This window comes from Colias eurytheme, chromosome 4, assembly GCF_061535395.1.
Source record: "Colias eurytheme isolate Ceu_HAF_F1 chromosome 4, ilColEury1 Martin Lab GWU primary, whole genome shotgun sequence".
Taxonomy (NCBI): domain Eukaryota; kingdom Metazoa; phylum Arthropoda; class Insecta; order Lepidoptera; family Pieridae; genus Colias; species Colias eurytheme.
The window spans coordinates 8,474,967-8,601,507 of NC_142983.1; the positions used below are offsets into that span (position 1 = coordinate 8,474,967).

Here is a 126,541-nt window from a genome sequence, read left to right on the forward strand (position 1 = left end):
AATAAATAAAAACATGTTTGTCACCTCTGCAAGTTGAATTTTAATGTACTTTACCTCTCTAACTCAAAATTTATAAGAATAAACCTCAAACTCTTTATGTCGAATCAAAATCCGCCTAAGTCGAAATCCTCCTTAAGTTGAAAACTCTATAACTCGAATTTTTTGGCGTCTCCCTTGATATTCGACTTATAGAGGTGCTACTGTAATATAAAACATATTATTTTAAATACATAATTGTTAAGTAAAAATAATCATACTATTCAAGTTGTTTTTATACTAGCATAACCTGTATGTCAAGGTAAACTGCAATTATTATTTTTTTGTATAAAAAAATTTCCTGCGCAGACAATAGACAATGTGTACAAAGTACATCATGAAATAGATGTTATGTTGTCTATATGTTCATAAACAGCTTATTCATAACTTATATGAATGTAGAAAAGTACAATATTCTAATTTCTAAACACACATTTTTACTTGTAAAAATTCTGAATCAGTTGATATATTTGAAATAATAATTTAATTTTATTCAAAGAGATCTGACACAAAACTTGGGCACTGGGCACTATAAATGCAACTTGACGAAATTTTAAAATAATAAATTTGTATCATATTATTTGAATTTGTATTTTTAAAAATAAATGGAATATTTTCTTACAGTCATTTGGATATGTTGATATTAAATGCTGGTATATTTGGTGATGTTTATGAAGAAACTGTTGATAAAATAGACAAAACTCTACAAGTGAACCATTTGAGTCATCTATACTTAGCTTTATTACTTGAGCCCTTACTGAAGCGTGGATCAAGAGTCATTTTTGTGTCATCAGAATCGCACAGGTAATTTTTTTTATTAATTAAGAGTATGTTAGTCCCACTTATCTTAGATATATATACGACTAGCTGCGCTCCGCGGTTTCACCCCCGTGGCTCCGCTCCTGTTGGTCTTAGCGTGAAGATATAATATAGCCTATAGCCTTCCTTGATGAATGGGCTATCTAACACTGAAAGAATTTTTCAAATCGGACCAGTAGTTCCTGAGATTAGCGCATTCAAACAAACAAACTATTCAGCTTAATAATATTAGTATAGATATAATATGTGTATAAAATAAAACAATCTATAAATAAATATTTTTTGTGGTTTTTCAGGTTGGCGAGTTTAAAAAATGTATTTGTAAACCAGGATCTCTCCTGCCCAAAGGATTGGTTTAGTTCAATGTTGGCATACAATAATTCCAAATTGTATAATGTTATTACTGCTAAAGTAAGGGCCTAAATATTATTTTTAATATTATAACATGAAAAAGCAGGAGCATACATAACTATTGATTTTCTTTACTTTTGTTATCAATTAAAACCACTTTGCAAATGAAGTGAAGTCCCATGTCCCCTAGTGGCTAAGGGGCATTATACATCTGTTTAAGTGATCGATTTTCTTTAGGGACAAGGACACAGAAGGCTGATCACCTAGATCAGCCTTCTATGTCCTAACAGACTGAGACATTTTTTTTTTCTTCGTCTCCACCGGGTATCGAACCCAGGACCCGAGTATCGTACCAAAGTACAACGCACACGCGCCAACCACTGTACCGAGGAGGTGGTCACTTAGCAAATGAAGTATCAATTATTTGTTTCAGGTTTTAAGTGAAGAATGGAAAAATAAAGGAATATGTGTGAACTCCCTCCACCCTGGGAACATGGTGTACACTAATCTTTCAAAAAGCTGGTGGTTGTATGGTGTCCTATTTTATTTAGTTCGTCCATTCACTAAATCTTTAGTAAGTTTTTGTATATTTTTTTTTATATTAATCGTTTTGAATCTATGATTGCACCAGCTACAAACAAGTATTTATTTAAATCATTTGCCCATTTGCAATTTGCACTATATAGAAACGGAGTAAATCAAAAACAGTTCATAATAGTTGCTTAGTTACTGGTAGATATTTTTTTACATCTTAACAATTTTTTTTCTGCATACATCAGTTGTTTTTCAAATTTGCAGTAAAAGCATCCATAACTTAAGGGTAATAAAGATATTATTTATATTTTCTAGCAACAAGCCGCAGCCACCACAGTATATGTAGCTACTGCGTCTGAATTAATCGGCGTTACAGGACTCTACTTCAACAACTGCTTTTACTGCGAAGAGTCCGCTTTAGCCCGCGATAAAGAAATTTCAAATGAAGTATTCTCCTTATCCCTAAAATTGATAAAGGATAGAATGGGATTGGATGACATTAAAAAATATTTTGATAACTATTGCACTAAAACAAAGCCTACATAAAGAATATATTTATGTAGGCTTATTAGATATCATTGGTCTGCAACTCTGCACACTGAAACATGTTGACGAACTTGATTATAAAAACCGTGCAAGTAAATATGTTAGTTAACAAAAAACGAGAAACTTATTAAAAAAGTAGTAAGTACTCCCGCGCATTAGGCGGCCAGGTCGCTGCCTGCCAGACCAGCCTATAATCTTAAAGAACTGATACTGAAACGAAGGGGGCGGAATTAATAAAATTTTAAAATACATCTTATTTTATTCTTGCGATAACTACCCGTATAATAATTATATTTTTATTATTTTATGGATTTAAATATAATTTAGTATCATCACTCGAAACGATGTCACTCTGGAAAAAATCAATAAAAGGTGTTATGTATAAAATATTTGTTTTATTTATGTTTTATTTTCATTTATTTAAAAAAATTGGTTGATTTGTAAAGTAGGTTTACGATCGAGACGTTTACGTGAATACGTGATAACGTCTTATTGGTGGCAGCGCTCGAGATGAGACGGGAGATCGGTCCGTCTCTCTCTCGTTATACCTGCGATCGCGCTCGTGAGGATGTTGGTGTGTTTTTTGTAGCGGTCACACTACAGGAATGTCATCATGGCGTTTCGGCATAGTTATTATAGTTGTCAGTTTTGTTGAAAACCGTAGACAGAGATACGTTGAAAACTGTTCAAATAATTTGCTTTAATAACGTTTAAAGCGCGTCACACACGGTGAAGATACTATAAGTTAAGATTTTTGTGTCAGTGTTTCGGGTCATATTTTGTAACAGGATGGCGGTTCTACAGGGGTCTTAGTACGTAATGACAAAAAGAAAAATGATGGTTAGAACGCTGATACCGGATACCTTAAGATACTGTAATATTTTATATTAGAGAATCTTAAACATAAAATATTATAGTATCTTCACCGTGTGTGACGCGCTTAAATCCTGCTGTATTGTGTACCTAATGTACCTATATACTGTGATCACCTCTATGAATATCAAAAGTATCAAAATGTTTTTTCCCTACTAAAGCCGATGTTACCAGGTCCATATTTTTTAAATTTGCCGCCTTTTACTGGGTTCAGCTTTGGCTGGCCAGACTCTACTTGTCAACAAAGTCAAAAAGGGAGAATATTAAACGAAAACGCCGAAACAATTATTGACTGAATATCTGTTTAATGTTTCTTGAATTTAGGCACTGAATTTACATTATTAATTTATAGTTGTTTATTTTGTATCTGTCGCTTAAATTCAATCTTTACTATCAACGTATGGCAATTCGTAAAATCTGTGTCAAGGTAGAATGTCAAATGTGAATTTTTAATCTTTACAATTTACATCTTTGACAGATCGACTATAAGGTATAAATAATTGAAAAAAGTACCTAACTGTTTGATAAAAAAGTACATGAAAGCAATCGTTAATAATTGCTTATAACTTTTATCACGTTATTCAATTCAAATTAATGTCGAAAATAAAATATTAGCGATCTGCTTAAAATATAATCTAGTAAACAAAATATGATGTTACTTCGGACGCTCCTTGGGGTCTAGTGTCAACTGTGTAAAAATTTCATTCTGTTGTGTGGATTTCCTAAAATGTATACAATAATAAAATCAAGTGATTTGAACCGATCGTGGTTATAATATTAATATAATGAGTGACAAGATCAACAGAGAATACTTCGCCCCAGGCGCCGCAGCCTTCAATTATAATGTGGTAAGTGATTCTGAATACATTAATACATGGCCAGATTAAGGTTTAGCAGAGTCGGATGCATTATATTTAACCTTGTTTCAAAAGTCTTGAATAAATGTCCAAATAGCATTGCTCTTTCCTTTAAAAATATACATAGAGTATACTTATGGTACTTAGGACATACAACACTCTAAATTTTTCCAACCAGAATCTTTTTGATGTAGGTACTACCTACTATTTAATTTTATATATTTTTGAATCATAATAAATTCACACTTCTAAAACAGTTTTACTTGAATATTATATCAAAGAGAACAAAGCATGAACTAAGTTGTTTTACAACTTGTTACTGTCTTAATTGTTTTTTTGTAACATGCCTCATTGTAAAATCAATTTTTTTATATTTTTTTTTATTGATGATAGGGAAGCGCTTGACCACAATTGCGCCTGATGTTAAGCTGAGATGTGGTAATTACCTACTATCGGGACAATAATTGATTTACATCTTGAAATAGTCGCATTTCACGATGACGTGGACAATACAATTTCACCAGATCATGAAATTGTCTATGTTTCATGATTTTCTAATCCACATTTGGCTGAATCATATAAATAATCCTGTTTATATGAATCAGACAAATTTGGATCGACAAGAATTTTTTTTCATCATTTATCTGCCTGCAAACAATATATGTGGGTCCCATATAAAGTGAGCAAATTTTTGATATCCACTGTAATCTTACTTTTCTATAATTATTGAATTCCTATTTTAGTACAATCTTTACATTGAACATCTATGAATGAATTAGTTTTATGGTGTAGTAAAAAATCAAAACTATAGAGAGATCTCTATGCAGGACTCTATAATCCCCCAAATTCACACAAAATGTGTGTCGAAATAGTATGGGTATATAGTATACAAACATTGAAGAAAAAGAACGTTAAAACAAGAATTATATAAATTTATTTGGACTAAGCTATTTGTATTGTCCATTATTGCTGAATGTCTTAAATAAAAAAGGTAAAAGCCCAAACAATTGAAGATGCCACTGCCCACTGGTCAGTATTAAACAAAATGTCTTACGGTTAATTAAGAGTCAGTATAACAAAGATTGACATAGTACAAATACTAAAGCATGATAATATAGCCCTTGATAGTGCAGGATCTCCAATAAGTTAGACCTTCATTGGTTTATCACGTTATAAGAAAAATATATTTAAAGAAATTAGAATTTAGCTTAATATTGTAGACATTGATAGGAAGTGGTCTTTGTTGAGTTGTAATTTTTGGTTTTTATGGAATTATAAAATACCTTGACTTAAAGGTACATGACACTAAAATGTTTATGGCAGCACAATAAAGCGTTTAGAATAAAATAAATAAAACACTGAAAAAATAGAAGAAATTCGATTTCTGAGGTGGTATCACGGTCTGTTCGACAATGGGGAATATTCATGTTTTTCTTTTTTGTCTTAAATTAATAGTTTGCTATTCTATAACGTAGAGAGCATCAAATCTTCTATAATATTAAAAATGGGCCTGCAATTTCTACATAAGAAAGAAAACCTATTTTGTCTAATCCACATAATTGAATTTTGCGCTTAGAGTGCAAAATCGACAACGATTCCGTGTTCGAACGCGGGAAGTTAAAAAATAACATCCATTGTTCCCCATTTTCTATTTTATCAACAGTTCACTCCAATGAACAATAAGTGTCTCGGTCTCACGTAAACAATGCGATGTGGGGCAGGCATCTGACACAATTTAATTTGTGCGAAATAATCACTCTATCAATTATCATGTATTAATTGTTTTTTTTTTACTCTCACGTTTCTACAAAGCGCCAAATAAGAAACTTATGTATAGCTCTAAATACAAATTTGTTCATTGTTGTCGGCCTAAACTTGCCTGTTACGTAAATACAACAAATTAGCTGTAAGACAATGCTAGTGCCGACTCGGAATTGGGAATCGAGAGTGTATTTTATCCACGACTTCATTTGCATTGATTGTTGTTTGAAACTGGTTGTATTATGCATTGTGCAGAGGTTGCAAGATACAAAATACTTATATCATTTCATCGAAACCGAAATCGAATTCCAAATTCTAATTAATATTACGTGGGTATCGGTTTTGTATTATTAATTAATATTATATCTACCTCCTTACAACCTTGACATTTTTGTGGTACCTACGCTATGAAAAAAAAAATTGCTAGGTAACTCATATTTCAGGGTTATTGAATTGGAATGCGTTACAATGTTTAAGTTCGCATTAACGCGAATGAAAAAAAAAACATTTGGGGTGATACTTTGCAACATATTATAACTATCCATATATTTTAGGCGCATTTTCTTACGAGTTTCGAAGGTTGCATGTTCAAGGCAAAATTATTGGTTTTATAGGGTACCAGGAGCGGGGTGGCACTTGCGTGAGATCGCTTATTTCTATAACGTGATGTTTCGTAACTACAGAATCAGTCTTTGATGCGATGCCTGCCTACTGTTTGAATTAATCATGCTACATTTAATTTTACATGGTTGAAGCGAGCTGAGAAGGTCGTATTTATCAAGCGTCATATAATTAACTCAAAATAACTTTGTTCTAGGTCTGTGATCTTTTTATAATTAATTAAATAGTTCCTATATTTTATAAAAATAAATCGATATAATCTTACACAAAGTTGTGATGATGATTGGAAAATATAACGGCTTTACAGTTTACACTGCAATGGAATAAAATTATTTGGTTACAAATAACCATTGTATGAAAATCGAAATTGATAATTTTATAGACTTCATAATATGTACATATACAACATAAAAGTAAGCTATTAAAAATTGTCTAAATAACAGAAAATGAAAGTAATGAAAACCGTGCGTGCACACGATCTTTGGTATCAGCCATCAGGTACTGTTTTAAGTGAGCTACAATTTAGTCGCAATCCAATCAAAGACGCCACACTTCTGTACGTGACATTCTATAATATAAGGTTGTTATTTTAGCATAAAGTGTAGATGAGGATAAAACATATATGTGCTGGTGTTTATTGACCATTATAAATAAATTTCAATATCTTCAGTATGATGAACTGCCCAATGCCCATGTATTGCCTGCTATGCATCACAAAAAAATATAGAATTTCGATTCTTGAAATGATTTGACTATACATAACTAATTGAAAACTTTTTAAATGTTTGGCATTCAATCAGTATTTAATTAATAATAATATTTATTTGTCTACTAGCTTCTATTTGAAATACTAGTCCTGCAGGCTACAACGCATTGCGTCGTATTGTACCGAGTCGCTTTGCCTCACTAGTGTAGGGACAACCTCCGTGGGGACAACGGCTTAGCAGTTAGCTATTATTATCAAAGATAACGTATTCGAAAGTAGTATGAGGTATAAAGTAATCGATTTTATTATCGAACCAATTCGTCACGTACGTTTATACAAATCGATTCGTTTAAAAAATTTCGTAAGAAATTACTCTAATGTGAGTTAGTGTCGAATGCTATTATGTTACGTTATCAATCCGATACTTGAGCATGACTAGCTAAATTAGGTTTTATTGTGTTCCTATATTGAGTAGGCACTAGGCAATTTAAGTTTAATAGAATTTTTTTTCAATTACATTTCAAATATCTGCCTTGATTTCAAGCAATACAATATTAAACGTTTTAAAATTTTACGGACCATCTTTTGCTTAATTTACGTATAATTCACATAGCTTTCTCTTTTATGTCATTAATTTGTATGCTTCATAATTTTAATGATAAAAGCTCATACGTTTAGGTAATACTATAACGTATTATGTAAATTATCTTCGTCTCCGCTAAGTGAAGAAAGACAACGATGAATGTGATAATAGATGTAAAAAAGAATAACATCTAACTACTTCTTTCTTTATGTCTGATACTGAGGATCTCCCGCGTTAAAATAAGCCAAGCTCTCCAGTAACTTTTATCACAGATAGCTGAAGTTTGTACCATTTATAGCAATATATTTTTTGTTTCTAAGTTTAAATAATGTCGAAATATGCAAGACTAAGAAGGTATGTAGCTCATTTCTCACAATTATTACAATTATTGTAACAAGTTATTCATTAACTAATTGCCGATATTCCAAACATTTAATAATTTTTGTGAGAATTCATGTGACTATTCGATCTATAATGTCGCTTTTGCAATGTATGTGTGAGTGATTGTTAAATTTGATCCGGTATAGACTATAGACTCGTGTCGTAAGATTACAGATAATATGGCATAAATATAGTTGTTCCACAATCTTTTTTTATCAGCTTTCAAGATATAGGTGGATGAAGTGTAGGTATAACTACCTACTATATGTGGGCATGATGAAAATAATATGCTAACTTATTCACTGATTTTAATTTATGTATTAGCTATACATTTGTTATTGATTTTAGCAAAATAGCACCGCACTTGTTGCAACCTTAAATCTGTCAATCTCAAAAACAAACTTGATACAGAAAAAGAGTGAAATAGAGCAGGCTCCAAGGAGATGTTCGTTTGCAAAAATCGCGGACCTAAATCTGACTTCTAATATATATTGTATAGATCCCAGACATCCTATAGACAGATGTTGCCAACCAGTTTTGTGGTCCCCCTGCCCGCACCCCGGTAATTAAATATGGCATACAAAGAAAAAAATAAAAATTTCCAAAACATGCCGTGTGGGGTATCAAATGAAAGAGCTTATTGAGTAGATCACGAATATATAGCATACTATATACATTTCTTACACTTTCTCTAAGATTTTTTAGAAAATTTACGAAAATGGTCCATTTTTGAGTTAACTTTAAACCACTATAGATTGAAAACTCATGAATATATTTTTTAAATTATTATTTTAAATAATTAACAACAGTCCATTGTTTATGATTCAATAGTTCGTAATATAATATAAGTGAAGGTATGTGGTGGATTTGATGAAAATAACTATATACTATATGAACTTGAAAATATACTCACCATCTTTGAATGCTCCCCCCACTCCCCCATGCAACTATTTCACTGTACGAAATATTGAATCGTAAACAATGGACTATTGTTAATTATTTAAAATAATAATTTAAAAAATATATTCATGAGTTTTCAATCTATAGTGGTTTAAAGTTAACTCAAAAATGGACCATTTTCGTAAATTTTCTAAAAAATCTTAGAGAAAGTGTAAGAAATGTATATAATATGCTATATATTCGTGATCTACTCAATAATCTCTTTCATTTGATACCCCACACGGCATGTTTTGGAAATTTTTATTTTTTCTTTGTATGCCATATTTAATTACCGGGGTGCGGGCAGGGGGACCACAAAACTGGTTGGCAACATCTGTCTATAGGATGTCTGGGATCTATACAATATATATCAGAAGTCAGATTTAGGTCCGCGATTTTTGCAAACGAAACTCCACTGAGAGTCCGGTCTAAAAGCTAGGTAATTTTTTAACAGACATTCAATTAACGTCAATGAAAAAATACAGACTATAAAAACAATTCTAAACCTATGTGGTAATAATAACAAATTAACCTATTCCTATTTACTTGTATCTTAATGTGGAATGACTTATTGCTTATGACCTTGAGGTGACATTACATGTCAAAGGTATATACAGCCTGAAGGGTAGGACACGAAATAGATTGTCAAATAGATAGTGTAGTTATTGAAATTATTTGAACATGAATTAGTAAAAATTGTGGAATTTTTTAGATCCGTTACATTTATCTGACCCGACCTGATCGCTATCAACTAGATTTTTGTCTAACTAGGTCATCCATTGGCAAAAAAATATTTAATTCTTTATAGTTTTGTTAATTCAACAAATCTAAATATTATATATATACAATATACGAAGCTCTAAATTATATCTTTATAAGATAAGAAGCTGTTGATGCGGTTATAGACTTCCTATTATCCAAAGAACCACTTAAAATTGTATGGTTTCACCACAAACGATTTTCAGTACATTAACGTATGTTTGAGGCAACACTAACTACATCCTCATTAGGTTTTCAATAGACATTTTAAGTGTCATTAAATTAATAATTTTAAGCCCATTGTATTTTTCGTTCAAATTGTCAATTCGATTAATATTTAATTGTATATGTATGTAGATACATTTATGATTAGTCTCAGACTTGGTTACCATAATTTTCATAAAATGATGGTATTTAAAATAACAGGTGGCCTGTTAGGTAAGCAGAGAAAGTTACTAATAAGTAGCTGCCTCTGGTAGAGGCAGCGTATTAGGAACTTTTGTAATCATACAAATTATAAGCACGCAGTATGAATAACTGAATGGCCTGCTCTGGGCATTTCATATGTAATTTATTTGTTATTAGAGTAGGGATATACAGTGAAACTTGGTTAAGTGGGACCTGGATAAGTGAGAAACCTCCATAACTGGAACTCATGCTGAGGTCCCAACACTTTGGCACTGAATTACCTCTGTTAGTGGGACGAGGTAAACCTCTATATCTGGGATTTGTTCTTTCGATTTATCATCATAATTACCTCTATAACTGAGACAGCGAGTAAATTTTATATGCATAAACCTCTGTAACTGAGATAACATTGTTTGTTTACTCATTCTTATTCAACCCACACATTCCACACGTAATTCCAAGTACGTAAGTACAAATTTTGAGCTTCAATTACCTTCAGTTTTAGTTTCGCTTTACTATCATAGAGATGTTTATTTGAAAAATGTCAAAATGAAAGCTACAATCGTTATCACCCCTCTGTAAATGAGACAGATATTTATTTATACCTGTATATCTGAGACACTGGGTAAGTGGAATACCTCTATAAGTGAAACGACATTGCAGGTCCCTTGATGTCTCACTTAACCAGGTTTCACTGTACTAAGTAACGACCAGACAAATAACTGACTGCGATTCTCTAATGGCTCGTTTGTTGCTTTCGGATTATAAGGTTTTGTTATATTTATGGCTACTTTGTTTAACGACATTGTTTAATGTTGGTTATATAACTTCACTGTTTTATTTCCTGCTTACACGTTTTCAAAGTATGATTATGTTTACAAAAAGTAGGTGGTTGAAGAATACATAAAAGCGAAATGTGCATAAATCATAAACTGTTTGTCAGATTCCCAATCAATACGCTTCCGTCAGATATCCGGACGAACATGTTCTATGCATTTATCAGAATGAGCGAAATTGGATTTCTAAACGGTAACCCGCATTTCCTCGTCACGCCAGTTGCGTCGCCTCTGCGACCTGACGATCGACATCGCGACTTTTGCCATCATATACCGACTAGTTATTCGTTATTTCAATTATCTAATATGCCTTTATTATTATTAAGCTGGCTACTAGCAAATGGAAATCGAACTACCAAATTTAACTTCTTATTTCTTACCGCATGTCCGTCAACACAACTTCTAGCTATAATTTCGTAAAATATTTTATGAATTTTTAATACTACATTACATATTATCTCTAAAAAATTTCATGAAATAATAACAATAACATCCCTGATAAACTCTCGAAATCATATATATAGTGATAGTTTATTTTGTTGACGCATTGTAAATAAATTAATGCTAGTAGTTCATTTGAGAAGACGCATACTTCTATCAGCTTTACTGATCTTTTTAGTCTGTGGACAAGTAGGTAACCAGCCTACCTCGGTCTCGCCTTTTAGATTTAAAGATTCAACCAAGTTTCCCTTGGAGACTAACTCACAACATGTATTTCCGAACATAATCATTGAAGTTTAAAAACCTTAAAGTCTTTCGAACAATTTTATTGGAAAATCTATTTGCGTTATACAGTGAAACCTGGTTAAGTGAGACATCAAGGGACCTGCAATGTCGTTTCACTTATAGAGGTATTCCACTTACCCAGTGTCTCAGATATACAGGTATAAATAAATATCTGTCTCATTTACAGAGGGGTGATAACGATTGTAGCTTTCATTTTGACATTTTTCAAATAAACATCTCTATGATAGTAAAGCGAAACTAAAACTGAAGGTAATTGAAGCTCAAAATTTGTACTTACGTACTTGGAATTACGTGTGGAATGTGTGGGTTGAATAAGAATGAGTAAACAAACAATGTTATCTCAGTTACAGAGGTTTATGCATATAAAATTTACTCGCTGTCTCAGTTATAGAGGTAATTATGATGATAAATCGAAAGAACAAATCCCAGATATAGAGGTTTACCTCGTCCCACTAACAGAGGTAATTCAGTGCCAAAGTGTTGGGACCTCAGCATGAGTTCCAGTTATGGAGGTTTCTCACTTATCCAGGTCCCACTTAACCAAGTTTCACTGTAGTAGGTACTTGCATAGTGTTCTAGGATCAGTACTTACTTAAAAGTACCTAATATTTATTGAAAGTTCCATACCTTGTTACGACATTTGCACTTAGTTGGTAATTATTAGCCAATTTTCATCTATAATTTAGAAAAATTGCACCTTGCGTAAAGTCTGTACTTATCGCTGTATGTTCGAAAATAATTTTAGCATCGATATGGAATGTAATTATTAAGTATCTAAAAGGCCATCGCGCAGAAACAAGTTCTGTACCGTGACATCACATTTTGGTTCCGTTAGTTTGGCCAGGTGGGAATTCCTCTGACGTCAGCATTATTTTTAATTAATTACTTTTGAGTGGTCTATTAAATGATCAAGGTATATATATTTATTTAAAACTAGCGGTCCGCCCCGGCTTCGCCCGTGGTACATATGAAAAATAGATGTTGGCCGATTCTCAGACTTAGGTACCCGATATGCACAGAAAATTTCATGAGAATCGGTCCACCCGTTTCGGAGGAGTATGCAGACTAACATTGTGACACGAGAATTTTATATATAAGATGATGTAGGTAACTAACATTGTTTTTGCTTGTGCTGTTTAGCTCAATGTGTACAGTTCAAATATTTATACTTGCGTTAAAAAAATCAAAGCCTTCATATTTTCGCGTGGCCGACCTCGGAATTAATATACGCTCGTAGATTTGTGCCTATTCCACCCACAGATTGCATCAACTTGAAAACATTTGTGAAGGCGGTGCAGGTTTCAAAAAACTTGTCCGCAATTATAAATGTATTTAAAAACCTAAGTCAGTTCTAATGACTTAATAATATAACTCGGCATTGGATGGACAATAGACACGCAAGTCTTACCAAATAACTACTGCCTACTTCCTCCTTATTTTATACAACTATAAAAATGAAATCTCTAGAAAGTTGGATTTTACATAAAAAGGTTAAGTAATTTGCATTAGTTAATTAATCAATTAATTTATGACATTTAATTGAAATAACAATAAGAGAAGAAATAACAATATGTTATTCCTAAACACGAAGAATAAACATTTACCTATGTCGTCCGGTTGTAAATTTTATTCTTTTTAACGTTCTCAAGTTGGTGCACTGTGAGACGAAACCTATTCTTACTCCATTAGATCTTTTGGATACTTAACTTATTTAATACTCGAATGAAGAGGTTCTTGAACCACACAATAAGCACTCCTCATTGTCTGGTTATCGGTCGCGTGGCCACTATATTATATTGAGTTAGCGACCCGACCTCCACGTTTCGTGACACAACGTGATAATAGGTGCGGAGTGTGGGCGTGTCGGTTTGCATGGCAAAAGCTGCACATGCTTTCAGTTAGACATAATGGGAATGTTTAGTTAGGACATAGTGTCTTCGACAATATCAATATTAAATTGCAGCCATTAGCTGCTACCTTACTGTTATAAATACAAAAGTTAGTAAGTATGGAGTTATGTTTGTTACTTTTTCACGAAAAAAAAAAACTGATCGTATGGAGTTTGGCACAGTGATCGATTATTGTATAGATTAGCATATCGCCTACTATTTGCTCAGGTACGACACAAGTGACGCCGCGGGTTGTGACTAGTTTATTTTTGCACATTAGTAGATACAATGGATCACATTTACACTTCAGGCTTAATAATGTTGGCTACACTGCTATCCTATTCTGCGTATATTGTAAGGATTTTCGATTACGTGTCTCCAGTTAATCTGGGAGTGAACTGCGACAATGAGGAGGAAGCAGCCTTACAAATGACGCCCTTTGTAGCAACGTTTTTGAGACCTCTCACACTCCCGTCTTTCGTGCTTTCCGGTCGTCTAGTCAGTAAATCAGTAATAATACCTTCTTCTGAAAATATTATGTACCTACTACTAGCATAGGTCCAATATTTTTGGTTTTCCTTTGTACATTCTGTGTCTAATGAAAGTCAGTCAATCAACTTTTATTAGATTAGTTAAAAATCCAAAATATTATTACCTATAATCGCCACTAGAATCAATAACATTAATTTATCTGTGCAATTTCACTGAAGAGTCATGTGAACATACACAAACGTTTATATTTCTACATTTTGCTCATAAATCGTTTCTTTTTCTACCGAATTTCATGATGCATTTCTCTATATTACCTACTCTACTACCAAGAATATTAACAATAGTTAACTTCGAGTAAGATATACTAGGTACGAAATGGATCAATAAATGAAAGACGTTCGAACGTTCAATCGTCCAGTAGTAACAGTAATTGCATAATCTCTTAACGTATCTCGATATATCGATGTTATCACGCGCTCGCGTAGATGCTCTCGATGAAGTCGGAACGATTTTATCACATGGCTCACGAATACTTGTTATAGCACTGACAAGATTGCTACGGTTTCGTCATAACAGAGGGCCAATATGAAAAGTGAAAACGGTGTAAAAATCTGTCAATGAAATTGGAAATCCCAAAAGCCTAATAGGGAGTGAAAAATATTTCTTGGAAAAATGAAAAAGTGTTTAAGAATCACGCTGACAATTTATTTCACATAAAGAAATTTAGTATCAATTAAAATTTTATACTTTTTACGTACCCGGTGTCTAGGTTTACCATTAAATATCGCACTTTATCTTAATATTAATTCCGTATTTAGTACGTAACCAAGACGCAAGTGGTAAACATCACCGATTGCTAACAGATCAAACGCCTAGATCTAGAACGTTCCATTTTTCTTATCTAGATTATCTGTAGCTTGTAACTTGAACTTGAGTGGCGTAACCAATATGCATCGAGGTGTATTTTATGTAGCGGTTTTTAATATGATATCCGATGTAATTCGATTCATTGTTTCATTATTGCGTCGTTACCTCGGTATTATTTGTTTTGCGGTAACAGATGAATACTTCCTTCATCTTATTGTTTTAATACCGCTATACGCTTATTTAATCCGCTTTGCGAAACTGAATTACAGCAGGCGTTCTTTTGGATTTCACAGCATTTATCAATAATCATATTCTCTACACATGCAATGCAATGTTAGCTATATTTCTTATATAACATAGGTTTGCTTATAAGAGTCTTTTGAATAAATTACATTCGTCTAAACGACTGAGGAAAAGTTATTGTAAATCACGCCTGCATAACCATTGTTTCCTGTACGCCTCGAACGATGCATTTACGATATTGCGAATAAATTCATTCAAAGATAAATAAATGCCTTGTTTTCTATACATATACAGCAATTAAATGGAAAGTCCTATCACACTTGTGGTTCTTGTATTGCGGGCTTAGTTGGCGTTATCGATATTAATGATGCCATAAGTTGTTTTACATCCTGTCGAAGCTCAGCTTATTACTCGGAAGAACAAACAGCAAGACAGACCGGTAACTATAAACACTTAATTGAAATCTTTAATGGTGGTCGGTATACTTTCGACAGAGAATAAATCAGTAATAACTATGGAATAGATTGAAAGAAAACAGGATCAAATATTTGAAAGTTCAGTAATTGGATAAATATATACAACGGTAGGTAGGTACGGTTGCTGTCAAATATTCAGTTAACCTATATATATATTCGCTGGAAGGTTGTCTGCTTGTACACACCCAGCAAACGACAAACCCTCGGTGAACACGCAAAACAAACCACTCTAATAGGTACAAATGTAGGTCAAACTGCGAGACTTGGTGTTTGTTACAATAAAATAAACTTCGTTTCGAATTCGTCAGAGGCACAAGCGAATCAATTCTACTTCTAACTTTTTGGTAAAAGTTTATGATGATATTATGATCGCTTCATTACCTAGAATTAAATATGAACAAGGTTTTACATTCCTGTGAAATTGTCCATTATGTTGTTTAAAGCTACGGACACACGTGCTCATTACTAGCACGAAAGCATGCTTTTATTGAGCAAGTGCTCATTAGTAGCACGTGTGTACACTAGTTGCTAGTAATGAGCATGCTTTTTAAGAGCGTGCTCAAAAATCAAACGACGTTTGATTTTCGAGCATGCTACCTGAGGCGCGGGCAGGTGGGGGGCGAGCTCCGAGCACGTCTGAACATTTTTGCTTATAAGCATGCTATTGACCATTTTGTCCCGATCTGCGGCTGACGACTGTTTTGTGCAATTAATTAATGTAATTAATTAAAATTAAACCGCAATATGTTATCATTTTTATTTTTCACCAAAATGTTCTTACACAATTCCGTTGCAAGCAATATGATTATTTTATTAAGTTTTGTACGGATAGCACTTTCACTATATACTTGTACATCCATTTTGGCCGAGAGCCTGGTGCTAAATAGCACGTCTGTCCGTACGTTTGCTTTGAGCATGCCTTTTTAGGAGTATGCTTTAAATCAAGCATGCTAATTTCTGGCAAATGTGAACAGTTTGCAGAGCATGCTAATTTTAAGCAAGCTTATTAGCATGCTTTTTTTGAGCACGTCTGTCAGTACCTTAAAGCTTGTATTGTATAAAGCTTTTCTAGAACTTGAGGAACTGAAGAAGATTTTTTTACATGGTAACAAAACACGAAGGGCGCGGGCACACGATGCGTTGCGGCGCCGCACCGCTAAGATTTCACCGTGTCAGTGGGCACACGAGCGGTGCGGCGCCGTAACGTTTTTATGTCGCAGCGGCGTCGTAGCAGCGTTGCACAGCGTGTCCTTCCTTGTGACGCAAAACAACTGAGCGGTGCCGCTCCGACGTCGCACCGCATTCACCCCTCCCCGCCTCGTCTTGGTGGTTACAAGTCCGGTGCGGCGCCGGAGCGCATCGTGTGACATGCCACAGATATTTCTATGTAAGACGACGCAGCGATACCGCTCCGGCGCCGCACCGCCGCCGCAACGCATCGTGTGCCCCCGCTCGAACGACGTCGGCCGCGGCGATGCGACGGCAAATTTATTTAAAGTAATATTTACTTCTTTTCTTATCTTCCCTAAGGCTGTTAAAATATGTTATAAGGAAATATATATTTATTTAATGGGATGGATAAATTTTTGAACGTTCGTCAATTAAAAATAAACTTTAATTTAATTTGCAAATCCACAAAATGCACTATCATTTTAATAATAAGCAATGCAAGCAAAATCTTAGTCATATACTAGTTATTACAAATTTAACAATGACATGCAGAAATTATAGAAATTAATGAGGGTAGAGAAAACGTCTGACTGCACATCTTTACGTATCAAAAGTTGAAATTGGTTATAGTTCAAAAATAATTTCGTTCTGGTCTAATACTAAACGGATCGGTTGAAACTTGAAAGTCTGCGCTACGTTTTGCGGTTCTAGACATTGCAGTGTTACGTTTGAACTTGTGAAATATTATGTATTTGGAGCGAAGATGAAAATAATACGTTTTGAAATTGGTAATCAATCGAAATATCGTCTTTTGAATTGGTACTTTTCATAAATTACGATTTCATTTGCATAGATTTATATAAGTCATGAATTACTTAAGTTAGTTATACCTAGTCAAGTGTTTTATATAGATGCGAATAGAGATTTCGTTTCACTGACTTCAGCAATATTTTTCAATGTACCTAGATTTTATTCCCGTAAGTCAAGTTGCAAGAAAAATTATTCCTATTCAAAATAGACAGTTACTAATCAGGTACCGTATTTATTATCAAAAGCATGAGAACTTTCATTATTCATTATCGTTCTACAGCCGAATGTAATTCAATTTAACGACGTGCACACGAGTGAACACAATTCTTCACGAGGCTCCGCTAACTCAGAGAGATAAATCTGATGTTATCGCTGGTGACATTATATCAGAATTCATTGGCCAACTCATTGTCTTTGAATCGGCTTAATCAATTTGTATGCATTTATCACTTTCTGATCTCACTTTCTATAATTTTATTAACAGCTTGTTATGAAATATTGTTTCTCATTTCATGGGATTGATTTTGGAAGTTTTTGTTAATACTCTTTAAGGTAACTTCTAAAGCTTTTCATACATTAAGCGTAGGAATTTCTAACGCCTACGAATTTTTACTCTTAAGAAAACGAGTCATTGTTTGGTGTGCAATTTGCATAACACACGCCCACATAAACACTTATTAACCATGTACGGCGTTTAAGTCCGCCTTTCGAATTAACTAAATCACTGTCGTTTTCTTGCCAATCTTCCGGTACAATTTCACTTCGGAGTTTATTATATGTAATCATCCGATCGGCGATTTATCGTGATTAAGTTATAAGTAAAATTGTATGTGAAATCTTTTCCACGATGACGTAATGTGAGTTGTCCTTATCCGAACGGTGGAGCCTCTGAGCATTCTACCACTATTATCCAGAAAAGGCCAATTGATCGTAACAAGATCCTGCTGCTACCTGTTATTCGTTTAATGGTTGGTTGCGAACACTAAAATGTTTCTAGCACTTATCGAAGACGTCGGACGATCGTACTCAGTGGAAGATAAAATCATCAGTGTTAATGGCTAGATACCCATATATGTATCTTGTTTATCAAAACTAATTCAGTAGATTGCGTTATGAGCACAGCGAAAAAACGTAGTACAGTAGCACCTCTATAAGTCGAATATCAAGGGAGACGCCAAAAAATTCGAGTTATAGAGTTTTCAACTTAAGGAGGATTTCGACTTAGGCGGATTTTGATTCGACATAAAGAGTTTGAGGTTTATTCTTATAAATTTTGAGTTAGAGAGGTAAAGTACATTAAAATTCAACTTGCAGAGGTGACAAACATGTTTTTATTTATTATAAATCAACATTATTTCAAATCATTTAAAAAAATAAAAAATATGGCATTAAAAAGTCAGTATTTTTTTTTGCTTTATATAATTTGGTTGTTCTCTAGCATTGTCTAATCTACTTATAAAGAACAGAAAATTCTTCTTCTTCAGAGATACTGGTTTGCTCTATAAAATTTCGTAAGGTATTCAATGCGGTTCTTGCCTCTTTGATGGAAACGCATGGAGCGCATGTACTATTCACGTCTTCTATGTCATCTTTATCATTAGTATCGGTTTTCTGAGTTACTGAATCGATAATTTCGTCATCAGATACCTACTTAATGCAAACACGTGTTTACGTGAGTCATAAATTTATTATCGCATACTCCTAAAATGTTTTCTAAGAAACAATTATAGTGTACTGCACTGTCGGCAAGTTGTTAAAGTCCAAATGATCAAGTTATAAAGATTGTAAAATAAAATGTTGCCATGTTCGAGATACAGAGGTCAAATTTAATTTTTTGAGTTATAGAGTGAAAATATGTACCAAAATGGCTTGGAGGGACTCGGTGATTATTTCGACTAACAGAGGGCCAAAATTTCAAGTTACGGAGGTTTTCGGGTTTGAAGGGAAGGGAACAAGACATTTTTTCGAGATTTGGAGGTTTTTGACTTATCGAGGTTCGACTTAACGAGGTGCTACTGTATTTAATTTTCTAAATGTACAATAGATACACGTGCATGATATTCAGTTTAATTAAAAATAATTGACGTGGAATGGTTGAGCATCGCGTAAACTGCTGTAAAAATATTATGCTGTAAAAATATTAATTTAAAAAGTTAATACAATTAAAAGTCAATGAATACAATTGTTAGAGAGTAGGCCACTCCGTTATCCAATGACTCTATCGGTAACCTTCTACAAACGGATGCTAGAAACTTAAAAAGATCAACGTAGGCATTTTAATGTATATACTCTCACCGTGTTTTTTATATTTATTATGTGATCAATATGTAATTTTTTCACCTTCGACATATCGGAGAAAGCGTTATCAGAGCGATCGTATTTATGGTCTACGAGAGCGTCATCGATCTGAGTGCGGCGACCTATCGAAATCGCGTTGTGGTTATGGGGCGTTACATGATAATGGCTTTCCGCTACTTTCTGTTTGAAAGCGGTTCTTTTGTTTAAAGGGCCAACTTATGGGCAGGCAAATGTCTTAAATTGATTTGCCGCAAAGTTTTTACATAATCTTCTCTTTAGAGCTTTACGAATTTCTCTCGGATCGACTTTTCACTGGCCCTATTTAGGGCAACATGGACGTGACATCAACAGAATCTAAGCATTCTTCGTGCCAGTGCAGAGGTCTACTGTAAAATCTCTAAGCACAACGTTGAAACAAAAATTATCGTCACGGCTACAATCACTATTACGGTACACAATATTTTTTGCTTACGTTTCAAGTTTCAACATAATCCATGGTTGAAACTCTTGAAATGTTTCGGCCACCAGGCAAAGAAAGAAATACGAAGACCGCTGACTACCTTATTACAAAGATAAAGTACTGAGTATACTGTCTTAGCATCGTTCTGATATTTCTAAGAATGTCTGACCGATACGCGGAACAATTAACGTCCGTTGGAAACTTAAGTTATAAATGTTTTCTTGTTATGAAATAATATAAATGTTTAAAAATTCATATTTTAAAAATTTACAAAATGTGTACATATTTATATTATTTTTACCTCTGTTATTTTCCTATACTATTTTAGTTTATCTCAAAAATCGAATCGCATACGCATCCTGCGTGTTTCTTGTATCAAGAAGCCTAAAATTGGCGACGTTATAAAGTGCAACGTTTCCGCGTTTAAATCGTAATGTCTATTGATGAAAGATCAATTGCATCGGAGTCAACGACCGTGTCGTGCACAGCAAGTAACATTACTTGCATATTTATACGTGGCAAGTATGGTCTGGAATGCTAAGATTTTCTTTTTATACCTTATCTTACCGTAATAAATAAAGTCATATGCTCATTGCCATAGGAGAGAAGAAAATCTGTTAATTCTTCCGTGGAAAATTAAAACATGATAACAGTGTATTATCGTAAAATAAACGCTACACTTTGAGTTTTAAATAAAATGTACCTATCATTTAATCATACATTATATTTTATAAGTATCGGATATAATTGTCGTTCACAATAATTAACAAGTTTTCAATTAACATCAAACAGGTGACAACCCTATCACGCTCTGATATTATAATTTCAAAGAGCCGAATTACATTATTCTTCACTGAATTGAAGTAGAGCCATTTGCTACCATCAAATCGCGATAACTGAAATCTACGTTTGTCGATTCAGAAACATTTTATTTAGCAAAATTGTGACGGCATTATTGGACGAATAAATAAATGCCGATGTCTTCCAATCATCCGATTTTAGATTGTCTTTACAATTCCCATATGGGATTTAAACAACCTCTAAGTGCTTTAAATTAGCAGAGCACATAACGCGACATCAGATACGCATCTGTCATAGACATACTTGACACAGCGTCGGCTCTTATCGGCGAAAGCAGTCGCGTGAAATGCGCGTGAGCATCTCGAATCGCAAGCGCTCTGCATTTCTATTATAATTCGCACTGCGCACATGTACATGCATTATTCGTTTTCCAAATTTCAACATTCCTTTTTATCTTTTTGCTGCTGTATTGTTGTTCTTATGCCTCGTAATTATTCTCATTAATGAGCGTGGTGTCTACACTCTACACCGCGGTTCGTTGTTAACAAATTGTCTTCCACGTTCACCGATTATTCGCTTATCGCACCTAAGAACAACGTTATTGTGATATAAATTGTTCTCGTGGTGTCATTACGGCATTTACACAATCGAATTGTCAGACAATTGCGACAAAGACGATAAATAAAATTGCTTTTCGTCATATACCTAGTGCGCCAAATAGGCGTTAGAACGGCGAGGTCGTAATTAATTTTTCAACTGCTAATAAGTTCAAAATGTTCTTGTGTCTTCAATAAAAAAATATTTTTGCTGTAATCTTTTTAGAAAGGAATGTTTACATCATATTTCATCCGTCGTTTGATAAAATTAACTCTGTGAAATATTAACGAGCAATTTGAAAGAATTTCGAAAAAGTCGACACTTTTACAGTGTACATGACCTAATTAAGCTCGGAGGTGTAGCTCCATAATTAATCGAGTGACCTGAAATTTGGTGCAGAGGCTTTTACTTGATCCGGGAATAAAAATGTAAGCGGGATTCTCTTTGTCAGTTAAGTTTTAGAATCTCAAACTCAACCATTTATTTATTCAACTTGACTTCGTTTAGCAGCGCTTTTCAATCGTTAAAATACAGAAAAATAATAATTTTCCATCGGTTCGGAAAGCAGTTTCTATCTTAATCTGACCACCTTCTACATGTTTTGTAGAATTAGTGCCGAATATTATTAAAATTTGATTTGAATTTAATTTATTTTCAATCGTATTACGTTTTGAATGTTTCGTTGCAAAATCGTTAAACTTCAGTTCCTTGCCGCCCCCTGAAGACTTAAAACTTATACTGAAAGACGTTACGTGACTAAAGTCATTTATTTACATTGATGAAATGGTATTTTCAACATCAATGCCACTTAATTTAATCATTTAATTAACTACGCTTGTTGCCGTATATACTTTTTAATAATAATTACTGCTTTCAATGCCGGATATTTTAATTTGAGTGCTTTTGGTAGCAGTAATAAAATAATGTCATCTTATAATTTATAATAATACCAATACTTTAATTCATAAAGTGTTAAATGTGTTCAGGCAATTGTAAATATGTTTACAATTTTACATTTATTAGAGGTAGTAAATAGGTAAGTAATAAGTATATACCGGGTGTCACGGATTTACCATAGTAGTATATAATGTTTTATAGTATTATCATTAATTCATAATTATAAATAGATATATACTTATTTAAATTTCTAAATATTAATCAACATAACCGATAATTTCTCAAGTAGCACTTTGTTTGACATCAACACATCAATCCATTAACTCAAACATCGACGCAATAAGGTTTTCGTGTCACTTTCTTCGCTGCGGCGTCACTATAAATGACACTACACGATTTAGTACATATGTCAAGTCCTTCCGAACACTTTCGATGGCACCGGAGCGAGCGTAATTGACTATCACTTTAATTCCGGTTCGTGGTTATTATTCAGATGCATCGGCTCCTCTATCTTCACACGGACAAAAACTTGTTTGTTAATCACGTCACGTACACTCCAAACTGAACTTTCTTTAAGTGCATTGTCAAATTTCTCTCGCATTGAGAAATGCGCCTCTACAATAGGCGAATTAATGCATCCGTCAGCCATTGTTGAATCGTTGTTTGTGTTTTACATTTTTTGTTTATAAAAGATGCTCGAGTTTGTTTACTGATTGTGAAATAAGCACCAAAAACAGTGCGCCTTTTACATTGAGAAATTTTTGAACGCATGAGTCACTAGCTTTGCGGCTTACCTACCGCGAAATAATGCAAATTAATCTTGCGAAACTGAATGTATTAATGTGAGCTTGTAAAATTGTACGAGTATTTACTTTCGTATGTTATTTATGATCTTGCTTCTTGTTAATTATTTTCAGATTTTTAACGCGATGCTTGGATGCCTTTAATAACGATTTTAAAGTACATATTGAACATTTAGCATGAATGGATAGGTACCTACAATACGTAGTTAATTAAACTATACCCTCAACAATTTATACATTGAATACTATTATAATATACATAGCATCATTTTTATATCCCATCATACCTACCGGGTAAAAATCAAGTCACGCTGTTGTAATATTACTCTGACATCTCATGAATTACATTGACATTATGAAGTGCATGCTTCAAACATAGGTAACATTTGCAAAGAGAACGTACGATTTAAAACCATTTGCATCAGAAATGAGATCACTTTCGGAAATACTCAGAGTATTTTTTCAACAGCGTTGCATCAAAAAGCACTCGCTTTTCCTTTAAATATTCACAAAGGAAAAAATAAACTACGCTTTCGATTATCTACATCTACTATTTATCTTCCTCTCATTTTAAATAATTTTAAAGCGTGTCAATGTCAAAATTGACGAACACCCACTATAGTGTAAGAAAGGTCAAAGAATGGGTGTAATGATCATAGGTAATGATATTAATTTTGTTGCATTTGCTCATTGAAAGCTTAGATTCAATGAGGTATCGTCAATTTAAACTTGAAGGTTATTAATATGTTAATATTATAATATTCTTGATGTCTATTCGAAGTATTCATAAATATTTAGAGATTGCCCATTCGTCATCGTCTTCATAAAACAAACGGTATTAGATTGTATTGTCTGCATATTTTTGTTCTGCATTCATTCGCAAGAATGCATTTCAATTGTTTCTATACCATAGCTATTACTTGTATGTCTAAAATTTATATAAATGCTTGATAAATTTCAAGAAATAATTGGCTATGTTCAGATGTTTAAAATTGTAATTTAAAAGTTTAAAACCTACATATGGTCCATTGAAAAGTTACATTTGGGGTCGCATTTTTTAGAGGACGCAATTTTATTTTTTTGATGTGTAGGGGGGGTCAGTGTGAAGCTATCACCAAGTTTGTGGGGTCGCCACCCTTGTCCCACGGCCGCCATCTTGAAAATAGTGGTTGAAATGGTTTTTACGATATATCACTTAAACTATTTATCTGATAATAAAACAATGTTAACATTATTCGTTGCAAATTAAATTCTCTACAACTTAGGTTCAATAACTTTTTGTCGTAGAACTATAAACAAAAAAGTTATAAGCGAAAATGTTCAGAAATTAGAGATGTTTATATTTTTCAATAAAACTTTTTTTTTTTATTAGTTTACGAAGAAATTATATCAGACCATTTTTGTAGATTGTTTTTCGTAGAACAACTTTTATTTACAACATTTTTTCATTAAGTAAATAGCTAAGGTTTTACAGCCATCCGAAGTGAGTACTATTTTAAGTACTCTTTACTATACAGAATACGATATATTATGTGTGTACTAATAATAATTTGTCACCAGTAATTATTTTATTTTTGTTATAATAATATATTTTTTAATAATTAATTTTACAATATTATTAATAATTAATTATTGAATCTTTTCCCCACAACCCAGGAGGTAGAGTCTGGAAGTGCGTTTTTTTTTACGTCGAAAAGCAGGGCTGAAATGTTCTGCAGTGTGCTTCCATTGTTGTGGAGTCTGGGAAAAGAGCCAATAGCCAATTTATTATGTATAGTTACTACTGAAAAATAGTACTCACTTCTGAGCGCTGTAAAACCTTAGCTATTGACGTAATGAAAAAATGTTGTATATAAAAGTTGTTCCTCGAAAAACAATCTACAAAAATGGTCTGATATCATTTCTTCGTAAAATGATAAAAAAAAAGTTTTATTGAAAAATATAAATAGCTCTAATTTCTGAACATTTTCGCTTATAACTTTTTTATTTATAGTTCTACGACAAAAAGTTACTGAATCAAAGTTGTAGAGAATTTAATTTGCAACAAATAATGTTAAAATTGTTTTATTATCAGATAAATAGTTTAAGAGATATATCGTTAAAACCATTTCAACCGCTATTTTCAAGATGGCGGCCATGGGACAAGGGTGGCGACCCCACAAACTTGGTTTTAGCTTCACACTGACCCCCCCTACACATCAAAAAAATAAAATTGCGTCCTCTAAAAAACTCGAGGTCAGGCCTAAAAAATGTAACATTTCAATGGATCAATAAGGTGTCAATGAAGTGTCGGTCGTGTCGGTCTTGTCTGCCGTAATTGGTCTTAATCTTAAGATTATATACACACCGGCACAATTAGCGGAACAGAAAAAAAAGTGAGACTATGAGATAATAACGCATATATTTGACGAAAATGTAATTAGACACAAAATAACAAATTGATTAACATCTTTTAACAACGACTTTGAAAAGTCTTAATTATTTTTTATTGAAAAATAAAGAAATTTGAAATAAGTGAAATTTTCACATGATTATGAACCATCACAAAAAATAAAAAAAGTAAGCATTAAATGATTTAACAATAAAATTAAAGCAAAATTAATAACGAGTGTTTCCCCCTCTTGCTCTGATTACGGTTTCCATTCGTCTGGGCAGGCTACAGATTATGTTATCGATGATTTCTTGAGGCAACCGCTTACAATGCTCAAGTAATGCGTTTCCAAGTTCATTCAGATTGTTAGGGGGTGGCATTCTGGATTTAACCCTTCTTTTTAGCAAGTCCCAGACATGCTCTATCGCATTCATATCGGGGGAATTGGCTGGCCACTGCATCACCGGTATACCTGCGTGGCTCAGATATGCCTGTACCGATTGTGCACTACGAGCACGAGCATTATCTTGCATAAGAATAAAGTCGTCACCAATTACGGAGCAAATGGTACAACATGTTCTTCTAAAATGTCTCTGATGTATCGATCTGCTGTCATGGTCCCTCCTGTGACTATCACTAACTCCGTGCGAGCTCCCAAACATAACCCCCCCTAAACCATAATCGAGCCGCCACCATAAGCCACATGTGTGTTCAAAATTAGACTGTATGTGGCGTTCTCCTTTGCGTCTCCATATTCGCTGTCTCCCATCGATCTGTTTTAAAAGAACTCTGCACTCATCAGTAAAGAGAACCTGCTGCCATTCGTTCAAATCCCAGACGATATTCTCGCGCATCGGTTTCTGTTCCGCTAATTGTGCCGGTGTGTGTATTAACACTTGAATATTATATACAAACAAGGAAGTACATTTAAAATTTGTCGTATCGATGTACCTACTTATATGAAAAGAATCGTATCGAAATCGGAAAAGCGTGACGCTTAACAGACATTGAAAATTGTATATCAGTTAGGCACTCAATAAAAAAGGTACGTACCACAAAATATAATAAAGAAATTGTTCCACTTTCACTATATTGTCGTATACCCCATGGGATTCCCATAAAAACAGGGAAAGTATGTAATCGACGGACGGCAAGGCCGCCTCGAGTCTTGTCACGCCCATCCTGCAATAACCGATGGAGAGAAAAGTGAAACCGGCGGAATGCTTTGATGTATGCTATATGGATGTATGGAATGGCATGGCGCCATGTGATTTGGTCATAGTCCTCGGCGCCTCTTTACCTTTAACATTTTATGAGTGATGTATCTAAAACGATTTATATCTTGGTAGCAGAATCAAGAATGCTATGTTCAATCTTGTATGGTATCCAAGCCATAGTACCCCAGTCGGGCATATATTTCAAAACTCATATTACGCGACCAAATTGTATTGCTTCATCCGTAAGTACACCAGTTAACATCCCAATACATGTAAATAAAACTCATAAAGCAATTATGTTGAGAGATAAGTACCCTAATAAATAAAATGACTTAAATACAGCGCACGTGATTATATTACGGTACAAAAACAGGGGTTGCTTTAAATATCGACACCGCAAATTAGACATCAAGTCAAGAGATGACGTGTGGCGTAGGTACAGAGGGTGAGGGGTTTTTATTGAAATTGATGTACCAAAATGTTTCAATAAAAAAATGATTTTAGTTATTTTTCAAGAAGTAATGATAAAAATAAAAAGATTAAAGAAAGCTTTGAAAGAGTGAAAATTAAAAAGAGAAGGAGATACATATTGGTAAAATTTTCTGTAACAAAATGTGGACAGATACGGTGGACCTATATTTTTTGTTACATTTATTAAATTAGGTTTAACATTCGATTTTTAACCGACTTCAAAAAAAAGGAGGAGGTTATCTAGGTATACATACTACTATGGCAACGAATTGCCAAGTTTGTGGATAGCTAAAATAATTATCACAATTTGTACTAATGGTTTACTTCAGTTTGCACTTATAACTAACAAGAAGGGCACGTTTTAACATAATGCTATTTATTTGTTGCCTTATTAGTCCTTCACGGTCGGTAGATTTTCACCCTTGACGGTTAAACTTGAGGAAAAGTACCTACTAACTATAGAGAATGGAAATATTAGAGCATAGTTCATTTTTGTGTGCATTATCATTTCGTATAAATAATATTATTAATGTTTATAAATAAATTATAAAAATATCCAAAATACTCTGTAAACATTTAACTACAATAGTAATAGAGAATAATTAGTTTATAGTACTTTTACTTATCGAGCTGTTGTTTACGGCGCGGTCTGAAAATTCATTACAGTTTGATTGGCTTGTATATCATTATTAACATTTACAACTATCATAAAACGCCTTTCATGTAATTTGTGACTTTCTCCTTTATCGCTTTTATCACTGTGTTTGTTATCTTACGCGACTTGGTATATTTCGCTATAATTCTCATAATAACATCGGTGGCTTGCGAGTTGCGACGCCGGAGACAGGCACCGTTCCAGATATAATGTTTAGAGTTTGTTGCTGATAGCACCGAATATTGATTCTCCTGCGGAATAACTATGCAGTGGTAGAGATAATTTGATGTCGAATTTGGCCCTAAGTTTGTCAGATAAATTAGTACCTCGCAGAAATTGCTCTGGGATTCAGTGGCGTCTATTAGTAAAATTATATTGAGTTTTATGGTTTGCATAATTTTTAATCATAATGATTACATCATCAAACGAAGTATAATAAGAAGTCCTACAGTCGAGATCTAACTTCATTATTATTATTTATATGCCACATTTGAATAGTCAATTGTGCAAATGAACAACCCAATAGTTTTGTGAGTTATGAACTAGAAGATTACGTGTTTGTTGCGATGCTATCTGTCGACAATATTGAGCAAATGCAATGTAAAACAAGTATACAATTTGCGTTGGAATTTCACGCATTATTTGAAGTGCACGTTGGCTAACTTAGTGCAACTTAATCGATGATGGCTTTTGCTTGACGCGTAACAAGTGCGAGCTCGAAACTGGGTTGATGTTTTTGTCATAATATCTGCTGTTCTAGGTAAATATAATGGCTTGTTACGTGAGTGAATACGTACGAGATTTCCGCTGTTAAAGGTTAGATGTTATCTCTTACTATCAACTTTAGTATCAGGTTAACTTATATCTCGAGGATCTTGGTCGGATTTTGTTGAAGTTTGTTTGCCGTGATTTATTTATGTTATTGCAGAATCGTAGAAAAATTGGAGTAATTTTATATACCCAAAATTGTTCGAAAAGTTGGAGTCAATATAGTGAATGCTGTAAAATACCCTCATTGAAATCATTCTTTCCGATTTAGACGCTCATTACGAAATACATGGTGTAAAAAGTGTGAAGTCCCGTGTCCCCAAGTGGGGTAAGGGGCAGATGCATTATCCATACATCTGTTTCACTGATCGATTTTTCTTTGAGGACAAGTACCTAGGTGATCAGCCTTCTGTGTCCTGCCAGACCGAGACATTTTTTTTTATTCGACCGGGAATCGAACCCAGGACCCCTCGGTTCTACATTCACGCGTCAACCACTGTACCGAGGAGGCGCTCAAAATAAAATTAAAATAAATACATGATGTACCTAACAGTAAAATATTTCACTCAAATATTAGCCTACCATGCGGCTGTCTGCTGTCCACCATAGTTTTTGCTCATAGCAAAGCTAAAGCAATTAGCAAGTATCCATTAAAATCATATAAAATCTCATAACATCCTGTTGTGAATTCCTAGATAACTATGTTACTCCTTTTTTTATAAAGATATGTACTTATTACGTACTATTATGTCCTTTTATAAGCTCTTTTGATTATGGTTTAAATTCATCACTCTCTCATTTTCCCCCCTACGATAAAATAATGGCTACGAGATAAAACACGGCTTAAATTATTCAATGTCAAATTGTTTTTATAGGTAGGAGAAAAAAAAACAATGTTTTTATTTAATAAAACATTGGCCTTGCATTTTTCACTACTTTATATTTTTATATCTTCAAAAAAAATGTTTTCGTGTTCATAATATTTATCGTGTTTTTGTTACCATGAACAGAAGTAGGTATCTATTTAAATTCCGCGTGGCGCTAATTTCTGCATATATTTAGTCCGTAAAAATAAGTAACAAGCCGTAGGCCGATTTGTATCTAATATATCGCCGCGTACACACTTGGTATGCAAAATGAGTGCGCCCGATTTTTTCGCGCCGCAGCGAAATGAGTTATTGTCAGTGAAAATGAAATACGATTCTCATAGTTACGCAAACAAGAAGTGTAACATAACAAGGTGTTCTAACAAGAGGTGCGCTACTTCCATTCGGCGGCTGCACTCGTAATTTCATTACTTCCCTTACGAATTATGTAATCTGAAATTACCTCGCATTACATGTATAATGGGATTTCGCGGAGTGGCGACTGGCGACCCACTGCTAATTGCTGTCCATCATCTCGATACGTCTTGCACATCGATGGTCTGTGTAATGGCATTTCAACATGAAGCCACTATTGATTAGCTCTTTGTTAGCTGGTAATTACGTTCCAGTTACGATGCTACCGAATGAGATAGGCGATCACAGTTTGTTAAAAATATTGACATGTTAATTGGAATCATAACCAGTTTATAAGAATGCATAATTAACTTGAGGAGCATGAAGAACTTTGAAATTGCTTTAAATAGGTAACGACATCAAAACAAGTTGATAAAGATTTATCGTTACGATCACGTTTATAGTGGATGGCCACATAAAATCTCAGTGTAATTGTTCAAATTATAAAATTTGATGTCGTAGATAATTCGCCAAGAGGAGCAAAATGTATGAAAATATTTTTGTTTTTTTAAAGATAAAACAATATTTTAATTTTGTGTAAACATTTCAAAGAAAATCACCTTACAAAATTAAAGAGTCGTAACTCGTAAGCATGTTGAGTTCATATAATTTATAACATGAAGCTTCCCGTGTCTCCCTGTTGGACAGATGCATTTCACATCTGTTTCATCGATCGATTTACGGACAAGGTGATCAGCCTTGGGCGCTGACAGACCAAGACTTGTTACTTTTTTTTTCAATATTATTATTAGTTTCAATACCACCTATCCCTCCAATATTGTATACCTTAGAATGTAGCACGTTCTAATAAAATTGTGTTTAAGCATTAAAATCAATGTAACAAGAAAACCGTCGCGTCGTTAGTACTTGCCTTCATCATCATCTATCATGATACCTTAAAAATATTCGCCACTGCCCGAAGAAATTGCTACCGAGTTGTAACAATATATCCTTTACAATTCTGGTCCGTTCTAATTTTAGACTAGAGCTTTGAGTCGTTAGTCAAAAGCTATGCCGGTTTTATTGACTCGTATCCGGTGCCTGTAAAGGCATGACCAGTCACTTTTCAAAAGGGTGCGGTTCTGTTAACCATTAATAAAACAGAAGAGCAGATCAAAGTAGGACTTTCTAGGAATATTTGATGTCTGCGGTGGATTTGTCCACTCGAAAGTTATTAAATCAATAGAGTATCTAGGTAGAACAGAATATTCAATCTCTACAGAACCAAATACCAAATTTACCGTTTAGTTATTATGACATCCAATTCCTGCAAAATCTTTTATCATTTACAGTCTTCAATTGATACGATTGGTTATCAAACATTTTGTATCATCGTGTTCTATCACTTTATTCTATTATATTATTATTACTTTAAATATTACGTAACTCTTCTATGCACCAATGCAACGCGCTGGAGAGGATGTTCGTGTTTTTGCATAACAAATAAAGTCGTATATGTCACGTGTTCTATCTAGTAGTGAGTAAGTAGGGGAAAGGTAAAATAATCGTTATTACTAAGATTGGAAGGTTCAGTGTAGAAGTACATTGCTTTTGAGCCAGGTCAGTACTCGTCAATTGTTTCGCCCATATTCATAGTTCGTAGCTAGGCAGCTGGCTTTTAATGGTGTTTGCAAATTCTATTGCTGTAGGACTTCTCGTGTCAAATGAATATGCATTGTATGAAGGTTGTTCAATCTTATTGGTGGCAATTGACAATTGCACGCTATACCTAGAATTCTTACATCGTTCCTTTCTAAGCGCCGGACAGGATTCTGTGCTAAGTGCGAGCGTGTCTTAATCATTAATACATTAGCAAATTTTGTAACAATTAGATAACTGCTACAAAACAGACATTGCAAGAGCTATGATATGCATTGCTAAGTCCTTATGAGTATAGAATATATTCAAAATTCATAAAGAAGTAATATGACGAAATTTCACTTTATACCATATATAGAACTAGCTTCCCGCCCGCGGCTTCGCCCGCTTTTTCAAAGAAAAACCCTTTCCCGTAGGATTTCCGGGATAAAACCTATTCTATGTCCTTTCTCGGATATCAAGATATCTCTATACCAAATTTCATGCAAATTGGTTCAGTAGTTAAGGCGTGATTGAGTAACAGACAGACAGACAGAGTTACTTTCGCATTTATAATATTAGTATGGATTAAAGTCATCAACATACCTAACTTCCTAAATGAATATGAAGAATTTGGGTAGGTACGCTTAGAAGTATTCGCAGCTTTCAATTTCGGAATAACATTACCGGAGGCGATATCGATGATTAAAATTGCTTTTCATAGTAACCGGTCTTGCGGCATTTGATGACATTTGCGTTATGTTAACAAATGTGGAGAGTTCAACTGTGAAGAAGAAAGTTTAATTTATTAATTGAGATAACCTTGTGTGTGCGTCTATTGATATGTAAATAATTATGGACGACAAATAATACGATAACTATTTTATTTATTGCTGTGTGTTTTCCAATAGATGCAGTAAAACATAACACGATTCAAGTGTAGTTTGAAATGGCAAGGATTAGCATGTGTAGAGCATGCCCACCCACGTTATCGATTCTAGTCTGGTTGGAAGACCTTAACTTGTATATTTTTATGGTTTCTTGCGTCATTTAGTGTCTTCAGATATGGATAAATTTTCACGATTGCCTCATAAATGCAATTACCTCTTGCTATTTATTTACATATATTTTTAACTCTGGACCAAGAATAGACGGAATGAATTTCAACGTTTGTCTGGGTAGGTTTTCAATTACGATCTAATTACTGAATAGAATTTAAATTATTGCATTTAGTAACCTTCCTAACCTTCCTAACAAAACTAACATTTACAGTTGACTACTTGACGTTGATCCTGGTTAAACAATAATATGCTTCATAATTCAGATAAAAAGCAAAAACAGATAAAATTTAGATATGAAACGAGTCAAACCAGTACTCGTTAAAAATAAATGCGGAAAGCCAAGGTTGTCAAGAATATGCTTTCGCTTGCAAATTATGTGTTGCTTACATGCAGATCAGGTCATCTAAATCGTCTTCCCTATCTAGACTGTCATCAAATGTGATAAACATTAAACACTGGCTTAACTCTCATCATTTTACAAAAGTCATAAAGTGGTTTCGTGTAGATCAAATTAAGAGTTATGTATCAAAGTAGGTACATTTAATTTAGCTGTATGGGGAGAACATTGTGTAAAATACATTAATGTTATATCACAAGGAACTAATTTCTTGCCTATCCGCTTATACAATCTCTATAAATGATAGCAAGTAATCAATTGATAGCTAAAACATGTATTAACATCGTAATGATCAAGAAATTTTGCTTTGTACATGTGATATAATAATTTAGAAAGTATGCACTAGATGAATTTTGCTCAATAAGCAGTTGATATCGCAACGAGAGCATATTAGTTGCGCAAAGTAAAATTAGATTTATAAGGTAATTCTATGAATGTATTGCACATTATTCGTACCGTCACGCTTCATTCGCGGATGCCAGCAGAGAAATCACACGAGATAAAGTCTTATATGTGCGGAGTATATACCTATATATCCAGTGTTGGATGGGACAGAATGCTGACGACGTAATTATGATAATCATCTCTAATCTCTATGTGTTACGATCCTTGGCGCTGCCAATTTTTTAATGTCACGGTGAAACTCTCTAAATGTTGGAATTCATACTTCGATAAATCTCATGGTTTTTTTAACGAGGTTAATAATAATCAATAGAAGATAAGGATCTTATCTCAGATGCTTATTTAAATCTGATTTCACTAATGTTACTTTATGGCAAAATTAATTGGACAAATATTTTGCCCTGTTCCTAAAAATTGGATGAATTTCAATTTTGGCACATGTTATATACCTCTAGGTTACCGAAGTTATAACTTCTTAACCTATGGTAGATGATGTAATGTTCTTTAATTTAACGGGGTTTCAAAACAGATAAAATGTTTAATTCGCAATGTGACTAATACTTTAATTTTTAGATAGTCCTCTTCGTTTACTTAAAGTGGAATAATGTGTGGGTGAATTGACTACATTTTTAATTGTCCTGCTTTCTATTTTAGGATATGATCAATAAATTTCTGTAAAAGTTTTAAAATTTAAATGTAGGATAAATATATTTTTTTAACCTATTATTAATTTCACGTGTTCCTAAATATAATACTTTCTTGTGTAAATGTAATGATTGTAAACTCAGATAATTAATTAATTACTTGTTTAATGCTTACCGACTACTATCAGGATGTCATTAATTAATGGAGAACGCTTAATCATATTGAGGAAGATTAATATTTAAGTTAAGTTAGAGAATTTGTTTTCGAGATTTACTTAGACTAAACTTTTGGTATATCCTTTGAATATAATATAAGGATATCATGTCTAGTCTTCGCGAAACGTGACAGCCAGCCTTGTCTATCGGAACAACTTCGGTGCGTTTCGGAACGAAATCTTTCGATCAGATCGTTGTCTCTTTCATACTCAATGAGTATTCAGTCGAACTCTAATTTCCACACGCAACGTTCGAGGAAACTGACTCAGCTGAGTACAAGTTCGATATCCTCAAACTAAAATCACCTTTGCGGAGGACGCTCGAAAGCATACATTTACGCGACACAGAACTGGGGAGTTATGTTTTATAGTACTCTGCACGTCATAGTATAGTTCTTTCTTTCTCTTTTTGTCAGTCTCGCACAGCTGCCTCCGTTCAGTACTCACAATTCAGTACGTTAAAGGCATTAACGAGATACGGACCGCGTCTACGTTATTTCTATTATCGGCGTTGTACCCGCTATCAATATTCGACTTGTTTACGATATGATTATACCTTCAGTGAGTAGCATATCTGTTAACAGTGCTTGTGTTTATTAAATACGTGTTATTTGTCGACGTTGCAGTTTGTGGCTATTCAAATAAGTTTCGTTTGTTTACGCGAAATCATTTTCAATAACATTCTGTCGTGTCACACGAGGATATACCTAGGTAGTTAACTGCAACGGCATGTAAAATAGGGAGCGGTAACAATTACCGAGTGCAGTGCGTGTTTTACGGCCGAGTGGTTTCCAGGCCTCAGTGTCTCCTGTGTTGAATCGGAAACGGTACAATCGGGCTCTCGATCAGAGTGACTGATGGAAAATTGTGCGGTTGAGGTGTGTCAAAGGGTACGACATGCGGGCCCGCGTGGATGCGACTAACGTACTAGGACACCGGCAAAACGGCGGCAACAGAGGTTCCAGCGAACCTTGCACCACAGGTGGGCGCTCTAAATTGACCTGTCTGCTCATATGACAATATTATACGTGTACGGTGTAAATCATGTGTATTTATCAGAAAACTTTATTTGCATACTGCGGCAACCTTACCAGTCCTATGGTTGTATCTGAACAGTTTATCTTGTATCAAACGTTTATCATTAATTTTCTATAAATCTATTAAGCAGGAATCCTACCTTTTACTTACATTAGAAAATAGATAGTAATGCTACAGTGACTAATGAAGCATTTCATTATATTTGTTACCTTCGTGTATTGCACGAAGGTAGAAAATAGATAGTAATGCTACAGTGACTAATGAAGCATTTCATTATATTTGTTACCTTCGTGTATTGCACGAAGGTGTGTAAATAATTACAAAACGTAACCTTCGTAATAAAGTGCTGCGTGTTGGTTTGTAAGAAGAAATTACCCATAGAATTTATTAATGCTGCTGCATTAGAAACGTTGTTTAATATTCTTTTTCAACTTAATACCTGTAGAAAATGTGACAGTGAATTATATAGGTATCAGGTTCTTAAAACAAGTCTTTATTTTAAATTGATTCAGAAAATAATATGTTATGCTTTTGTTGTGTCGATTCAGAAAAAATCTAGAACTATTCTTTGGATTTTAAATAATTCATATCGCACGCGAGTCGTCAATAGTTGTTTTGGCTAATTATTGTTCATTATAAAATTACCTCTGAAACTAGTTGGACAAGGCCATAATATCTAGCATTAAAATTATATTAAGTATAACTTCATTCCATTCCACTTTTTCGTCAAAATAACTTATAACTTGAATATTATTTTATTGTAATGATATTTGAGGAATTTTTTGAAGTAAGCATTCTTCATTATCATAATTTATCGCAAGTAACATTACTTTCTATTAAAGAGATATGCTCCTTATTAATTTAGAATATTCAAGGCAGATAGAATATTTCAAATGTATTTTATGTTTTTCGAAGTTGGAAAGAATATAAAGAACACATAAAGGTACCTAAGTACCTATCTGAAATATTTTGTCGAGCGTAGGTATAAAATATTACGTATACCTAAGAAAATATCTAGCACGATATATTTAAGTATATTCATTATATTTATTTTATTATAACATTGCAGATTGTTTTTTCCTAGTAATATACCTAAGTAAAATTCTTCCACACATCATCATCACCAACAACAGCCTATATAGCTACTGCATTGTCAAAGGTCACCACGCTCGCCATAATAATCAATATCCAATTAAAACTTTTACAAATAGGTATTTTAATTCCACGAAGGCTCTATCCTCAACATTTACAAGCGAAAATTGTAAACATATCTACTATTTAATTGATGAAAATTAGGTCATTCATAAGAGATAATACCATAAAACAGCAGACATGAATCTCTATACATAAAGTACACACATTCAAAGAAGTAACTTTATCTAATTAAATTGCTGGCGCTGTAACTTAGCAGAAATAAAAAAATAAAATAAAATAAAAATTGTTTATTTCTTTTAAACAAGTTTTCATATTGGGTTGGAGGTAAGTGCCTTCATTTAAGTGATAAATTTCACTTGTGTTAGAAGGCGCTTCTCTTCCATAACAATTACTAGGCGTTAACAATTAAAAGAAAGCTTAAAAAATAAGGTAATGTTAACATAAAAATACTCTAAAATTGGTAGAATGGATGTATGTGTGTGTGTGTGTGTGTGTGTGTGTATATGTGTGTATATAGAAATGCTTACGAGGATTACGAATGTTAAATAATTTCTTCTCAGAAACGTGACTGCAACAGCATGTTCAACAATTTCATATCATTTGTTAATGAAATCATTGTCGTAGTACTTTCTAAAACATCTTGCAGAATAGGCATAATAACAGCGACGTTGTACCTTCTGAATGCGATAACACTTTTAATTTCAATGCAAAATCTCGACAAACAACTGTAATGTTTTATTATACAGGGTGTCCCACTGTTGGTATACTAAGCTCAAAGGAGGTTATAGTTTTGCATACGCTGAGTACGTAAAAAATAATTAAAAAATTCCAGACGCATTTTTTTTCAAATAGATGAATTCTTAAACGCTATGTGTACACCCATAACAAGCGAGCCGCCCAACTTTGCCACCAGCACGTGAGCTATCGTTTAAGATTATGGTTTCATAGATAAAATGCTCATATTAGAGAAGCGGTATATGCCGGCTGCGCGAAGCTAGAGAAGAAAACATGGATTTTCAGGAAAAATTTAGCAAAAAATTTTGGACGTAATTTTTTTTAAAGTATTTTTTACGTGATCAGTGTATGCAAAACTACAAGTTCCTTCACGCTTAGTGTACCAATAGTGGGACACCCTGTATATAGTTAATGTTTTATTATATCGTTACTCAATATGAAACAAAAGCTTATATGTATATACATAACTTGCAGGCAATCATTGGCACGTGGAAACAGGGGACCCGTGACTTACAGCGATAACGGAATATAGAAACGTGAAACTCGATTAACATGCGTCGATTTTGCATCGATAAAATCGTTAACTAAATTCTGTGTTTCAACAATAGTTGGTACCGTTGGTTCTTTATGATTCGTTCTCTTTGCAAGATATTATCACGATATATATATGCATTATATTCTAAAGTACCTAAGCATTACCTAATATGTGGTGTAATGCGTATTTCACATGTCGCAAAGCAAAATAATAAATGTCATTTGATTGTTAGAAAACAAGTTAATTGAAGAATAGAAATTGTGAATTGATGTGAAGAATATTACAAATAGTAGTATGTTTTTCATTTAAATTACGCAACATGCAAAAAAACCTGAAGTAGGTTTTAAATTCTTGATAACGATTTGAGTCGGCGGATAAGTTTTAATTACATGCACTTAGGAATGCTATTCATATTTAGAAACCCGTTGACCATGATGTTCGGTGATGAACCGTGAAAATAAGAAAAAATATTTATCCAACGTACCTATGTAGTATAATTTGAAGTCTTATAAGAATTATTTCTGTACAACCTAAAAAAATCTTTCAGTTACGTCACAACTCGCGCGCAATACCGTCGAATTAAATTTCAGTTGTGCAAAGTTGACAAATGATTATCTGGCGTTCAATAGGCGAAGTATCTACCATGTGTACAAAAGAAGCGATTGAGGACAGCTGCCGGTAATGGTTGGTAATATGTACTTAACAATGGCGACGTGAGTGGGATCAATGCAATCTCGCAAATTTAGTTAGGTCCTGTGGTAGCTGTGGAGGCGCGCAGGCGGTACGTGAGCGGCGACCTTGCGTCTGACATTGGGCCCGCAGTGATTTCGAATATTGTTACGATCGTACCGAATCGTTTGCGAATTGAAAACTTGATGTGGTTTATATGATTCTTATCGTGTCGTATAAACGGCTTTTCAAATTGGCCGGGATGTTTTCAAAAAAATAAATAAGTCTCTGACATATTATGTGACCCCTGATTGGAAGTCAACGGTCGTAAATGTATGGCTACCATTTTAAATTCAAAATAGTTTTGAATAAATTTCCGTTTAGAATGTTTAATAGCTAAGCTTTTGAAGACAATGAATAAACAAATGGTTATTTGCATAATATTCTTAAATTATTGTAACCTTTGTTTATGCGAAGGTTTTTTTTGGCAGTATACTTAATAATTAATATTAAACGCCCATTGTTATAAGAAACTATTTTTATATACTCTATCATAAATATGATGTTTATTTGCTTAAAATGGATAGCTCATTATCATAGAACTGAAAATCTTGGAAGTGTTCGAAGCTTGATAACTTATTTATCCTGCAATTACTAATGCTGTAAGGATTTGAAATAACTGTCCAAAAACTGTTAATGCCTAGCCTATATAATTTAAGGACCAATAGTACCAAACACCTGTAGCTTCTTTTCTCCTGAGGCTCGATAAGAACAAGAAAAGTATAAATAAATCTTGCCTCTTAACGTCTATACATTTGTGTAAGCGGTATCGCCTCGAGCGATCCGGACCCTGCCTTATTTGCTCGGGTGCCGTTCGGCGCTTGTTCAGATCGCGTAACGCGGTTGGTGTTGGAACGGCACTTTCTATAAGTATGTTATCTTGAAATCGCCACAAGCCAACGTCTATGTCGATAGGACAATTGGTTATTGATGTGTCAGTGTTAGTTTAAATTGAGTAATGATTAATGATAGGATATGGCGGCTTTTGGTCATGTTTACAATAAATTCAAAAAAAAAAAATGTATGGTTTTACAGGAAATATCGATTGAACAAAATGGTCAATAGATCTGCCTTGCATATAGTTTATAGAATATAGAAAATAAGTACCAAAAGTTTTGTACAAGCATATGCAATCGCCCAGATTCAGAACGAGAAATCTTGACGCGAAACAGCAGAACACCGTATCAAAAAATAAACAATTCACATTGCACCATCTTCATATTTTCATTATTTTTTTCAAAAATTCTTGACTTTTTATTGCAAGATGTTGAGAATAAATTATGAACGGTAGGAGAATATTCGATAAAATCTTGAATTATGTAGTTTTAACTGTGTAATCTTAGCCTTCGAGGTGGATTGCGAAATGTTGCGGTCGTTCGTTATTTGCGGTTCTATCGGTAATGTGCAAAAATGTAGCGTTTCTTCTTTATTTTAATAGAAACAGGTTCCAGTAGAACTGTCTGTGGTATTAATTTAATGTACTGTTACTGTCAACACATTATTTGTTATTGCTTTTTTTTTAAGTGATTCAAATACAAATAAACTCTTTTAGTACAGTTTTTGTTTAGTAATCTGAGAACACGATATTTAAGAAATTCTTCGCAGCAATATCGTTCAAATCAGTGATGATATATTGTAAAACGTTTCTTAATTAAGTTGGCTTAGCAACAGAAAATATTTATATGTATTGTATGGATTTGCGGATAATTACCACATAATAACGAATGATATATATCCCCAGAGACAATCAGTGCGAATACAAATTTAATTCGTGCAATGCATTTCCATCACCGCAAACGAACCAACCAGATAGGTTGAATTATGTCACTCAAACTGCGGCAGACTGGGTGACAGCTAGACAATAATAGAAAGTGTTGAATACTTGGCATTCGCGCACCGTACTCTTGGAGACAATGCGCCTTGATAAATTGTTGACGCGTATGGTGAAGTGGCTCGGATCGCTGCGGAATTGATAACAACAAAACGTTTGTGTGATGCTTTGATGACAGACGCAATGGTTTTTAAGCAAGGTTCAGTTTTTTTCTCGTAATTGTATATGGAATTCTGCCTTAGAAGTTATGAATTAAACTTGTCATTAATATTCCAAAAGAATACAACAAAAAAAAATACTTTATTGTGCACCAGGACATAAAAATTACAAAATCAAATGTATAAAAGAAAGAGACACAGTTGAGCACAACAGGCGGTCTTATCGCTAAGACAGCGATCTCTTCCAGACAACCTGGTGGTCAAGGAGAAACAGTGGAAGTAAAAGTTAATGGGCAAGAGGTGCGTTTATAGTTTAGAGCACATAAATAAAATACACATATATCCATATTATATACATACAAATACATACACATACAAACATAAACATACATACATACACATAAATATACATATACATACATACACATAAATATACATATACGTACATACACATACATATACATACATACAGAAAGAAATGAGCTATTTACTAGTCGAAAAGCAGACACATACGGAGACAGCATCAATACAAAGATATTTAACACTAAACAGGTAGATCTAAATTCATTACTTGGACAGGTAAAATCGCTTCAGCAGTGTTTTGAATGTGAGTAGAGATTGAGCTTCTCTTATGTCTAATGGTAGATCGTTCCATAGTCTGATGGCACGCACAGTAAAGGAAGAATTATATATATGATTTACATGACCTGGTACGACCTGACGAGACTTGTTTGATGATCGAATCGGGTGGATATTAGACACAAGGAACTCAAATCTCTCTTTTAAATATTGCGGTGTTTTCGGATCAAACAGAACACAGTACAGGAGGTGAAGGATATGAGTATTTCGGCGAAGACGAATGGGAAGCCATTTGAGCTTAGTACGAAATTCGGAGACATGATCGTATTTGCGCAAGCCAAACACAAATCTTATGCAAAAATTTTGAAGGCGCTCAAGGCAGTCAAGGTGGTATTCATAGAGGTCAGGATAGCACGCGTCGGCATAATCTATTATAGGTAAAAGGAGTGTTTGAACGAGCGCAATTTTAGTTGGTATCGGCAGAAAGTTGCGTAGCCGGCGAATGGAACTAGCGGCAGCGAAAACCTTTTTACGCACTTCCTTTATTTGATAACTCCAAGTTAGGCATGAATCTATCCAAATTCCTAGGCACTTAATTTCGTTGCTATATGGTATTGCAACGCCATCAACTACTACTTTCGGCAGTGAAGTCCAATCTATCCTGGATACGAAATATTTCGTACCACAAACAATAATTTGTGTCTTATTAGGATTCACGTTTAAGCCATGATTAAAACTCCATCTAACAATAGTGGAAATGTCATTGTTCATTGTTGTCACAGCATTCGGCAAATCATTGATCTCTGCGTGGCAATAAATTTGAAAGTCGTCTGCATACATATGATAGAGAGAAGTGATGTTTAGGGATATAGAATTTATAAATATACTAAAAAGAAGAGGGGAAAGCACACCACCTTGTGGAACACCAGCAGTAACATTAGCCCAAGAAGAAAGAGAATTATCGACTTGGATGCGTTGCTGACGTCCCTGTAGATAACTACGAAACCAATCAATATCTGTTGGAGATATGTTAAGAGAACGTAACATGCTAAGAAGGATGTCATGGTCAACTGTATTAAACGCATTACTAAAATCCAGAGATGTTAGCAACGTTAGTTGTTTCTGATCCATGTGTAAGCGAATGTCGTCAGTGACTTTAACAAGAGCAGTAACCGTGCTATGACCGGGACGGAAGCCGGATTGGAAAGGATTCAAAAGATCATATTTATAGAATACTTAAAATACACAAGTTTCCTTTACTACGGATATGTCGAATTTTTATAAAATTACAATAGGTTGTCTGTGTCCGGTTCCTATTCCATTCTATTTTGCTTCAATCATCTGTTCAATTGCTCACTTCATAATGTAATACGTAGAATCAATCATACGTGTTCGGCCTTGTGTTAAACAAAACGCGATCGGTATTGATTGAAGTTAAATGATTTCCGTTGTGAAGGGAGACCAGAGGAACGTTCGCGAAATCGGCCGGTCACGTCTGATTGGGTCGGGCGAGGATGCCGCTCAACCAGAACAGACACCATAGGTTAACCACGCTCCACAGACTATGCCCAAGTATTCGCTCCGTAGATATATATAATAAACGCAACAGCAAAAAGAAATCTCGCATTTCCATATGACTTGTAAAAGGCATCTAATGCTTAACAGAGCATGCAAATTGTCGGGCTTATGTGAACTCTCGGCACACGAATGGGCAAACAAGTTATTTTAATTTAAGCACTGGTATTGTTCTTTAATTAATGGCATTAATGGCTGTTCGATGAACAGGATTCTGCTAATGTCCAGTTGCAGCCGCTGAAGTTAAATGGCAAATTGTATAAAGGTCGATGATTTTATACGGCGTTGATTCATCCAATTTTTATAGCAGTTTAACGATTACTTTTTGTTTTATTGATTGTTGTAAGGAATAAGGAATAATAATAAATTCTATACATTGTGAGTAATGGAAAATAAACACAATGATAATTTCAATTAACTCTTTAAATGTTTATACTTCACTGAATACAATGTTGTTGGATTAGCTGTTTATAATGTTGTTACAATTGTCACGGCAATACACTTACAAGTTTAGTGACACTGATTGGTATTGATATATAAGTAATATAATAATCTTCGTTATAACTTTTTATTACGGTATCAAGTTAAAAGTACCGCGGCGAGTCGGCAAACTGGTCTACTCACTTTACATATTTTTGTAACGGCCACAAAGCTGAGTTTGTCTTGATGTGGACAATCCCAGTGTTACGATTCAGTGAGTTGGTTGACATTGTGGCCATATCAAGGTTAACATCATGTATTTGATACAGTTCTTAATGCCATAATGGTATCTATTATAAATAGAAAAGTTGGTAAGGTTATTAGATGAGAAATAAAGGTCTAGGGACGAAAGCAATATAAGTTGCTACAATCGCAAAACTTATTAGTTAGAAAAAATGGAGAGATGAAAGACGAAACTCAGGTTTCCAAAACTTAGTACGTACCTAGTTACTTAATAATGCCATTTACGCCTAATGTGCCAGTCATTGGTTTGCATAAATTTCTTCCATATGTACACGTAACGCTGCTCTTTCAGTAAAATTTGGTAAACATTTCTTAAACTAATGACAAATGTGTGTCTTTAGCGTCTTTGCATCATGACAAATAGCTAGCAAAAAAGCTACTTTTACTTATGACCACAATTTTTTCTTGAGCGATTGTGAAGCAAATTAGGAGCACTTGACATCTATGTCCCGTTTTGTACAGTTAGTACAATAAGCATTGAATGGATTGTTCTCGCATAAGGAAATGTAGCTCGTGTCGCGGTGGAATTTATGAGCACGTTTTCATGTGAATTTTAATTTAAATTGTATAAAAAGTTTTTGTTTTAATAAGGGCGGTGAAAGAAGTTATGGATGATGGATCGTCATGATAAACGGTTGTTTCATTTGGTAAATGTTGAGAAAGAAATGAATATAAATGTTCAAAATCTCAACCATACGAAATTACTGCTTATACCTAACGCTGAACAGATACCATGCATTTCAATCAGTATTCAGGATTACAGGATATCCAGAAATTTTAAATTTATCCTCAAAAATTGAATTTGAAATACCTTCTTTTTAAAATTTGTTTCAGTTTAAGGAAGATTGTAAAATAAAAATCATGATAAATGACGAGGTTTCAATGCGGGTCTATAATCTGTATTACTATTTACTATACATACCTATAGATTTTAGTACAGGCGAATTATTGAAAGAGAAACAATATAAATAAATTGTCATAGTTAGTTATAGCTCAAGAACAGGGATATATCATATAATAGATATAATGTGTCGACGTACAGTAATCTTTCAATATTATTATCATTAGAAGAAATAAAATTGTCGAGACACTTAAATGTACTCTACAGCAATTTTCTGTTATTATTATATAACTAATTCATTCTGATTGTTACAATAATAACAGGAAGTAGTATTGTATTTATGTAGAAATAGGTGAGTATAATGAATACTTGACCAAGTCTTTATTTAATACTAGCTTCCGCCCACGACTTTGTACGTGCATCCCCGTTTTTCCCCGTTCCCGCAAGAATTTCAGGAAATCCTTTCTTAGCGGATGCCTACGCCCTAACATCTACCTGCATGCCAAATTTCAGCCCGATACGTCGAGTGGTTTGGGCTGTGCGTTGATAGATCACTATATCAGTCACCTTTGAGTTTTATATATATATATATATATATAGATTTATCTACTGAATTTTATAATGGCGAATCTTTGGGAGATTGTACCTATGAAGTATATGTAGACATTTATGTTTAGTTTTATTATATTGTATCGTATCACATATATAATCATATAAAAATACACAGTTTACAATTTCTTTTTTTGTATGGAATGACTTAAATAAAAAATGTATTCTTATAGATATGAAAAGATTTTTACCTTCCGAAATATTGGCAGTGAGGCCACGCATCGAACATGCATTTGGCATATTTATCTGTAAAAACATTCGTTTTCCTCTTATTTTATCTCATATGTACGTACCTACCTATATAGATAGTATTTTGTTTGTTATATTTTTACTTATAAATATACTGTTTCCTTTCAGGTAAGCAACGATAACATTACCTTGATCCATCGAATAGATTACGAGTATCCATGAGTAGTAAGTACCTCTATTGTTAAACTAATTAGTAATTACTGCACAGTAAATGCAATAAAATTCCTACCTAACTGATTAACTCTACAATTTATCGCTCTAATATTGTTACGGTGCATACTTACGTATCAGTTCGATCTAATTTTACAAGTTTACTTAATCCATTCTGTGTAATTCTTATGAATATTTATAAGTACATACATAGATAAGAAGTAACCCGTATTGAAGTGGTTGTATGAAATTAAAATCATGCAAAATAGACATACAAAAATGCAGTAGGCAGGTTCGTATATCTAATCAGCTTATTAATATTCTGACTGATTTATCATTATTTTTAAATAGGTATACTAACCTTTATAATGGAATATTGTTATAGAGCAAAGCATACGTAACAATCATTATTTAACTCTCTTTTAAACGAACTATATAGTTTCTTACTAGAAACTGTCGGGTCGTAACGTAATAATATCGGTTGATGCACTATTCAAAATGGACCCTATTTATATGAGCATAAAATTTATTTAAAAACTGATTGTAGTAAAGAAGCCGGGCCAGTAACCCATTTATGAGTTGTGGGCGGTAATTGAATTATGCTTCTGACGCTGTGTGTGTACGTAAAGTGAGTCTTATTGTAAACAGAAAGTGACGCGGAGTCGGTCCTTGGGCTAAACAATTGTAATTGTAATACAGGCTGTAATCCAATTTAGAGTTTTGCTCCTCACGGCTACTCAATGTCAACTTGACGCTTTGTTGTTAATTATGGTGATTATGCTTACAGCCGTGATGCGATTGTTTGACATTATTGTGGGCGAGCGTCACGTGGATGGATTGTTTTAAACACTGATAGGATTTTATCACGAAAATATAACAGATTTATTTGTTATTGACCTATTTGGATTGAAGATACAATTGTATAATCAAACCAAACATAGCCTGTCTTGTGAACGTGAACATGATTTAGCTACCGAGAGGTATTGTGTAGTTGCTAAAACAAAGTATACCTACATATTATGTTCTCTACAAAAAATAAATGTACAGTGACAAATAACAACATAAGCCGGCGTTATTAAATGGTTATTTCAGTGCTGCCGCTATAAATGCGCTTCATAAAACGTAACAACCGCTAAACGTTCTCCGGATGTAGAATAGAAGCACGAATGGGTAAAACGTTACGTAATATATAGCTATTAGCTTCACTGATATCAATGTTACGTGAAATATTGATGTTAATCAAGAAACGTTCTGCGAAACAGATGATTTGGCGTGACGCGAGTCGTATTCGTGGCTGAGTCGATAGAAATTTATTACTTTCTATTGTTGATTGACCCTTCGACGAGCTAATTGGAGCTGTTACGAATACAGTAAAGGAAATTCGCAAAAGTGCGGAAGCAAGGTGTGCCATCGAGTATCATAACTACGGGATATGATAGATAGAAATTAGAAACAAATGAAATAAAATGTATAAATATCCTCGAAGGTGACCCCAACAAATTAATAGAAATAAAATATCATGTTGAGACACAGAATCCTGGAATAAACAATATTACTATTGGTTTATAAAATGAAGGTATTTACCTAGGTAAAATTATGTTTCGGAGAAACCCAACGAATACCTTTAATGTTGTTTACTCTGAAAAATCTTTAACAAAGGAGCATTATTTAATCTTATCGCTTATAAAGATTTTTTCTTGAACAGAAATAGAATAAATATCGAGAACAATAAGTTTCAGCGTGTTGTTTGAAAATATACTTATCGAGCAAACAAATATTCTTTTGTTTCCTTTAACAAAAAATATTATTTAGTAAACTAAATACAAAACAAGTACAAAAAATTGTTGTTTAAACAGTAACCTCAAAAGTTACAATAATGAGATATTCCTATACATCTTATAAAATGGTGATCAATAAAATTATAATCATTACTTTAACTTAATTTATGGGAGCTAGAGAATACTCACAAATGATTATTATCGATTGTAAAGTTCGCTTGAACAATATATGACAAACATAATGAACCATCTAGCAGTGGGAAATGTAAATAGTAGCTAAAGTTTGTTACATCACATTTCACGAAAAGCATGCAACATACTGGGCATATCTGTAATAATAGAATAGAATACAAACAGCGACACGACACGCTTTAAAGTGACAGAGCAGTAACACAATACTTGAGAAATGTTACTAAATCCTCTTGTGCAAATACAAAAGATACGCGGTTTGGTAATGGACATCCGAACTTTATCATTGTGCTGTCACCAAAATTTGATTGAGCGTTGAGAAATCACTCCACAATAGATATAGCATTCTTTTTTATCGGATTCCTAAGTTCTACAATGCAGATAAGGGAATTCTTCGGAATAGTTTTACATTGAGATGTCGAAATCCGTTTTTGCCAAGATACCATTTGATTTTGCACTGAGGAGACAATTAATCGATGCAGTATATTAACTTTATAGTGTACGAGGTACTATTTACACTAATGGCAATGTTGTGGGACTATAAAGAGATATTGTGTTGTAGTTGTATTTGCTCTAGAACAATCGAACGAGTTTATCGTTCACTCATATGGTTTATATTAGTTTGTTCTATACCTAGAACGAACTTATTTATTTGCTCTTTAAATATGAGAAGATATATAACTCGAGTTCAAGTAAACTATCATCGGGACAAAGAGTATGCACGAATAAGAAAAGGTTTATTATTGTTCAGTTTTCAAAATTAAAAAATTCTTACCATTCACCATCAACTACCTTTAGATAAACTTTTCTAATGACTGATAGGTAGGTACGTCATACCCGCATATCTAACTGACAAGAGAATTGCAATCAAACTTACCAATATCGCACTCTGGATCTCAATCAACAGCAAAAGACTTGTCATTCAATTATACAACAGCTATAGGAACCCGTTTCGTAACACGGGCCCAGTCGTGCGCCATGGTGCTCGCGCGGCGAGGCGTGACGCCGCTTCCGTCGCCACTTCCGTCCCCCACTGCGTAACATCTCGTCTGCTAAATCGATGTTCGGACGTGATCTGGTAGCCTTGTGCGGTGTTAAGTGGGTCTACGTGACGTCATAGGATCCTTGAATCCACGATGTGATAGTGACGTCACGGGATCCTCCTGTGCTGTCTTTAGTCCTGGTCCTTTGCCTTGTTCCTTGGTTGCTGTCGTTTCCTTCGTTAGATCTTTCAAACGTGTAGAGTAAATTATTAGGATTATTTGTGTTGGAATTATTGTCTATATAAACATTAGGTAAAGATTTGTGGTTAGGTGCGAGATTGCGTTAATTGAAGAAACATGTTTTATTATTTTAGTATTACATTTTCTCACTTTCAATATGCTTATTGCTTAGTCATGATGATTATCCCAATATTTGTTGATTATATTTATGTGATAATGTCGTGTTCAATGTGCTAGTGAACTGGCAATAATCGTACCCGCTAATATTATAATATTATTTTAAAATTAAATAAGGAAGGAAGAATTTCAAACATCTTCAAGGATAAGACAGGCATGCTTTAAAAATTGCGTTGAGAAAATAATTTTCTATCGATGATTTCGAATATTCTGTATTCGTGATTATTATGAAGGTTTCTGCAATATGCTTCTCTAAATTTCCGACTAGTCTCGACTTTTATTTTATATGCGAGTTAAAAACCAAAAAGGAGTTGTAAAGTGCAATTTACGAGTAATATATGTTAATGAGAAATAAAAAAGTGACTAGCATTTGCAGATATTTTAAGAATAAATAAACTTATACCAAAATGAATTGCTGAGCATTTCTAGCTTATACATATTAAAATTATTATTGTTTATTACTTCTCCCAGCATAGCCTTCTATTTCATCTTGCAAAATTAAACACTAACAGGAAAACCTGTTGATCATTTTATGCTACACTATTGAAAATTAGTAGAAGAATTGTGAAAGTGTTAATTGTTTTCTCACACATGGCTGATGACACACGCAAACTTACGTCGCGCTAACTAAAACAATGTGTTTAAAATTCAACTTTAAAGAAATTCAATGCAAACCAGTTACACGACCTCATTTTATTACTTTTATAGGTCAGTAAAAGCGACCACGAATTGCAAATTTTGATACTAGTTCATGAGACATTAACATAAATATGTAAAGGCGAAATTATTGCGAATTAATGCAATCAAATTAGGTATTCGGTTTGATTGACTCATTTGGGTCTACTGACTGGTTTCTAATGTGTGCTAAAGATCGTCTCGTCCGTCACGTAATTGTAACAGTGTTATTTACACGTTAAGCACCGACCACCGTAATGTGATGTGATTGCGAGCGCTCGTGAAATATGCGCGGCTCATGTTAATGAGAACCAACTGTACGGAATAGAAAGTGTTGCCTAACAATGTGGTGTGTGCAACCTTTATTAGATACGACGCGAATGCGCTTTAATATATCGCTCATGCCGATAATAATCCTTGCCCGATAGAAATTCAGTTCAGAGCATTTAGAACTAAATAGTGAAAGTGCCCTGAACAATTGATTGTGCGCGGGGGTGTGACAGATATTTAACGACAATAAATCCGTTTCAGACGTGATCTATTGAATTTATAATGCGGTCGTTTATACGATCTTGCATGGTATGTATGCTGTATCTTTAAACGCTTCTAAATATAGATTATTTCTGTAAACGGTCGTATTTTCGTTCGAGGAAGCGATACCGTACTAAAGCGGTCCGATGGAGGTGAAAGAGTTACATTAAAAATTTTAAAGTCGACCTAGATTTGTATGGCGCCGGACTGTTCCTTGTTTACGCGATCTTTGAATAATAATCACGTTAAGAATTTCGTTGTAGTCGAAATGAAAGTTAATTTCAAATATAATAGCAGATTTGTCTCGCGCTGCTACTTCTATCTAAGTCACTGAGTCGTAATAAATCGTTGGACAGATATTTCTTTCAATCTTTTAATTAGATTTATAAGCGATGCAATAATGAGTGTCCTACTAAACTCTACAAGACCTAATTTATTATACAACCTTCGCTAGCTCAAGGTGTAATACTTAGGTACGTTACTGATTAAGTTGACTGCGTAATGACATCTCGATTTAGAAATCTAGTTTTTTTTTTCATTATTTATACATGCAACATAACGTAGTAACGGTACAACGGATTGAAATGAATATAACATAAAGCGTATAACAATAATAAGCCGGCATAATAAATTAAATATGAAATATAAATTATTAGGAAAATCTATTTTGATTCAACTAAGTGGTGTTTATTCTAAGTAAAGATACGTAAACTATGTAACAGCTCGTCTATATTTACGTGAGTATGTTACGCGGTGGGATAACTCAACGGCCAGCGTCAACACCGAATCTATTTTTATCACGAGATCATCGTACTAGGACCTTATACGTAAACCGTACATAGACATGATTCATCTTATTGTTCGCCCACGTATCATCTGCACCATGTGTTGGTGACGTTTTTAATTCTTACTAATGGAGCTCGTCAAATGATTAACGCCAGTCGTTGGCCTACATTTGCATAATTCATTTTGAGACGCTCATGATTTATGTTCGAAAACCTACACTATTCGTTGACTTTTGTTTGTTGACATTGAAAGTATTTGATTAACTTTAGTGGGATTATCAAATACATTATTAATCAATTAATATAAATTTACTTTATTAATTACAAGGAAAACGTTAGTAAAGATATCAAATTTAACTTTCATTCAACGGTTAGTTACACGACACACTTACTAAAAATGTTTAACAGGATTATCGACGCTTTATTTAAGGGCGCGTATAAAGTCAAATCACCAATCAACTTTTAGTTGATACGTGTAATATTCAAGACCAAATATAAAAAATAAAATATATGTAAAACTTGATGATATTTTCGATGATATTGTCAGATCAAAAACATAAAATATTGAAATTGACTCGATAGAAAAAATTCACGAAGTTACCTCTAAATTTCACAATTTTTCGTTTTTTACTGGACATGGTAATACTTATTATGATTTTTTTTTCATAAACAATTATATTAAAACATTTGCAAGATATTTGTCAGAGCATTTTGTGTAATTACTTTTAGTTTTGGTTTAATCACGATAAAACACTTTTGGCGCTTACTATATTTTTAATTACGCAAGAAATCATCTTCCATCGCACGTTCCGGGAGCTAAAAACATAATTCTATTTCATACATCAGACGCTATCGCTCCGTTGAGACGAGTAGACCACGCTAAAATTGCTGCGCCGTGTTTTATAATTACGCCGAATATTGATTTGTTGAAAATGGTAAACAACAAAATGAAAAGACTTAAGAAACGAGAACTAAAGAAGATTCAAATTGAAAAGATAACTAAATGTCGAAGGTTATAATAGTATTGTTATAATATTAATAAATAATAATTATAATATAAAAAGATAAGTCTTGATTTACCTATTTGAGAAAGTTTAGTTTCTGTAAAATAATTTGCGCGGGCTGAGTATTGACGCGATAGCAGCAGCAATTACTATAGATAGGTAAATAAAATTCATAGTGGTACCTTATTCTTACAGTCGCGGTGCAATCAATCAAGTCAAGAAAGATTTATAATATTATTATTACTATAGGCAGATCCTATGTTCGCTCCAGTAAATAATAATATAAATAATATGTAAACCGGTTGTGAATAGTACATATATTATATTATATTTACAATCTGTATTAGATAATCATACATAACATCTATACATAGGTATAACAAATTCGTACGAAAGTCAAAACTATACTTACATTGAATAGGTATTTTTTTATAATATACATATGTATATGTATATATATATATAATATATTCATAATCTGTATTACATAGTAATATGTAGTACATATCTATACATAAATATAGTTTTTAGAATTTTTGTATGTCTGTCTGTATGTATGTCTGGGCTCTAATTTTGGTGCAGATATAGCTTGAGACCTGAGAAAGGTCATAGGATGAGTTTTATCCCGTAAATAAAAAAAACTGTCTGTGTTTGTCTGTTTGTTTGTACACGCTAATCTCCGGAACTACTGGACGGATTTGAATGAAAGTTATTTTGTTGTGTAGGTACTATTATATTATCCGGGAAATATAAAATAATAATTTATTTTGAAAACTGAAACACCTGATGCAGAACCGCAACAGACCACCTAAACTATAGATTCATTTGAGAAAGTTTATCCAGGCGAGTTTGGATATTATTATTTGTGTAAATTCTGTAAATTCGTTTCCGCGAATTGAGTATTCATGCGACGATATTTATAGATACCTACATTCATAGTGGGTACCTACAATTTACAAAGACACTTTTTATACTTAGTTATGTAGGTACCTAATTCCTACGGTCGCCTTGCAAATGCAATCAATCAAATCGGGAATGTTTTATAATATTATATATATATATATATATATATATATATATTATAGTATTACTATAGGTAGATTCCTATGTTTGCTCCAGTAAATAACCAATACAAGTTGTGAATAGTAACTACACATTATATATATTTACAATCTGTATTAGATAATAATATTACAATCACATAGGTATAAAAAAAAATTGTACGAAAGTCAAAACTGTACATTGAATATTTTTACGGATACTTGGGGCGTGATTTTCAATCGATATAGGAGCCAAAAATATAGGTACATAGTTTATAGAATTTTTGTCTGTTTGTCTGTATGTATGTCTGGCTCTCTAAGCTCTAACTTTGATAGAGACTTTTAGCTTGAGACCTGAGAAAGGACATTGGATAGGTTTGTTCCCGTAAATCCTAAAAAAACTCTATGTGTCTGTTTGTTTGTACACGCCAATCTCCGGAACTATTGGACGGCTTTGAATGAAAGTTATTTTGTTGTGTAGGTATTATCTGGGCAATATAAATATACAAATTCGAAGATCTAGAATGTATGATGAGGGACCCTGAGATCACACTCTAACATTTATAGGACGTCAACAAAAATTGTTGCGTCTGATGGAAATTTTCTGTTGATTAAAAAAAATCAAAGATCTGGAACATCTGATATAGACCCATAAGAGCCCAGCTACACATTTATAAGAATGACGTTTTACAAAAATTTTTCAGTCTGATGATTCAGTCTAATTTCACAGAACAATTTTAAATTTGGAAAATGTGGACCCTCACTCTCAACCTGTGTCTACTGACTATTGCCACGCAGAAAAAAATACTCCAGAAAGGTACCTGCTAAAGTGACCAGCTCTCGATAAAATAATACGTAAATTTCGAAGAACTTTGTAATATTTTATAAAGGATAATTTTTATTTTTATTTTTAGAATAATTGCTGAGTCGAAAAATGTCGTACAATCTAATAGTCCATTGAATAAAAAGTTCTAGAGTGCGTGAGTTAGTAACGTAAGATGTTTCTTCGGAAACATGTCCAGAGTCCCTAGGTAATAAACATACTAAAACCCCGGGCCACTAGGAGGAGCCCCGGAGTGGGGGGAGGGGGAAAATGGGTCCATTTTTTCATTTTTCGCTTAAATCTCAAAAACGGTACATGTTAGAGAAAAACTTTCAAGGAAAAGTTGAAAGGCCATAAAATTATCTACAAGTTGTACCTGAATCATTTTTTCCTATATCCTACCGTTTCTGAGTTATACGCAGTAAAACATGATTTTGGCTCAAACAATTTCCACATCAATCGATCAAAAAATATTTCTTTCTTCCAAAAAACTCAAAAGTACAACTTGTGACCGGTACTGATAGATTGCTCTTAATTAGGTCTATAATTGGTAAAATAAACACATTCCTCCATGGAAGCCTTTAGGAGGAATCGATTGTCAAAATATTATATTATGGTAGTTTGAGTTACTGAACTTGATCTTTTTATTTTTTTCTTCCAAAAAACTCATAAGTGCAACTTGTGACCGGTACAGATAGATTGCTCATAATTGGGTCTATCATTGATAAAAATACCAGATTCCACCATGGAGGCCTTTAGGAGGTATTGAATTTTATTAGGGTAGTTACGATACATGAACTTTTTAACTAACTACCCTAATAAAATTCAATTCCCCGTAAACGCCTCCATGGTGGAATCTGGTATTTTTATCAATGATAGACCTAATTATGAGCAATCTATCTGTACCGGTCACAAGTTGCACTTTTGAGCTTTTTGGAAGAAAAAAAATAAAAAGTTCATGTATCGTAACTACCCTGATAAAATTCAATTCCCCGTAAACGCCTCCGTGGTGGAATCTGGTATTTTTAGCAATGATAGACCTAATTATGAGCAATCTATCTGTACCGGTCACAAGTTGCACTTTTGAGTTTTTTGGAAGAAAAAAATAAAAAGATCAAGTTCAGTAACTCAAACTGCCCTAATATAATATTTTGACAATCGATTCCTCCTAAAGGCTTCCATGGAGGAATGTGTTTATTTTACCAATTATAGACCTAATTCAGAGCAATCTATCAGTACTGGTCACAAGTTGCACATTTGAGTTTTTTGGAAGAAAGAAATATTTTTTGATCGATTGATGTTGAAATTGTTTGAGCCAAAATCATGTTTTACTGCGTATAACTCAGAAACGGTAGGATATAGGAAAAAATGATTCAGGTACAACTTGTAGATAATTTTATGGCCTTTCAATTTTTCCTTGAAAGTTTTTCTCTAACATGTACCGTTTTTGAGATTTAAGCGAAAAATGAAAAAATGGACCCATTTCCCCCCTCCCCCCACTCCGGGGCTCCTCCTAGTGGCCCGGGGTTTTAGTATGTTTATTACCTAGGGACTCTTGACATGTTTCCGAAGAAACATCTTACGTTACTAACTCACGCACTCTAGACCCCCCTTGGAGGGACTCATTCAATGGACTATAACCAAATTAATCAAAATAAAGTTCTGGAGGAATGTGTGTCGTCGACTGCGTATGTTTATTTAAAAATAGTATCTATACTCGCTATTTCGACAGACTTTTTTTACGGATTCGTGCTCTATACTGTTTCCCTAATATTGTTTTTTTTTTATATATTACATACAGACAGTTTTTTTATTGTTTTATAATATGTATAGATTATCATTAATAATTATAAACAAATGATAATAAAAAGACATATTACATCATTTGTGATGATTTCAACTTCACTGTTTTATACAATTATTTTAGACAACATACCTACTAACTACCGAAAATACGCGTTGAACGAGCGAAGAATATTGTGTATAATTTAGCGTGCGATGAACTTTATGTACGTTGGATGAGCCGGGTGTATGAGGGTATTGTGAGGGCGCGCGGCATGGTGCGTAATGGGCGAGGCTTAATCGTAGAATTATCTGGCTTTATACGCCCTCTTAATTGTAACAATCTTATTTAGCTAGCGGTAAATTCTCGTTCTGGGGAACTTACTACCTACTGATCCTGCGTGGCATGAATTCTTGACACAAAGGTCACTCCGCTTTACCCAGAATCAGTCATTTGCTATACAGTTGTTGTGTGCCTTTTGATATATAACTACCTACAGTCTACAGATATGTTTGTCACAAAGTTGGCAGCAAGTCGGTTATCGATAGTGCAGAAATGTAGATTGTGCGAGTTCTTTGAACAAATAACGCTTGACCTCTTGGAAAGTAGTTTTATGTTTATCTTCCAATTCATTTTTATTGACTAGTCTTCTTATATATAAAAATGAATCGCAAAATGTGTTGGTAAGCGCATAACTCGAGAACGGCTGAACCGATTTCGATAATTCTTTTTTTATTATATTCCTTGAAGTACGAGGATGGTTCATATGTAGAGAAAACGTAAATATTATGTACCACGGGCGAAGCCGGGGCGTACCGCTAGTTGTTTATAAGATTGGAGAAATATTTGACCTAAAGAGCACACTCTATATTTAGTCCAGTATAGAAAAATATACATTGGCTCCCATTCGGAGATTTTAATTATATGATAATGCTAGAAATTTAAATTAAGGCTGCAGTCTAGCAAAATTGCGTTTTCAACAAGTTATTTGACAATTTTTTCCCGGCTAATGAAATGATAAACTGAATTTTTTTTTCTTGTTTATCAATTAGTGTTATATACGCAATGCGCGTGAATTTTTTCACATTTATAAAGTTACTTTATGTTACCTTAATCAGGCCTTCAAGATAAGTCTCTTTCCCCCAAAATCATTTCGAGCTAAGTTTGTGCACTCACTACGTTGCAACCGATTACAATTTACACAATCTGATCAGCGCATTATTATCCTTATATAGTCGTTATTAAAAACTGCTGAATACAATTGCCGAAAAACTTATGATTTTCTTAATTAGAACGTTATAAATTTATGAAATTTCCCATTTTTTACCTTACAAAATCTATTGATAAATACTGCTAAAAGTTATTTTTTCCATTAATTTATTCGATTTGGTTGAAGACCAATGAGTATTAATCCTTTAAAATTTTTTTTTTTTTAATTTTGATAATTCTTTAAATATTAAAAAAATATTTAAAATAATTAGGAAAAATCCTAGCGAATTTCTTTAGTCGCGCTCCTTGGGCCGGAGCGTTCTGACGTGTTTTCTACGCTCGATTTTCCTTCATACCGAAGTGAAAGTTGCTCTACTTCATTAAATTTAATATTTTTGTTAATTGATTATTTTTATCTTAGTTTTGTGCAAATATTCGTATTTTTAAACATTTGATTTCGATATGGAAAATAAACGAAAAAATACGCGTGTAACTACTAGAAAAAAAATTATCTTCGAACATAAAGTTAATGAAACCAAATAGATTGCAAAGGTGATTGGCAACAATTTCTTTATTTTACGGGGTGTCAGTAAAGGGATGTATATTTCTTTAAAACTAAAGTAAGCTCATAAATTTTCTTATAATATAATTTTTTTGAAGTTCCAAAAATGTTTATTTTTCATTTGAGAAATACGAAATATAATATAAACTTGTATTGAGAACTTGAACTTCCCAAGTTCATCCGGGGAAATCCCCATACGGGGAAAATGATTTGTTTACTCCAAAATTGATCCGAGGTGTTTTAATTTTTTCTTCTAGTCATTTTCAACGTAGCGGCATGTTGTTTGATTATTAATTTTGTAACATAAATGCAGGATGTTGGTTTTATATTCTGATCTTACAGACGCGCTGACAAATTTAGTCCGCCATTTCTAGTTTAGTCTACCAACTCTAAGTACCAATATTAAAACGAATGGATTATCATCACATCATCAAAACTCAGATGTAATGGAAGATCACAATAACATAGAAAATTCAGTGGGTGTTGAGAACTAAACAAACAGAAGTAACAGAGACGCGAAGAATAAAAAAAGAGGACGAAAACGATAATTCGTTGATGCTTTCCCTTTTCGACATATTGTAAGGGTACATCACCAATCTGCAAAAAACAAAACTGATGATTCCCAATTGCTGATTAAAAATGAAAAACAAATAATTGACAACAGTGGTGAAAATTTGCTGATCACAATGAAACGTCCTTCAGTGGTAGCAGATTTACTCATTTCAAATGTATCGGTGAACAGCGTAAAGGAGAGGAGGACAGGAAAACATTATGAATGTGGATGGTGGATTGTATACAGGGTGTAATCGATAAGTATGTGCAGGCGATTATGACGTTATTATTGCAGGTATCAAAAAACTTAAAACTGATATCGAAATTACTTTACCTAATGAGCAAAATGACAATAATAACTTTTTAAAAGTATAACGAGAAATATCTAAAAAATTTACTTTATACACTCCCATATCAAAAAGGGAAAATGGGACTAGTAGAAGTTAAATGTCTAATTCCGGCAAAAGACATGAATGCGGAAGATGCGGTTAAAAAAAATTAATATTTGAAATACAATGCAAAAAATAACACTTTTGTCATAGATAAGAATCATGACTATTTTTTCTAAATTCAGGGACAACTAAACGTTGCAGAAGCAGAAGTCTGCTTATTTGCTGTTTGGACTGGAGTGAATAATTCGTTAAAAATAGAATATATAAAAAAGTATGTAACGTTTAGGCAAAATAAAATGATGGACCATTATCAAGATTTTACATAAATTGCCTACTGTCAGAATTGATTGATTCGAGACTTCAGCATTCGATGCCCATCAAGGACCCATCCTATATCATTCAAGCGATTGAAAAAAAAGAGATAAATCCAGTGCAACCGATAAAGCATCAGAATGCTAGCAAAAGATTTATTAGGTTTATCAATATAAATCTATATATTACACATAATATAATAAATCTGTAGAAGACGCGAAGACTGACATCCGCGCGTACGGAGTCGCGGGCGGAAGCTTTGTCAGAAATAAATATTTTTTGTTTTCATTTAACACAAACATTACATTTTTTTTATTATATACAAAATTTGTTTATCCGTTTTATTAGTTAAACTGAACAACTTTCACTAAGAAACTTAGGTCGAAAAAAATGTATAGAGTTCTGCATTTTGTATGGAAAGCTTATTTTTTTTTTATATTTCGTCCAAATTTTTTTGTAAAAGTTGATCAGTTATATAAACATGAAGTTGAAGATATCAATAGAAACTAGAAAGTATTCGCAAATTTTGTGTACTGATAAAAAAAAAATCACCCGGTGTAATTTTCACGAAAATTGTTTCAAATTGTCATTTTTGGTACTTATTACGAATATTAAATTATGCATACGAATGATTTAATTTTTAAAAATTAAGTGGAGCAACTTTCCCTTAGTACATTTGTATTATTTACATATAGGATGACAGGATGCATTTGTTTGCACTACTAGACCAAGCCCTTAAGAAGCTAAATATGCCTGACGGTTTTGAAGGTCGTGTAAATATTGATATTTGTTATTATAACATAAAATAAAAATTGCCTAAAAATTATGTTGTGCCTTCTATTGTTTTAGATGAATGATCAAGTTATACCTACTATGGATAGCTTATTCGCTATTCCGTGAAACGTAGGTGTGTTTCACAGAAAGCGGATTAAGCGATTTGAATCTGTTGCATATTCCATTTCAACAATCGCATAATAATCTATCAAAATGTCACGTCATCGTGATCCAGATCAGTGAGATAGATTCAACAAATTTCCCTTCAATACCGGTTGTAATCCACAATGAAAGTGCAATGGACTTAATTTGAATAAGTCGAGAGTCGAGACCTCCGGTTCAAATCCAGACGCCTTCGTTATTATAGCATACTTAAGTAGGCAACGAATGATTCACACTCGAGTGACGGCTTGTTGATGGGAGATGTAAAGCTTCTCAGTTCTGGTATTGTGTCTATCTTGATACTTCAGTTAAGTGCGGACGGATAGCGGATTAGCACAAACTATTCGCAAATGGACCAAATTGCTAAGGATGAAAGATTATCCAGTTAAGTCAGCTTAGAGTTTTTTTCATCTAACATCGTTGAAATTGTTGACAATTTCAAGCATTTCATAAATCGCTTACACAAAGAATGAGAAAAGAAACAGTAAACAATTCCGTCTAAACTTTGCCAAAAGTTAGAACATCTGCGCAAACCAGCACCGGCCAGACGATCGATAAAGAGAGTAGCTACAACAAATATTCGAATAAAAACGATAGACCGCAGACCATTTTATGTACTTCATAAAGTTGTATATCACATCGTGTTATCTTCCACTTAACAAAGTGATCTTTTGAAGGCTCAAGAACCATTGGAACTGCCGCGATATAATTTGTGTTCACACGTCGGAGTACGAGACCAGCATAATGGTTATGATTCATTCGTGTACGTGTAGCATCAATTACTTGGATTGGCCTTATCTGTGCGCCGAACAGCTGGCGACTCCTTTTGAATGTGTTCAAGATAGTACGAGCGAACATTCCAAGAAGCCTTCTATATTTAGAAGTCTATTTTTATGTTTAAGTTAGTGTAGTTATATGTTAGCGACTTGTCCTAAAACTATTCAATTGACATCATTGAAATGAGCTTTGGTAGTTAAATGTTATTCTCGTATGTAAATTTGAACCTTATCATAAAATACAGTGATACCTTGTTTCTAAATATACTGAACGAGACGTAGAAGCGTAATGTGTTTTACTTTATTAAATGTTTTCATTGTTATCAAACATCTTAAATATCTTACTTTTTGCCCCACATAGAATGTACGGCCTGCAACAATTGAAATTTCTATTTCGTTTTTATACCACCTTATAACAAGAATTTGATTGCGTTTTTAGTTGTGGTGTTATGAAAGTATTTGCAAATATATTATATCACACATTATACATAATATCTTAAATCATTATGTAACAAATGATGAAAATAAATTATTATAGCATATCTAAATGTGCTAATTAGGTACTAATGTATTTTATAATGTGTAAAACGAACGAGCTTACAGTATGTGTTCATTATAATATATGAATGATCGTGTCAGGTATATTATGTAGGTACCTATATTTTTCAGAACATCAAGTTTGGTACACTCTTGGGTACACTCAACAATAATATTGATTAGCCTTCAACAATTATTCACACAATGGAACTGGCAAGCGCGAAGATTATTTTTCATAACATTTTAGGGATATTAATAGATAGATCAATTGTTTATCTAAAGCATGATAGTTTAATTGGTAGCTTATTTATTCAAGAGGTGTAATAAATTAGACTTTATACTTATCCAATTTAAATTTCGTTTTAATCAACTTTTTGTAGTGCTAATGAAAAAACTGGAATAAGTTCATAAATTCTAAATAAATTTATGTCTTAACGTTAACGTTTTGATTCTTTCTTTGATTATAAAGGCACTCTTTTTCAATTTATGACCGATTTCATTCTTATCTATATCTGGAACACAGCCTGGATACATTTACAAGAACTATTATAAATCACGTACCTATAGATTAAATTATAAAGCAACGGTCCGATTGGCAGATTTAATTGATTTGAACTGACCCAAATACCTATTAAATATATTATTTCAATTACTGTCCGATCTGAACGTTAAACTTTAAAAAATGCGAATATTTTTCAGATTGCGTTTTTCATTCATATAAAGTTCTACGTTATTCGAAGCGATATTAAATCAATGTGAATTCTTCATGTAGTAGGTCAGCTCTGATTACCTTCTTTCATAACTAACTTCAACTGTAATTAAAACAACACCTGTATACTTTGTAAAATTTTGTATTTTATTAGTGTGTGTATAAATTATAGTTAATTTTAATGTTGGATTAATATTACCTTACTTACCTATATTAATTTTGGGTGTGCTTAACGATTTTGCGGAGGAAGTCCAATTTTTTTGGATTTTTATTTAATTTAAACGTTTGGTTGAACGATTACGTTTGATGTCCCCAAAATTTGTATCATTTATTCTTTGCATGCAAGTCCATTGCATTTTCAAAATTTGAAAAGTTTCCGTTTTGTGTTCAGTCCGTTTTGGCAGCATTCGGGATTGTTTATGTCTTCCTTCCTTTTGCTTACTGGTTTGAAATATAACATCAAAAAGTTCGTTCGCATATTTCCTTGATATCTTGTTGTTGTTAGCATTTTGTGAGTACATATTATAATCGTATGAACAGAATTTTAAATTTTTATCTTTTCGATAACGAGACAATTTCTATAGTATGAATTCTGCATTTAAAACAAACATATAATTTGTATAGTGGTAGTTCGAGCTGTGGTTCGAGTGACGCTTCACATTTACAATATGGAATAGATAGGCACAGATTACTAAATATGTAGTTACTTCGTGTAGTTTGTGAGTTACGTAAATTCACAATTCGTATTGACGCGGGGACACTGACGTTGATTAACCTTTACCAAGAAACAATTCGTTATCTGTGTGCGCTTAATTGTGACTAATTCGCCCGGTTAGCTGCTATTCGTCAGATTGCTTGTGGGTGCAACAATCACACGCACCCACGGCTTCTTACCACAGAACAATGGTTAAATAATTGAATCTAAAGACGTGTAATCATTGGCCCTTGTAGATTCAAGATTCAGTAAAATATATGTTAAATTACCACATCCATTTCTGAATTTTATTATGACGGTTGGGTTGTATTACCTTTTATACCTTAACTATATTATTGGCAATTTAATTTCTAGTTACCACACCCACGTTTGTTATTCTTTGTAAAAAGCTTTAAAATGAAGGTAATTTTATAAAATTTTAGGGAAAATATTATTTTTAGAATGTTTTTATATTAAAGATTCTTATCTTTGACCTTACCTGATAGCGTTGTTTTCTATTTCGTTGTTATCTTGTAAATAAAGTAGATAATTTAAAGTTTATTATTTTGTTTTCAAAGACATGCTGTTATTACACTAAATGGAAACAATGGTGCATTATTCTTGAATATTTATAACGTCGTCATTGCGATTAATCAACTTATTGTTTTATAATCTCTGTTTAATATAAAAAGCGTTTAGCGTGACCTCAATACTTTCATTCTTTCTGAATAAGCTGTAACTGGATAGATTCACAGATTGATTCACTTCTGAATAACATTATAATCATAGGGTACCGATATTATGCTATTTTATGTCATAATTCCCCGTTCTTTAGGGTTTGGGAACATAAAAAATTAAGGAGGTAAGTACTTTCATCTTTAAACGATCCATCAGCTGTTTTGGTTCTCTAGGCCATAGACACCCACCGAAGCCAGTTGCCATAAAAAAACGTTGTAATGATAAAGACTTTATTTTATATTGTACGGATAAACAATAGGATAGGATAATATGGGTAGGTAGATTTGGACCGGATATTAGCCACGTCCTCTCCTGTCAGCTGGCAGGCGTACATCGCTCCGAGACGAAAATTTGACCCGTGAGAAAAGTTTGTACCATGTATCATGTAAGTTTGTATACACATAGAAGGTACACAAATAATTGATTTTTCGAAATTATATAAAACCAACATAAAAACATGTATGAAAACGTTCTTTCGACGTGACAGTTAGCACGTCCAAAATATGTAGTACAAGAATATTAACATACTTTAGAGTCACATGTGTACGTAAGATGTTTAACGATTTTTTTAAATACATACCTATCTTGTCATGCAATCTACGAGTTTTTACTTAAAATGCCCGCTATTTTAAGGCAATAGGTACATTCCATTTGCCAGTTTTGCAACGTAAAACGGAGATTGCAAAAGGTTATTTGCCGATGAACTAAGATTGATCATCATTTTTATATCTTGAATTGTGTAATATTTCAGCACAGACTTTTTGCTGATTTAGTCATGAGGTCCATTACCTCCTCTTTGTTATGTAAGGTTTACAGGCAACGTTTTTGTACTTTAACAGACCAAAGTATGTAATAATTTTGCACTAGGAACTGTCATTATATCGTCTTTATCAATACGTTTTATTGCTGTAGTTATTACCGCTAATTGATCAAAGATTAGACACAATCTTGATACATAGTGATAAGACACTATCTCGAGGAAGATGTAACACCAAATATTATAAATTAGATAATAAAAGTACTTACTAAAATATTCACAGTTTTCACTTTATCCGAAGAAAAAAATAGAAACTATAAAAATAGTAAATCAATCGCAAGTTGACAGGTACAGATACATTGAATTTAAGGTCGTACGAAAACCTCGTTTTTATTAGACACGGCAATACAGGAAGGATGTGTTTTTATAAGCGAGTAAGTACCAACCTTTAGAAATGTCAGGCAAACCGCAAAGGACACAGGTTGTGAGTTGTGACATGTCGATTAGTGAGTGCTTTGATACGAGTATTTAATATTAATTATAGTAAAAGGGTTTTTCATATTTCAATATGTTCATTTGAAGTCATGTTATGACTTCAAACGGCTCTATTTTATACAGCTTATTTCATAGTCAAACAAACAAAATCGTTTGTAGGTCTTCAATTTGTTCGGAGGTACAAACATTTGTTACGCATTTATAAAACTCTGGATGAAAATTAGGTTGATAAGGAAAAGTTTGATTCCAATAACTATTGTTACTTTTGTTTTTTAAAAGCTGGTGCGCAACAGGCGCTATTTACGTAGTCGCAATTTTGTTTCACCTCCAAACAATATTCGATAACTTTTTGTTCGCCACCAGTTGCTAGCACCATTTAATAACATCGATGAATACCGTTATCGCGTTTTGTTTTTATTTCGAGAGCGGCAGGTGTGTCGGGGCTATAATGCATCAGGCATTGGTGCAGCTGCATTGAAAGGGCGCTTTTATACACACAATAATGTGCGAAGTGTAGCCACACAAACGTTTTCGTTGTACAAAAACTCGTAAATTATTTGATGTTGTTGTTAGTTAGCTCTATTACCTTTTTTGGTACGACAAAACACGTCACGCTCTACGTTTTCTTTTTGTGTTTGCTTTCATTGCCAGTTCTGTTAATTAAGTGCTTAATTAAATTTTTAGTAATGTTGATATTGTACTTATGAACAATCATTAATTTTCTTATTTGGTTAATCTTTTTAATGGACTGTTGGAAACGTCGTGCCTATTGTTACTTTATTTTTACATTTTTTTTTAAATGTAAAACTTTACCATGTTCCAGACAATGTGAAAGATTGCAGTGACCCATGTATCTGTTTTCAATCCACTATATGCACTGTATAAATGTCATGTCTGGCAAAAGTTTGTATAATACTTATGTAGGTATATGAAAATGTAAAACATAACAATTCCGTAATTCCAAGTACACTTGATGCACTGCATGTTCTCTCTTAGATCCAATTATAATACACCTACATACAATCTAATCCCTACAATTATATTAACGTACATTAACTCCTTCATACACCCAGTTTAACTAGTCAGCGACATAATTATTTTTATATTTCTTTTGTTCTATTTTTATCCGTAACTTTTTCCATTCAGTTATAGAATACCTATTACGCAACCCAGAAAGGGTTTCGTACCTAATTAAAAAACTATTATATTTTATACATATGTAGTAAAAAAATAGTTTAAATAATATTTAGACTGGGAATTAATGACATGGCTGGCATGAATAAGCAAATCGTGTATATTGATTTTACGCTCAATTTAATGCTACTCCTAAATAGCAAGCAGATATTATTCAATCTGCCCTAACAAAGTCTTTACATTTCATAAAGTATATCATACGTCAGATTAACTAAACAAATCTGTCTAAAATCGATTCTACGTTATGGGAATAGAGTTTGTATTCAATCAATCCAGCGCTAATGGTTTGGACGTCCGCGCGTGCCCTATCGGGCCGCGACGTGACCGATTGCACGTTTTCAGCTTACGTGCATAAAGTTTGTTCCACTACCAAAATACAGCCTCCCGACTCGATTGTCATGCTGTATTGTATCATAGTTGTTTGTGGGTACTTGGCCGGAATATGATTAACTAACTAGGTCCTTTGACTTCTCAGATGTTAATTTAATATAATGGTTTAAAGTTTAAACAAACAAACAAATATTTGTGACCGTATAAATTCTGTTGTTTCTGGTTTGTTTGTGAGTATCGTATTATTTTTTTATTTCGTATATTTTTGTAGTTGTACCTATAGTTAAAGGTGAAATGAGTTTGTATTTATACGGATATTACGTGATAAATCGTGAGCCGAGGTATTTAATTCGTTAATTTCGAATACATAATACATATATACGCATATTATTATGAGCTGCAGGGATCACGGAAAAGCACGAATAAACCTTGAATTTACATCGAGAAATATTTAATTGTTTTAATATACAGGTTCTTCCGATTGATAAGTGAATAAATACCGCTTAGAGGAAGTTGTTACACGGTTAATTGTACATAATAAATATGTAGTTGCGTTGTAAAAGCATATAGGTTAAAACATAACGCTATAAGGTATAGTGATTAAGTGATTGTTGTAAGTCTGCTAGACTTTTTAGTTCAAGGACTTATGAAACTTGAGTTCGATTTTCATGCAGGTAAAATAAATTCTAGGTTAATTTATTTTATAAAATTATTGACGGATTCTAGGAAGAATGAATTGTCTGATTATAGATCGTATTTTGGAGTATTTCTAAGGTTAATTTCATGTTAATGCAATCATAGATCAACTTGCTGTATCTGAAAGTCATTCCCTAAAAGCAGGTACGCAGGCGGCAGGCACATCGTTTAACAGTGGTGATGCATTCATCCTTTTCAGGTGAAACCATTATTAAAAGAGAGAGCATTGGTGAATAAACCTATCAATTAATACATAATATGGACTGCATAGTAGGCACTATTAAATGCTATGAACCAGCCGCGAACAATAAGTTTAAAAACCATTTAACATAGAGCAATTTTGAGATAAATATATACCATTGGGTCCGCCAGCAGCTGGGTATATAACGGGGCAAAAATAACCTCGCATGGTTGCTCGTTTCTGTATAATTAGTGTGTGTTTTTTTTTTCAAACGAACATGCAATTAGGTATAAATGTTTGTTCGTTTGGTTTCACGGATGGCGATTCAGGCGGACACGCAGTACAATGTTTTCCGTATGCGTATGATTTTCTTTGTATGGCCTACTGCGCTATAATCACATATAGACGGGTTTCATTTCATATGTGATCAAGCCGAGTTTTGTTTTAGTATTATTTTCATTGGCTTTGATTAAATACGCGATGAATCAATATCCGAAACGAGTTTTCTTAATAGCGATTCGTGTCAGGGCCGCCATTTAATATAGGTAATGTAATTGATTATGTTGGAGTAAAGGGTTATTCCGGTTGTAAATGATACATATAATAATTTTTCAATTCTTCCGTGTTGAATTGTTCAACCATACACAATATAGTATTTAGCAGACGCAATCGTATTAGAGTAACCTTTCATTTGATAAAATTTACACTATTCTGTTGAAATAGACGTTGAAAATATGAAATGATTTAAAGATTTGATGTCCGTCACTCAAATGACACAATATAATTGGACGCAAAATAAATAAACGTCGAGTTGACACTATTTCTGTAAGAGGTCTACAACTAGCTCATCAGAGAGTGAAAGCATGAAACGGTTGATCGATTCACTTTGCGTCTTTTTATTATTTTTTAATTGCACACCGGTGGCAGCAGTTTGACCGCTATTCCACAAAGTAAAATGCTCGTGAAATACATAAAAATATGTATTCTATAATAACCTTGGGAAATACGAGAAGTTGAGCAATTCGATGGAGTACCAACGTTTTTTTACGCTCGATATAACAAAAAGTTTAATAACACTGGGTGTTTTGGTTACGTTTCAAATTCGTCTTATAGGTATTTAGGTATTATAGGTATAGATTATAATTAGCCTTATAAGTTATGTATAGCGTGTGTAATTACGATATGCAAATGATACATTATGTTATTTCATATCAAAAAGTACTTAATCATTTAATTTAGCAAGCCTAACTTGAAATAACTATACATATACCAATGTGAGCAGTTTTTGCGTGAAGTAAAACCTAACGTAAACACGCAGAATACAAATGCTTTCACTAATTTACTTGTAATACTTGTCAAACAAGATTTCTAAATGATGTTTTCTCTGAATCTTACTATTCTATTTTTATATCTAGACGGCTCCCGAGAACCTCTCGGTTAACACTATATTAATAAAAAAACTCGGAGTGCACTCGTATCGTTTTCTACCCCATATAAGTTTCTAAGTGAACGACGTATATTTTCAGTCAAGGAGAATGTATTTAAAGTACCTTAGAAGAATGTATTGAAGTGTCAGTCTAGAATCGTCACTAATTATATAATATAATATGTGTTACTTTAAATCAATATTTGAAATTAATATTCATCGTTATTTAACGAGAATTTTGAAACAAATTTGGAACTAACTGTGCCTTCTAAAATCCCATGAAATAAAAATATGCATAATGGGAAAACGTGAGAGGAAATTACCTTACCCTTACACGTGCTAAGCATTAGTGGCTAATAAATACATTGTAATTATAGATTAAAATTCTATATAGTCTCTATTGGGCAACAGCATAATGTAATGCAACCTTATAGGAATCGCTAGGCGTATCATCCATACCAAGTGAATAATGTGCATGAAAAAATGCACGTTTTACACATTTTAACTCCTATTTGCACAAAGGTAGGGTGTTTTAATCACGCTGCGTGTTCCAGATCCTTAATTAAAATACATACAAGTGAGATGCAGTCCCATTATGTGTGTTCTGACATGCTCATTGTTTGAAATGTGTGCGTAGTTTAAATGTGCCTTTTAGCGTTATCATAATATCCTTTACAAGCATGTTCCCATGTAGAAATTTTACCTTTGGCAAGGAATTTCAGGTTCACGGTGTTCAAATTTAAATAGTTTGCAGTTTGTGGCTACCCACAAACTATAATGTAATAAACCACAGTATTACAATATTATTTCCTACAGTAAGGAATCGCCTTTGATGTCGCGCGATGCCGCCGCCAGCGTAGGTACTTACGCTGCCACACGAAAATACGCTAGGGTTGCCACAAATGGGAAATAAAACAATTTTGATTATTAATATTATGATGAAATCATTTATTCATATGTACATTCAAAATAATTGCGATTATTAAATCTGATGTAATTATTTGTTCAAAAATATATAATTACAGATATTGCACTGCTAAATATTATTTACGTGGACACTTTATTTTTGGATGTTCTTAATTGTATATTATACCATTTAACTAAGTAATGCATTCGCATTGGGATGTACAATCTGATTAGAAAATAATGAGGACAACATAATATACATAGCTTTGATTTTAATTCAACAGATACAATTAATACAATCTTTCTGAAATATTGTTTCCTTCTGGGATTTTAATGTAGATTTACATCCGTAAACGGAACAGTTTTTGCGCGTCATAATAGAATATGTAAATACCTATGTATAATAAAATAATTACACAAAAAATACGACTGCGTCGTCCTTTCGCGATAGTTAATGCAAACTCAGCGTGATTGCATTAAGCGGCCCGCGTCGCCCGACCCCCCGCCAGTTCCCCTCCGTTTCTCTGCACAAGTACATTCGTCGCCATACTGTAGGATGGTAATACTGTGTAATAAACAGTGTTATGTTATATCGTAATATTTCGTAATTCAGTAAAACGTTAGTTCTAAAAAGGTTTCCATAAAGATGACTTTGGTGTTTCCCCCTTTTTTACAGTGAAAGGTTGAATTTGCAGATGGCTTATGCTTAGATTGGGAAACTTTTTAACTTTTTATCCGGCTATCACATTCATGCCAGTCGCTAGTTGAAAGCTAGTGATATACAGTCTACATACATAAAATCGTCCATTAGGATGAGGCACATTCATGTCGTCTCACTGAGGTCGTAAAAAGCAATCTTTATACGACATTTACAACTTCAAATTTTATCGAAATAAATTACGATGGCGTTTGCCGTTGAATTTAAAAAATTATGAACGAGTAGGTACATACTATATTTTATAATATAGCAGAAGAAGTACGATTTTATTTATATCACTGAATAATCACGTTTACATTGACCCTTACAAACATCATTTGCATCTTATACGAGTGCATTTATAATGCTATTTTTCCCTTAGAAACTGTACTTATAATTGCTGCAACCTTTAAAGTTGTATCGTGTCATCGAATATTAATGTAATATGCTTCCTTTACAGTATCGTATCCATCCGTGGTAAGCGGTACTTGAGTATTGTAATGAATTATTATAATAACGGTAATGCCATCTCGAGATGGTGTAATCAAATCTGCCTGTGTGCAAATAAATAATTTAAGATTATAGTCGAGTGATGGATGGTATTGCGTTTAGTTAATTGATTCGGCGTTTTGTATTGAGTTAAAGTTGAATCAGTAATAAAATTAATGCTCATTTGGTAAAATATAGGTTGGTAAGGGAAGACGTTTTTGTATGTAAATACATAAGATTTATATTTAGGTATGTAGATAAAACCAAACATTGGTAGATGTAATTTCATTACTATTACATAGTTTCATTTTTTGCAGTCTATCTTGCCTTTTTTTGCGACTTACACGGTCGAATATAATAGCTCCACTTCCTATTTTTTTGTACTGGAAATTTGATGACGATATATTATCATGAATCACCTCTACTTTTTGTTTATGTTTTTATAAGAATACGTTTCGTAAATCGTAATCAAGGGTTTCAGAGCAATAGCCGATTTTTTATTGCATACAAACTTACATTTATATATTCTACGAACTACGCCGTTCTTTGTAGTACTATTTCCTTCGAAGATAATTTATTTTGTAGAAAGGAAAAATAAGTAAAATAAATATTATAAATAACAAAAAATAAAAATAAGCATGAAGGCAAGTTAAAAAAAAGTCTTAAGGCGATTAAATATATACTATTTATATTCTTTGACTGACGTCGGTATTATAAATAGCTATAGTGTATTAATAATATAGTGTATTCTACTGATATAGGTATACGTAATAAATTTAAGTTTTATTAAGTTATTTTTTAACATTAACGTAACTTTAACGTAGCTCTAGGTATCGATCTTTAATAATTAAGGGCTGATTTTTCAATCCTTGGTTAAAATTTATTCGTTGAATAACGTATTAAACTACCATTTCAAAAATGTATTTTAATTACCTGCATTTGACAGTTTACAGGTGACATTTTAATATTATCGTGTAATAATTTATTGGACGGATAAGTTTTAACGAAGGATTGAAAAATCAGCCCTTAATCGAATAAAATTCACTTTTCTTATTTATTCACTTCTAGACTAGATTATAAATGTATATAGGTATGTAGTATATAGCTATCTACAATCAATGCTATCATATTTTCTTTTCGTTATTTATATAAACATGAAAATTTTAACCTTAATTTTCAATACAGAATCATAAACTTTAAGAAAAGGTCCGTTTGGTTGTATAGTCAAGAAAGCGTAACAGAAATATGGAGTAACTTTCGCATTACTAATTAAAATATAAATTTGATTATTACCTACTTTAACAAAATGATGATATTTAAAATATACTTGTGTATCTAAGAGCTAGCGCGCACGAGCAACTTTGTCTCCGCAACTATTTTGTCTCTCCCATCAATTTGTATGGGGAGTTGCGTCGCTACGTGCGCGCACTTTCATACTGGCCCATAGGTGGGAGAGACAAAATAGTTGCGGAGACAAAAAAGTTGCGGAGACAAAGTTGCTCGTGCGCGCTCGCTCTAAAGGTGTAAGTAATTCTAGAAAAATAAGAGTAAATGCCAATGAATCTAGGAATAATCATTTTGAATATGATCTATTAGAATTAATATATTGATCTAAACACAGATAAGTATATCATAATTAAGCTTAAGAAAACTATATCCAAAAACTTTTACAATATTCAAACTCGGAATCAATGACATAAATTGAGCGGATTCCCATAATATTAATGCAAGTTGGCTCAGACTTGGCGCACAGGAAATCCCCTGATGAAAATATGTAGACTGAGTCATTTTCATTTCACCATCACATTCTAATGAAGGTACGAAATTACAAAAAATAGACTGCTAGTTTATATAACTTTGAAAATAATGATAATGGGATATTATATTCAATTTGTGGCGTATATGGAACCGAAAATTTGAAGATTGTAAGAGGATTTAAAATGCAAATTTATGGATCAAATTCAATTAAATGCATATTTTTACTTTAGTTAATCATGTATTAAATACATAAACTAACATAACTAAGTCAACGTGAGTTGACAAAACTTGCCCGTATATCATGCATGTCTATTAAAAATGTAACGCAACCTAACCTATGCAGATGTTGTAACATGGTGAGATTACTAAAGTTTTTTTGTTGGAAACAATTTGGTGGCCAGCAAATGGGCTAACGGTGATGTTTGATTGGCGCGTGTGAGCGATTAGCGGCGACTGGCGTGACCGTAAGTGTTGTACTCGTGTAAATTAGGTGTTGTAGTCGCGGTGTATAGGAATTGGAGCTTTAAAATGATTGCTTTTATGTGAATTGTTGACATGATGTACATGCAGTATGTGGATTGTGAACATGTTGCAAGTACATGACGTAGTAACTTTACTTGGATAGGATAATTTGTATACATATTTTTACTTTGATGCAAACTTTTCGTTACTTAGTCTTTGTGAGTGGCTACGCTGACTTTGAAAATCTACCAAAAGAAATTGGTTCTTGGGCACATAAATTATTTTCTCACATAAATAATATGTTGAGCGTTTGCATTATAATGGTAATATTGATTTATCGACTATTCCACGTTAATTAACTGATAATGCCGCGGCCGGTATTAAGTATTTAGTGTCTAATAGTTTCAATTGGATTCGCTTGATCGGTATGCATGCAGGGAAGCTAATTACCAAGTAGGTACCTAATCAAATCAGCTTCGTCTATTTATAACGCAACAATGAGAGAATAATTATATTTTAAATGTATATAAAATGTTGCACGAGCAATAGCTGTAATTCCCCCTGACCGACTTTCAGAATTGGCCGCAAATCCCCCCTGCTCTAGTCAGCTTTAGTAAGAGAGAATTAGACAATATAGTGTAAGTCTAGAAAATAAAAATTCATCTAAAGAATGGAAGACACTTTCCCTAATTCGTTACTCGCATGTTTGATTGATTCTATAATTTGAATTGATCAGAAGAATTAACACACGCAGAATCTTCAACAGGAATGAGGACCACAAAACAAAAAGATGTGCAATAAATGAGTAACTATTAAAAAGTTGAAAAAGAAAGCTGATCACTAGTCAAGTCTAGGCGTAGACACAATACAAAACAATATTTTCACCGCCATATGTATACTACCTACATCATCCGCCTCATTAACTTGACAAATATTTTATAACCAACCATTATTTATGTTCCGCCATACGTTATTCCGTAGTGTTTATGAACTGGCGAAAGTTTCAGGGTTACGCGAGTTCAAGGACCAGTTTATTGAGCAAACAATCGAATGACTTGTTTCGCAACTAAGAGAGTTGTGTCTGACCATTAACGCCTATCGCGTCTAATTGGCGGTTCCCAACATCGACGGAATAGTGAAATCAACGCGCTATGAATAATGTCTCATTCATAAGGAATTATTTGGTCTGTTTTCGCAGCACTTTCTTTGCTTGTTTGAGCTTGATTGTGATGCAAATGTCTCAGATGCTCTCGGAGACGCTATGAAACTTTTATTCATAAGGTGTTCCAATTTTTACATTTTTCCGCAGCGAAATTTGTGCATTCTAAGAATTAGGTCAAACTGGCGCTGTATTCATAGTTCGGACTTCAACCTTCAAGAATATTGCGAGCACTAAGCACTTTAATTTTTAATATTATCATAGTTGAGGGAGTTTATGTCAGAGGAAAGTCCTTCAAGTAGGTTCTTGTAGAATTCTTTGAGATTGGCTACATCTATCTGTATTCCTAATATAAGCCACTTATTTTTAAATAAAACCATTGTGCTGCTTCTGATGTAACAGGCTATAATAAAATAATTAAATTTAATCGATTCAGTGATGACATAATGATAAAATGTCAATTAGCCACCGGGGCTTCGCTTCCGAGATTCGTTTTATTATAGACTCAAAGTTTGAGTATTTAACGCTCTATGAAGTGTTAAAAAGATATGGAGGTATAAATAAAATAAAAATTGATTTGAGTATTCTGGACAAACCAAATATTTAATTGCATATAATTTATTGTTTGACTTGGTTCTTAATATTGTTGCATTGCGAAAACAATGAATGAAGCACATTCGGTAGGTACTTTAGATTAATTAGCAGCAGATCCATTTTAATTTAAAGCAGTTTAACGTGCACGTAGGAAATACCATTATAATGAATTAGTCACAATCGGTTAAGTCGGCGGATGTTTTGTAATAATGTAGCTTATTGTCTGCTAATAATTATTTTATCCTTGTGCCTATTCGTTAATATCAGTCGTTTATACGCGTTTAATAATATGGTCATTTGGTCCGCGTAGACATTAAACCGTGGGTTGCGCATTGATCGTGCTTTCTGCTATATGATTAGATAGTACATATACCATTATTGGTACATAACATAACTACATATAGCTCGGTTATATTGTCCTGTAATAACCTATTTTGTAAGCGGAAACCGCTCACAGTGAAACCTTTTACGTGGTTTTCTTTTAGTGCACTTTATATTGGATATATTTTAATATTCATTAACTTTGCTTCGGATAAGCATGGACTCCATTCAATACTGTTTTAAAAATCTATGAATAAATACGGTATTGAATTTTAATACCTATTGTATCGTAATTTTACGCTGTTTAATTATTTGTTTTAAGTAAACAAATTTTATTTGTTCCACACACAACTGAAGGTGGTAATACGTCATTAGCCATATGTAAGTTTATTATGCTCGAATATACTTTTACTTTTGATTGCTTCGTGTGAAATATGAAAGTCAACAAAAATTATTAAAAGCAATTTTAAATATGAATGCACACTACATGCATTTTACGTCAAGTTAAAAATTGCCTTCATTCGAATCGATAGTAATGCATATAAAGTGCTACACTAGTACAGATTATGTCGGCCCTTCGATACACAACACCGCCGAGTGCGTATCGCCTTACCAATGTCATTCAATACTGCCTAGCTCTTGAATGGAACCTCGGTCTCGATAACCGATACCTAAAGCCGGGATTTCATCTAAGCCTTCGCTGACCAGTCGCCACTGCATCGAGTATTGGTCGTAAGGGTTGCAAAATCGATGCAAAAAGGCCACAGAGAATTACCTAGTATGATTATAGCGACATGGAGAAAGGTTTTTCATTATTATTCGGAAAATCATTTTCAGAAATGTTTATTTTAAAAAATTTATTGGTACGATAACAATGAAAATAGCTTAGGAAAATTAAAGAAACATAAAGGCTCTTTATTTTTATGTATTCTCTTTTGAAATTTTAAGTTGAATTTCATATTGACAATTTTTTATCATGTAGATTGACGAGATTACAAATATCCTTGATGTGATAATATTTTTGAGATGTGTGCATTTAAATAAATAAGACATAGTAATCATGAATTTGTTATTTTGCTGAAAGTAATAAGTAATCTAAGGGCCGATTTTTCAATGCTTGGATAAAACTTATCCGTCCAATAAAGTATCACACAATAATATTAAAATGTCACGTAAACTGTCAAATACGGGCAATAAGAATACGTTTTTAAAATGGTAGTTTTTATACATTATTCGACGAATAAGTTTTATCCAAGCATTGAAAAATCGGCCCTAAATCAATCAATCTAAAGAGCTAGAAATTGTAGTAAAATAGCATTGTAATTTGTAATTAGAAACTACTGTCAATAATAATTAATGAATACTAGCATTTCTGCACCAAAAGAAGCTGTGTCATTTCTCACACGTACAGAGAAATTTCGCAACAGTTACGTAATATTAGCGATACAAAATAAATATGTACATGATTTGTGAGTCCCATTATCTCGATGCTCTTTTAATGAATTCCTCTTACGGTAAACATTCTAGTAAGGCGTTGCAAATACGCAATGTAACGCTCGCCAAATGAATACGAAAGTACCATTAAGTATTTAAAATCCCTACGTGCGTTCATTTAACATGTTACGTCTCATTCAGTGAAAATAAACAATCGGCGGTAGTTCCGTTTGTGAATGCTGTGCACGCCTTATAGACTAGAGTAGATAATTTTTGAAACAAAAAAAAATCGCAGTCGGATGAAACCCATTAGAAAAGGAGGGGAATATGATAAAAATGTAAGGAAAAATAAATTACGGTCAATCCGAGTTCGGGAAGCGGGAGGGGGGAGCTTTTAAGAGAAAAAATGGTTTCTCTCGATTTCCGACAAAACTACAAGTCCTATAGAAAAAAGTTCAATCGCAAAGTTGTAGGTAATTAAAAGTTCTACAACTTTTGTATTCACAATTTTTTCACATAACCTAAAAATTTAGGTGAAAAATTCAAAAAACCAAGTTTTTGGTCTTTTATTTCTATCTACTTCAAAATTTATTTTTTTTCTACGAAATTTGGTGGAAACTTACTTTATTATGTCCCAAATACGCTGTAATTTATTTGATTGAAAATATTTATTTTTTCGCCTTATTTTGAATTAATACCAAAAAAACAACCTAATTTTCAATCGAAAAGTCACCCGTCAAAATATCAGCTTTTTTCAGAAACTTGGAATGCCTTTTATTCATTGAAATCTCTACTTTCATATGGTGTAAAAAAAATAAACACCACCATAGTAAATGTTCTCAGGAAATGCATACAAACAGTCTGAAAATTAGCTTTTACTAAATCAGACACTCTTCTCGAACTACCTGAAATGTTTTTATCGACATCATTTTGCTTTTGAATATGCTGTAAAATATTAAACTTAGAACAGATAATTATTTTTCTTTTGAAATATTACCGAAAAGCCGATACAAGAGAAGATATAGAGTTCAAGAAGTGTGCCTGATTTAGTAAAAGCTGTGGTAAAAGCTAATTTTCAGACTGTTTGTATGCATTTCCTGAGAACATTTAATATGGTGGTGTTTATTTTTTTTACACCATATGAAAGTAGAGATTTCAATGAATAAAAGGCACCCCAAGTTTTTGAAAAAAGCTGATATTTTGACGGGTGACTTTTCGATTGAAAATTCGGTTATTTTTTTGGTATTAATTCAAAATAAGGCGAAAAAATAAATATTTTCAATCAAATAAATTACAGTGTATTTGGGACATAATAAAGTAAGTTTCCACCAAATTTCGTAGAAAAAAAATAAATTTTGAAGTAGATAGAAATAAAAGACCAAAAACTTGGTTTTTTGAATTTTTCACCTAAATTTTTAGGTTATGTGAAAAAATTGTGAATACAAAAGTTGTAGAACTTTTAATTACCTACAACTTTGCCATTGAACTTTTTTCTATAGGACTTGTAGTTTTGTCGGAAATCGAGAGAAACCATTTTTTTCTCTTTAAAGCTCCCCCCTCCCGCTTCCCGAACTCGGATTGACCGTAATTTATTTTTCCTTACATTTTTATCATATTCCCCTCCTTTTCTAATGGGTTTCATCCGACTGCGATTTTTTTTATCTTTTCATTATTTTCAAAGGCTTCTACCCCAGTCTATTAATGTCGGGTCGCATTAGAAAAATATGATAATAATATGGAAACAAAGAGCATGGCCTTGTGACGTAACGGAATAGTGAAATTGACCAACAAAACTTGTCGACCGCGTAGAGATCTGACGGAGAGCCGCATTTTCTTAGAACTTGAATAACCAAGCTTTTCGTAAATCCAAGAATAACGTTATGTTATGTTTTAAACAATTTCAACATCGCGCCCTGAAATATTGCCGCTTATTAACCTGTTACTAAAACGATTTGACGAATGTAAATTTTATCTTCATTGACAAGAATTATATCTATATTTCGTCATACCATTTTCTCACTGCTTACGATTAATATCCAATTATGAATAATATCTACCAAACGCTATGTAAAATTATTATAGGCAATCAATGTAACGATCATATGTTGCAAATTGTTAATCATGTTTTATCTGCAATCGATAACTGAGAAAATATTTAAACACTACTTATCTCCGCAATAGGCATTGCTAAATATCTAGATAAAACGGCCTACGACTCAAGTACCACGTCGCTGCGCATTTCACAATGTTCGAAACACATCAAAAACAAAAGATTATCGTGTTACCGTGACAAGTTCGCTATCGGCACTTCATAACATTTGGTTTATCGCTATCGACATATCGATAAAATGTACATTTTTAGCAATGTAACCTTTACGTAAATATGAGAAATGAATGATTCATAGGTTTCAGAAAAACATTACCTTTTCCTTGAATATTACTTTACCTGATTATCCTATAAAATGATTAATATTATGATGTGTTAGATCTATTTATTAACGCGTGTGACGAACTTTTATATAATGATTAATTAATAAATAATTGATGTAATGGTCCTTCGAGCTAGCCCACAATGTACATACGAGTATTTAAACTTTCAGTTGTCACTATTTATAACATTCGGATATAACAATCAGAATCTGGAAATCTTCAAACAAATAAATAAAAACTTTAAGAAGTTGCCCATTTGTGCTTCAAAATTCGTTTCCAATAATAAGTGGGCTCTTAAACAACCCCACGATTCTTCGCAAATCGTCCATTCAATTATCCTTTTCTACCGCAAAAGCGTATAATTATTGTCTCATTCCACTGAGTTTGGGTATTGAAAGCACAACAACCGGTAGTTTGTCCTGATTTACATAATCATTATACAGTCTTTATCATTGCGATGTTTTTGAAACAATTGGCGGTTATTAGAAGTACTTACCATTGCTGACGGCATTTCTTTTTGTTTATTGTATTCGCTTACATTCAGGCGGATTATTCAAAAGAAAATCCGGATAATTTATGGCCAGTCAATTGGATAATTACAATGAGAGAAATAATAAATTAATTAGCCTTTAAAGTTTAAATAAAAGCATGCTACGAGTCTAATGATTTCCTATTCACTGAAATACTCGTTAATTGGCACGCCGCCCCCGTGTTCGTTTAACTCGTCAAATAAAACATTACACGTTTTCAATTAGAATTGGAAACTGCTCTAATGCAACCGTCGATCGGCAATCACGATTTTGTTCATTCGTCAATCGTGAGACGATTGTTTAAACGGACCGATTGAATAATGAGAGGCAATTCCTCAATGCATTACGGTATTCTGGGACTATAGTCTATACGTTATGCTTTGTGTATACCCTATTGTACATAGGTTAATGAAACAGTTCTTGTAAGAAGTAGACAATAATATAAGCAACAATATGTTTTTTTATTCTTTTTGCCTTTAAGCTAGCCACATTATAATCATAGATATATGATTATAATTTGCATTCACATTCTTTTTATAAATATTTATCATACAAACCGTAAACATGTTCAAATTAAATAAACGAGAAATAAAATGTAAATATGAGGTCATATTTTATCACTGATAATAATTTGAATACTATTTAAAATAGTGCTCTTATTAATGCGCCCCTAAAGGCTAAATCTGCGAATTAATTAAGGATCATGCAAGTTGAGTCACCATCAAGTCTAGAACTCAGTGGTTAGTATTTAAGGATATATACATATTTAAATGTGGCTGTCTGTCACACGATCTGTTTGTTTATTGATCGCAATATGACGCATACAGTTAACTTGATACGAAGACTCTGTAGATATCAAGTTTTGGACTTGTCGATAAAATCCTTTGTCATGTACTTGGCAGATTGGAAATTCGATAACTTTTAACAATAGTGAGAATTCAAGAATATGAAAACTTTGAACCAAACGTGTTTATTTTTTATTACTCTCATACAGACCGGAACATGATTAATGGTTAACACACCAAAAGAAGCTGACCGTATGACGATAATTTTTACAGTTATGAAAATAAACTACTTACATCTTAATCATATTCTTTTGTGTTAAGGTTCCAAGTTCTAACGAGAGTTTTTAAAATGATTTAGTGCAACAACCCAAAAAAACATGTAATTTATTATACTTATTATAAATATTCAACACGCCCGCGGCCGGCGGCCCGCATAAAACCTTTCTAGAGAACTACACTATCCAGTGTTGAAAGAGAGTGAAAATCGGTGCAATAGACAGACAGATGCGATACACTCTTCATATGTATAAATGCAGTAAAATTAAGATAATAATTGTTGTAATTGTTGCATTGCAGACGGGCGGTGCAGACAGCGCGAGCGGCGGCTCCGGCGGCTCGGGGATGGAGTGCCTCCAGCTGCGCTCCCCCCCGCACCCCTCCTTCCACTACCTCATCTCGGAGCAGGCTAAGTCCCTCGTCGCGCTACAGGTACGTTGCTACTATAATAATTGTTGAAATTTTTGCATTTAGATTTTTCATAAATGATATTCATTGAAATAAAAAGAAAAAGCAATTAAGTTGTTGTTCAGTTTGAATTTATCTCGTAAATCTATGTCGTATAATGTTCTGGTGAATGACTTATCACGTCTGCTGCTAACACGTACAGAGCCTTCTCAAACAATGAAGTGACGTCACAATGTAAATGCTTAATTGGCAAAACCGAGATTTCATTCAAATGATTTTATTTCTGGAAAATTTAACTGCAATTTTAAATGTTAAAAGTCTGCTAATTTACCATCGTGTGCTTTTAAAATTCGCTATAAACTATAGGAAGTAATAATCGGGGTACACATATAAACGTTTCAGGAACTCCAGAATGAGGTCGGCGCTCTGCTCGAGTTCCGCGACCTCGTCATCGAGACATTCCCGAACTTGCGCTCGAAGATGGCCCCCTCGACGCCGGCGGCGGCCCGGCGCGACTGGGAGCCCGGCGTGCGCGTGCGCCGCAAGCTCGCCGGCGGCGGCGGCGACGCGGCGCGCGCCAAGCCGCAGCCCTCCGTGCAGGACTCCGGCTTCAGCACCGAGACCTCCTGCGGCAAGGACGCGCACTCCTCCGCGTCCGCGCCGGCCTCCCGCCCGCGCCCGCTCGAGGACGAGCTGTGGGCGCTGCTCGACGTCATCCAGCGCAAGGGCGGCCGGCTGCGCGACGAGGCGGAGCTGCTGCGCGGCGAGCTGGACGAGCGGCAGCCCGACACGGCCGAGGAGTCGTTCGTGCGGCAGCTGGCGGGCGGCTGCGCGGGCTGCGTGGCTTGTGCGGACGTAACGCGGCTGCGCGGTGAGCGGGACGCCCTGCTGGCTCGCGCCGCACAGCTCGAGGCGCAGGCGGGCCCGCGCGCGCTGGGCCGCCTGGACGCGCCGCTGCGCACGCCGCGCCGCCCGCCGACCGTCGCGAGCCCCGACAGCGACAAGTTCGCGGCGATTCTCCAAGAGAGCAATCCCGTCGAACTGCAACGGCAGCTCCTCGTCTCCATCGTACAAAATCAGGTGAGAATTTTTACCTTGTCATCGATCTGTTGTAATGTGATATAGTTATCCAGTTTTAAATACGTTAAAGCATAGATATTAGTTATTAGTCTTTCATTTATATGTGGAAAGTAATCGTCATGCCAGTATTCGTATTCTACACTTCAATTTGTGAATAATTTCAGTATCTATGCATAATCAGACAAAGACTCGAGTTCTGACAGGCATACGAAAACAAAAAATTGATAAATTTAATATAAATAACAGTCACCGTTATAGCTACACACCGACACACGTAACTTCAACAATAATTTATCAATCAAGATAAGCAAATTAATTCTTGTTAAACATGTCCAGTGCGAATTAAGCGGTACAAAAATGTAACAGTACCAATTTCGAAACTGCAATTACTCCATATATGACACCATACTTTTGATCTCGCCTATAGTTTACGTAATTATAAAATAAATAAAAAATAATTATAACCATGGTCCGTGGCGACAGTCCTAATTGCATCGCAAGTTATGTAACAGTACGTGCTTATGGTAGGGTTGCTAAATACTTATGTAGGTGTGTTAATTATATTATTGTGACAATTTTTTTTTATTTAGACTTAACACAGACTTGGTCCTTCTTATGTAGAAATTGTTAGGCCGTAAATATCCGTCTGCATTAGGGGTAGAAATTATTATAACTACATAGCTTTACTACAATTTCGAACTTTGTTTAAAACCTTGTCTATAAATAACGAAAGATATTGGTTATATTATGTAGTAAAGTCAAAGAACAAGTTCTCGTTGTAGGAAAATACTTAGTTAAAGACGAACAGGAAATTTCGTTTTATTTTTGAGAGTTTAACTTTTTCCAGACTCGACAAAAAGACATAATTGTCTAGAATCGTTTCCTTTAATTCTTTCGAGAAATTGCCACAATTAAGTCGGGAAATTCTCCTGAATTTTAAATAATTCTTTAGGAGTTTTTTTTAAAGGAATATTCTAGTTAATAGGCAACCCTAGTAGACGGTCAGGTTGCTAACGAGGTGCCAATGATGTAATCTGCTTTCGGCAAAATTATGCGGAACGCCGAAATTAATGGACCGGAGTAGAACTTAGTCAAGCATCTCCATTAGCCCAAACGATAATGTTTACGTTTCCTTAGTAGGACTCTACTCGCTAGTACTCGATTTTGTTAATTGACTCGTATTTTCCACCCTGTATTAACTCATAAAGAAACTAGGTAGGATAGAACAGTACATTTTTGACCCGTCCCGGCTTCGCACGGGTGCAATGGCGGCCGGCCGGTACCGCCGCGAACGCTACGTCCCGCAATTTTTAAATCTGTAATATCTTCGAAAATATTCACTTAAATCATACAGTGTAAAGGGCCATATAGATCTATATTAAATGAACAATGTATTCAAGGTATTTAATTAGTTAAGGATTCAGTATAGTCAAGTCATTCATTTATAAATTTAAACAACCTTGCTAAAGATACTATCTACAAGATTTATTGTAGTCCTTGTCAAAAATCTTCGCATAATGAAACATCGTATTGTAAAAATATTTATTTTGTACGTTTATTATTATCTATATTAATGTATGAATGTGAATATTTTCAGGTGTACAGTGAACAATTGAAGCAAGCAACGGAACAACGTACTCTACTCTTGGATAAACTTAAACGTGTGAGAGAGGACAACGAAGATTTGAAGTTTAGGGTAAGAAAATTATTATGTTTTACTAGCTGGTGACCATGGTTTCACTTGTGTGGTACTTGGGTTTAAAGTTTAAACGTACAAACTTTTACAATTATAATATTTATTTATTTAAAAAAGTCATTAATATTTGTACAGTAGTATGTCACAGAAACTACAATAAACAGACGCGTCATTTTAAATGTTTTTTAAAAACTCTTTGTTTATTAAGTGAATTGTGAGAGCCTGTTAATGTTTAAAAATAATAATTTAATAGTACGATAATTTCAAAATGATATTATTGTGGGTAAGCATCACAATTTCTATTATTTAACCAAATAAGCTTTATGTGATGCTATAATCTAGCAATGCTATCCATTAAGCTTCAGATTATTTACGAAAATTTGTTTACAAAAAAGGCAGAATATATTGTAAAACACATGTTTTACAATATATTCTGCCTTTTATAATAATTGAAGCTTTTTTATTGTTAATTTGATAAATTGTTTATTTTATTAATGACTAGCTGCCTCGTTGCGTTGTCCTGTCCTATTGTTCCTTTCACATGTTTTACTCCATAAGAAGAAGTTTCGAGTATTAAGCGCGTCACACACGGTGAAGATACTATAATATTTTATCTTAAGATACGGTTATATTTTATATTATAGTATCTTAAGGTATCCGGTATCAGCGTTCTGACCATCATTTTTCTTATTGGCATTGCGTACTAAGACCCCTGTAGAACCGCCATCCTGTTACAAATGACCCACAACCGTGTGTGACGCGCTTTATGCTTGGCAACATATTTGGCTTAAATTTTTTCTATATACATATTTTGATGTAAAACGTGCTAGTTGTAGCTATTTCCTGCACTTGGCTAATCAAAGTTTAAAACTATAACCACTACTATATTACATTTCAGCTGGAAGAGAAGACGACGGAGCTTGAGACGCAGCGGTCGCGGGGGTCGGGCGGTGCGGGGGGCGGTGCGGGGGGCGGGGCGCGCGCGGGGGAGAGCCCCTCGCGGCACAGCATGCGCGACCTGGAGCCGCTGCAGCTGCCCAGCGACGAGCCGCGCCGGCGCCCCAGCCGCATCCCGCGCCACACGCCGCACAAGGGCGCCGCGCCCCGCGCCCCCGCGCCCCCGCGCCCGCCCTCCGCCGGCTCCGTGCGCTCCGTGCGGCGCCCCGACAAGCCGCCGGCGCCCCGCCTCGCGCCCGACAAGGTGCGCCCCAAGTCCTTCTGGAACCTCTTCACTTTCGAACGAAACTAACGTGCCACAGACCATAGTGCTAATCCCCGTGTGAGTGCACAGTGCCCAGTGTCCCCCCCCACGCGGTGCGCCGGCGCCAACATGCCATTATGTCGATCGTAAGTTGTGTTCATTTTGTTTTCTTTTGCGACGCGTCGATGTGGAAGCTCTTGGTGTTGATGTTTTAATACCATATAGTATCGTAAAGCATAAGATAATAATATATAATTATATCATAATATAAGCACCTGCAACACTTCTAGTGTTACAAGTGTCTATGGGCGGTGGTGACCACTTAACATCAGGTGGCCCACCTGCCCCTTTGCTTGCTCTGTAATAAAAAATATAAAAAAAGATACCAAAGATACAATAATGTTACATCAACATTTTCCACGTCAACGTGTCTAGTAACATTTAACGATAGTTAATGGCTTTGGTTCATTCATACGCATGTTCACTAACACATACTAACTCTCATTACACCCTACATTAACCCTTACTAACTTTTCAATAACATAATATAGTTTATATTATAATACAAATGTAAGAAAACATTGTTAATTTTATTGAATAATTAAGAAAATGTACAAGTGATTTATTTTTATTTATAAAAAAAATATCAATAAAACATACTTAAGGTTTTTTTTTTCTACATGATTTTTGTTTAATCTTTATGGAATCAAAAGACACCAATCAGCTGTATTAAAAATTCGACGAAAGAAAGAGAAATGTATATTATCGTTTCAAAAAGGAAGCTGGGATAGATGAGGGTGCAAAATTTTTAATTTAATGTTTTTAATTTATTTCATTTGCAGTGTCTGCCCTTGTGCAACAGCTTTAAATGGTATGGGTCTTGTAAATATTTGTTTTTAACACGTTTTTATTTAATTCTACCTTGGTTCGAGTGCATTTGGTGGCTTTGCTAGCTTTACACCCTCGCTTTTTATGTTTTCTCGGGGTGATGGATATTTGAAATCTTAATAAAAAAGTTTTATTCTCAAAGAGTTTTTATAAGAAGTTAGAGGAATATTAAAGCATGCACTATGATTTATTGATAGTAGTTAGGTACAGAAAATCGCAGGCATTCTCATATGTTAGTCGTTAATAAACTCCATTTCAAACTGTTAAGAGCGCATATTCTATTTAACGCAAGTCAAAAACTCCGCGATCTATTACGATAGATCGCGGCTTGCGCTATCCTTTTACTATGAACAGCATAGGTCCACAGGAGAGCGCCGAGCAACATGTCCTCCCTCTGGAAAGGCTCGCTGCCGACTGATTTTAATCGGGTCGCGCGCAGTGTTTTATAGTACTTTAAAAAAAATTGTAGAAAAATAATAGAGGTACCTTAGTTGATTTTTTAAATTTTATCTTATAAGTAAGACATTCTTTTATTGCAATATGTATAAATTATATTCAATAAAGTCGAATATCTTGGTGAAAATAATCATTTTGTCGACTATAATTTCTAAAAAAATTCACATTGTTCGGATTTTAATTTCGTAAGTTAGGAGTCCAAAATAAAAAAATCTTTTAACTAACTATTTTAATAAGGATTTTTGCAGTTAGTTAAAAATAATTGTGTGTTAGATCTGTCAGCAATTTCAGATATTTTTAGCTTCGAAATTGACACTAAAAGTGAAATCAAGTAATCATCGGCTCAGTTATCTTGATGGTATTCAGAAATACTGTATTAATTGAAAAAAACTCTTAACTAACTACATAGACAATAAAATTTCCTAAAATTATTAGTAATTCATATGTTTGTAAGATAAGTGGTTGATGGACAATCTGGTTTGAAAAATCACATATTTGAGCCAAACAGCGTACGGACCGCGTACACGGCCTTAATTGTAGCTCTCAAAATAGTTTAACACTTACAAATCATTTCACAATAGATGCATTGTATTGTAGATTTTTTTTTTCTTTTTATTAATTGACATAGTGGCATATCGGCTACTAACTGAGCGGAACCGATTTCGCCGACACTAGCTATGCACTGTTAGTTTGGAACAAACAATAATATAGTTACACGAGATTATTATCAAAATAAAATATATTTCTCAGCGTGCACAAAATGATAAAAATAAGGAAAAAAAGAATATGAGCGTGAAGCATGATATGTGTTATGAAACTAACCCTAAAATCTTGTGTGATGTCGCCCAGTGTATAATCTGTTCGAATCCCAACTATGTTTTTCTGGAATGTAATTGTGTTTATTAAAATCGCATACCCGTTGAACGCCGTCTTAACCTATTACTTTTACTAATATGTCATACTATTTTAAGGTACTAAAAGTAATAATAAACTAACCGTGGAAATGTCATCTATAAGGTACACTCAAGAAGCTTATATCTAATACACTGGAGATTTCAGTATGAACATTAACTTGTAACAAGAAAATATGACGTTGAATGACGCCTGTATGTTTTTTTATCCCTTTCACACCTAGGTAGTTAGTTTGGTTAGGTTAGTACTGAAATCTCCAGTGTATTAGATATAAGCTTCTTGGGTACACTATAATAAAGTTTGTGACGGTACGCTTATATTTTTGACAATATCATGCTAATAAATGGGATTATTTGAACAGAACCAAGAGGCTCACCAAGAGGCTCACATCGAAGTGAGTTCGGAGGCGGACTCGCTGAACATGGACCCTCGGCAGCTGGAAGCCGGCGCTGCGCTGGTGGCGGAGTACCTGACCCGTGCGTCCCGCCTGGCGCCGCTGTACCCCGCGCTGTACCCCGCATTGCACACGCTGTCCCCCGCGCTGTACCCCGCATTGCACACGCGCACCCGCCCGCTGCCCGCCGACCTGCTGCGCGACTGCCAGCTCGCCTACGAGACGCCGCACAACTTGGCTCTCGAACTCTCCAAATCGATTCTATACGAAAACGCGGACTCGATCGACCTAAAGACCCTCAAGTCGCTCAACTCCCACGGCGACGCGTCCCTCTGGGAGGGCAAGCCGCAGCAGTACTTTGAGAGCATGAACGAGGGCGCTAAGGAGTTCGACGACGATTCGCTCGCTTCGTAACTCGGCGGCCCGCTTCGCTCGCGGCTTCTGCTCGATTTTTTAACTTCAAATCGATAGAACGCCGCGGCGCTGACAAAAATGTTAATGGAACTCCGCTTTTGTTATTCACATTTGCATTTGCGGCGCGGTGTGCGCTCGTACAAAATTGGGAATGTCTCGTTTCGAATTTCACCAATTTACTCTAGGTTAGGTTATTTAATTATGTAATGTGCTCCGGTGTAATGTCGATGCGTTCGTGAAATGTGTTCTCTGTATATAATAATATCTGTGATAATTTCACATTTATATTGTTTCCTTATGAATTATGTGTGAGGAATTGTAATAAATTTGTAAATCTTAATTTTAAATTATATATTATGCTTAAATAATGAAATTAATTAATCATTATAATGTTTCGAGTCCCTACTGCAGAGTCCTGTTTCGTAAGCGTTAAAAATGTTTAATATATGTTTTCAAGTTATATGCTCATAATGTAAAATTTACTGTTTATAATTATTATGATGAAATGTATCGGCGGCGAGTTTGTAGAAAATGGTAGCTATTACATAGCGGTCATTCCTAAGCCTTCGGCTCGACTGTACTATAGGTAAAATATATTGAGTGAATGTTAAACGACTTCAGTAAGGCTGTGAAATAGTGTGGATGCGATTATCGCTGAAAAGATCGAATAAATAATGTATGTAATGTAATTAATAGATATAAAATTCGAATTCGTCGAAGCTGTGACATAAAGCGATTCCTAGTTATTTTAAAATATCTTTTAGGCTTTATAGTACGAAACTTGATGTCGCAGTAATACGATGAATTACGGTTTATATTGGGAATCGGTCGTAGTTTATTTATATAGCGGCTATAGTTGTTACTGTCAAACGTCCAGTGTCCAACGTCCTATGCGATTCGCACGACTGCCGGTAGTTATGTGCTCTAGTTGCCTATATACATTAATATTATATATATACGCTCGGTTACAAATAGTAGGAGACTGATTTTGATAAAGGCATAGTGATATATGTTTATCAATTTATTCTTATTATTTAGATTTACCTTATTATTTTCTTATTATAATTATTTCCTATTGTATAAATTTATTGCCTGTTCGGGTTGAGTAAGATTAACTCCTAGTTATTGATAATATTCCAATTTCTATCTGCGACTGTATTTTATGTAAAATAAGATTTAAATGTAGCGAATTAAACTATTAAGTTAGCATATTGTACAGCCTCATTCATGCTATAGTAATTCTGTAAATTATTTAGCACTATCTAATGTTAAGATAGTCATTAAATGTCTAGTTGACTTGAATCTAGTTGGACTTGTGTAAAGTTGTACAGAAATCATATCATTATATACAAATTACTTAAATAAATTGTTCATATCAAACAGTTTTTTATTTATGTATTCCCAACACATAATATAATCTTCTAATTCTGCACCCTATAATTAATGACTATTTTAATTTACTAATATTCAAAAGACTACCTGCAGTAGCGTTCCCTGATGTTAAAACAAAATATACACGCTTTAGCTTATACATCGTGGACTCGCTAAACGACTGAACAGATTTTAATAAAATTTTGCACACTGTATGTAGTTTTATTCGACTTGAAAGACAGGATAGTTTCCATAAATTACGATCAATAATATAATAGGACTACCTCACGGAACTAGAGCGAGCAGCTGTGATAGTATTTACATAATAATATAAACTCGCAATAACCTAATCACAAAATAAAAGCGGAATACGGATCCAGACACTTAGTTAAATACTAAATTGTTAAAGTATTCCGATCAAAATATTCATGCAATAAAGCTTTAGCAGACCCGTGACACTCCGTGTACGTGAAAGTCGCAGCGCCGTTAACCTAGAGGCTAGAGCCAAGGCGTGTTAGCTATAAGATTGATACTTGATACTTTTTTTTATAATGAATAGGCAGACGTTTGACCACGATCCCACATGATGGGAAGCGGTGATGTGGTCTACTTGGATACACGTCTGCCTAGAAGCCTGTTCACCGATCAAAATGGAATTGAGAGTTTTGCCAAAGTATAATAAACAAGATATGTTATGAAATATAAACTTTCTCTCGAGGCTTTCTCTATTACATTATTGCCACAGCCATACACACAACAATAAACCGAAGGCATGTTTAAATAGTAAATATGCAAGTACAAAAGAATTAACAATAACGACTAATTATTTCGAGCGACTGCCATGCGAAACCCTGAACGCATTAGTACACGGCGTGTGCAAGCTCTACCTGTGACTTGAGTGAGTCAAGGACTAGCAGAGCATGTTAACACAGAATTTCCGTTCTTTCGTTGGAATTATTTTTTGAGGCATTAACTATAATATAATGTAATTTTTTTAAATCAACGCCATGCTCATGTAGCTACATGATGAACATAACATCATCTCTTCGTAAATAGTATAGTAGGTAGGATTTATGTGGGTACAGTAAGTATCCCCCCGAAATTAATAAGAGATTTGCCAATGATATTATATGTATAGTGCCGTCTGCACGTGTTGTGTATTTATAATAGAGAATGCACTCTTGAGTAGCCCTTAAACTAGGGATGTAACGATACCGATACCGATACCGATATATCGGCCGATATATCGGCAAGCCGATATATCGGTATCGCCGATAATAAATCAACCGATACCGATATTTTTTTATTAAATTCTTTCTTTTCTTTTATGTTTTTGCATTGTATTCATTCATATTGTTTTATTTCTGTTTCTGTAATAGTGTTAAGGAAGAGCGGAACCTCCTGACACAAGCATTTTATTTGCTTACTAGCTGTGCCCGCGACTTCGTCCGCGTGGAATAGTGACTGCATAGTAGTTACTAACACGTCTTTAAACACGTACTACCATAAACAACTAAATTATAAGTACTTACAGATTATTTTACAGTTAAGAAATAAAATAAATAATAACACAAAATAACTGTTAGTAAAATTAAAACTAAACTGAGCTATAAAACTTTGTTACAGAAGAGTTCAAAATTTCCAGAATGTGGCTATCCTCCCGCTCCCATATCCTTCTACTTTCACAGACTTTCAACTTTTCCCTTTCACCCCTAGTAAATGGCAGAACCGATTTTGATGGAAACCATGTCTAATTGTACTTATATGTACACGTCATATCACGTTTGGTGCTCCATTTGGATTATTTATCCCCACTATATCAACCCTAAGGTGCCCTATATGTAATAAACAGATGAACCGATTTTGATAAAACATGACTAATTGTAATTCACACGTCAATTGATATGCCGCTTGAGTATATTGTTTGACCACATTCGATTATTCATTCCCACTTTTACCGCTATAATCCAATAAATGGATGAACCGATTTTGATTAAATATGCCTCATTATACTTCTCACGTCATGTCATGCCCTTTCATTTGATATGCCACTTGGGTATATTTAACAAAATTCATTTTTTTATTACCACTTTTATACCTATATCCAATAAATGGATGAACCAATTTTGATAAAATATGTCTTATTGTACTTTACACGTCATGTCTTTCATTAGATACTTCACTTGAGTATATTTGATAAAATTCATTTATATATTCCTACTTTTACCCCTATATCAAATAAATGGATGAACCGATTTTGATAAAATTTGACTATTTGTTTCTGACAGGTCGTCTATTTTCATTTGATATATCACTTGGGTATAACCGACAACATTCGTTTTTTTCATTCCCACTTTTACCCATATATATATATATATATATAATAAATGGATGAACCGATTTTGATACACTATATCTAAGAACAACTAATGTAACAAAAAAAAACGCATCTTATTCGTATTACCCGTTAGCGAGCTACGGTGGCACAGACAGACACGCAAACACACATAGCGGACGTAACACCCCTCTTTTTGCGTCGGGGTTTAAAAATATAATATCTACGACATAATTGACCCCCCCCCCCACCGCGTGGGGCCTTTCGATATGATCATCTGGACATGTCAAGAAATAACTTTAGCGTATAATTTACGTAATAAAGTCATTTATGTATAGAATGCCTTAGCAAATGTTCGCCGTGATTACTTAAATGGTCATAACTTTTTTATTTATGAACCGATTGACATGAAATAAACACTAAATGTTAAATGAAGCTTACCACAATATATTAGTGAAAATCGCATCTAAATCGGATAAGCCGTTTCTGAGATTAGCGTGCACAAACATACAGACAAACAGACAAACAGACAAACCGACAAACCGACAAACAGACAAAAATTTTTTTAACTACACTTTTGGGTTCAGGATCGATTTAAGACGATACACAAAAAAAAATCTACTGCTTGGCGGGCGGAGTCTAATAGCTCGCTATCGCGAACGCGGGTGTGCGCGAAGTCATTCTTGCAAACTCGCCGCGCTGCCGCTGGCCGACTCGGGACAAACATGTATGGAGTCGTCATACAGTTATAATATTCTTATACATATTATATTTAATTGTTGATTTATTGGTTTTATTTTCTTGCTTATAAACAAATAATCTTCTTTTTAACAACTACTTAGACATTATTAATAATTATTATTATTTCGTAATGTTTACTTTATTACAAAATAATACAGGTTATAAATAATCTTTAAAATAACAAAAAATATTGTTACTCTGAAAAAATGAAATGGTACTCAATAACGCGGACTACTGAATGGATTTAGATAGAATTTGATGCTGACGTAGATATTACGTCATGCCCAGAAATGAAAGGTAATATTTCTGAAAGAAGTTATAAACCCTAATTCTTCTCAGTCAAAGTCAAGAGTGGAAGATATCACTAATACAGTAAAACTGATGCGAAACTTTGGATGTTAATTTGTATATTTTTTTTGTTAGTTGTTACTTAATCACGTCAAGACTACATTACCAATTTTGATAAAATATAGCTAATTGCCTGGATTTACACATAGGATACTTTTTATCCGAACTGAACACTTCTGTGGGATAAGACAGGATTCACGATATAATCTAATTCCACGCGGGCAAAGCCGCGGTTGGAATGATATTTTTTTAAATAAAAAAATTGTTTAAAAAAAACACAAAATATATTGACGCATGTATTTATTTTTTGCACTCTATTATAATTGTAATTATTCATTACAAATAATCAAAATAAAATAGCCAGAACAAAGTTAGGCCCTGGTAGGGTAGGTAGGCAGGTACAGCAATGTGAGACGAACACTGGCTTATTTATACCAATAATAATGTATTATAAACATTAAATTAAGTTTACTTTCTAACAACAAAAATACATAATATTAGCTAATGTGAAAGCGAATCAACCAATCATCCCACAAAAATGAAATGTGCACACAAATATTCATCCAAATCGGTTCATGTCATTAGGAGGAGTGACTGCAGCGCCATCTTCCGGGCCCAATTGTGTTTCCAGATCACCCAGGAACTCAATTTAATATACTTACACAAAATTTTTAGAAATGAAAACTCACATTAATATGTAAATATGAATATAAACCTGTTTTATTACTAAGCAATTTCCCGCACAGGTGTAGTAAGTATAAATGAAATAAATATCAACATCAAATTCTTTATACAACATACTTATCTACCACCTTCTAAGAAATGTAATTCTTGAAATTATTTCGTATTTTTTTTAAATATAATACTACTCCAATGAGCTCCTGTTCCATATTATGTCCGCCATACTTCCACTAAGTTCACCATGATTTTTTATTTCTTTGCACTTTGTTGCTTTTTGCTAAAAATGGAATCATGCGATAAAACCAGTAGAGCTTTGATAACATACATTTTTGACTGAATAAAGGTACTTACGAAGGAGTGGATTCACATTGTGAACAATCAGTGGGTTTATTTTCCTTCTGGATTCCGGATTTCTGAACAGATTATTTATGCTATAAATGAAAAAATCTTACACATTCGTTATGTACTTAAAACAGGGGTACATATCAAACATCGTCTATAATACAATTATCATCAAATTTAAAATAAAACCAACTTACTTCATTAATTTGTTCGAATTGTAAGCATTCTTTTTCCTCCAACCTTTATGTTTCTTCTTCTTATTTTCTTTATTGTCCCCATTTGTCTCATTTTGTCTTATCGTGTTGTCACCCTTTTTTACGATTGTGCGAGCGACACAAGTTCCCCGTGTGACGGCCGTAGCGGGAATGACTCGTGCAGCGATCGGGGTAGGAAGGTACAGGGCGGCTCTCGCTATATTGGCTGGTCGCGCGCTAATTTCAAATATTTCTTGTTTATTTCAAAACCATCGCATATTTCAAAATTCTAACACGGTAGACGTATAGGTTGTATATTTTATAGTTAATATCCAAAAAGTCGTAACTTTACGTTTGTTATTTTGAAGATGCCAGAGATTAAAAATAAATAACAATGATAACTTTGTATTTTTTTTCTATCGAGAAAATATCATGGAATCATGTTTCTAAAACGGTAGACGTATTGTGTTACTATTGAACTTTCTTGTCAAGAATTTTTATCACGACAACTTTAATAATATAAAAATTACGAAGGTTTGAAAAGGGCCGTAAATGTTAGAAAAATTAATTCATCCCCTTAATAATAACACCTGCTAATTTTTTTTTTATATTTTCATTGTACAGACATCACTTTTCTACAATTTTATTATATGTATTGATTAGGAGTGTTCCAATCACAAATTTGTTTATGTAAAGGAAAGAAATAAATAATTTTGAATTTTTTAATTTTTAACGTGATAACGTTTTTAAAATCGTTTTAGACGGGTGACATGTTCATAAACTTGTGTCACACCAAAACCTCACGAGCGCGATCGCAGGTATAACGAGAGAGAGACGGACCGATCTCCCGTTTCATCTCGAGCGCTGCCACTGCATTATGTTATCACGTAAACATCTCGATCGTAAACCTACTTTACAAACAACCAATTTTTTTGATATCAAATAATTCAAAAACCCGCGCCCAATGAACGATGCGGGAGGCCGCCAGCGCGTGCGCACTTTGTATTCTGAAAAAACTCTACCAATAGTAAACTTTTATTAGGTACTGATTGTATGTGTATTACTTAAAGTTTAACTGACTTCGTAAAATAATAATACTAAAATAAATGGTTTTGTTGTTTTTTGATTTGGCATTTTTATTTAAAAGAGAATACGATTAACAGTTGTCTCTGTTAAATGTTGGTAACTTTTTATGCATAATTCACTATTTATTTTTCTACCAAGATATCGGTATCGGTATCGGTATCGCCGATACATTACTACAAATATCGGTATCGGTATCGTATCGGCAAAATCATGTATCGTTACATCCCTACCTTAAACGTTCGTACAAATAAAAAAATTGATAACATTGGAGATAGAATGGTTTTTCAGAAATAATTCATAAAAGGAGGAAGATTTCAATTTAACTATTTTTTTGGTTTTGTTTTCCTAGAACGTTTCACTGATTTTGATGATTCTTACTTGAAAGTGTGAAAATTAGAGGTAATTTCGTGATTTTTTTAATCGAGTCAATTTTAATATTTTATGTTTCTGATCAAACAGGATCCTCGGAAATATCATTTAGTTTGATATATATTTTATTTTTTAGATTTGGTCTTGAATATTGCACGTACCATCTAATAGAAGATTGGTAATTTTGCTTTATACCCTCTCTTAAGCAGCTGGTGTAACGTTAGCAAGTTAAATGTGTGTAGTGGGGATAGACATATTTTCATGGCATTTTAAAGCAGATAGGTTATTTAATTATTATAATTATATCTCAATAGCACAGGCAACGTTCGAAATGATAGGGAAATGAAATAATAGAATATTCATATTTCAAACATTTATTATAAAAACTAAACACTGTTCTTAAGAATATTATAATAATCTAATTAAATTATTTTCAAACGGTAACAAAAATATTTTCAAACGGTAACAAATGAAGACAACTTATATAAAATTAAACATACAAACAAAATAATAATCAAAAAATTAGTAATAATAATATTAAGACAAAACAAATAAGCGAATAACTATTAAATACATGTATTTTTAAACAAAATTCTAGAAAATAATAAAAATTAGAATACTTACTCATATTATAAAAAATTAAACGCAATTCTTCGGAATATTATAAAACTCTACTTAAAGTAGATTAAACAAATAAGCAAATAACTATAAAATACATGTATTTAAACAAAATTCTAGAAAATAATAAAAATTATGTTTTTTGCAGTTTAGGTCCTAAAGTGATGTCTATAATTTCTAAAGTTACCGGATCTTTAGAAACGCTGATAAACTGGTGTTGTTTTAGCTCTGTAACAAAGATTTAATAAATTATAAATTGTTCTTTCGTCTTCATATAACATAAATATAGTTTTAAATTGAAAATTGAATAAAGTAGCTTATGTGCTAATAAGAAATAATATTATAAAGTATCACTCTAGTAAATTTCTTATAGAATCAGTCACTGTTTTTGTGTGAAAGAATAACAAACATACACACTGAACAACTACCGTTTATAATATTAATAAGATGTAGTATAAACTAAACACATTAATAGACAAATGTTGAGATTAGCGCGTAAAAAAAATCCTCAGCTTTATAGAGCATTTCATTAAAGAAACGAATCTTAAATGGCGGCGCTTATCATTCCCTCTCGCTTACACGCGGCCGTACGGCATGCAAAAAAATAGAAGTAAAATCACTAAAATGTATTTGATTTTCCCTATAATAGTTTTTATCATAAATTTACAATGACAGTTATGTATTTCCGATAGTATATAATGTTTTATTGGAATTTGACAAAATATGTTCTTTGGGAAAAGTTGTTCAGTTTTATGGGTTCATTGCAAGTATTATGAGGATTTTGTTGCATTCTGTATACGTAAATACGATAATTCATATAAATACACAAGTTTGTCAATAAACAATTTGAAATAATTAATAAAATAATTATCCATTTACATTATTTTAATTTTCTTTTTAACTGACCCTACCATATGTCAGTGTCAGCTTTGGCCGCCATTGAAGATTCGTTTCTTTAATGAAACGCGTTATATAATATTAGTATAGATACTCACTAAGCAAAGAAAAGAAGCACTTAGCGGCTGTAGCCCTCGTGTGTCCCGAGAGCACGGGTCCGTGGTCCAGCAGCCGCTGCACACTGAGCGGGTGCAGGTTGCGGCGCATGCAGTGGTACACTTTGGTCATTGTGCCTTGCGTGCCCCATTCGTCGCTGGAATGTTACTTTATTATAGCCATTGAGATATACATATGGAGACGACACCGCCTACATCACTTAGGTTTTTTTTAATGGTTTTAAAGTGAAACGCATCAAATATGCCTTCGTGTGTGTTACTATATTGCACAAATAATACGGAAAAGTGCAAAGGAATAACTTTCATCGGTAAGTACCTAACTAGATAATAATTTTTAAAACTTAGTTAGAGCAAAAAAATGGCGCACAGATTTTGTTCGTGGTGTCTCCTCCATACGTAGTAATATTATCTCAATGATTATAGCACAGTTCTTTGGCATTTATTATTAATTATTATGTATATAAATTTAAATTTTAAAAGAATAGAAAAAATTCGATCACGAGGCGGGATTCGAACCAAGATCCTTTCGCGCCATTCCGGGGCGGATGCCTGACCAACTCAGCCACTCGTGACCCGCCAGAGCAATCGAATTTATTCTATTCTTTCAGTTTTATGTGTCTAAAGGAAATACCGCGCATCATCTATTGAGATGATTAACAACCATCTCAACCAACATATATTATGTAGTTACATATTACTATGTAAAATTAAATTGTAATATTGATATTTAAAAGAGCAACTATGGAGTTTCTAGCCGGTTGTTCTTCACAGATACTGCTTTCCGAATCGGTGGTAAATGTAAAAAAATGTTATGACGATTCAAAAGTGCTTTTATAGGAAGTCTAATTGAATGAATAAATGTTTGAGTTTGAATTATTATTATTATTAAAAGGTGAGGAAAATAACAATTAAAACTTTATGAATATTATTGAAAATTTTACAAATTAATATTTACTTTTTCGGTACTTCAGGCTGGTAATGTATAATATGTATTTAATTTTAAGTATGTGTTAAATGAAATCAATTCCGGTATCGCTTCTTCGCGACATTACTTGAAAATGATTCCATAGATTTAATTCATATTTTTTATGTTTAATATTTGTCCTTTGTCACAACTAAAACTCTCACGAGCCTGTGTGGCTCAAATTTAACAAAATATCCTTAGATATATTCAATCAAAATTCCTACATTATTAATAAGAAATACTGAATATGGTAATTAACTCAAAACTATCATTACCCGACTACGGCAAAGCAAAAGGAGGGTTATGATTTTGACAGGCTATGTATGTATGTATGTTTTAATTTTAACATTCCTAATTTATATTTTCGTCTATCAGTTCATATATGGCAATCTGTTTACTCTAAAATTGTAGAAAATAGTGCATTGTAAATTAATATAAACTAGCTGCTCCGCGCGGTTTCACCCCCGTGGCTCCACTCCTGTTGGTCGTAGCGTGATGATATATAGCCTATAGCCGAAAAAAATTTTCAAATCGGACCAGTAGTTCCCGAGATTACCGCGTTCAAACAAACAAACTCTTCAGCTTTATAATATTAGTATAGATTATTTTCACTTCTTTAAGAATATTTTAAAACAAACCGTATAAATCGTCCCGTGTCCGTAGTCCGTTCAGACTCTCCAAGCGACACTTTAGTTCTATCCAAACTGCCGAGCGGCGTCTCACTATCGCTAGTGTCTTTACGAGTGACTCGTGTGTTTGCTTGCGTTTGTATGTTTGTCTGCGTGTACGACTTGTCCTGCATATCGGCTAAACCGGCTGCGTGTAGAAGGTATTCTATTCGCTCAGCTGTTGGCACGTTCTCTTTATTGGCATCTGGAAGGCAAATAAAAGATATTTGATATTATTTCATTAAAATATAACAGCACATTGGTTGTGTTATAAATTATAAATAAAGTTACACAGTTAAAACTAAAACGCACTTTTTTTGAATGCACAAGAAGCGCATATACTTTGTATTATAGTAAGTACCTGTAAGAAATAATGCTATTTCTATTCTTTCCATTTACATACCTAAATCTTCTTCCATTTGAATTTTTTTACTCTCTTTAAACGAATCCTTCGCCTTAATCTTTTGGCCCATGCGCATTCTTTTGGGCTAGAATAAAAGTGTTTATAAAAAACTATGAATAATAATTTTTGAATTATTAAAATTACACATTTATTAATAACAAGTCATTGTATAGCAATCATAAAAATTCAGACACTATATTATCTATACTAATATTATAAAGCTGAAGAGTTTGTTTGTTTGAACGCGCTAATCTCGGGAACTACGGTATTAGACAGCCATTTATCGAAGAAGGCTATAATATCATCACGCTAAGTCCAACAGGAGTGGAGCACAGCTTTCCCACATATTATAATTATTACTTACAGGAGACACCATAACTTCTTCAGTTTGTATATCCGTCTGTGTTAAAGTGCGAATCCTTTGCGTCGGCAAGTCACTTATATCCATATGTTCTACAACTGTAGCATCTATTACATTAATGTCGGGAATAATTCCTGGTGGCTGTAAAATTGGCGGTTCAACATGTATGGGTTCTATCTCCTCATTTATTTTTTCTAGAGTCGAATTTCTAGTTATTCGCCGAGCCCGAGGTTCCTGTAATTCAAATTTATATTTTTCGTAATACGAATAGTAATCTTATATATAAAAATGAATCGCAAAATGTGTTGGTAAGCGCATAACTCGAGAACGGCTGAACCGATTTCGATAATTCTTTTTTTATTATATTCCTTGAAGTACGAGGATGGTTCTTATGTAGAGAAAACGTAAATATTATGTACCACGGGCGAAGCCGGGGCGGACCGCTAGTACTTAATACATTTACTTAATACATTACATGCATTTCTAGAACTGTTTTATGGTACGATTTTTGTTTTCACTTTAATAAGCATAATGTCTTACTAAGTATAAACCATAAGATGATAAAGAATAATCGAGACGAAAATAAACTTCAAGAATGTCTCATAAAAAAAGTTATTGAAGTGAAACTTCTTTATCGGGGTTGGACAAACATTTAGTGTAACATTTTTGCGTTACGCCGTACGCGTGACATTTTTGCGTTACGCCATACTTGTGACATTTTTAAGGTCATAAAGAAGTTTCACTTCTAACGTGTGTACTCTACGTGTGTACACGCATACATTTTTTTTTAATTTTCAAATGTATCAACATTAAACTAACTTCAATTTCCACCTCTGGGGCAAAATGCCTCTTCCCATGGCCCAAGTTCCTCAGATACATTCTCCTCAAAGTGAGTCCAAGATTACTGCGCACTTTATGTCCCACACAAGTTGGACGTTCTAACAATTGATTTGCCGGTACGTGGATAACGTCATAGATCATTACCTGGTAATAATATAAATTAATTAATTTAAATCTATATCTTAATACTATTATAAAGGCGAAAGTTTGTAAGTATGGACACAGACTAATAATAATATACTAGGTATGGATGTATGGATGTTTGTTACTCTTTCACGTAAAAACTACTGAACCGATTACAATGAAATTTAGCACACATATATAGGGTAACTTGGATTAACACATAGGATAGGTTTTATCCCGGAAATCCCACGGGAACGGGAACTATGCGGGTTTTCCTTTGAAAACGCGGGCGAAGCCGCGGGCGGAAATCTAGTACATATATAAAACTCAAAGGTGACTGATATAGTGATCTATCAACGCACAGCCCAAACCACTGGACGTATCGGGCTGAAATTTGGCAGCAGGTAGATGTTAAGACGTAGGCATCCGCTAAGAAAGGATTTTAGAAAATTCATCCCCTAAAGGGGTAAAATAGGGGATGAAAGTTTGTACGATGAAAATTTATCTTTTCCACGCAGGCGAAGCTGCGGGCAACAGCTAGTAAAATATAAAGATTGTAGAATGAATATGCTAGTTTTTATTTCGTGAAAAATTCAAGTAGTTGCAGTGTGTTTGCTATCATAAATTACTTTCTCATTTGTTTTTATTACGATTAGTAAACGTTGCTACAATCGAAAAGAGACTTTTCTAATAAGAATCTTCGACTGTGATAATTTAAGAACTTCTTAAGATTTTGTAAATTCTACAATAACTTTTATTAAAGTACTAAAAAGATATAATTAACAAAAAACTGTACCTCACTTATCTCCACATTGTTGTCAGCGATACGCGATCTTATATAATCAGTACTCAATTTCGTCTTTCTGTCGATTTTTAGTTTTGTTGGCTTGCGCTTCTTCGCCAATCGTTCTTGTTCCAATTCCTTGAAATGGTGCAAATCTTTTTATAATATCACTATTCGATTCAGACGAAATCAATATTGTTATGAAATAACATGTTTTATTGAGGGTAGTAAAAAAAATGGAGATTGCAAACTACCGTCAATAAAATTAAGAATTGTAGGCAACTAAAAACAAACAAGGGCTTCGGTTTCTCAGTAATTTTTTTTTTTTGTGTTGAATTGAAAACTTGCCTGTAGCGAAAAGAAAATACATAAACCACATTTTCTTTCTCAATTTAATTTCGTAACTTGATAAAATATATTATTTATTTAACTAAAAGTGGATCGTATGAAGTAGGTAATTATGTTTCATATTTCAAACAGAACACTATTGAGACTTAAAAATTATAAAATTTGTATATTGTCTATAAATAAGTAAGTTAAAATCATTACTTCCAAAGCGATTTCCTCCAGGGACAAGTTTGGCCTTTGCTCCTGTGGTATTTGTTCTGAAATCGGTTCTTCGACTTGCATATATTTATCAACGTCAGCTTGCCTAATGAATTAAAAATAAAAATAGAATTGATTTTTTATTTCATACATTGTCTATTATGCCTAACGACTACTAATTTTAATACAAAAAAAAATCTACGGCGGCAGAGAGTTAGGGTTTAAAATCCCTAATTCATCTTTTAGTACTCAATTCACTATATCATGTATTTTTTCTTGTCTTGGTATGTTCATTGTAAATATTGTTATAGATAAATGATATTTATGCCATTTTGCACAAATCTTCAACGATTTCATATTTAAATACTTTCCACAGAACTTTCTTCCAAAAAATCTGATTACTAAATCTACACGATAATAATAAAAAAGCAAAGGTACCTGTACTCACCAAACAAAATATAGAAAAAAAATATAAGCATTACCTTGGAAACTGGGATTTCTAAATGGGATAGATATTTTGGTTATATGGAAAATATAATGTTAACTAACGTTTGTTGGGGAGCAGACAATTCAGGAGGCGGGATTTCGGATATTTCAGATATTTCTGTAGGAAAATGTTATGTGAGAATGGATTATGGATTTAAGAAAAAATACTTTATAATTTATATGGAAATCTCATTACCTTTATCAAAATCGCCGACTGTACGCAGCTCTCCTCCCATTGCTAGTATATGAAAGAAAACAGAGATTTAAAAATTAAGTCAGAATTAAGAGACGCTTTTTTTTCTTATATATACATATAAATATTTTATTGAAATACAAAAAATTGTAATGCAGTTCTCCTCTTTATTTCATTGCGTTAAATCGCAATATTCATTCAAAGTGAAAAATTGTGATGCTCTGTACATATTATCAAAACATTAACATTCATGGCACATGGGTTAATCAATTTAAAATCATTCAACAATTGATCATACATTTCCCCAAGACAGACAAATTGTGTTCCGATATCCGCTCCATAGCCGCGGCGTGTGCGACCAGGCGCGACTTGTCGTGCGACTTATCGTGCGACTTGTCGTGCGACTTGTCCGACAGGTCCAGTCGTATGTCGAGCGCGCTGGTCGCAGCGGTCGCGTCGCGCGCTAACATCATCTCTAGTGTTCGATCCGATACCGTCAGGAGTTGTTGGTTCGGTTGGAGTTCGCCGAAACCGTCCTGGAATATAATGTATTAAGTATTTAATATCCATACTAATATTATAAATGCGAAAGTAACTCTGTCTGTCTGTCTGTTACTCAATCACGCCTTAACTACTGCACCAATTTGCATGAAATTTGAGAGAATTTTTCGAGAAAGGACATAGGATAGGTTTTATCCCGGAAATCCTACGGGAACGAGTTTTTCTTTGAAAACGCGGGCGAAGCCGCGGGCGGAAAGCTAGTTAATTATAAATGAGAAATAGTTTTTAAGTAAACTGGAAGGTATAAATTCAAAACCTATCCTACTAATATTATAAATGCGAAAGTTTGTGAGGATGGATGTATGTGTATGTTTAAGTGTGTATGTTTGTTACTCTTTCACGCAAAAACTACTGAACCTGAAATTTAATTTAGCACACATATAAAGGATCACATAGGATAGGTTTTATCTCAGAAATCCCACGGGATCGGGAACTATGCTGGATTTTCTTTGAAAACTCGGGCGAAGCCGCGGGCGGAAAGCTAGTAGAAGATACATTTTAAATAATTTTAGTTCACCTGGAAAAGTTAAAATGAACACAAAAAATCCAAACACTGAAAATGGTAGTGTGATAGATCCCTAGTTGCTGGTCTTGTGGATGATTTTCATCCAGGATGAATTTTCAAGGATATTCAAATAACCTCCACTGTTGTCAACAGAAAACAGTGGAGGTTTGTCTATTACTATTTTTGCAGAGGGAGTCCAATATAATTTAAGGCATGGCATGCTTTGGCTATGCATAAAAGCAGCCCCACTTAAAAAAAAGATAGATGGCGCGATATTCAATTTAATATGGTTGTGCCCTTTTTTTCATCAAAGGACATTAATTAATATTATGCTACAACATGCAAATATAAAATAATTTTGTTTCTTTTGACTAGATGTCATGTGAATCAAGGATAGTATTTGGTGGTGACTTTTATTTAATTAATCATTTTATAGAAATGTATAAAAAAGGATAACAATGATAATACTTACATCAATGGGTCTATTTTCAGGTAAAGTTGGCTCTCTAAGAGTTATATCCTCAACATGAGCAACTATATTTCCACTATTCTGTAAACAATAATATTAAATATGACATTAGATATAATTTATTATCATAACATTCATTTGACTGTCCTTTCTATAAATAAATTCTAAATATACATAAAGTATAAACATATTTTTCTGCATGCTGCCACAGATTGGATTTAGCTGTACATATTATATTCATTTTAATTGTAAATAGTGACTTCATGTCTTAATGAGAATAAATGTCTTTAAACCTTAATTGTAAATATGTATCAAGTATTTATGTGTATAAATGTGTAGTGAAAATTATAATATTATTATATACTTACATCCAATTCAATGCAACATAAATTATTCGAGAATAGAGAGCATCTCCATAAATTTAATATTAAATTATTTACAAACATAATATTTTATGTACCTGAATGAGTTCTAAAACTCTTTGTTCATCGGGTTGTTCCTCAAATACTAGTCTAGGAATTTGATTACGATGGGAATCATGAGGTCTCTGTTCATGGGGAGACCTTTAAAAATAATATATTATACTTATATACCTATTCACATTGTAAACAATTTTTAAATATCATACTATTATCAACATGATATAAAATTACCACAATGGAGTACATAATGAAAACATTACCTTTTGTGAGTAGATTTCATAGCAAGTGCATTAATCATACAAAGATCACCTACAAACAATAGAATCTGTTAGATATACAATCATACTGCTTAATTAAATTACATAAACATGATCAAATTCATAAATGAAACAAAACATTACATACAAATTTTGATATTGATGATAAACAATAGCCCAATAACAATTTTGTGAATCTTTAGTCTCTGATTTATTTTAAAGAAACTGCTTGAAATAATGTTTAAAATATTAATGGTACTGACCTACGAAATCAGTTACTTTTCTTTGATATACGCGGACTAAACCTCGCAGAAGTTGGGAACTTAATCGAAGGGAAAATCTGTTCGAGGGACGGCCAGACTCCTGTACTATGACTTCTAGTAAATCCTGACTGAAATGGTTCATTATAAAGTAAAGATAGTTGTGCTACTTTATGTTATTTATCATATTACATGTAATTGAATATATTATTCTTACCATATATCTCTTATATCTTGAGACCAGAGCTGGCGTTGCCTAATAGCGGCAAAACGAAGTGGCCAAGAATCGGCGACCCAACATAAATAAAATCTACCTCCTCGTCTCAGAGATTCCTCAGGATAAAACATGTTCAAAACAATTTATATAGGACGACTTTAAATAATAAGAGAGAAATAGAATTAGGTAAAAACAAAATTATCCAAAAGAACTAATTTCACAAACGAATACAACTCGCATCTAAAATTCAAACCATTGATATCAAAAAATAAAAAACTATTGCCAGTATCGCAAGTGTAAATTACCCGAAAAATCGATTTAAAATAATATGTACGGTTAACATAAAGGAATCACCGTCAAAGTTTTATTGTTAACGGAGCAAGGCAAACTAAAAAATACTTTAGTTAATTGATATTAACAAATAAAAAGTTATTATTAAACTATATTATTAGGTATTCTAACGTCTCACTGTATATTAAGTTTCTGAAAATAGTACAAACCAAAATAAAATGGCAGCACTTATGAAAATGGCGCGAAAGAGGAAATTGTTTTCCCGCCATAAACCACAGATTAGTAATGTAAAGGTATTTTACCTACTCTTTAAACAGATAATATAGAAAACACGTCAACTTCCACAAGTACGTCCACAGAGTACGTCGGTCCTCGGCAGGTACATAAGTAAAAATCGTAAAAACACAATATTATTTTGTGGTTCGTTGGATTTATCTCTTGTATCAGAATAATCATAGAAATTGGATATAATATTTAAATTTCTCTATTAGCACCATGCTAATTTGTATTGTATTTTAGGAATTGCAAAAAAAAAAAAACTAAAATACATATAATTTATTTTTTTTATTAAAACTAAATTAAATTCTACATGGATTAAAATTAAAACTATATTAACAAGGGGTAAAATATAGAAATAACCAGTTATTTGGTGCTTTAATGGAGACATGATATTTACATTTAATTGTAAACATTCATATGAGATGATCTATTCATACAAGTATGTCTAAAAAAAAGTGTGTGACAATTTTGAGAGAAGGATTATTATATAATTATGTTATCAGAATGGATTTTCTTTAAATATTAATTAATGTAATTTTTGTACTCCAAATGAAAAAAAATATCCAGGTATTACAATACAAATTACTTACAAAAAAAATTATTCAATAGTTTCCTTTGAAATAACATTCATTAAGCCCTTACAGATGTATAAATGCCTTATTTCAATTCATTTGTAATTACAACCATTATGATTTAAAGTTTTACTGCCAACAAACTAGGTGATTTACAAACAATGTCACTCTGACCAATTTATAAGGAATACTCAAACGGTTTTCCATTTGCTTCAAAGGCCTGCTGAAGTCTTTGCAAGGTTGTTTTATTCAAATGCTCATTGGTTATACCAAATTTGTATGCATCATCTAATACTGTTTTTGCTTCATCAATTTTATTTTCGACTATGTGTAAATTAATTAATCTTGAATAGGCATTCCCGACAGTTGAAAGTGGCAATTTGGTGTTAGTTTTTAAGTAGTGAATTAAATCTTGAATTTGTTTAGGATTACGTTGTAAATGGCTCTCTTGAAGCAATCTTCTAAAAACTACCACTTCAGAGTTCTTTAAATATTTATCCCAAAACATTTGTGCTTCTGTCGTCTTTCCAGCGAGTAAATATTCCATCCACAATAAGTTTGCTGGTAAATATATACCTTTACTTGCTGCAATGTCGGCAATTTTCTGACCTGTAAAGAAATATTATCATACTATAAAATTTCTGGTTATGAAAATAATGTCTTTGTTTTTATAAAATAGCACTGCCGATTTCAGGTTCATTTATTTAAGTAGGCATTATATTTTTTACTATTTTATAAGAGAATACACGGCCAATTATAAAAATTACTTTGATTTAAATATTCTGTACTTATTATAATATCCTTAAGCTTTAAGGTTTATAGATTGTTTATGGAAAGCAAGATTATTATAGAAAACATAGAACTTACATTTTTCAGCTAACACTGGGCTTTTTACAGCTTCTGCCAGTGTTGTGCTTCTAGGGAATCTAACTAAAACCTGTTTCAAGTCTTCGTCATTATTTGCTGCTTTAGCTGCAACTAGCAAATTCTCTAAGTGCTGTTCTCCTGATCCTTTATGGAAAATGGCTTGAGTTAATTTGTCGTCGTAAGTGATAAGTTTATGCATCGAGTTGTCAATATATTTCCCCAATCTTTCAATCTGTTCCACATTTCCTTCTAAAGCTAGGTTTTTAAGCAGATATTTTAAGACTGTATACTTAGGCGTTGAACCACTCTGAATTGAATTAATGGTTTGATCCATAGCCTGTGTATATAAACCAGATTGCACTAATTTTTCTATGTCTTCTGTCACTTGTTTTTTTGAGGGTTTCACAGGCTCAACTACTTTCTTTACAGAGCTTTCTTTTTTGGTTTTTTGGACATTATTTTGTTGAGGTATGATGAATGGAACTTCCATATTCTTTGATTGGAGATGATTTCCGAGATAAACTAGGAAATCGTCAGTGGGAATTTCACCCTCTTCTTGTAGTATGGTCCACAAGCCCAGAGCTTTTTCAGTTTCATCTGCCTTGCAGTATGTTATGAGTAAATGATAGAATATATTTGACCGATCAACAATTGACAAGTCCTTTGTTGCTTCCAATAATCCCTCAAGATATTCCGATTTGCCTTCCTGTTAACGAGAAAAATATATAAATTAATAAGAGGATCCTGATACAAGTGGAGTTAAATTATAAACACACATAATATGTTACGGTGTACTTTTGCAGGTATTTTTTTTTATAATTACCTCTACATATCTCTCACAAGCTTCATTAAGTCTTCTTTGTCGTGTCAGAAGACCAGGCGTTTCTAATATGCGGCGCGCTTGTCTCAATCGTCCACATTCGACGAATGCTAATACCAAATCGTGCAGAATATTAATTTCACCGTGGATCTGTTGACACATAAAATAATTAAGACAAATTAAATGAGTAAGAGTAACTGTAATTGGATTATATAGACTAACAATAATACTGGGGAGGTGCTTGAACATAAAAAAAAATATGTTCTAATTCCAGGTTAATCTGGATGAACCGGGGACAAGCAGCTAGTTTTGTATTGATGTTGTATTAAAGTTAAGGACTGAACTATGCAAAATATAATAATCGATATAGCACTCCCATAGAAAATTTTTATGATATGCGGAAACCTAGTTGCTATATAATAAGCAATTTGTATAAATAGATAAATTAAATTAAGTGGGCGTGGGCAGCTATTTTAAGTTTTTACGGTGTTCATCGTAATATAAGTTAACTAACACTTTTTTGTTCAAAATAAAGAATTATTGAATTTTGAATTGTACATTATTTTACCTGTGTACTTAAATCAGCAAGCCATTGCAGTTTATTAGCATCTTCCTTCAGTATAAGAGTTTTCATCAACTCTCCCTTCCATGGCGTGCTTCTATATTGATTGCAACAATTTTCAAATTCACTCAGTGCTCCTTCAAGATCATCTCTTAAGATGTGCACTTTAATACTAGGTCCCAGTAATACATTTGATGGGGCAACATAGTTGTATTTAATCAGTGTTTCTGTAAGTTCTTTTACCTGAAATATATTAATTAATTTAGAACAGTATACTTTTAAACAATTAATAATACTTAAAGAGACTATAAAATATAACAAAAGAAATTACCTTCGTCACATCCTTTTCTTCAGCTAATGTGTTTAACATTTGCCAGCATTTTGCATTCAAGACAAAGTTTGAGCTGACATCATCTTCTGGCTTTTCATCTTTAAGAAATTGTAAAGCCTCATCATATTTATTCTGTTTGATTAGTGCAGTTGCAATCAACACCTTTTTGTATCTATTTATTACAAAATTGGGATCCTTTTCCTTTATTAATTCTCCAATATTTTTAGCCTTTACAACTTCTCCATTTTCTGCATAAAACTCATAAAGCCTGGTTAGAGTTGCCATAGTTAATTCAAAATTAGAAGCCTTCAATTCTTCAAGGTACTGATCCAACCTTTCATTTTTATTTTCATCCATATAAGCCAGAAGTAACTGCTTCTGCAACTTTGTAATATTGTTTCCTTTTTCTTTGTTCTTGGTTATTAAACTTTCTATTTTTTCTGATGTTAATTTGGTATTATTACCCATTTTCTTTGATGTTAACGGAGCATATTCAAGATCGGGAGATGTAAGTTTGGACAAAATTTGCGAAATATTCGTGGTCATTTCATTGCCTAGGTACTGCTCTATCTCTTCTGCAGATTGGACACTAATGCGAAGTCCTTTTTCAAGCACAGATTGCAAAAGCTTTTCATTCAGGGCTGTTTCCTTTAAATATTTGACTGCATTTTTAATGACACGTCCCACTTCACCACTTAAATCATTAACAGGTGAAACATCTGCTGCAGATTCTTCCTCTGCTTGAAATTGTGGGTTGTTACTAATAACATGAAGAATTTTTACAAAAGAGTCAATGTCTTTTGTTTTACTCAATGCATTGGTAAGCGGTTGTGCTACAATTGAGAACCCTCCCCTGGGTTGATACTGTAGTGCCACATTTGCTGCCTCCTTTATTCGGCCAAGTCGCAATAATTCTACAATCAAATTTCTGGCACCATGGAAAACTGGTATATTAGCAATTTGTAGTTTCAAAATAACATTTTGTGGATTATCTTTCTTCATAAGGTATGGGATGACATAGTCTCTGAGTGTTTCCCCACTGGGAGTAATGTTTTCACTTGTCATATCACGTAAGATTTGTAATAGCCCTTCCTCATCTCCCTCTTTGCCCTTTTTTACTAGAAGAGGCCAGTAGAAGTGCTGTCGAAGTTCAAAGCCTTCTGCTTTTAGTTCCTTTAATAACTTCTGTGCAACTTCTGCATGTCCAAGCTGTAGTGACATTTCAGCTGCAATATAAACAGCTCTCGGAACCAAACCTTCTTCTTGTAATTCTTTACATGATGCAATAATAGAATCAGCCGGTCTGTTTAATTTTACTAGATGTTTTACATAGAAAGCCCCTTTGAACATGGTCTCATCCACATTAGAAGATTTAGGCATTGTTCTCATTACTTTTTTTGCAGTACTATCACAACCTCTATTTAACAGCTTGTAAATTAGGTGACAGACTTCCTGATTATAGCCAATACTTTTATGTAAGTGTGGGAATATTTCTTCTACCTTGTCATCGTGGCCACCAACTGCCATATGTTCAATAATTTCTAACAGATCCTGGAATATATAAAAAAAGATGTTATATTGATTGTTACATAGTTTACTAACACACACTTTAAACAATATATGGCTTACCCTATCAGACAACATAGATTCTTTGTCATCTGCGAGTGCAATTATTTTTTTCACATTTTCAATGTCACCTTGTTTTGCATAACCACATGCTAATAATGTGTAGGTACGGTTAGAGGGTGTGAGGCCCGCACCTGACATAGTTTCTAACACAGCCTTAGCCCCATCAGTATCACCATGGAAAGCATGGCCCATGACTAACGCATTGAGAACAGGTTCAGAAACTGGAATGTTAAGTTCCCTCATTTTCTCAAGAACCCTAGTTGCACCTTCAACATCACCTTCTTGGCAATAACGCCACATTAATCTTTGGTATGTTACTCTGAAATTATAGGTAAACATAGTGAGCATACAAAGATTTGTGAAGGAATGGACTTCAATCAGAATTACATATACTAAATGGAATTTAATGAGATTCTATCTGGAAATTAAAATAAAGATATATTTATTAAGAATAATTATAACACATTAATTATAGCAAATCCAAAATGACTTACATTCTACTATAATATTTTAGTTCTCATAATTACCTATTGGGTTGCAAGCCTTTCTTTTCCATTTCTTCTAGAAATTTAGCAGGCGAGAAGGGGTGTTCATTCTCCAAATAGACCCGTAGGAGTGCATTGTAATGTGAGACATCCATAGGGACACCCCTCTCTGTTAATACATTCCATATCTTTTGAACCAAGAGAGTTCTTTGCTCAGGAAGTTCTTCAGGAACTAGTTCACCTTTATAAAAAAGATTGATAACATTTATTATTTAAGCCTAGCTCTTGTATTGTTTCAAACTATTTCATGAAATCATGACTTCACTTTATAATATGTGGATATCACTCTTCCACACAATTTCATCCAGATCTGAACTGTCGTTTTTGTATAGATGAACAACAAGAAGCTTCCATCCATCCACTCTGCGAAACTTCTATGCTTATTTAGTAGTATTTGTCTGATAGTATTCAGGTCTGTTTAAATTTGCATTACCTTCAAAGTAGACCACTCGAATAGGAAAACTAATATATTATACTACTTACCACAACACCTTATCACTAGCAATGATTGGGAACTCGTAATATCATTTTTCGCTCGAATCTCATCAAATACTTCGTCAATATCTTTTTTTGATATCCGTCCATATCTTCTCACTTCAGAATCAAGCCTTTGGAGTAAAGGCTCAAGATTTTCTGTTTTCTTTGATGTAGCATAATCTCGTAAAATGATACTAAAATATGAAAATGATAACTAAATATGAAATTGCTCTTACAACCACTAGATAAATTCTTGAAACTAAAAGCTATAATAAGCATGTTGTTTCAATACATACCTGTTAGAAGCACATATCGATTTAGGATTGATCAGAGAATTTGCTTCTGCTGTTTTAGCAGAGTTAAGTATGAGGGTTCTTGCCGCACCAGTGAAATACCGCACAAATTTGGTCGACCGTAGTAAAGAGGACATTTTTAGGCAACCTATTTACTGAACAATCATTAAATTATTTAATAATTATGTTATATAAACTCGTTTATCCTAACTTATACTTAAAAACTCCTGCAAAAAGGAGATACAAAATTTTCAATTTGAGGTTATAACTATTATGTCACATATGACTTATGGAATGAACATAGATTTAGGCATAGACTAGAAAGTAATTTTTTTTTTTTAATAATAAGTCAATAAAATTAACATTTAAATTTAACTAATTTTAAAACTGAAATTTTATGCTCACCTAAGGTAATTTTATTATTTTATACTTACTAGTCGTATTTTTTCAATCTTATAAGATTCAGTTTGAATTTTAAAATTCTACTGTGAAAACAGCTTCCTTTTTGTAAATTCTAAAATATTGAATCTAATCTAAAATGTACAATATATTTCGCAGTCACCGCAGATAGAACTATTAAAATTCTATACTTACAAATATATTATATTATATAGGTATACATTATTGTTTATTAATTTTAAATTTTATATAATATTTCCCTTTTCCTAGGTGTTAATCTACTCTAAGTACATAACACAGAGCAAGTTATATAGTAGTTAGTACATAATCATGGAAATATAATTATTATATTATACTTCGTGTCTATAATATTATTTCCGTCACGTATATACATAATGTATTTTATTCTTTGTTCAAAAGTACTATTTTTTGTATTAAGTCTATTTTTATGTATTGGCAACACCTTTTACAATTTACATCTTTTTGTGTACACTATAAAAAATTCCTCCGTTTCAAGACGAATAATCATTAATCGTCGATGATAACGACTAGAATCAATATATATAAAAGTACTCTGTGACTAGAATACTCCATTCTATATTACTTGCTCTGTGCTCCATTCTGTGACTCCATTGAAAATCTATTTTTATTACAATTACATTAGTTTTAAATTGCTTTGATAAATTGATGACGCAAATTGACTTGTATATTTTATGACTGCGATAGTGGATTCGCACTTTGCAGAGTTTGAAGTCTACAATACGTCGAACTGAGTCAAACGTATAACCGGTTCGTCATTTTATCGTGATCTGCCGGCAGATAATTTCCTGTATCTACGGGATTCAACATTGATTTCAATTTTTCGGCAAGAAGAGATCAAAAATATTAAAATGGTATGTATTAATTTTTCTAACTCCAGTGACATTCACTTGACCTTTAAATACTATTCTGGAATATTTAAAAAATGATACAATTACCTACCTGCATAGATACTAGTCCAAAATTGTCATGAACTTTGAATTTCGATGCTCTACTGTTGACTGATACTAACCAGTTTTAGTAATTGAAAACGATTATCAATAGATATATTGATAATGTTTTATCACTAAAAAATGCCCAGTAATTACTCAATATTGCCTTTACAATGTCCTTTTTATGTTGCGGTAGTCGCAAATCTAAAACTTCGGAACCTGTTGTTTTGGCTGAAACTATGGTAACATTCAAAATTTTCCAATAAGAATCTTATTTCGTAAACTACAACTTTTGTTTAAGCAAATATTAATGTTTACGTTTTTATTTTCAGGCTGCACCAATTAAAGTTGTTGTCACTGGGGCAGCAGGACAAATTGCCTACTCTCTTCTTTATCAAATTGCATCAGGTGCTGTTTTCGGACCTGAACAACCTGTCTTTCTTCACCTTCTTGATATCGCCCCAATGATGGGTGTACTTGAAGGTGTTGTCATGGAGTTAGCCGATTGTGCTCTGCCGCTCCTTGTTGGAGTTCTTCCTACTGCCAATCCTGAAGAAGCATTTAAGGATGTAGCTGCTGCATTTTTAGTAGGCGCTATGCCAAGGAAAGAGGGTATGGAGAGAAAGGACCTTCTGTCTGCCAATGTACGCATTTTCAAAGAACAGGGACAAGCTTTAGACAAAGTTGCCCGTAAAGATGTTAAAGTGCTGGTTGTTGGTAACCCAGCGAACACGAATGCTTTGATTTGTTCCAAATATGCACCATCCATTCCTAAAGAAAACTTCACTGCTATGACCCGTCTCGATCAAAACCGTGCCCAGGCTCAACTGGCTGCTAAATTGGGTGTAAGAGTACAAGACGTGAAGAATGTTATTATTTGGGGTAACCACTCTTCCACACAATTTCCGGATGCATCAAATGCTGTAGTCAACATTGGTGGTGTTGAAAAGTCAGTCCCAGCAGCTATCAATGATGATGAGTTTTTGAAGAGCGCATTTGTATCAACAGTACAGAAACGTGGCGCTGCAGTGATTGCAGCCAGGAAAATGTCATCTGCTTTGTCGGCAGCTAAAGCTGCATCAGACCACATGAGGGATTGGTTCTTGGGCACTGGTAACCGTTGGGTCAGTATGGGTGTTGTTTCTGATGGATCCTATGGAACACCCCGAGACGTTGTATTCTCCTTCCCTGTCACAGTCAGCAATGGAAAATGGAAGATTGTCGAGGGACTAACAATCTCAGACTTTGCCCGTAAGATGCTCGATGTGACTGGAAAGGAGTTAGATGAGGAAAAGACCGATGCCTTGGAAGTATGCAAGTAAATATCATAAGATTAGTCATAGGGAGAATTTAAAGAGATTTTGTTGATATTATTGGCAATAAAATTGTTACGTTTTTACAAGTTTCAGTTTATTTGTAATCTCACAAAACTTATCTGCTGTATTTAATTGTTATAAAACATTTAGTAGGTATTAAGATATCAATATATGTTATCTAGAGACTAATAAATGTAATTCACATTTTACCAGCTTCTTTATTATTTGAAAATATTTTTACTTATTGTTATTACATACATAAGCGAACTCATTAGCTGTTATTATGTAAGTAATAATCATTATTTTGTGATAAATATCCCCATACACAGGTTAAGTGGTTATCTGAAATCAGAAAAAAGTTATCACGCTTGCCTTGAGTGTTGTGATAGTGAATTACGTCACATTATAAACATTAAATATTTATTAGATCGAATTTTTTACGAAATTGTGACGTAAATTAAATAAGATATAGCAGTCTATAAGCTATACTTTTAGGTTAGAGGTTACGTTAATTATAATTACCAACAACAATAGTGTATTTAACCTCTTTCGTTACATCAAAAATTATATTTAGGTGATTATTACTTTATAGTTACCTTAGAGTAAATAATTCCATGTTATTCTCAAAATTTTGATCCAAGTAAATTCTAATTGACTATGAATAATTATTGGATGTAACTAGATACAATAGGTAATTCAACTAGGTATCCTACCTACGTAGTGCAAAAGGTTTTTAATTAAATACCTATAAGCGTCCATGCCTATAAGGTTTAATCGAAGTCAATTATTGTAAAATGCCTACAGTAATTATTTTAATTTTGGTACCAACTTCAATAGAGTAGGTATCACATTCTTTATGGCAAGACCAAAGACGCATTTGAATCACTCTGAAGCTTATAAGTTCTAATAGATGGCGCCAAATTTAATTTTCTTTGACCATGCGCGCATAGCCGCGGGCAATTATAGGTAGCTTGTAATTTGTTTAGTTATTTTTTCACATCGCATCAGAGCGATTTATCATATGATTTTTATGTATGGGAATAGGATTCTAGTCATAACTGATATCTAAGACTGGGCTTCTTTTTACCGCTGTAGCTGTGAAACATCTCATTTTCATGGAAATTTCCCTCATAGTTACGGGAGTAAAGAGAGTGCCTAACTAACAATAAAAAATTATTAATTCTATGGTACTTAGGATTCCTATTACTTAAAGGATAGAAGGTAACGAAAAAAAAAACGATTTTGTTTTTTAGTAAGTAAATTTATTTACTCCAAATCACCATTCATTTTAAAATAAATTATTTAAGTAATTTATATCAACATTCATAACTACAGTCGCCACACTTTGAGGAAAGACTGTCTGCACATTATTTATCAGATAATGAGAGTCTTTAAGCATTCATATTACCACACATAATATTATAATCAAAAATAATTGTTTACTTTCATCAGGGTTGTAGGTAACTTGTAGTTAAACGTAGCATAATTATGATTATCATATTAAAATTAACTTATAACACAAAATAAACAGAAGCACGCTAAAATTTCAAATATTTTTAATATTATGAACGTGACACTTTGTTTGAGTGTCCTTGTCTCCACGATAATTAAAATTTTAAATACAGTGGGACCGGATGTAATTTGAAGCTTTTTTTAACTGGGTAGGCACCTAGGCGCGACACTGCGCCCTGCGGGCTGTCAGAGCAGAGGTAGAGAATAATAAAAAAAAATGTAATTTCTATTTTTTTAACTTGCCTTTAAATTTTCTTAACTTTTGCCGAATTACCTGATTTGGCATATTACATATTATTTTAAGGAGAGTAATCTACATACAATGTAGGTAGGTCTACTAGAAATTGTAAGTAGAAAATGGACATGAATACCTAAAGTATGATACCACTATGATACCTATGGGTTGCTTCTGTTATTATATAGCACATTAGCACCTCAAAGTTATTTTAAAATGAAATCATACCTAACTTCTTAAAGTAGGTAACTTTTTTTGTAAATTCGATACATAACAGATTTCTTCTTCAAAATCAATGTAAGTACCTACTTAAGTCTTACAATTTCTATGTGCAAACCATAAAATAATCTATCGTTACATTTACTTCCTAAATCATAGGTAATTAAAACGAAACAATAATATACAGTACTCCAAAATTAATAATGCACATGCAAATCTTCGCTAATTGTTGTATTTCCGAAAACACTCGAATTATTGAATCGTAAGAGCCCTATAAACAATGCACTTGCATTTTACACCTTGTTCAAAAGAAATAGAAGTCAATTCACAGTCATACACAATCAAAAACAAATCGGGCGGTAGGTGACTGTAGCCTGTCAGTTAAAAAACTGAAAAATCCATCAGGCGTCAGTCGTCTTTAAATATTGGTGGTGACTGCACGTGTATTCTCTCTGTGTGGAATTATAAAGAGCTGCTATTACATACCCTTCTTGGTTTTGTTTTTAAAGATGAATTGAATTAATCGATGCAAATGATTTACACAGGTGATGGCAGTAGGAAAAGTGAAAATAAAGAAGAGCTAAAATGTCAGAAATAAAGATAAGTAATCCCTGATTTTTAATGTTTTTATTATTATTATTTTTTTGTAAATGTCATAATATTTGTAGTGTATGTGAGTGAAAGAGACGGAAGTATTATGTCATCTCTTGCGCACGTGCAACGGTGACACCGCTTACACAGCTCAGTTGGCTGCAGGCGGTCGGAGTGAGAGGTCGTGTGCGTCTGAGAGCCGATAATAGGGAAGGACATTCACTACATTTTTGGCGACGAGGTAAATCGGGAATAAATGTAAGTAATTTTTTTTTGATAATAAAAAAAAATTACAAAACAAAAAAAAAAAGGGAGGAAATAGGTGTGCTGTGATAACTATTGAACTAATTATATCCACAGTCAAGTTACATCGAAGGGAATATTAAAGTTAATAATAATATACACACATACCTATTTTCATTATGATATTTTGTGCCGCTTACATAAAAAAAATATCCGCACAAAGTAGATAAATAACATGTGCGTGCCTTTCGAGAGGCCTCCGGCCTCCGCGCCGTAGAAAACGAAGGTTTCGTTTACATAAAGATTTAGCAAAACCTCTTAAATAATTGTAGCCAGAAGGATAAAGTAGGTGTTGTAAATTGTTTCTCGTATACATAACTACACTGATACCAATGCATACGCGGGCTGTCTTTATTGCTCGAGCGTATGGTGCCTGTTTGATAAATACACTGTACAGTGTACGGGTATACAGCTAGCGTCGTCCAGTATATGTACTCACGTAGTCATGCATAGGACTGTAACTGCGTTATGCGAGACTAAATGTGATATTTTGTTTAGTCGAGGCTGTAGATTATTATTTTGGGACATTTGTTTACATATAAATTTATTGATACTGATATGTAAAAACCTGCTTAAAGGATTGGTTAAACATGATTAAATGAGCTAAGAAGGTTCGATTCCCGATCAGCTCAGAATAGATTTGTCTGGTTACAAAAATATAATTATACCAAATACCCACTTATATCTTATTTAATTACTCGATGTGAAGTTGCATGAGTATTATTTAAGATTATTCATTATTGCATAAAGAAGTAATTAATGGTTATCATGCAAGGAACGTAAGTTTCCTGGACAGGCTAATATAGTAACATTATGGAAGTTCATGTAAGTTGATGTATGTGTTTCGATGGTGATGTGGACCACGACAAGGGATTTCTAAAGTTGTTGTTGTTAAGCTATAATGTTACAAGATGAAGCCTGACAAAAAAAATGTTGTGTGGTTTTATGAAACCACGGTAAAAGTGAAACTGTTCGAACGGTTCCGAACACTGCTTTATACCTACTCGGCAGCCGACCGTCACGCGACATGCGCTACACAGACCAAAAAGTTTGAGACGATGTAATAAAAGTTTCACTTTAAAAAGGGTAACGCCCGTGTACGTAATTTGAAATGTGTTACCAGATGATGCCTGGTAGTACAGGAAAAAAACGGGTGATGCCTGTGTGTACTTTGTACTGTGTTACCAGATAATGCCTGGTGGTCAAAAAAAAATCGGGTGACGCCCGTGTGTATTTTATAATGTTATACCAGATGATGCCTGGTGGTACAAAAACAAAAATCGGGTGACGCCCGTGTGTATTTTATAATGTTATACCAGATGATGCCTGGTGGTACAAAAACAAAAATCGGGTGAAGCCCGTGTGTATTTTGTAATGTTATACCAGATAATGATGCCTGGTAGTGCAAAAAAACAAAAATCGGGTGACGCCCGTGTGTACTTTGTAATTTTATACCAAATGATGCCTGGTAGTCGTAATATAATTACAATACAGGTGATGCCTGTAGTGATGTGATACGGGTGATGCTCGTATAAAATGTTTATATTTTGGGTGATGCCCATATTGCGAATTAATGCACTTAAATACGCGATCTTAAAAACAAAAGTGATAGTTCGTCACCATTTCACAGTGAAGTATTGTTCGTAAGATAGATTGTATCTTCGAAAATACTTACGGTTAGTATTGATATCCAAATAAAAAATGGAATAATACAATTTTTAAGAGCATACAGTAAATACTAAAATATTTACAGTAGCTTTTATTATTCTTATCTAAAAGTGACTTAATATTTTCATAATTTCATAGCAGATTTTGTTAAACAACGAAAGAATAATCATAATGATAACAATACCTAAAATATCTGCGATAGGTATTGCACATTTAACCGACAACTATAAAGTTAGACAGGTTAAGTGATAATATAATAATCATAAACAGGGTAAGGTAATAAAACAATGAATATTCGAAAACAAAAATAAATGGAATGAGAGACATACAGAGTAGTCTCAATATTCATTATTTCAAACTACCCACCTGGCAGACGTTGTTATGCTCTTTCGCCTTTTATCGGTTCTTTAAACGAATTGGAACATGAATATTATCCGAATTGGTCGAGCCGATACGCCGCGCGCCGAGGTTTGAGTTTTACACTTAGCAACATATTTGGCTATTCATTTTTATTGTATATACTATGTGGCGTTGTAGGTGAGGTGGAAACAAAAAAAATAATAATAAGAACTAGATACTCACCATACAGTCGACAATTAATTAAGTTAATTAATAAAATAAAATATAAATATCAGTAACAATAAGGGTCGTGGTGTGCCTAGGTCCAAACCCTCCGGTAGGGCTCTTACTGATATAGGTGGACGTAAGATGGAGTGCGCGTCTCGTTGCGAAGGCTAGGCGGTAGGGTGTCTTAGGGGTTGGTCGCTGAATTCCTTCAACAGGAATTAAGGAGCCGAAGCAAGCAAGACGTAGAAGGATTTCCTCGGCGGCTATCGTAGCAATGTCGTAGTACTACTGAAGATGGGTCTTAAGCGGTATGTAGCAGCGTATGAGGTTCCTTATCGGAACGTGGCAAGGACGCGACAATTCCCTGCGCGGGAACGTTGCGGGTATGTAGAAGCTTTCTAAACGGAACGTAGCAGTAGCAGCAAAACGACTTTTACGTAATTTATACAATAATATACCGTGAAAGACAATAGTTGGACAATAGACAGTTGGCATAAAATATGAATCGTTAATTGTTAATAACTAGCAAACCTGGCGAAGTCCGTTTCGCACCAGAGACACCTTTTCCTTGTTATAAACCTCACGGAGCCCGAGACCTTTCCAACGAGTGCAAAGCCGTGGAAATCGGTTCGTGCGTTCTGGAGTTGTAGCGTCAGGAAGGAAAACCCGACTTATTTTTATATAGTAGATTACTTTGATAGATAGTGTATAGTGACAAACAACCTGTCAAATATACACTTAAAATTTTTAGATAGATAATAAAGGTCAATTTCAAGACGAACATTTAATGTAAAATAAAAAATGGATCATAACCACATCATACCGCAAATATTGGTATATGTAAGAACCATGGTAAAATCATACACCATGTGCATCTAGTTATTACTATATTAATAACGACTGTTTTTAATTTAAAAACACCAATTTTATAATAGACGAGAAAACACTAGAAACACCAATTACTACTAAAATTTAACGCTTTATGTGTTTTAAAGTGAAAAACATCACTTCTACTAGAGATAAATACTAAATAAATTCTGCGCGATGTTATTGCGCACAAATTCATAAACGCTATGAGCTTGGCAGATGACAGCACTTCAAAGGCGATGTCAAATTGGCGATGACAGATGACATACTAGGGACGCGCTCTTGCTAGTGAGGTGAAAGATCCATCGATATTCGGTAAGGTGACCCTATTTTATAGAGATATATAGGATTCATAGACAGCTTTCTTCATCCAACGCTGTGTGTTTTAGAAAGACACATAATACATCTTTTAAGAGCTCATCTTTTGAACATTAAATATCGCACCTAATGCATTAACACCGCTGCGAAAAAATAATGGATATCGTACTAGATTGAATAAAAGATTATCAATTAAGAAATACGTTAAAGATTTCTTGTCAAAGCAAAAAAAAAAAAAAAATGTATTATCGCGAAAAGGTCACCATTCGTGCCTTAGTCAGAATATAAATTCCAAGTATCAATCTCTACAATATTGAGGTGGTATAGTGGTATTGATTTCGAAATGCAAAATTGAATATTGTAAATTCAAGTTAATTAATTTATGCAAATACTTATATAGTTATAGGTAACAAAGTTTTTACTGATTGTTACAGTTAACATTGTACAGTTAAAAAAAAAATATGTATCCAACTACTTATTTTCAGACCATTAATGTGTGATTAATGTCTAGCCATTATTATTGTCATTAAGTTATCTTTTTCTTTTTCAAGTGGCTATTAAGTTGTCAGTAATACAAATACAAATGTTATCATAAGTAACAAATAAAAAAAGTCATCAACAAAATGATACATTTTGATTCGTTTTAGGTTCGTTACATTAATTGAATTTTAAATACCTATGTGTTATTAATGTAATAATTATACAATGAACAACACCGCGTGTGTGTTGAGGTTACAATAAGAAGTATAAAAAAAAAAGTAATACATTATTAATCACGCTTTACTAAATATTCATTATTGTATTGTCAATAAATTGTTGTAATATTGTCACTGAAGTTAAATCTGTACGGTTTGGGTAGGTCATAAGCGAATCGAAAAGAATCGGTTGCATACAGTCATACGAACATACAGGTGAAGCTAAAAGCGGTTCAACAGAAGTCAATGGCACAGTATAGTATGATATTGTACTGTTGCAGAGCAAGTTCCACTAAGACTATAATTCTGTCAGAGTGGTTTATACCCGAAAGTTGGTATTTAAATAATTGATAACTATGAACCTTAACATTGTAATACTATGTATCTGTATGAATTAAATATTTTTAATGCGCTATAAAAAAGGCTGCCACTTTCTAGCCTCTAAACTATCACCCAAAAATATATCATAAATCGCTTTATTGCGATATGAAAGAGAGACGGACAAACGAATAAATAAACAAATCTTCCCTGTGCCTAAGGATCATATGATAAGTTGTTGTTGCTTAAATAAGAATAAATAATGAACCAATTAATGTTTGGTTAAAATTTTGCCGTATAATATTTATTATATTATTTAGGGTACAGATATATACATATTATATTACATTCCGATTTTATTAGGTATATTGAATTAAAATCGGAACATATATTGTTTTAGTAACGAAGTACATATACAGAATATAGATATTAAATAATAACCGAGCATTTAAGTATGTACCCAGTCTATAGGCATTTCACTTGGTAATAATTCGGTTTGCAGCTATCGTTTATTAATAATTTTAATATGTGGGAAAACAGTGGTTACCTAGATGGTGCAGATGCCGGTGCAGGTAAAGTGAATTAAATTATGCGTCAGAAGAAGCAGCATTCACCTCTTCTAAATGACCTGGAGTGCAGGTCATGATAAATAGTGAGTGAAACATATCAACAAGGTAGTGCAATAGTCATGTAAGGAAAAAATAAAACAGGTTAAGTACAGTACAGGTACAGTACAGGTACAGTACAGGTACAGTACAGGTACAGTACAGGTACAGTACAGGTACAGTTAGTCAAAAGTATAGTTAAGTTACAGAAGGAACATAGTTTAAACATTATAACTTACATATACATTAAGTTACTGAAAACGATTTCGTCCCATTGGTCAATAAATAAATAATGACTTAATAAACTTAAATATAAGTATACAACTTATTCATGATAGATTGTCGTATACTTAAATAAATTGTCATTATTGTTATTATAAATACCTATGTAAGATGTTACATTTATATGATTTTGAAGGAGCTACTATATGCCTATATATTCTTGCCGGCTCTTCTCTGTTGAGGCGGCTTTCCGAACCAGTGGTAAATTCATATTTTGTCCTTATACTGACGATTTTAAAACGTTTCTGGACGAGGTCTGGTTGATGAATGAAGGTTTGAGTTTGAAAAAATTATTAATTAATATCGATTTGAATACATATATTGTAAAAATTATTATAATTTTGAATATACATATACTTAATGGAAAAAAAAAGAAAAAAAATGAAAAGGAGAGATGTTGCATATATAGATAGAATTATATTACTAGGCCAGGTGACACATTCTACTCTATCGCTGGTATGGAGCGGACGTGTCCCTGAGTTGTGTTTACTAACTGATACTGGTGCTTAGGTATAGACTAGAATAGAAGCATACATATAACATACCCGAATAGAACATAATATTTTATTTAATAAAATTAATTGAAAAAATTAAAAATTTCTAAAATAAAGGAGGGATGTAGTGTATGTGAGTGAAAGAGACGGAAGTATTATGTCATCTCTTGCGCACGTGCAACGGTGACACCGCTTACACAGCTCAGTTGGCTGCAGGCGGTCGGAGTGAGAGGTCGTGTGCGTCTGAGAGCCGATAATAGGGAAGGACATTCACTACAATATTGAAGAATGATCAGTACTTTAAATACTTTTGAGCTGAGATTTTAATGATTAGATTTATATGGTTTAACCTGTGTGTTTAAATACCTGTGTTTGAAAACAATACATATTTTATACAATATAAATGTTGTGTTATTTTAACCTTCTTTTCTTCCATCATTACACCAGCTTCAGTAAGACACTTTAAAAGTACTATAAATTTTTCCAAGTATAGTCAAGTGGGGGAAGTGAAACATACTTTACTTGTATTTTAACGTAACGGCATCTGACGCAGTAATGCGACAATCAATTTCAGTAGCATTTCTTGCACAGTACTCTCCGTTAGCCAATGATTCATGGAGTTATGACAAACAGCTCTTTAGTCTTACCATAAGCGAGAAAACAATCAATATCTTCAGACTATGGTTTTGTTTCACTTGCCCCTGGAAAGGGGTAAGTGAAACAAACGTCAGAAATATACTTAAATGTTGTATTTATGCAACGATTACCTGACTAAGGCAACAATTCAGAGTTTGTTTCTCTAATGTCTATATTCTACAATCAATATAAGGCTTAGTTTTAGAAAAGAAAACAAAAAAGGTATTTTGGGGTAAGTGAAACATAGTTACCATGGTCAGATGTCTCAAACATTTGTATAAAATGTAAAACAGAAATTATAGGTAGTGAAATGAAAAACAAAATAAAAATAAATTTCTTTACTGACTTAAAAGTTTGCTTACAATTACGGAAACAAGCATCAGGCACATTAATAAAGCTATGAAATAATTCAGTTGTTGCATGTTTTTCACATAGAAGTTAAAATGCCTCTTGAAGTTGCTCTGTAGAGTAGGCAGCTTTGTTCGTTTTACGTATATAATTTCGAGGCATCTTTTAGTAACCTGAAAAAAGATAATATAATGTGAGTACAATAAAACCGATCTCCGATTGTTAAGCGTAATTTTTACAATTTGCCAAAAAATACCTTCCTATTTTTGATCTATCAAAATTTATCAAAAAGGCATAATTTTTAACTGATCACCAAATTAAGAAAAAATTTTGTTCAAAAATATTAAATGATCACCAAATTTGTTACCCAATTTTATACTAAAATGCAAGCCAATTTTAAGGTTTACGTTATTAAGCAATTAAAGCAATTAATAACAAATAAAAATATCATTTAGACACAAACAGTAAATTTATGATCACCAACATTTTTAATCACGTAAAAATGTTTGTGATTTCTGATACGGGGGAAGTGAAACATACGTTTCTCTTTCCCCGTGTATTAGGTTTCACTTACCCCACTTGACACTTTTTTAGGTTTAGTTTTTACCAAAGCCAAAACTCAATTATCCGTAGGATTTATCGAAATATAATCATTGGACTAGATAGTACATACTTTTTACTCAGTACTTACCATTAGGTACATTTAAAACACTTCTTTTAAAACTTTTACGAAAACCGAAAACATCACTCCTCCAACTCGTGTTTTGACAACTGACAGTTGAAAAAATTCTTTTTTGTGTATTGGTGTAGAAAATGATGATAGCGACATCTATGTTTTATCAATAAAACCACATCGCCATTCTGTTTTACCAACTAAGAGCGAAGTATCGATACACTTATTAGTTTTATAGTTATGAATGAGCGTTTCAGTTCCCCCTGAGTTTCACTTACCCCACCTGACCCTAAATCAATCCAACAAAGATATATTCGCAATCGTGGGGTTATCTTCGCTTTTTACTTACAAGGAATTATCGAAATAAAATCGTCACTTACAAATCAATATTAATCTCTTTTTGCACAAAACACATAATTTGACTAAATTATGCATGAAGAAAATGCATTTAACCGGGAATATGACAGTTGCCGAACAGTGACGAAGATTTCTATGCGCATTATTACTTTTGGAGTACTGTAAAATAGTTAAAGAGCTCAATGAAAAGATGGAAAGGAAGATTTTAAAACAGTTTACTAGCTAAAGTGTATGAGATTTATCAAGGGCACTTGAATGATACTCAAGATAAATTATTATCGTCTCGAAGATTTATTCTGATCGCCTCAGTATTACCCAAAATTTTCTTTTATATTGGCCCTGTTTCATAATATTTTTCACTTTTAGATCATTACTGAGGTTTTTATTTAAATGTTTAGAACTTAACCGCCCATTTACCTAAGTATGTAGTTACCTAGTTACTCGTTTATTTTATTGAAAATAATCACAGATAAAAAAAACCACTCTCCATCTAATCTGACAGATAGATAATAATTATCATGACTCACAGCGTATGCACTGAATATTGGTAACAGTTTTATATACCTACTAGCGGTCCGCCCCGGCTTCGCCCGTGGTACATATGAAAAATAGATGTTGGCCGATTCTCAGACTTACCCGATATGCACAGAAAATTTCATGAGAATCGGTCCACCCGTTTCGGAGGAGTATGCAGACTAACATTGTGACACGAGAATTTTGTATATAAGAATATAGTGTCCAATATTTCATTCATATTGCTGTTGTGGGTCAGAATTTCAATTATAGTAATCAATTTTAAACATCTCCATTTGAGGCATCTGTTCAAGCTCTTCAAAATAGATCAATCTAAAATATACTTAGAACGTCAATATTATCATGAGTACTTATAGACTAGAGTAGATAATTTTTGAAACAAAAAAAAATCGCAGTCGGATGAAACCCATTAGAAAAGGAGGGGAATATGATAAAAATGTAAGGAAAAATAAATTACGGTCAATCCGAGTTCGGGAAGCGGGAGGGGGGAGCTTTTAAGAGAAAAAAATGGTTTCTCTCGATTTGAGACAAAACTACAAGTCCTATAGAAAAAAGTTCAATGGCAAAGTTGTAGGTAATTAAAAGTTCTACAACTTTTGTATTCACAATTTTTTCACATAACCTAAAAATTTAGGTGAAAAATTCAAAAAACCAAGTTTTTGGTCTTTTATTTCTATCTACTTCAAAATTTATTTTTTTTCTACGAAATTTGGTGGAAACTTACTTTATTATGTCCCAAATACACTGTAATTTATTTGATTGAAAATATTTATTTTTTCGCCTTATTTTGAATTAATACCAAAAAAACAACCTAATTTTCAATCGAAAAGTCACCCGTCAAAATATCAGCTTTTTTCAAAAACTTGGGGTGCCTTTTATTCATTGAAATCTCTACTTTCATATGGTGTAAAAAAAATAAACACCACCATAGTAAATGTTCTCAGGAAATGCATACAAACAGTCTGAAAATTAGCTTTTACTAAATCAGGCACACTTCTCGAACTACCTGAAATGTTTTTATCGACATCATTTTGCTTTTGAATATGCTGTAAAATATTAAACTTAGAACAGATAATTATTTTTCTTTTGAAATATTACCGAAAAGCCGATACAAGAGAAGATATAGAGTTCAAGAATTGTGCCTGATTTAGTAAAAGCTAATTTTCAGACTGTTTGTATGCATTTCCTGAGAACATTTACTATGGTGGTGTTTATTTTTTTTACACCATATGAAAGTAGAGATTTCAATGAATAAAAGGCACTCCAAGTTTTTGAAAAAAGCTGATATTTTGACGGGTGACTTTTCGATTGAAAATTAGGTTATTTTTTTGGTATTAATTCAAAATAAAGCGAAAAAATAAATATTTTCAATCAAATAAATTACAGTGTATTTGGGACATAATAAAGTAAGTTTCCACCAAATTTCGTAGAAAAAAAATAAATTTTGAAGTAGATAGAAATAAAAGACCAAAAACTTGGTTTTTTGAATT

General features: G+C 33.4%; 4 protein-coding genes, 2 long non-coding RNA genes and 1 pseudogene across 10 annotated transcripts in view; 3 read left to right on the forward strand and 4 right to left on the reverse strand.

Annotated features, from left to right (window-relative positions):
* Positions 1-2,322, forward strand: part of Wwox (WW domain-containing oxidoreductase) — a 4,159-nt gene extending 1,837 nt beyond the window's left edge. Inside the window, exons 4-7 of the mRNA XM_090120711.1 lie at positions 661-840; positions 1,152-1,266; positions 1,640-1,780; positions 2,056-2,322. Of these exons, the coding sequence (XP_089976837.1) occupies positions 661-840; positions 1,152-1,266; positions 1,640-1,780; positions 2,056-2,286 (667 nt within the window). The 3' untranslated portion in view covers positions 2,287-2,322. The remainder of the gene's footprint in view (positions 1-660; positions 841-1,151; positions 1,267-1,639; positions 1,781-2,055) is intronic.
* A 1,341-nt stretch (positions 2,323-3,663) lies between these two features.
* On the forward strand, positions 3,664-88,700 carry jvl (javelin-like). Of its 3 annotated transcripts, none has more exons than XM_090120712.1 (6): positions 3,664-4,007; positions 80,172-80,303; positions 80,682-81,359; positions 82,957-83,055; positions 83,954-84,256; positions 86,874-88,700. In XM_090120712.1, the coding sequence occupies exons 1-6, from the start codon at positions 3,945-3,947 to the stop codon at positions 87,318-87,320; spliced, it is 1,722 nt and encodes a 573-aa protein (XP_089976838.1). In that variant the 5' UTR covers positions 3,664-3,944; the 3' UTR covers positions 87,321-88,700. The 3 variants fall into 3 exon arrangements, with proteins under 3 accessions (XP_089976838.1, XP_089957490.1, XP_089957491.1); XM_090101364.1 differs by having other exon boundaries at positions 80,691-81,359; XM_090101365.1 differs by lacking the exon at positions 3,664-4,007 and adding an exon at positions 35,049-35,601.
* A 2,926-nt stretch (positions 88,701-91,626) lies between these two features.
* On the reverse strand, positions 91,627-93,487 carry LOC149909116 (uncharacterized). Of its 2 annotated transcripts, none has more exons than XR_016458636.1 (3): positions 93,336-93,487; positions 93,148-93,209; positions 91,627-93,073 (listed from the first exon to the last, which is right to left on the reverse strand). It is a non-coding gene; the product is annotated as an uncharacterized LOC149909116 (long non-coding RNA). The 2 variants fall into 2 exon arrangements; XR_016458637.1 differs by having other exon boundaries at positions 93,148-93,227.
* A 1,834-nt stretch (positions 93,488-95,321) lies between these two features.
* On the reverse strand, positions 95,322-104,740 carry LOC149909117 (uncharacterized; annotated as a pseudogene). The gene is made up of 15 exons (XR_016458638.1): positions 104,478-104,740; positions 104,264-104,391; positions 104,004-104,052; positions 103,782-103,884; positions 103,325-103,402; positions 102,085-102,322; positions 101,790-101,831; positions 101,111-101,213; positions 100,574-100,699; positions 99,634-99,798; positions 98,818-99,048; positions 98,454-98,538; positions 98,021-98,255; positions 96,401-96,555; positions 95,322-95,633 (listed from the first exon to the last, which is right to left on the reverse strand). The product of XR_016458638.1 is annotated as an uncharacterized LOC149909117 (transcript).
* A 583-nt stretch (positions 104,741-105,323) lies between these two features.
* Positions 105,324-111,437, reverse strand: bsf (bicoid stability factor). Its single transcript, XM_090101366.1, has 9 exons — positions 111,147-111,437; positions 110,857-111,044; positions 110,356-110,554; positions 109,829-110,147; positions 108,200-109,750; positions 107,875-108,111; positions 107,310-107,456; positions 106,487-107,192; positions 105,324-106,228 (listed from the first exon to the last, which is right to left on the reverse strand). The coding sequence occupies exons 1-9, from the start codon at positions 111,278-111,280 to the stop codon at positions 105,798-105,800; spliced, it is 3,912 nt and encodes a 1,303-aa protein (XP_089957492.1). The 5' UTR covers positions 111,281-111,437; the 3' UTR covers positions 105,324-105,797.
* Positions 111,438-112,162: 725 nt separating this feature from the next.
* Positions 112,163-114,038, forward strand: Mdh1 (malate dehydrogenase 1). The gene is made up of 2 exons (XM_090101367.1): positions 112,163-112,435; positions 112,846-114,038. Exons 1-2 carry the CDS (start codon positions 112,433-112,435, stop codon positions 113,833-113,835), a joined length of 993 nt encoding a protein of 330 aa, XP_089957493.1. The 5' UTR covers positions 112,163-112,432; the 3' UTR covers positions 113,836-114,038.
* Positions 114,039-123,462: 9,424 nt separating this feature from the next.
* On the reverse strand, positions 123,463-124,437 carry LOC149909120 (uncharacterized). Its single transcript, XR_016456688.1, has 2 exons — positions 124,179-124,437; positions 123,463-123,660 (listed from the first exon to the last, which is right to left on the reverse strand). It is a non-coding gene; the product is annotated as an uncharacterized LOC149909120 (long non-coding RNA).
* Positions 124,438-126,541: the final 2,104 nt, after the last annotated feature.

Coding starts and splice junctions, on each gene's coding strand:
- jvl (XM_090120712.1), top strand. CDS start 3,945: ATGAGTGACAAGATCAACAGAGAATACTTCGCCCCAGGCGCCGCAGCC. Junction 83,056..83,953: donor ACGAAGATTTGAAGTTTAGG/GTAAGAAAATTA, acceptor ATTACATTTCAG/CTGGAAGAGAAGACGACGGA. Junction 84,257..86,873: donor CCCGCCTCGCGCCCGACAAG/GTGCGCCCCAAG, acceptor TTATTTGAACAG/AACCAAGAGGCTCACCAAGA.
- bsf (XM_090101366.1), bottom strand. CDS start 111,280: ATGTCCTCTTTACTACGGTCGACCAAATTTGTGCGGTATTTCACTGGT. Junction 108,112..108,199: donor AAGAAAAGGATGTGACGAAG/GTAATTTCTTTT, acceptor AATATATTTCAG/GTAAAAGAACTTACAGAAAC. Junction 107,457..107,874: donor TTGCTGATTTAAGTACACAG/GTAAAATAATGT, acceptor ATGTGTCAACAG/ATCCACGGTGAAATTAATAT.